General features: G+C 43.2%; 2 protein-coding genes across 2 annotated transcripts in view; both read left to right on the forward strand.

Moving 5' to 3' along the window:
• Nucleotides 1-778: 778 nt before the first annotated feature.
• On the forward strand, nt 779-64,974 carry Vha55 (V-type proton ATPase subunit Vha55). Its single transcript, XM_071665751.1, has 8 exons — nt 779-892; nt 6,240-6,466; nt 22,198-22,367; nt 27,723-27,815; nt 30,329-30,515; nt 31,217-31,405; nt 63,135-63,285; nt 63,404-64,974. The coding sequence occupies exons 2-8, from the start codon at nt 6,242-6,244 to the stop codon at nt 63,856-63,858; spliced, it is 1,470 nt and encodes a 489-aa protein (XP_071521852.1). The 5' UTR covers nt 779-892; nt 6,240-6,241; the 3' UTR covers nt 63,859-64,974.
• A 41,735-nt stretch (nt 64,975-106,709) lies between these two features.
• Nucleotides 106,710-144,179, forward strand: part of LOC139750669 (sphingosine-1-phosphate transporter SPNS2) — a 128,144-nt gene continuing 90,674 nt past the window's right edge. Inside the window, exon 1 of the mRNA XM_071665343.1 lies at nt 106,710-106,845. Within this exon, the coding sequence (XP_071521444.1) occupies nt 106,825-106,845 (21 nt within the window). The 5' untranslated portion in view covers nt 106,710-106,824. The remainder of the gene's footprint in view (nt 106,846-144,179) is intronic.

The following is a 144,179-nucleotide window of genomic DNA, read 5'->3' on the forward strand; positions in this document are numbered from 1 at the left end:
AGATGCAAAAGTGGATAAAACTTCGAAATTTCATGTATCTCATTATTATCAATAAGGTCTTTTTTTGCTATTTCATACTGGGTTTGCATAGACATATTCCTAAAACGTTCTACATTCTCTCAGTAAAAGATGATGTTCTAATTTGTATCAATATCTCTGACCACAAACTTTACAACACGTGAGTAACTTCACCAGAAAGACCAAAACGCCGAGAGTATTGGGAAGTATGGCACATACTAGGATTGATATGGCAATGACGTCTTGTAGACTATTGAATTTTTTACATGTTTAACATGTTTCATTTGCCAAGTATCGAGGATGAAGAATAACAGATGATTCAAATGTCTGTGGCTATGGTTAATGCAAGCTTGAGTTATAAGTATGGCAGACAGCTCAGTTTGTAGGGCAAATGCCAACATGTTTATTCTAACACTTTCCTTCACTTATTACCAATACCATTATGCTATATTGTGATGACAGCACTTCCAGCCGTCCAGTGGCAGTGGTAAGAGAGAGTCGGAAGTATAGATGCAAAACCTGCCTCATAAATCACCAAATGATAAAGTTGATGGAGTTGGACATGGAGTTCCTCGATTTCCGAAATCTTTGATAGTACACAGCACTTATAATCTGCTGTCAATCGTTCAGTTTCATGTATTATATATATATAAATCTTAATTTGAGAGCTGTGAAAAACTGTAATGGCATTTATTCTAATACTTTGTGAGATTATTAAGGTTATTCAAATTTGGCGCGGCTGGGATCGAAGATCCAGCCGCCTGAGCCGAGTGCTTCGATCCCAACACGGAACCCGTGACCATTGATCAGCTGACATCATATGACACAAGCGCAGACGCCGCTCGTAAAGTTTTCAGGACGGTAGCTGGGTAAAGTAAGCATAGCTGATGATTTGTTCTGTTATACCTTCAAAACGCAGTTATATGTTCGTTGTTTAATGTGTAGGTAGCAGGTGATATATAACGAGCAGCCACAGGGACTAAATCATTATAGGTACTGCTGTCAGTTTGTTCATCCTCCCTTCATAGTAGATTAGCATGGGAGAAACCAAATACAATTGTGTGATGAAAAACCACAGAAATTATTGCTAGAATAAAGGTGTCACTTGGTGACATTTGACCTCAAGTGCAGAACTTGTTTAATAGAGTCAAATTCAGAGAATACTGTAAAGGTTATGTCGTGGTGGTGAGGGATATGGAGGCTGTGTGGGAAATGTATTTAGATGATTTGGTCAGGTTTAAGGGAAGAACATTGAACTAAGAACGTAAATCTCGGTTTGAAACACTGGTAGATGATCGTTCGTACCAATTACATTGGCAATAACAAATTTATTAATGTATAAACTCCAACCTGATTTATACCAAACTTAACCTGGTATATGTGTACTCTTAAGGTATGTTTTAGTTCATCATTGAAACTAGCTTTAGGAAATAGTAACAGTGCTTTATGTGTTTTATATAGTGTATGATTACAGAAATACATGGGGATCATGATAAGGAACACGTATATTTAGTGAAAGATATTAAGGCGACAGTAGGATATTCAGGATAGTATTGGGTATTATTACTGTTTCGGACATCCAGGCTAGGCTTTGTTTGGTTGAAATTTTTTTCCGATGGTTTTGATGTCTTTTAAACAATTCTGATCTTCATTTCATTTGCAAATCGCTATGTCATTTTCGTAACCCAAAACCCTGGTTCCCAATTTGTGTCCCCCATTATTGTTTGATAAAGTGAGAGACGTCTCAGAAGGTAGTGATTTTGGTAGAAATGAAAGTCAGAATAGTACAGAATATCAAAAACCATCAAAAAATATTTTAACTTCCAAACAGTTTGATGTCCGAAACCGTATTTTACGAAGTATCGGCTTGATTAAAGTAATAGGGTAATTTCTAAGAATGCAGATGTATGTATTGCAGTTAAAGAATTTTAAGAAAAATTATACCATTAGATTCCAACATTGTAGGATTTTACTTTCAGCACCTCCTACTCCATCAATTTTAAGTTCTTGTGAAGTGGGCAGAGCTTTGAATTAGAGGGAAATCAGGAGTGTAAAAGACTGATATCAACTGATGAGAGTGTATGAAATCTTTTGATGCTACTTTCATCAAAATGTGTTAAGTAGAACAGAAGGGATTTCTGTGACGTCCTGCTGTATTTTTGTGTATGCATGAGGACATTTATAAAAGACCTCCCTGAACTATGTTTACCCCTGTCCAAAAGATCCATGGTGCTGTTTGAATTGGGTGCTTGTTTTTGATCATGGAATTACACCTATGGTAGACCCCACATTTTATCTGTAGCATTAAAAGAGGCAAGTTATCTTTGTTTATATAATTATTGTTTTTTTATGTTACTAAATTGTTATCTACCCCCACATTTTCCCATTCCCTCATATCCTTACCTCTAACAAGGTATTTGATATATAATTATGGAAATTAAGGATGAAAAGGAAAATCCTCCACTCTTAGATCACTCTTCACAGTGATAACAATAACTTCATAAGAGTAGAATGCAAACTATAAACCTAGAAAACACATAGCCAGTGATGGATAAGATATAGGCTCCTTTTGATTTACATGATAATCATGTTCTTGAAAATGGTTGAGTAAATCAATAATGCCTAAATCAAGTAATGTAGATGGTGGAGCTTGGGGAGTTTCATTGTTATATGTCAATGCCATATATTATACCAGCAAAAATACTACAGTATACAAGTGCCAGGAAATTTAGAATGTTATAATACACATACTAGTAAATAAAGGGATAAAATAAGATGACGACATGTGTTTACTGCTGTTCCTGAAGTGTTTGCTGGTGCTGATGGAAAGGGAGGAGGTGAGTGGAGTTACTGGGCAAGGGTGGTGGTGATGTTGGAGTTTTCAAGCATACAGTCACCTTCTGCATTGCTCCCAACAATCAATGTGAGGTGATCCATGATAATTTGAATCCGGTGCAGTCTTCTGTTCATGGGAAATGTATGTCCTCCAAGGCATTCTCTTCTTAAATAATCTGGTCTCATCCATGTTGAAAATCTGCTTATGGTAATAACTGCTTTCCTCGATAATGGTCTTGAGAGTTACTGGGAAATTTTTGGCAGCAGTAACATGAGCAGAAGCATCCTCACCAGTCATAGTGATGTTTGGTACTTGTAGCATTTTCTGAAATATATGAACCAACCAGAACCTGCACAAAATTTTGTAGCTGCTGCTTCTGCTGCCAAGTCATCATATGTGCTTTGGGCTTTTGCCTGTATCACAAGCATGCTGATGGGAACATTTTCATGAATTTAGTATTTGATCAACTTTTGTTTTTCTCTCAACAAACAAACTTTGGGAATACAAAGTCTTAGCTGCATTGATTAATGTTCCACTCTTGACACTGAATGCAATCTTCTCTTCATTATCCAGAATAGTCCATAAAATAGATTCACAAAGTCCAACGGTTTGCATCATTAGATATGATGCTCCAGATCATGCTATGTAGGTATTTCTGTAATCAGGATAAACTCTATAAAGTGCTTACAGCATAGGTATCCAGTTCCCAAAGCTACTTTCACTGCAGAGTGAAATCATACTTTTGCAATAGGTACCAAAGAAGCAACTTACAGAAATAGAGGAAAAGAAGGTAATGTTCCAATTTAGGGACATAACACACATAACATGGATTTGGGAGAAACCCATATCAATTGACTCCATTTACTTAGAAGTTACTTAGGTTAGGTGATTGTGATTTGGAACATTGCTGTAATTTAGCAGTTTACCATAGGTGACAAAACCATGAAACATGCCATAATTAGTTAGAATGTACTGGGGAACATAGTGCATGCCTTCCACAATGCATGAGTTGTGTTTAGATTAGCTAGGAGAACAATAATTGATTTAGAAATATTAAGATTCTTAAACCAGTCAATGAAAAAATTATTATTTTCTGTAAGTGCTCTCATTAGTAGGTAGTAATTGGTAGGCAGTACTATCTGCTGAGGTATTGGGAGGGTTAGTAATGGTTGCATAGTGAGCTAGCACTTCACTAGCACTTCTCTGACCCAGGTAACTTTTTCTCTCTGTCTCACCCACATGTGGACTACTGGCACTTTGTTCACAAACATACAATCTCTCCGTGTCGTACATAACACTTAACAACTCTTAACTCGCTTAGCTCATTCTTTGTAATTCAGGATTTTCCTGCAGTGAACGCTCTGCACTAGCCCTACCTTTTGGCAAAATGGTAGAACCAGTAGAAAGAGATAGTAGGTAGGAGCATTTAGGCAGGAGCAATAGGTAGAAACATTAGGTAGAAGTAGTAGATAGGAACACTAGGCAGGAGCATCAGGTAGTAGTCAGCAGGAATATGTAGGAGTCTCTGCATATATTGCACTAGAGTTGCCCTCTGCCATTGGCTTGTTAAGGGTTAGGCACTAAAGGCTAAGAAGCAGCTCTGTAGTTCACTAGTTATGGAGACTATTGCTGTGGACACCCCTTTGAGGGAGTTCCAGATGGGAACAGGCATCAGAGATATAGATAGATAGATAGTGCTTTCACCTGATTAGTCTCCCAAACACCAATAGCTAGTGAATTATAAAGTTCAAAAACTGTTCCCCTCTTATGAAATGAAATATCATCATGGAACATTAACTGCAGGAAAGAAATACATATTGGTGTTGATGTTATACAACAATCTGAAAAAATTGCAGTGATCCTGAAGAAATACTCATGATGGTACAGGGAGCAGTAAAATGCACACTTCTCAAAGATGGAAGATTCAGTTGCGAAGAGATAGATTGGAGGAGTATACTGTAAAATTTTCTTCCAGCATGTCAATGAATGTTCTAGGATGAATAGGGACTGATACACTGTCATTACTGGACCATATCTTTACACATACTAGTATGGGTATTGGGAATATTTTGTATGATTCACCAGTTTGATAGTGATTATATAGTATGTGGTAAATGAAGTAGTTATAAGAGCAGAGGTGAGATGAGACCTAAAGAGGAGATATAATCATGGAAACTACATAGACCCCAACAATTTATCTGTTAGCATAAATTGGGAAATGGAGTTGATTAGCCAAGAAACAGGGTATTGTTCTACCACAATACTTTTTTTTTTTGCCTGTGAAATTTATAATAGTGTAGGAACTAGCCTCAGATATGGAGGGAATGATTATAGCAGGTTAAGAAAGAAGGAACAGTGGCAGTGCAGGAAAAGATCCTTAACTTTTCCATTAATTCATTAGGAATATTTTTTGATGTGGGGGATAAAAATTATACACTAACACTAGCAGGCCATCATGTGAGATTTTCTCATTGACAGCTGCAGTGTCATCAACACTCTCTTGTAGTGCAGTGAGATCCACTAAAGATTTCTTATGATGCAGTGGCACATAGATTAGTAAGGCATTGAGGTCCTGCACTTTCTCAGCTGATCACTTCACTTATTTTCTATATTTCTTTTGCAGAACCTAGCTCCATTGTTTATTTTTTGATGTGATTTGACTTTTTCCATTTATCTGCGTTCTTTTGCCTCTTCCAAGAGTAGTCAGACAGAAAAGGCTGCTCATCACTATCAGTAGAACTCACTTTTGATGAATACTCTTGGCTGCACTACAAGAAACACTCATATTTTTAACTATAACTGCAAAGTTATGGAAAAAAGAGTCTGAGCATCACAATGTTGCCGAGTGGGACTATAGCAGCAAATTTGATGCTTTTTGGCAGTTGGAAACATGAGACTGCATCCAAGATGCTGATTAGTTGCGGACAGATGAGCTCACCATTTAGCATATAGCAGAACTACACCTTCAAGCTTGCACATTTGGTCTGTCAACCCTCAGAAACAGGAAATTGCATGGCTGTAAGAGTAAGCCCACCATGATTAGGACTTTGTATTATGATGGAAAATGGATGGGCCTTTCTGACTTTTCGGACTATAGCAGGCTCACTCTTATTTCATGGAATGCTTCAAATTTATCAGAGAATAGCTGATAAGATATTTGATGAATCTCTAATGTGAAGACTTCATCTATATTATGGAAAATTGTGTGCAATATTGGAGTATGTTCACTTATGTTTTGCAGTTTGTTTTTGATATTTAACTCCAGCACCCATTCCAGTTAAGTCTTCGTGCACATATATTAAATGCATTTTTTGACCATAGCAGTGGTTGGACCACTTTTATCAGCATGTGTTTATAGGTTTCATGTGAACATTTTCTTTTGCAGAAATGACTACTCTTGGCCACTTGGAGCATGTGGCTGCTGTGCAGCGGGACTACATTGCCCAACCACGTCTCTGCTATAAGACTGTTACGGGCGTGAATGGTCCACTAGTTATTCTTGATGATGTAAAGTTCCCTAAGTTCGCTGAAATTGTAAACCTTCACCTGGCTGATGGAACAGAACGAAAGGGACAGGTGTTAGAAGTAAGCGGCTCAAAGGCTGTTGTCCAGGTGAGTGCTTACCATTATATTAACAGACATGGAGTTTAGTTATGTAAGCATCCTTTCATGTTCAGAATAGAGTAACCTGACAATCCCAGGAGTCATTTGCATGTACCATGTGAGTGTGATATCAGTTAATGTACAGGGGGCCCAAAAGTCAGAAACATGTTGAGATACTCTGTTTCTTATAGTTATTTTTTTTCATTATACTTAATCGCTGTCTCCCGCGTCAGCGAGGTAGTGCAAGGAAACAGACGAAAGAATGGCCCAGCCCACCCACAAACACGTATATGCATAAACGCCCACACACGCACATATACATACCTATACATTTCTACGTATACATACATATACATACACATTTTTTTTTTTTTTTTTTTATACTTTGTCGCTGTCTCCCGCGTTTGCGAGGTAGCGCAAGGAAACAGACGAAAGAAATGGCCCAAACCCCCCCCCCCATACACATGTACATACACACGTCCACACACGCAAATATACATACCTACACAGCTTTCCATGGTTTACCCCAGACGCTTCACATGCCTTGATTCAATCCACTGACAGCACGTCAACCCCTGTATACCACATCGCTCCAATTCACTCTATTCCTTGCCCTCCTTTCACCCTCCTGCATGTTCAGGCCCCGATCACACAAAATCCTTTTCACTCCATCTTTCCACCTCCAATTTGGTCTCCCTCTTCTCCTCGTTCCCTCCACCTCCGACACATATATCCTCTTGGTCAATCTTTCCTCACTCATTCTCTCCATGTGCCCAAACCATTTCAAAACACCCTCTTCTGCTCTCTCAACCACGCTCTTTTTATTTCCACACATCTCTCTTACCCTTACGTTACTTACTCGATCAAACCACCTCACACCACGCATTGTCCTCAAACATCTCATTTCCAGCACATCCATCCTCCTACGCACAACTCTATCCATAGCCCACGCCTCGCAACCATACAACATTGTTGGAACTACTATTCCTTCAAACATACCCATTTTTGCGTAAGACAAGGGAGCAAATGGGAACTTCAGTGAAGGGCGTAAATGGGGAGGTGATAACAAGTAGTGGTGATGTGAGAAGGAGATGGAATGAGTATTTTGAAGGTTTGTTGAATGTGTCTGATGACAGAGTGGCAGATATAGGGTGTTTGGGTCGAGGTGGTGTGCAAAGTGAGAGGGTTAGGGAAAATGATTTGGTAAACAGAGAAGAGGTAGTAAAAGCTTTGCGGAAGATGAAAGCCGGCAAGGCAGCAGGTTTGGATGGTATTGCAGTGGAATTTATTAAAAAAGGGGGTGACTGTATTGTTGACTGGTTGGTAAGGTTATTTAATGTATGTATGACTCATGGTGAGGTGCCTGAGGATTGGCGGAATGCTTGCATAGTGCCATTGTACAAAGGCAAAGGGGATAAGAGTGAGTGCTCAAATTACAGAGGTATAAGTTTGTTGAGTATTCCTGGTAAATTATATGGGAGGGTATTGATTGAGAGGGTGAAGGCATGTACAGAGCATCAGATTGGGGAAGAGCAGTGTGGTTTCAGAAGTGGTAGAGGATGTGTGGATCAGGTGTTTGCTTTGAAGAATGTATGTGAGAAATACTTAGAAAAGCAAATGGATTTGTATGTAGCATTTATGGATCTGGAGAAGGCATATGATAGAGTTGATAGAGATGCTCTGTGGAAGGTATTAAGAATATATGGTGTGGGAGGCAAGTTGTTAGAAGCAGTGAAAAGTTTTTATCGAGGATGTAAGGCATGTGTACGTGTAGGAAGAGAGGAAAGTGATTGGTTCTCAGTGAATGTAGGTTTGCGGCAGGGGTGTGTGATGTCTCCATGGTTGTTTAATTTGTTTATGGATGGGGTTGTTAGGGAGGTAAATGCAAGAGTTTTGGAAAGAGGGGCAAGTATGAAGTCTGTTGGGGATGAGAGAGCTTGGGAAGTGAGTCAGTTGTTGTTCGCTGATGATACAGCGCTGGTGGCGGATTCATGTGAGAAACTGCAGAAGCTGGTGACGGAGTTTGGTAAAGTGTGTGGAAGAAGAAAGTTAAGAGTAAATGTGAATAAGAGCAAGGTTATTAGGTACAGTAGGGTTGAGGGTCAAGTCAATTGGGAGGTGAGTTTGAATGGTGAGAGGCTGGAGGAAGTGAAGTGTTTTAGATATCTGGGAGTGGATCTGTCAGCGGATGGAACCATGGAAGCGGAAGTGGATCATAGGGTGGGGGAGGGGGCGAAAATTTTGGGAGCCTTGAAAAATGTGTGGAAGTCGAGAACATTATCCCGGAATACATACACATATATATATATATACATGTGCATATTCATACTTGCTGCCGTCATCTATTCCCATTGCCAGCCTGCCACACATAGAATAGCATCCCCTCAGTGAGATAGCACGAGTAAAAGACAAAAAAGCCACATACATTCACAGTCTCTAGCTGTCATGTGTAATGCACCGAAACCACAGCTCCCTTTCCACTTCCAGGTTCCACAAAACTCTCTATAGTTTATCCCAGATGCTTCACATGCCCTAGTTCAACCCATTGACAGCACATTGACCCCAGTATACCACATCGTTCCAATTCACTCTATTCCTTGCACGCCTTTCACCCCTCCTGTATGTCCATCCTTCCACCTCCAGTTTGGTCTCCCGCTTCTCCTCGTTCCCTCTACCTTTGATGCATATATCCACTTTGTCAATCTTTCTTCACTCACTCTCTCCATGTGACCAAACCATTTCAATACACCCTCCTCTGCTCTCTCAATCACGCTCTTTTTATTATCACACATCTCTCTTACACTTTCTTTACTTACTCGATCAAACGACCTCACGCCACATATTGTCCTCATATGTTTCTTTTCCAACACATCCACCCTCCTCTGCACAACCTTATCTATAGCCCATGCCTCACAACCATACAACATTGTTGGAACCACTTTTCCTTCAAATGTACCCATTTTTGCTCTCCAAGATAATGTTCTCGACTTCCACACATTCTTCAATGCATCCAGAACCTTTGCCCCCTCCCCCACCCTGTGACTCACTTCTGTTTCCATGGTTCCGTCCACTGCTGAATCCACTCCCAGATATCAAAAACACTTCACTTCCTCCAGTTTTTCTCCATTCAAACTTACCTCCCAATTAACTTGTTCCTCAACCCTACTGAACCTAATAACCTTGTTCTTATTCACATTTACTCTCAGCTTTCTTCTTTCACACACTTTAACCAAACTCAGTCACCAACTTCTGCAGTTTCTCACCCAAATCAGCAAACAACTGACTCACTTCCCAAGCCCTCTCATCCTCAACAGACTGCATACTTGCCCCTCTCTCCAAAACTTGCATTCACCTCCCTAACCACCTCATCCATAAACAAATCAAACAACCATGGAGACATCATGCATCCCTGCTGCAAACCGACATTGACTGGGAACCAATCACTTTCCTCTCTTCCTACTCGTACACATGCCTTACAACCTTGGTAAAAACTTTTCACTGCTTCTAGCAACTTACCTCCCACACCATATATTCTTAATGCCTTCCATAAAGCATCTGTATCAACCCTATCATATGCCTTCTCCAGATCCATAAATGCTACATACAAATCCATATGTTTTTCTAAGTATTTCTCACATACATTCTTTAAAGTAAACACCTGATCCCACATCCTCTACCACTTCTGAAACCACACTGCTCTTCCCTAGTCTGATGCTCTGTACATGCCTTTACCCTCTCAATCAATACCCTCCCATATAATTTCCCAGGAATACTCAACAAACTTGTACCTCTGTAATTTGAACATTCACCTTTATCCCCTTTGCCTTTGTACAATGGCATTATGCATGCATTCCACCAATCCTCAGGCACTTCACCGTGAACCATACATGCATTGAATATTCTTACCAACCAATCAGCAACACAGTCACCCCTTTTTTGATAAACTCCACTGCAATACCATCCACACCCACTGCTTTGTAGTATGCTGGTTCATTCATAAAGAAATGCTCAAACCTGAACCCAGTAGCCTCAGTACACTTACCATTTCTTGACTTCTCTGTGTGGGGTCATATGAAACCCACTATTTACACTGATCATCCACAGTTCTTGGAGGAAGTGAAAACTCATGATAACTGTTCCAGGAGATTTGACTTTTGTTTTTGCTTTCACAGTGTAGTTGATTATCAGGCTTTATCCTAGAAAATATCAATTATCCACCAAAAAAATAAAGTTTTAAATGAACTTTTGTATTACTTTGTCAGTGCTGAAAGTTTCATTTTGTTTGTATGTGAAAGAAGTTTGATTCTGTGTATCTGGCATTAACATTTCTTAAAAGTAATATTGAATATTGGAAATTGATATGATGTAGATTAAAAGATAGAAAAGATTAAGGTCACTTATGGCATCAAAAATAAAATTATGTAGATGACCTTCTGTATTACTTTTCAACACTGAAATAAGTTTTACTTTCTATATCTGATATTAATGTTTCTTGAAAATCATATTAGATAGTTAAAGATTATTTGAAAAGAATAAGTGAATAATACAAAAATTTTTCTCCATCGTGTAGTCAAGAATGGCAGAGGGGAGATGGAATTTTTGTGTTGGTGTTGGGATTTAAGACTTTAAGAATTGTTTGCACCTGATGAAGTGGATTGTCTCTGTTAAACATGTAGTGCTGCATTTATTGAAAAAATTACATATTAGATAAAATTATCAACTATTGAATTGCGATTTCAACCTCATAGCTATCACCACCGACTAATGTGATCAACATATGGATGTAGGCATGTATACGAGTAAGAAGAGAGGAGAGTGATTGGTTCCTAGTGAAGGTCGGTCTTCAGCAGGGATGATTGATGTCCCCATGGTTGTTTAATTTGTTTGTGGATGGGATGGTTAGGTAGGTAAATGTACGAGTTTTGGAGAGAGGTGAGTATGCTGTCTGTAGGGGATAAGAGGGCCTGGGAAACAAGTTGTTGTTCTCTGATGAGACAGCACTGTTGGCTGATTCGGAGGAAAAACTGCAGAAGTTAATGACTGAGTTTGGATAAGTGTGTGAAAGGAGAAAGTTGAGAGTAAATGTGAATAAGAGTAAGAGTATTAGGTTCAGCAGGGTTGAGGGACAAGTTAATTGGGATGTAAGTTTGAATGGAGAAAAATTGGAAGAGGTGAAGTGTTTTAGATATCTGGGAGTGGACTTACCAGTGAATGGAACCATGGTATTGGAAGTGTGTCATAGAGTGGGGTAGAGGCCAAGGTTCTGGGAGTGATGAAGAATGTATGGAGAGTATGTTATCTTGGAGAGCAAAAATGGGTATGCTTGAAGGAATAGTAGCTCCAATAATATTAGATGGTTGCGAGGCATGGGCTATAGATTGGGTTGTACAGAGGAGGGTGGATGTAGTGGAAATGAAATGTTTGAGATTAATATGTGGTGTAAGTTGGTTTGATCGAGTGGTAATGAAAGGGTAAGAGAGATGTGTGGTAATAAAATGTGTGTTTGAGAGAGCAGAAGAGGATGTGTTGAAATGGTTTGGACATATGGAGAGAATGAGTGAGGAAAGGTTGACATAGAGGATGTATAAGTCAGAGGTGAAGGGAACAAGGAGAAGTGGGAGATCAGATTGGAGGTGGAAGGATGGAGTGAAAAAAATTTTGAGTGATTGGGGCTTGAACGTGCAGGAAGGTGAGAGGCATGCAAGGAATAGAGTGAATTGGAACAATGTGGTATCCCGGGGTTGATGTCCTGTCAATGGACTGAACCAGGGCATGTGAAATGTCTAGGGTAAACCATGGTAAGGTCTGTGGGGCCTAGATTTGAATAGGGAGCTGTGGTCTCAGTGCATTACACATGACAGCAAGACATTGAGTGTGAATGAATGCAGCCTTTTTGTCTTTTTTCCTGGTGCTACCTCGCTGAAGCAGGGGGTAGCAGTGCTGTTTCTTGTGGGGCGGGGTAGTGCCAGGAATGGATGAAGGCAAGCAAATACGAATATGTATATATGTATATGTCTGTATGTGTGGATGTGCCATTCTTTATATGTTTCCTGGCGGTACCTCACTGATGTAGGAAATGGTGATCAGATATTTTAAAATGAATAAGTGAATAGATAAATGAGTAGATATAAATGTCTGTGTGGATAGGGGAGAAAGAATCCTTCCGACGTATAACCTGCATGTAGTAGAAGGCTACTAAAATGGGTGGGAGCAGGGGGCTGGAAATCCTCCCTTACAGAGAAGGGGGCTAAGTGAGGATTTTCTCTTAAAGGCTCGGTTCTCTGTTCTTGACGCTACCTTGCTAAAGCGGGAAATGGCAAATATGTATGATGAATATATGTATTTTATTGATCGAGAGGGTGAAGGCATATACAGAGCATCAGATTGCAGAGGAGCATTGTGGTTTCAGAAGTAGTAGAGGATGTGTGGATCAGGTGATTGCTTTGAAGAATGTGTGTGCGGAATATTTGGAAAAACAGATGGATTTGTATGTGTCATTTACGGATCTAGAGAATGCTCATGAAAGAGTTAATAGAGATGCTTTGTGGAAGGTCTTAAGAGTATATGGTGTGGGAGGTAAGCTGCTAAAAGCAGTGAAAAGTTTTTTCAAGGACATAAGGCATGTGTATGGGTAGGAAGAGTGACTGGTTCCCAGTGAAGGTCAGTCTTTGGCATGGGTATATGATGTCTCCTTGGTTGTTTAATTTGTTTATGGATGGTGTGGTTAGGGAGGTAAATGCAAGAGTTTTGGAGAGATGGGCATGTATGCAATCTGTTGAGGTTGAGAGAACCTGGGAAGTGAATCAGTTGTTGTTTGCCAGTGGTACAGCCCTGGTGGCTGATTCAAGGGGGAAACTGCAGAACTTGGTGACTGAGTTTGGAAAATTGTTTGAAAGGAGAAAGTTGAGAGTAAATGTGAATAAGAGCAAGGTTATTAGGTACAGCAGGGTTGAGGGACAAGTTAATTGGGATGTAAGTTTGAATGGAGAAAAATTGGAGGAAGTGATGTGTTTTAGATATCTTTGAGTGAACTTAGCAGTGAATGAAACCATGGAAGTGGAAGTGAGTCACAGGGTGGGGAGGGAGCGAAGGTTTTGGGAGCGGTGAAGAATGTGTGGAAAGAGAGAACATTGTCTTGAGGAGTAGAAATGAGAATGTTTTAAGGAATAGTAGTTCCAACAGTATTATATGGTTGTGAGGCATGGGCTGTAGATAGGGTTGTACTGAGGAGGCTGGATGTGTTGGAAATGAAATGTTTGAGGACAATACAGGTACACCACCGAATTTCCAGCGACTGATGGTTTGGCACCTCCTTTAATCCAGACAAAATTACGCGAGGGAACTTGAAGCTACCGCGGCCACCAGACTAGTTTACTGGTTGGCCATAGATGGCTTTGTGTGTAGGGCACTCTTATTTACATTCTTTAAACTGCACTTGCTGGTGGTGATATTGCAATTCTGTGAGATTCTTATTTTATTTTGCTTAGATTTAACTCTAGCTATGGTTTCTAAGACATATGAGAGTGTCAGTCGTGTTGTAAAACATAAACACCATTCCATATTGATCCAAGATAAAGTAGAACTGTTGAAAAAATGGACCGTGGTGTTTCGGTGCATAAGCTGTGTGACATCTACAGTATTGGTTCATCAACTGTTTATAATATAAAGAAGCAAAGGGAGAAAATATTGAAAGTTTATGCAGATAGAGATTCCAAGAAGCAAATGACGATTAGAAAAACTATGAAAGATGGTAAGAGTACTGAGCATGATCGAGTGATGATGAAACGGTTTTAACAGCGTTGGAGTGATGGAGTGGACTTGTCAGGTAGCATGATCTTTAACCAGGCTAAGTTGTTCCATAAAGAACTTAAATTATAACATGAGCTTGACTATAGTGAAGGATGGCTTCAAAGATTCAAGAAGTGTCATGGAATTTCCATGAATTAAGTGTGAGGAGAAAATTGGTCCGCAAACCACGGAGGAGCTGCCGAGTATGTGAATGAATTTGTGAAACTTGTAGCTGGCGAGCACCTCAGCCCTGAGAAGGTGTATAATGCAGATGAAACTGTATTATTTCATTTTTTATTTAATTTACTTTTAATATTTGTTTAATTTAAATTTCTAGCAGTCCATGGTGTACATTAGACTCATGGGAGATGTATGATTAGTGGGTTAGATGTGTTTTGATGAATTATTATTACATGACCATGGTTGGTCCGACGAAATGGTTAATCCAGCAAGGGAAGCAAGAGTGCCGGAAAATCGGTGGTGTACCTGTATGTGATATGAGGTGGTTTGATTGAGTATGTAATGAAAGGGTAAGAGAGATTTGTGGTAATAAAAAGAGTGTGGTTGAGAGAGCTGTAGGGGGTGTGTTGAAATGGTTTGGACATATAAAGAGAATGAGTGAGGAAAGGTTGACATAGTGGATATATGTGTCAGAGGTGGAGGGAACAAGGAAAAGCTGGAAACCAAATTGAAGATAGAGGGATGGATTGAAAAAGATTTTGAGTGATCGAGGCCTGAATTTGCAGGATGGTGAAAGGCGTGCAAGGAATAGAGTGAATTGGAACAATGTGTTGTAATGGGGTCAAAGTGCCATTAGTGGACTGAACCAGGGCATATGAAACATCTGAGCTAAATCACGGAAAAGTCTGTGGGGCCTAGATGTGGATAAGGAGCTGTGGTTTCAGTGTATTACACATGACAGCTTGAGAATGTGTGCTAGTGGATGTTTCTTCTTCTGTTCCTGGTGCTACCTTGCTAACGCGGGAAATGGCGATCAAGTATAATAATGATAAAAAGAAGAATCATCTTTGTATTTCATCGTTAATTTTGTAATGCTAAGGTTGCTATAGCTGCAAGGATTGTCAGTTAGCCAAGTAGGCAGAGCTTAAGCCTTGATTTACATGCCCAAGTCTCTTTTTTGGGAAGCGTGTCCCAACCTTAGTTTGGTGTGGCTTTTAACTTGTGCAGTGTTCATTGATGTGTTTTGCTTTTGGTGTATAGTACTTTCTCTTCTTTTTGTTTTTTCTAGTGAATAAATAAGCTGCTTTATGAATAAAAAGAAAATAATTCTGCAATATTGCTGGAAGCATATATACATTAAGAAAAAGTTATGCTGTTACCTTTACTTGTCAGATTACTGGTAGAAACATGATTTCATGGGTTCATTCACTCAGGCAAGTAGATACTTAGATGGACTAGAATTCTATATTGTAGCAGAAGAAAACCTTCTGGACATCCAGTGCATGAAGAGCTCTGGCTGTGTGGATGAGCTGTCGTAATGAGGTAGTATGGAGACTGTGGGGGCATGCATCTTTATTGTCACTCTTATTACTGTTTACAGCTGTGAGTTCAAATTGGAATGGATAATTTGAGAGTCATGGGTGGTGATGCACAGGAACATTATTATATTCATTCTGTTTCTTACTGTTGTCTTCATTAACATTGGAAATAGTGCCACATAAGCCCTTGGAATATGTTGTTAGTTCAGTAATGTCACTTTCAGCATGAAACTTTGAAATCTTGTATATCTGTGTCTTTAAATCACTGATCATCAATGCCCAAAACCAAACCTTTTGTGGAATTTCATAACAATGTGATTCAGTTTTTTCATCATCTCAACTTTATTCTGTTATTGCCCATTCTTAGTTCACTAAACAATGTGATTTAGTTTTTCATAATTTCAACTTGATATTGGGATAGATAGCTCATTCTTATTTCTCTAAACTGCATCACTTGTTCTTCCAGCACTTTTATGCTAACATTTGGCTTTTAATGTCCTATCAAGACTTTTTGTTGCTGTCTTCTTATCACAATCACTGGCACCTAAAAGAGGTTTTGAATAATCCCTCTAATGAGCCATTGCTGGGTAATTAAAATTAGTGTATGCAAAGAGAAGTATTACTTTATTTTCCTGCTCTTGGGTCCCCTTTTGTATTAGGTTTCAGCTTTGCTCAGGAAGGTAGCCATGTCCATCAAGTGGGACCATATCAAGAAATGTGGTAATGTGCTTTATCTTAGTGGGATGAGTGCAAAAAACTTAGTAGTTCATTGACTTTATTGTTGAAGTTGCATCTTGGACACAAAAGATCTTTTAAGTCATATATTAGTTGAGGGGATGAAGGTTCTAGGAGCACTGAAAGAAGAAAGTGTACTAAATTGTGCTGTGGATATTGGGGGGGGGGGACTGGGAGAAGTAAGGAATTTAAGTATCTGGGAGCTGTCTTGGGTAAGTGTGGTGATATGGAAGGAGAGGTGAGGGAGAGAGCAGTATTGGGTCCCTTTATAGAATAATGAAGGGTAGAGGTGTAAGGATAGAAGTGAAGAGAAGATTAAGGAAAAGTATAGTCCTCCCAACCCTTACCTATGCAGCTGAAACATGAACGTGGAATGAGGCACAGAGGTCAAGAATCCAGGCTGTGGAAATGAGCTCTTTGAGAAGAGCATTTGGTGTGACTAGATGGAATGAAGGAAGAAATGAAATGGTGTATGAGATGTGGTATGGCAAGGAATGCAAAGGAAATGAATTTTGGAGTTGTAGAATGGGTGAAACTTAATACTTGAGGTGGTTTGGGCATGAGGAAAAAATGCAAGACTATGGTTTACAAGGAGAGTTTATGATAGTACAATTAAGGGGATTGCTGTAAGTGGAAGACCCTTCTGACTTAGTACAATTAAGGGGATTGCTGTAAGTGGAAGACCACCTGTGACTTGGGCAAATAGGGTGGAGGAATACTGAAGGAAGAGAAACAGAGGAAGAATAAGAGGAATGGTGTATGCGAGGGAGGTATGTACGGACAGGAATAAGTGGAGACTTTTGCAGTGACCATCCCTTGATGGGAGTTCCAGGAGGGAACAGGTATCAGAGATATAGATAAGATTGATAGAAGAGTATGGTTGAGAGAGCTGAAGAGGGTGTGTTGAAATGTTTTGGACTTGTAGAGAGAATGGTAGGGAAGAGGTTGACAAAGAGGATATGTGTTTGAGACATGGATGGAACAGTGAGAATGGGGAACCAAGAGAATACACTTCAGATGGAAGGATGGAGCGAATAGGATTTTGGGTGATCTGGTGCTAAAAATGCAGGAGAGTGAAAGGCATGTATGAAACAAAGTGAATTAGAGCAATATGGTATACAGCCGGTGACATGCTTTCATTGGATTGAATTGGGGCATATGAAGGAACTTGGGAAAGCTGCAGTAAGGTCTGTAAGGCCAGGTTGTAAATAGAGGGTGGCATGGTCTCATTGGATTGAACCAGGGCATGTGAAGCATCTGGGGGAAACTATGGACAAGTCTGTGGGGCCAATTTGTAGATAGGGGGTTGTGATTGTGCATTACACATGACAGCTAGAGAATTGATGTGAGCAATGAGGCCTTTTCTTCATATGTTCCTTGTGCTGCCTCACTAATGCAGAAATGGTGTACAATACAGAAGAGACAGATACGTTATTTTGAACTGTAGCTTGTAGTGTTGGATGATTGAATGGTGTCCATGTTGAAGATGAAAAAGTGTAACTTATTTATGTCTTTAGAGTGTAGTTTAAGGTAATTTTACTGTATGTTTGATGGGCTGGAGTACAAACTTGAGGTGCAGGGGGAGGAATGTTTAGCTCTTATAGTTATTGCAGTGTGAAAATGTTTTGTCAAGTGCTGTGTTTGTAGGAAGAGGGGGGATGGTGTGAATGCAGGTTATTATGGTGTAAGAGACGTATAAGCTTCTAAATCTTCTGAGGGACTGGGAGTTGATTATGAAATGATTTAGGTGGGAGTGGTTATGAGCTGTTGCAAGGAACTAGCTGTGTGGCAGGTAGAGATTGGATTGTATGGGGAGTACTTTTGTTTTGTTATGCAGATCCTGAATGCTTGTGTTTGTTTAGAAACCATTGATTGTTCTGAGTGATCTGTTTTGAGTAATTTGCAGTTCTGTTATGTCTGCTTTTGAAAGGTTGGTAGATCTGGTAGGTGAGACTTTGCATAGGATGGAGTGGATGAATTGTTTGTAGAGGACTTTAAGAGACCCTTTTTCTTGTTTTAAGCAGGTGCTGGTAAGTGTTCTTGGGGCATTTAGTTTGTTTATGGCTTTGTGTTGATGTTTAGGGTGTAGGGAGTGAATTGCATATGTGTTATATGTGATACTTAGCATGAATGGAGATGTATTTATGTTTGAGATGCTTTAGAAATTTCTTTTCATTGAGATAATGCAGTAAGGGAGAAATCTTGGTGTGTATTGTATACTAAGTACCCTTTACTACCTTTGGTTTATATCTTCTTGGTAGATAATGATTTGATTTTTTTGTGTATACTGCTCTTTATATTATGATTGTATTCAAAAGTAAGCTAGAAAGTCATATTTGTACATGTATCATTAGAATGTATAGAAGAGTTGGTATATTATTTACTATTTGGTGTATTTTGAGGAAAAATAATGGTTTCAAGCTATTTATAATGCTTCAGTAGCTAGAGACAGTTGGCCAAAGAAATTAGACCTGATGAATTAGAAAAAGGGAGGGAGAAAGAACCCAAAAGGAATATCAACTTGTTTACATCTTCACTTCTGTCTGTGCTTCGAGTCCATGATATTTGGAAAAATAAATTCAGCATAAGAACTTCTATATTAAATCAATCTTTCTGTATCTCAGATGCCTGTTCCCTTCAGAAACTCCCTCATGGGGGAGGCCATGGCAATAGTCTCCATAACTAGTGAACTCCAGTGCCACTTCTTGGCCTTTAGTGCCTCACCTTTAACAGGCCACTGGCAGAGGGTCAGTCTAGCATAGTGTTTGCAGAGGCTCCTACCTAATGTTCCTACAGACTACTTTTACCTAAAGGTTCCTACCCAACTACTACTTCTATCTATTGCTCTGACCATTTTGCCAAAAGGCAGGGCTAGCATATAGCACTCACCACAGGAAATCTAGAGTTCTGAAGAATTTTAAGTGTTGTCAGGTGTTGTGTATGACAGGAAGAGATATTCTGTTTGTTTGTGGACAGAATCCAGGACTCCATGTGTAGGTTAGGCAGAAAGAGGAGTGCAACTTGACAACCAGTAAAGTATTGGCTCACTATGCAGCCAGGCGGGTATTACTGGTAATGTGCCTTCCTGGTTGTTTGCTCCCTACTGGTTTATAAATGGTATATTAGATATTGAGAAACTAGTAGATGGTATATTAGATATTAAGTGAGAAACTAAATATACCCTCACACCTGATGTTGCATGCTTTCAGAGAGGGAAATTGAGAAAATTATATCACCTGAGTTTTTTAATGAAAGTGTAATTACACTAGTCAACAAAGATTTTGTCCCATGGAAAGAAAGTATGTTTCTTACTTATTTTTGCATGCGGAATCCAAATATGTTTTCAGAATTTCTCTATCACCCATTTTTTTTTTTTTTTTTTTTTTTTTTTTTTTGTTCCAGCATACCCGCATATCATTACTTACAATATATATGTACCAGTTCCCTACAGAGCATTTCAAACAAAGAGTTTAACAAACTCAGCTACTTTCATTGTTTGTAAAGTGTAATAGCATTTTTTTGAAAGCACAAACCTAGATAAATGAGTCACCAGGGGCCAGCAGAAGATGACTGGAAATGTTGGGACATTCAAATGATGCCCACTCCTGAGTAGTAGTTCTCGGGCAGTTGCAGGCTAGAACTCAGTGTGCAAACAGTGTCTTTTCAATTGTGTTGACAGATTGTGCTTTTGTGTATTCAAGTGTAGTGCTGATGCTCCATCCACTATCATAATGCTGAGAAACTGTGTATATAGTCCGAATTCTTTCTGTTACATCTGTGATGAATTGACATTCATATCGCAAAAATTTTCTATCACACCCCTTATTAAGAAATACTGTGAGCATTACTTTGGTTGTAAAGTGGATGACCAGAATATAAGTTGGGCCCCCCATATTTGTTGTGTCACATATGTCGAAGCTTCTCACAGCTTGGGCAAAAGGTTCAAAACATATGCCTTTTGCCATTCCTATGGTTTGGAGAGAACCCAAAGATCACACTTCAGATTGCTACTTCTGCTTGACAAATATAGATGATATAACATTAGAATCCAAGCATACTGTTGAATATCCTAAATTCCCCTCTGCTATGAGGCCAGTGCCTCACAGTTAGGAATTACCTATGCCAGAGCCTCCAAGAAACGTGACACTGCATGACAATGAGTTTGGTGTTGAGAAAGTAGACCAAGTAGAGGACAATATTGATCCAACATTTGAAGCAAGCTGTTCTTCAAGTGACCACACTTGCTGAGTCAAGGGGATCTTGATGATCTTGTCTGTGATTTAAATTTGTCTAAGAAGCAAGCCAATATTTTGGATTCCAGGTTAAAGGTTGAATCTTCTCCAGAATGAAACTAAAGTTTGTTTTTTATCATGATTGCCATGTCGTTTTCAAAGAATTTTTTCCCTTGAAGATTGTGTGGTGTTTTGCAATGATGTTCGTTCTGTTATGGAGGCACTTTATTGACTCATCAAAGATAAGCTTGAAAGCGGTCGTACTCCACAACGGAACTAAGTTTCTCTCCATTCTTCTGGCTCATGCAGCTATATGAAGGAATTGTATGATTACATGAGGCTTCTTTTGGGAAAATTAAGTATTGGGACTTTAAGTGGAATGTATGTGGTGACCTAAAGGTTGTGGTTTTTTACTTGGAATGCAATGTGGTTACACGAAGTTCTCGTTTCCTCTGTGAATGGGACGGCCAGGAAAAGAAGAATCATTATGTAAAGAAAGTGTGGTCAAAACAAACATCACTGACTCCACTGAAGAAGAATGTCATCGATCCTTTTGTTGATCCTGAGAAAATTTATCTGCCTCCTTAGCACATTAAGCTTGGGTTGATGAAGAACTTTGTCAAAGGTACAGATGAAATTGGCCATGGATTCATGTATTTGAGGAATAATTTCCCCAGAATCAGTGATACAAAAATCAAGGAGGGCATTTTTATAGTACTGCAGATCAGGGAACTGCTGTGCGAGATGAAAAGTTCAATGAATTACTAAATGGAGTTAAAAAAGATTAATGGCTGTCGAAAAAATAATTAATGGCTGTCATTTAAGAGAGTTTGCATTTAAGGGAATTTTGGGGGGATCACAGATTAGAAAACTACTGTGATGTTGAAAAAGATCTCACTTCAGTTAAAGCTCAGGTGTAGTATGAGTCTGAAAATCCACTTTTTGGACCCACACTTCGACTTTTTCTCAGAAAATCTTGGGCAGTCATTGAAGAGCACAGTGAAAGATTTTACCAAAACATTTTGGACATGGAAAAGCAGTACCAAGGAAAGTGGAGCCCCTCTTTGTTTGTAGATTATTGTTGGACACTAAGGAGGGACATTCCCAAGGCCAAGTATAGCCAAAAATTTTACACTTCTTCATTTTAGAGGTATGTTTTTGAAGTGTGATACCTGCCATATTGAGAAAAAGTAATATACACTTATTGTAAGATTTGATTGCTGTGTCACTTTAAAACCATGCCTGATAGAAAAATTCTAAAAACATGTTCAAATTCAGCATAAAAAGTGCTATAAGGTCCACCTAGTTTTGTTCATGGGACAAAAGTAAAAATTTTGTTGACCAGTGTTATTTTATTAAGTTTGCAAGGATATTTAAATGAACTGAAAGGCTTTATACACTTTGATTCACTCCCCACATACATGGGATTGGAGATATTGAGGATGACTAATGGTATTGGTATAGCTTCATGATTTTAATTTTTCAGGTATTTGAAGGCACCTCTGGTGTGGATGCTAAGCATACTGTTTGCGAGTTCACTGGTGACATTTTGAGAACTCCTGTGTCAGAAGATATGTTAGGTCGTGTGTTCAACGGTTCTGGTAAACCCATAGATCAGGGACCTACAGTGTTAGCTGAGGATTTCCTGGACATTCAAGTTAAGTCATCTATAAGATAATGACTGTTGTACTTGTGTCTTAGTACTCAGTAAAGTTTTTCATTCTTGCAGTAAGATGTTCATCTGAATTCATTTAAGTATTAAATACTTTGATTTCATTATTTGTAAAGGTAAAATCTGATAGAAAGATAAATGTACTAATTGTAAAATATGGCCACATCTGTAGATGAATTCTCAAGAGTTGTAGAATAAGCTACATAAGAAAGGTGTTATCCTGTACACAAGGACTCATTTGAATGAATTGAGGATTGGGATGGCAGAAGTCATGTCCTATAATACCACATACAGTATTAAGAAAGTATTACTTCATATGTGTTTGCCATTTCCTGCCTTAGCAGAGTAGCAGTTTTCTTACTATCATATCCCTAATATTTAGAATGTAGTGTGAATGATAAAAAGATAAGCTTTGAAGTAGTTGATGGCCCTGGGAATAAAGCAAGGAATCTGTTATGCTGCATAAACAATAATATAGATAAAGTTGAGAGATAGTCTTATATCAAGAGAAGTAAGGAACCCATTAATTTAATGTTCATGCTCTGAGGGCATTAAAAAAAGAAGCAGAATAATTAAGTTAGTGAAAGATTCCTTTCTTCATCAGAAATGTAGATCCTATGACCGGGGTTGATAAAATCTTTGACTTAGTTTATCCATAGACAAAGATTCGATACATTTTTGTGAGATAAGTGACAAATTGGGAAATAGTGGCCATCTTATCAGATTTCCAGTAGGAACCATGATTGAAAGCTCAAGGTATAGAAAACAGTGAAGGTATATGGTTGAAATTATAGTGATTTTGAAAAAATATACAGAAATATTGTACAAAGGCAAAGGGGATAAAGGTGAGTGTTCAAATTACAGTTTGTTGAGTATTCCTGGGAAATTATATGGGAGGGTATTGATTGAGAGGGTAAAGGCATGTACAGAGCATCAGATTGGAGAAGAACAATGTGGTTTCAAAAGTGGTAGAGGATGTGTGGATCAGGTGTATGCTTTGAAGAATGTATGTGAGAAATAATGCTGATGGATTTGTATGTAGCATTTATGGATCTGGAGAAGGCATATGATAGAGTTGATAGAGATGCTTTGTGGAAGATATTAAGAGTATATGGTGTGGCAGGTAAGTTGCTAGAAGCAGTGAAAAGTTTTTATTGAGGATGTAAGGCATGTGTACGAGTAGGAAGAGAGGAAAGTGATTGGTTCCCAGTGAATGTCGGTTTGCAGCAGGGGTGCGTGATGTCTCCCTGATTGTTTAATATGTTTATGGATGGGGTTGTTAGGGAGGTGACTGCAAGAGTTTTGGAGAGAGGGGCAAGTATGCAGTCTGTTGTAGATGAGAACGCTTGGGAAGTGAGTCAGTTGTTGTTCGCTGATGATACAGCGCTGGTGGCTGATTCGTGTGAGAAACTGCAGAAGCTGGTGACTGAGTTTGGTAAAGTGTGTGAAAGAAGAAAGCTGAGAGTGAATGTTGATAAGAGTAAGGTTATTAGGTTCATTAGGGTTGAGGGACAAGTTAATTGGGGGGTAAATTTGAATGGAGAAAAACTGGAGGAAGTGAAGTGTTTTAGATATCTGGGAGTGGATTTGGCAGCCGATGGAACCATGGAAGTGGAAGTGAGCACCAGGGTGGGGAGGGGGCAAAGGTTCTGGGAGTGTTGAAGAATGTGTGGAAGGTGAGAACGTTATCTCTGAGAGCAAAAATGGGTATGTTTGAAGGAATAGTGGTTCCATCAATGTTGTATGGTCGCGAGGCATGGGCTGTAGATATGGCTGTGCGGAGGAGGGTGGATGTGTTAGAAATAAAATGTTTAATGGCAATATGTGGTGTGAGGTAGTTTGATTAAGAAATGAAAGGGTAAGAGAGATGTGTGGTAATAAAAAGAGTGTGGTTGAGAGAGCAGAAGAAGGGTGTATTGAAATGGTTTGGTCACATGGAGAGAATGAGTGAGGAAAGATTGACCAAGAGGATATATGTGTCAGAGGTGGAGGGAATGAGGAGAAGTGGGAGACTAAATTGGAGGTGGAAGGATGGAGTGAAAAAGATTTTGAGGGATCGGGGCCTGAACATGCAGGAGGGTGAAAGGCGTGCAAGGAATAGAGTGAATTGGAACGATGTGGTATACCGGGGTCGATCTGCTGTCATTGGATTGAACCAGGGCATGTGAAGCATCTGGGGTAAACCATGGAAAGTTGTGTGGGGCCTGGATGTGGAAAGGGAGCTGTGGTTTCAGTGCATTACACATAACAGCTAGAAACTGAGTGTGAACGAGTGTGGCCTTTGTTTTGTTTTCCTAGCACTACCTCGCGGACATGTGGGGGGAGCGGGATGCTATTTCATGTGTGGCGGGGTGGCGATGGAAATGGATAAAGGCAGGAAGTATGAATATGTATTTATTTTCTTATTTGTTTTGCTTTGTCGCTGTCTCCCTTGTTAGCGAGGTAGCGCAAGGAAACAGACGAAAGAATGGCCCAACCCACCCACATGCACATGTATATACATACACGTCCACACACACATATATACATACCTATACATCTCAACAAATACATTTATATACACACACAGACATATACATATATACACATGTACATAATTCATAGTCTGCCTTTATTCATTCCCATCGCCACCTCGCCTCACATGAAATAACAACCCCCTACTCCTTCATGTGTGCGAGGTAGCGCTAGGAAAAGACAACAAAGGCCACTTTCGTTCACACTCAGTCTCTAGATGTCATGTAATAATGCACCGAAACCACAGCTCCCTTTCCACATCCAGGCCCCACAGAACTTTCCATGGTTTACCCCAGACACTTCACATGCCCTGGTTCAATCCATTGACAGCACGTCGACCCCAGTATACCACATCGTTCCAATTCACTCTATTCCTTGCATGCCTTTCACCCTCCTGCATGTTCAGGCCCCAATCACTCAAAATCTTTTTCACTCCATCTTTCCACCTCCAATTTGGTCTCGCACTTCTCCTCGTTCCCTCCACCTCTGACACATATATCGTCTTTGTCAATCTTTCCTTACTCATTCTTTCCAAGTGACCAAACCATTTCAAAACACCCTCTTCTGCTTTCTCAACCACACTCTTTTTATTACCACACCTCTCTCTTACCCTGTTATTACTCACTCGATCAAACCACCTCACCCAACATATTGTCCTCAAACATCTCATTTCTAGCACATCCACCCTCCTGCGCACAACTCTATCCATAGCCCATGCCTCGCAAACATACAACATTGTTGGAACCACTATTCCTTCAAACATACCCATTTTTGCTTTCCGAAATAATGTTCTCGACTTCCACACATTCTTCAAGGCTCCCAGAATTTTCGCCCCCTCCCCCACCCTATGATTCACTTCCACTTCCATGGTTATGATTCACTTCCACTTCCATGGTTCCATCTGCTGCCAAATCCACTCCCAGATTTCTAAAACACTTCACTTCCTCCAGTTTTTCTCTATTCAAACTTACCTCCCAGTTGACTTGACCCTCATCCCTACTGTACCTAATAACCTTGCTCTTATTCACATTTACTCTCAACTTTCTTTCACACACTTTACCAAACTCAGTCACCAGCTTCTGCAGTTTCTCACATGAATCAGCCACCACCGCTGTATCATCAGCGAACAACAAATGACTCACTTCCCAAGCGTTCTCATCCACAACAGACTGCATACTTGCCCCTCTTTCCAAAACTCTTGCGTTCGCCTCCCTAACAACCCTATCCATTAACAAATTAAACAGCCTTGGAGACATCACACACCCCTGCCGCAAACCTACATTCACTGAGAACCAATCACTTTCCTCTCTTCCTACACGTACACATGCCTTACATCCTCAATAAAAACTTTTCACTGCTTCTAACAACTTGCCTCCCACACCATATATTCTTAATACCTTCCACAGAGCATCTCTATCAACTCTATCATATGCCTTCTCCAGATCCATAAATGCTACATATAAATCCATTTGCTTTCTAAGTATTTCTCACACCCATTCCTCAAAGCAAACACCTGATCAACACATCCTCTACCACTTCTGAAACCACACTGCTCTTCCCCAATCTGATGCTTTGTATATGCCTTCACCCTCTCAATCAATACCCTCCCATATAATTTACCAGGAATACTCAACAAACATATACCTCTGTAATTTGAGCACTCACCTTTGTCCACTTTGCCTTTGTACAATGGCACTATGCAAGCATTCCGCCAATCCTCAGGCACCTCACCATGAATCATACATACATTAGATAACCTTACCAACCAGTCAACAATACAGTCACCCCCTTTTTTGATAAATTCCACTGGAATACCATCCAAACCCGCTGCCTTGCCGGCTTTCATCTTCCGCAAAGCTTTCACTACCTCTTCTCTGTTTACCAAATCATTTTCCCTAACCCTCTCACTTTGCACACCACCTCGACCAAAACACCCTATATCTGCCACTCTGTCATCAAACACATTCAACAAACCTTCAAAATACTCACTCCATCTCCTTCTCACATCACCACTACTTGTTATCACCTCCCCATTAGCCTCCTTCACATGTACATGTGTATATATGTATATGTATGTATACATTGAAATGTATAGATATGTATATGTGCATGTGTGGATGGTTATGTATATTGTATGTGGGTGAGTTAGGCCATTGTTCCTTCTGTTTCTTTGTGCTCCTTCGGTAATGCGGGAGACAGTGACTTAAGTATGAAAATAAAAGATAATGATATAGAAATATAGAAAATCCAAAGCAGAAATACAAAGAGAAAGCAGAATGAAGAGGTTGCTCATTTTGAAGAAGGACTTCTGAGTAATGAAGAGAGAAGTAAAGAAGAAAAATTTCAGGTACTTCAGAAGATTGCCACATTTATGATAATCCTCAGTGGGAATGTGAAAAAGAATAAGTACACCAAATTGCAAAAAGTGGATTGCAAAAGCCTACTTAAAAAAACAGAAAAGAAATGCCAAGTAATTTTACAGAACTTTTAGAATATCAGAGTAATAAAAAAAACAATAGGACCAGTAGGGATGAGAATAGGGCCATGTAAATTATTAAACACCTCAGTTTGCTGGAACTGCATAGCATTTGTTGAAGTAGAAAAGTTATATGGTTTTAATGTCGTAGACTGATCTTTTCATTCTTGATATGAGATCTGTATTGTGCTTAATGTAACTCTCAGGGTCAGGAGAGCTTATTTGTCTTTAGTTGATTAAGAACAGCAGGGAATACAGTTTAAGATATTGTGTGCACTTATGGGCCTTTCAGCTTCCTTATACTTCAGAAAATTGCGTTGTGGGTTTTCATTTTAAATCTCTCTCCTTCAGGTCAGGCTATCAACCCTTGGTCTCGTACCTATCCAGAGGAGATGATTCAGACTGGTATCTCTTCTATTGACGTCATGAACTCTATTGCTCGGTAGGTTGTATACTTACGAATTTATTTGTTTTTAACTAGTGTATGTTTGTAATATTCTTGCAGTTTGGCATTTGATTGTGATTAATATTCCTAATTCCTGAGTGTTTTGTTGTATTCTTAAGCACTTGAATGTCCTGTCTGTTGATTATTAGGCAAGTCTGTTAATATTACATAACCACTTCTTTAACAAGTTGACTTGCACTTCATACCATGTCATTGTGCTTTCATATACTTTCAAAACACTCACAAACACTTTCTTCCTCTGATTTCCTTATTTCTCTTCTTTTTTTGTCCAAACTCCTTTCAAAAAACTTTCTGATGTTTTCTTTTCAGGGTTAGTTTTTCCTACAAGACATAGAGATAACTTAGACCTCTAGAGATTAGAGACCTCTTAACCCCCAGTCCTACTGTTAAGGTAAATACCTTCATCAATCTCTTGATAGGTGATAACAATGTGGCTCTCTCCGGGTCCACCCTCCAACCAGTCAACAACATTCTCTAGTTGATGACTACATTGTTACTCCGACCATGACCTATATGGAAATACCCACTCCAGCTGTGATTTACTGGCTCCTTCCATCCTACCACATATAGGGTATCCTTTTGTGATGTATTAGGGAACATGTGTACAGTTTAATTGACTTATTGACTTTGTATTTAGAGTAAAGGGTATGGTAGTATTAATGAACACTATTGAGAACATATTCACACGTTACTCCTACATGAGATATGTACACGAGTTCTTGTGTTTGGTCACTGACTATATCTTTAGAGTTAGAGTTTATGAATATCATCTTTCAATCAACCCCAGTTTTTTCATGGGTTTAGTAATTCCCCCTCCCTTTGTTGATTTTTCCCTAGTGTATAGGCCCTCTCTCAGGGGAAAAACATGTAGGTTAAGACTAGAATGGAGTTACATCCAAATGTTTACACTGATTTGCATTAATGGGTTGTGCCACCTGGTTTGAATGTCATTGAGACAAGCCTGCACCATATGACTTCTGTCTGCATAGACCTTAACTGATATTTTGGAGGACAGGAGGCTCCCTTAGCTTGACCCAAGGGATAGGGAATATGGATTAAGATCAACCCCCCAAGTTATGGTGGGCAGGCTGGATTACATCACCCATTAATCTACCTTGTTTGAACTTGCATCAGGAACTGAGATAAGATGTCTGGTGTACAGAATGTCTGACAGCCTATATGGTTAAGTTATTTAAGAATTTTTGGACCTTGAGGATGCTTACCGTAAGGCACATTATGAAGCATCCTAGACAGAGAGGCTGCTTTGGTTCTTATAAATGACTTACTTAACCGTTCATGTAATATCCTTTGGGTTTTGTTTAACCTTTTACAAACCTACATACATACATATATGTATGTGAAGTGTAGGGATAAGGGAAAAAGAATACTTCCCAAGTATTGCCTGCGTGTCTTAGAAGGTAACTGAAAGGGGTGGGCACGGGTGGGCTGGAAGTCTTTCCCTCCTGTTTTACTTTTCCAAAAGAAGGAACAGAGAAGGGGAGCCAAGTGAGGATTTTTTCCTCTAAGGCTCGGTCGTCTTGCTAATGCAGAAAATAGCAAGTGTATGTACTTTTTTTTCACCGTTTCCACTATTAGTTTGAAAGTTCCATTCCAAGGCAGTGTCCTGGGAGCAATATTTCCAGATTTTGTGCTTTGCTTAGACTTTTTTTTGAGGACCTTTTCTATCATCTGTGTAACAGCTTGGGTTGCCATCATCCATAGTTTGTAATATGTGTGAGCTTTATGTGATTAGTAAGAGGCAGGCCAGTATGTCAACCTAGTGGCAGTTGCTGATTGGCCACAAGTGGGTCCAGAAGACAAGCATTGGCCATGACTACCACTGAGTTGTTCACAGAAGGTGAGAGTAATCTGCTAGTTCTTCATTGAGTGTGAGACTGGACATGATTCTATCCCATTTATTTACAAGAATGTTTCTTATGCTCACAGGACATCATCTTTGAGAGAAAAAGTTTTTTAACTTTCAAAAGCCCATGTTTTTCTCCCTCATTTGAAATATTGCCCAGTGCCTTCCCAATATTTCTACTCTCTGTCACATGTAAGCATTTTTGTAAGCTATCTTCCTCCACTTAGAAGAAGTCTTTGATGCAGGAGAGATTATTTTCATGGTCTCTGGGATGGTATTTATTGTTATGTACTTTCCTTATGATAACCTTTCTCCAGAATTGATTTCTTTGACAAAATGAGAAACACTGCATTGTAGTCAGTAGCTTAATTCAAGGCAGTGATTCTTCAGTAGAGGTTGACCTTGTTTCATTTGACATGCAGGTTACTTTTGCCAGATTCTGTCATTTAGTGAGAATTGGTCTTTGGTGGAGCTTGGGATCATTTATAGAATGACTTATTCTAGCCAGAAAAAACTCTCTGCTGCATTAAATCAAGTTTTTCTTGCACTTTTTAATTCTACCACCATCACATGTGGCTAGACTGATATATGATTCATGCTTAAATGCAACTTTTTTTTTTATCAGAGGGCAGAAGATCCCCATCTTCTCAGCTGCTGGTTTGCCTCACAATGATATTGCTGCTCAGATTTGCCGTCAAGCTGGCTTGGTTAAGTTGCCCACAAAGAGTGTACATGATGATCATAAAGACAACTTTGCCATTGTGTTTGCTGCTATGGGCGTCAACATGGAAACTGCCCGATTCTTCAAGCAGGTTAGATACAGATGGCTTATGCTTTAAAGTCTCATTTGTTAGATCACAGTAATTTGCCTTATTTATATTTGTGAGGAAATCTGTGCATACTGCATGTGATGCATGTCTGTTAAGAATGAAAAGAATACTGTGGCCTGTGGAATGGAGGCTGTGATGATAGCAATGTAACTGTTAGAGCTTTTAGAAAGTTAATGTAAGGATGAGCCTCTCGGTGTAATGAGGTTGTATAGTGCACTCTATGAAAATATGTGCTGATAAAAAAAAATTTTGAGGGGAAAATTCAAGTCAGGCTTCTGTGTAGATAAGTAATTTTTTATGAGAGCCATTATGGAGAGGATACTTAAGAAAGCCTATTGTGAAAGAATGGAAAAATGCATGGGAGTTGAGTGGGAAATGGCTTGGGGAGAACCAAAGAAAAGATGGAGGGACAGTTGAAAAGTAAGTTTAGAGAGTGTAGTATGTAGTGATATGTCCGGGTGTGTAGGATCCGTGCTGTAGAGGAGGTTCTGTAAGAGCCATACAGAGTTATAGTGAGTAGAGGCATATCAGAAAGTTATTTTGTTAAACAGTAAGAAATGAAAGGTCTTGAGGATTTCCAAAAAAATTTTTTTTTATTGAACCGTAACTTTCTATTCCTTTGTACTTATCAACAGTAATGGAATTGGTGTACTCGTAATTAATCTATACTTTCTAATCACTAGGACTTTGAAGAGAATGGCTCCATGGAGAATGTGTGCCTCTTCTTGAATCTTGCCAATGATCCAACTATTGAAAGAATCATCACCCCACGTCTTGCCCTGACTACAGCAGAGTACTTGGCCTATCAATGTGAAAAACACGTTCTTATAATCCTAACGGATATGTCTTCCTATGCTGAGGCTCTACGTGAGGTAGGTATAATTAAACAGGTTATTTGTAAAGTTGATGGTTTGAATTTGTATATTAAGATTCTAGATTAATTCTTACATTTGATAGTCACCTTTTTACATACTGTCATGCTTTTGGGCATGATGCTTACTCTCCTTAGACACATTTTTGATAAAAAAGAGTGTTGAAATCAAAATTTCAGTATTAGGAAAGTAACGAAAATAATGGTCACATCTTGAAGTTGATTGCAGAAATTCAGCAGTGCAACTTAGTGTATTATTTTCAGACCTGCATTTTACTGGGTTATAATTAACTATCCCTGGGACGCTTCACATGCCCTGATTCAATCCACTGACAGAATGACAACCCCGGTATACCACATCGATCCAATTCACTCTATTCCTTGCCTGCCTTTCACCCTCCTGCATGTTCAGGCCCAGATCACTCAAAATCTTTTTCACTCCATCTTTCCACCTCCAATTTGGTCTCCCACTTCTCCTTGTTCCCTCCACCTCCGACACATATATCCTCTTGGTCAATCTTTCCTCACTCATTCCCTCCATGTGCCCAAACCATTTCAAAACACCCTCTTCTGCTCTCTCAACCACGCTCTTTTTATTTCCACACATCTCTCTTGCCCTTACATTACTTACTCGATCAAACCACCTCACACCACACATTGTCCTCAAACATCTCATTTCCAGCACATCCACCCTCCTGCGCACAACTCCATCTATAGCCCACGCCTCGCAACCATACAACATTGTTGGAACCACTATTCCTTCAAACATACCCATTTTTGCTTTCCGAGATAATGTTCTCGACTTCCACACATTCTTCAAGGCTCCCAGGATTTTCGCCCCCTCCCCCACCCTGTGATTCACTTCCGCTTCCATGGTTCCATCCGCTGCCAGATCCACTCCCAGATATCTAAAACACTTTACTTCCTCCAGTTTTTCTCCATTCAAACTTACCTCCCAATTGACTTGACCCTCAACCCTACTGTACCTAATAACCTTGCTCTTATTCACATTTACTCTTAACTTTCTTTCACACACTTTACCAAACTCAGTCACCAGCTTCTGCAGTTTCTCACATGAATCAGCCGCCAGCGCTGTATCATCAGTGAACAACAAATGACTCACTTCCCAAGCTCTCTCATCCACAACAGACTGCATACTTGCCCCTCTTTCCAAAACTCTTGCATTCACCTCCCTAACAACCCCATCCATAAACAAATTAAACAACCATAGAGACATCACACACCCCTGCCGCAAACCTACATTCACTGAGAATCAATCACTTTCCTCTCTTCCTACACGTACACATGCCTTACATCCTCGATAAAACTTTTCACTGCTTCTAATAACTTGCCTCCCACGCCATATATTCTTAATACCTTCCACAGAGCATCTCTATCAACTCTATCATATGCCTTCTCCAGATCCATAAATGCTACATACAAATCCATTTGCTTTTCTAAGTATTTCTCAAATACATTCTTCAAAGCAAACACCTGATCCACACATCCTCTACCACTTCTGAAACCACACTGCTCTTCCCCAATCTGATGCTCTGTACATACCTTCACCCTCTCAATCAATACCCTCCCATATAATTTACCAGGAATACTCAACAAACTTATACCTCTGTAATTTGAGCAATCACTCTTATCCCCTTTGCCTTTGTACAATGGCACTATGCATGCATTCCGCCAATCCTCAGGCACCTCACTGTGAATCATACGTACATTAAATAACCTTACCAACCAGTCAACAATACAGTCACCCCCTTTTTTAAGTAGATTCCACCGCATTACCATCCAAACCTGCTGCCTTGCCAGCTTTCATCTTCCGCAAAGCTTTTACCACCTCTTCTCTGTTTACCAAATCACTTTCCCTAACCCTCTCACTTTGCACACCACCTCGACCAAAACTCCCTATATCTGCCACTCTGTCATCAAACATTCAACAAACCTTCAAAATACTCACGCCATCTCCTCACATCACCACTACTAGTTATCACCTCCCCATTAGCGCCCATCACTGAAGTTCCCATTTGCTCCCTTGTCTTACGCACTTTATTTACCTCCTTCCAGAACATCTTTTTATTCTCCCTAAAATTTAATGATACTCTAAAAAATGGGAAACAGAAGGAGTCAAGCGGGGAGTGCTCATCCTCCTCGTAGACTCAGATTGGGGTGTCTAAATTTGTGTGGATGTAACCAAGATGTGAAAAAAGGAGAGATAGGTAGTATGTTTGAGGAAAGGAACCTGGATGTTTTGGCTCTGAGTGAAACGAAGCTCAAGGGTAAAGGGGAAGAATGGTTTGGGAATGTCTTGGGAGTAAAGCCAGGGGTTAGTGAGAGGACAAGAGCAAGGGAAGGAGTAGCAGTACTCCTGAAACAGGAGTTGTGGGAGTATGTGATAGAATGTAAGAAAGTAAATTCTCGATTAATATGGGTAAAACTGAAAGTTGATGGAGAGAGATGGGTGATTATTGGTGCATATGCACCTGGGCATGAGAAGAAAGATCATGAGAGGCAAGTGTTTTGGGAGCAGCTGAATGAATGTGTTAGTGGTTTTGATGCACAAGACCAGGTTATAGTGATGGGTGATTTGAATGCAAAGGTGAGTAATGTGGCAGTTGCAGGAATAATTGGTATACAAGGGGTGTTCAGTGTTGCAAATGGAAATGGTGAAGAGCTTGTAGATTGATGTGCTGAAAAAGGACTGGTGGTTGGGAATACCTGGTTTAAAAAGAGAGATATACATAAGTATACATATGTAAGTAGGAGAGATGGCCAGAGAGCGTTATTGGATTACGTGTTAATTGACAGACGCGTGAAAGAGAGACTTTTGGATGTTAATGTGCTGAGAGGTGCAACTGGAGGGATGTCTGATCATTATCTTGTGGAGGCTAAGGTGAAGATTTGTATGGGTTTTCAGAAAAGAAGAGTGAATGTTGGGGTGAGGAGGGTAGTGAGAATAACTGAGCTTGGGAAGGAGACTTGTGTAAGGAAGTACCAGGAGAGACTGAGTACAGAATGGAAAAAGGTGAGAACAATGGAAGTAAGGGGAGTGGGGGAGGAATGGGATGTATTTAGGGAGTCAGTGATGGAGTGCGCAAAAGATGCTTGTGGCACGAGAAGCATGGGAGGTGGGTTGATTTGAAAGGGTAGTGAGTGGTGGGATGAAGAAGTAAGATTATTAGTGAAAGAGAAGAGAGAGGCATATGGACGATTTTTGCAGGGAAAAAATGCAATTGAGTGGGAGATGTATAAAAGAAAGAGACAGGAGGTCAAGAGAATGGTGCAAGAGGTGAAAAAGAGGGCAGATGAGAGTTGGGGTGAGAGAGTATCATTAAATTTTTTTTTTTTTTTTTTTATACTTTGTCGCTGTCTCCCGCGTTTGCGAGGTAGCGCAAGGAAACAGTCGAAAGAAATGGCCCAACCCCCCCCCCCCCCCCCCATACACATGTATATACATACGTCCACACATGCAAATATACATACCTACACAACATTCCAAGGTTTACCCCAGACGCTTCACATGCCTTGATTCAGTCCACTGACAGCACGTCAACCCCGGTATACCACATCGCTCCAATTCACTCTATTCCTTGCCCTCCTTTCACCCTCCTGCATGTTCAGGCCCCGATCACACAAAATCTTTTTCACTCCATCTTTCCACCTCCAATTTGGTCTCCCTCTTCTCCTCGTTCCCTCCACCTCCGACACATATATCCTCTTGGTCAATCTTTCCTCACTCATTCTCTCCATGTGCCCAAACCACTTCAAAACACCCTCTTCTGCTCTCTCAACCATGCTCTTTTTATTTCCACACATCTCTCTTACCCTTACGTTACTCACTCGATCAAACCACCTCACACCACACATTGTCCTCAAACATCTCATTTCCAGCACATCCATCCTCCTGCGCACAACTCTATCCATAGCCCACGCCTCGCAACCATACAACATTGTTGGAACCACTATTCCTTCAAACATACCCATTTTTGCTTTCCGAGATAATGTTCTCGACTTCCACACATTCTTCAAGGCCCCCAGAATTTTCGCCCCCTCCCCCACCCTATGATCCACTTCCGCTTCCATGGTTCCATCCGCTGCCAGATCCACTCCCAGATATCTAAAACACTTCACTTCCTCCAGTTTTTCTCCATTCAAACTCACCTCCCAATTGACTTGACCCTCAACCCTACTGTACCTAATAACCTTGCTCTTATTCACATTTACTCTTAACTTTCTTCTTCCACACACTTTACCAAACTCAGTCACCAGCTGCTGCAGTTTCTCACATGAATCAGCCACCAGCGCTGTATCATCAGCGAACAACAACTGACTCACTTCCCAAGCTCTCTCATCCCCAACAGACTTCATACTTGCCCCTCTTTCCAAAACTCTTGCATTTACCTCCCTAACAACCCCATCCATAAACAAATTAAACAACCATGGAGACATCACACACCCCTGCCGCAGACCTACATTCACTGAGAACCAATCACTTTCCTCTCTTCCTACACGTATACATGCCTTACATCCTTGATAAAAACTTTTCACTGCTTCTAACAACTTTCCTCCCACACCATATATTCTTAATACCTTCCACAGAGCATCTCTATCAACTCTATCATATGCCTTCTCCAGATCCATAAATGCTACATACAAATCCATTTGCTTTTCTAAGTATTTCTCACATACATTCTTCAAAGCAAACACCTGATCCACACATCCTCTACCACTTCTGAAACCACACTGCTCTTCCCCAATCTGATGCTCTGTACATGCCTTCACCCTCTCAATCAATACCCTCCCATATAATTTACCAGGAATACTCAACAAACTTATACCTCTGTAATTTGAGCACTCACTCTTATCCCCTTTGCCTTTGTACAATGGCACTATGCACACATTCCGCCAATCCTCAGGCACCTCACCATGAGTCATACATACATTAAATAACCTTACCAACCAGTCAACAATACAGTCACCCCCTTTTTTAATAAATTCCACTGCAATACCATCCAAACCTGCTGCCTTGCCGGCTTTCATCTTCCGCAAAGCTTTCACTACCTCTTCTCTGTTTACCAAATCATTTTCCCTAACCCTCTCACTTTGCACACCACCTCGACCAAAACACCCTATATCTGCCACTCTATCATCAAACACATTCAACAAACCTTCAAAATACTCACTCCATCTCCTTCTCACATCACCACTACTTGTTTTCACCTCCCCATTTGCGCCCTTCACTGAAGTTCCCATTTGCTCCCTTGTGTTACGCACTTTATTAACCTCCTTCCAGAACATCTTTTTATTCTCCCTAAAATTTAATGATACTCTCTCACCCCAACTCTCATTTGCCCTTTTTTTCACCTCTTGCACCTTTCTCTTGACCTCCTGTCTCTTTCTTTTATACATCTCCCACTCAATTGCATTTTTTCCCTGCAAAAATCGTCCAAATGCCTCTCTCTTCTCTTTCACTAATACTCTTACTTCTTCATCCCACCACTCACTACCCTTTCTAATCAACCCACCTCCCACTCTTCTCATGCCACAAGCATCTTTTGCGCAATCCATCACTGATTCCCTAAATACATCCCATTCCTCCCCCACTCCCCTTACTTCCATTGTTCTCACCTTTTTCCATTCTGTACTCAGTCTCTCCTGGTACTTCCTCACACAGGTCTCCTTCCCAAGCTCACTTACTCTCACCACCCTCTTCACCCCAACATTCACTCTTCTTTTCTGAAAACCCATACAAATCTTCACCTTAGCCTCCACAAGATAATGATCAGACATCCCTCCAGTTGCACCTCTCAGCACATTAACATCCAAAAGTCTCTCTTTCGCACGCCTGTCAATTAACACGTAATCCAATAACACTCTCTGGCCAACTCTCCTACTTACATAAGTATACTTATGTATATCTCGCTTTTTAAACCAGGTATTCTCAATCATCAGTCCTTTTTCAGCACATAAATCTACAAGCTCTTCACCATTTCCATTTACAACACTGAACACCCCATGTATACCAATTAAATTTTATGGAGAATAAAAAGATGTATATTAGGTACAGTAGGGTTGAGGGTCAAGTCAATTGGTATATTAGGTACAGTAGGGTTGAGGGTCAAGTCAATTGGGAGGTAAGTTTGAATGGAGAAAAACTGGAGGAAGTAAAATGTTTTAGATATCTGGGAGTGGATCTGGCAGCGGATGGAACCATGGAAGCGGAAGTGAATCATAGGGTGGGGGAGGGGGCGAAAATCCTGGGAGCCTTGAAGAATGTGTGGAAGTCGAGAACATTATCTCGGAAAGCAAAAATGGGTATGTTTGAAGGAATAGTGGTTCCAACAATGTTGTATGGTTGCGAGGCATGGGCTATGGATAGAGTTGTGCGCAGGAGGGTGGATGTGCTGGAAATGAGATGTTTGAGGACAATGTGTGGTGTGAGGTGGTTTGATCGAGTGAGTAACGTAAGGGTAAGAGAGATGTGTGGAAATAAAAAGAGCGTGGTTGAGAGAGCAGAAGAGGGTGTTTTGAAATGGTTTGGGCACATGGAGAGAATGAGTGAGGAAAGATTGACCAAGAGGATATATGTGTCGGAGGTGGAGGGAACGAGGAGAAGAGGGAGACCAAATTGGAGGTGGAAAGATGGAGTGAAAAAGATTTTGTGTGATCGGGCCTTAACATGCAGGAGGGTGAAAGGAGGGCAAGGAATAGAGTGAATTGGATCGATGTGGTATACCGGGTTGACGTGCTGTCAGTGGATTGAATCAGGCATGTGAAGCGTCTGGGGTAAACCATGGAAAGCTGTGTAGGTATGTATATTTGCGTGTGTGGACGTATGTATATACATGTGTATGGGGGGGGGGGGGTTGGGCCATTTCTTTCATCTGTTTCCTTGCGCTACCTCGCAAACGCGGGAGACAGCGACAAAGTATAATAAAATAAATAAAAATAATTAATAAGAGGGAGACCAAATTGGAGGTGGAAAGATGGAGTGAAAAAGATTTTGTGTGATCGGGCCTTAACATGCAGGAGGGTGAAAGGAGGGCAAGGAATAGAGTGAATTGGAGCGATGTGGTATACCGGGTTGACGTGCTGTCAGTGGATTGAAGCAGGGCATGTGAAGCGTCTGGGGTAAACCATGGAAAGCTGTGTAGGTATGTATATTTGCGTGTGTGGACGTATGTATATACATTGTGTATGGGGGTGGGTTGGGCCATTCTTTCGTCTGTTTCCTTGCGCTACCTCGCAAACGCGGGAGACAGCGACAAAGTATAATAAAATAAATAAAAATAATTAATAAGAGGGAGACCAAATTGGAGGTGGAAAGATGGAGTGAAAAAGATTTTGTGTGATCGGGCCTTAACATGCAGGAGGGTGAAAGGAGGGCAAGGAATAGAGTGAATTGGAGCGATGTGGTATACCGGGTTGACGTGCTGTCAGTGGATTGAATCAGGCATGTGAAGCGTCTGGGGTAAACCATGGAAAGCTGTGTAGGTATGTATATTTGCGTGTGTGGACGTATGTATATACATTGTGTATGGGGGTGGGTTGGGCCATTTCTTTCATCTGTTTCCTTGCGCTACCTCGCAAACGCGGAGACAGCGACAAAGTATAATAAAATAAATAAAAATAATTAATAAGAGGGAGACCAAATTGGAGGTGGAAAGATGGAGTGAAAAAGATTTTGTGTGATCGGGCCTTAACATGCAGGAGGGTGAAAGGAGGGCAAGGAATAGAGTGAATTGGAGCGATGTGGTATACCGGGTTGACGTGCTGTCAGTGGATTGAAGCAGGGCATGTGAAGCGTCTGGGGTAAACCATGGAAAGCTGTGTAGGTATGTATATTTGCGTGTGTGGACGTATGTATATACATGTGTATGGGGGTGGGTTGGGCCATTTCTTTCATCTGTTTCCTTGCGCTACCTCGCAAACGCGGAGACAGCGACAAAGTATAATAAAATAAATAAAAATAATTAATAAGAGGGAGACCAAATTGGAGGTGGAAAGATGGAGTGAAAAAGATTTTGTGTGATCGGGCCTTAACATGCAGGAGGGTGAAAGGAGGGCAAGGAATAGAGTGAATTGGATCGATGTGGTATACCGGGTTGACGTGCTGTCAGTGGATTGAAGCAGGGCATGTGAAGCGTCTGGGGTAAACCATGGAAAGCTGTGTAGGTATGTATATTTGCGTGTGTGGACGTGTATGTATATACATTGTGTATGGGGGTGGGTTGGGCCATTTCTTTCATCTGTTTCCTTGCGCTACCTCGCAAACGCGGGAGACAGCGACAAAGTATAATAAAATAAATAAAAATAATTAATAAGAGGGAGACCAAATTGGAGGTGGAAAGATGGAGTGAAAAAGATTTTGTGTGATCGGGCCTTAACATGCAGGAGGGTGAAAGGAGGGCAAGGAATAGAGTGAATTGGAGCGATGTGGTATACCGGGTTGACGTGCTGTCAGTGGATTGAATCAGGCATGTGAAGCGTCTGGGGTAAACCATGGAAAGCTGTGTAGGTATGTATATTTGCGTGTGTGGACGTATGTATATACATTGTGTATGGGGGTGGGTTGGGCCATTCTTTCGTCTGTTTCCTTGCGCTACCTCGCAAACGCGGGAGACAGCGACAAAGTATATATATATATATTATATATATATATATTATATATATATATATATAATATATATATATATAATATATATATATATATATATATAATATATATATATATATATATAATATATATATATATAATATATATATATATAATATATATATATATATATATGTGATATGAAAAGACAAAAGCATTGGCCAATTAATATTCCCCTCTGTCACTGGAGGATTTATGCAAACAAGTTTTGGCAATTCCATGGGACAAGCAATAGTTCTCAATAAGGTTTTGTAAAGAGGAAATGGTACCAATGTAGTGAACTGGTCAAAATTACAGCATTCGTGATTTTGAGGCTTTTGTAAATTTATTCATGTACATTATGCCTGTTGTTACTTAGCACAACTTTAGAAATATGGTGCGGTTGTTGTATATATTAGTTGAGCAGTTGTGCCATGAGCATAATAGTCAGGTCAATGAGGTTTCCAACCTTCTGTTTAATGGAGAAACATACATTCCAAGAACTTATCGCAACTGCTCTCATTTATTTATAATTTTGATTTACTAGCTTGTGTGTTGGACCTGTGTATAATATGTGTACATTGAGATGTATAGGTATGTATATTTGCGTGTGTGGACGTATGTATATACATGTGTATGGGGGTGGGTTGGGCCATTCTTTCGTCTATTTCCTTGCACTACTCCTCCCTAACGCGGGAGACATTGGACAAAGTATGATATATATATAGATAGATAATTAACTATGTTTTCTCAGAAACTCTGCATGACCATTTTTCGAAGAATATATGTTTAATGTGCTCTGCAGTGACTTGGGAATGCATTCACAATCAGTGAAGGATACTTCACTTTTATTCTTTCTGATAAGCTTCTTGCTTAGCTTTTTGTTATACCCTATGGTCTCTATGCTATTGCATCTCTCAAAGACCTGCTCATTGTTGCACCGTAAACTGACTTAAACCTTCAAGTTTGTGATTAGGGCAACCACTTACTTTCTTCAATGGGAAAGTACTTTAATATAACTTTTCTTAGCCTCTCATTGCTAACTCATCTATCATAATTTAGGAATAATCATTGTTTTCCTCTCATTATTCAGTTTTTGTGTGCATAAAGACAACCATTTTCTTGTTCTGATTCAAATTTGAATATCCCTTTTCCTCTTTGAGATGGAGTAAAGGAAGTTTCTTTTTAGTTATTTTTGAGAAAAGTCATTCGTCTTTGGAAGGTAGAACCTCAGATATAGTTTTGAATGCATAAAGTGATTTGTCCCTGATATGATTTTTGATAATACAGTAGCTTTTGAGTTTGCAATCCAGGTGATCCTTTAGATAAAGAGCATTGTAATTCATTCTTTAGAGCCCCAGCACTGCAACTACCCTTGCTGTGAGTTCATGAATGACCAAAACTGGAGAAGAAAAGCCTTGTCATAGGATGTGTCAAGTTGTGACACTCAGTTACGCTTAAGTCTAGATGTTATTTTTGTGTATTACATATGAGAATGTGAAATGTAATCTATGAGTATTTGTTGATAACTTTCGTCTGTGTAGAATGATAGACTCCATACAGTAAACCCTCATTTAATGGACCCTGATATAATGGGTTTCGGATTTAACAGATCAGACAAATAACTAATAATCTTACAAATTTGAAAGAAATAAAGAATCTCAACCTTGCGCATTTCATATTGCATATGTATTTGGTAGCATGGGATAGACTTGTTTTTGATGCTTTGTCAGTCTCAGTCTGGATCTGCCTCAAGCTATCATGCGGTCAGGTTGTATACAGAGTGTTTCTGTTATTTCAGAATTGTGACTATTTATTGAATAATTTTTGCAATCCTTACACTTCAAAATGGCATCAGGTGATAGATGAGTTAAGAAAGAAAACGTGTCAGCTTAAATGTGACACAGATATAGGTAACATTCAATTCAATGGACTTTCAGCATTTTATGACACCCTTCCCCCCAATTAGTCTACATAATTTAGGGTTTTATCTCTGGGGATAGGGAGAAATAATACTTCCCATTAACCCAGTGTGTCTTAAAACGACAAAAGAGGAGGGAGTGGGGCTAGAAATCCTCCTCTCTCATTTTTTTATATTATTTATTTTGCTTTGTTGCTGTCTCTCGCGCCTGTGAGGTAACACAAGGAAACAGACGAAAGAAATGGCCCAACCCACCCCCACACACATGCACACACACACACGTCCACACAACTGCAAAAAGATTGAAACACGCAACATACACACCACACATCCCATACGTACACACATATATACACACACAGACACACACATATACACACATGCACACAATTCACTCTGTCTGCCCCTACTGACCCCCATCGCCACCCCGCCACACACGGAATAACATCCCCCTCGCCCTTCATGTGCACGAGGCAGCGCCAGGAAAAGACAACAAAGTCCCAATACGCTCAGCACTCAGTCCTCCAGCTTCATGCAAAAACTGCCCGAAAAACCACAGCTCCCTTTCCACATCCAGGCCCCACAGAACTTTCCATGGTTCACCCCAGACGCTTCACATGCCCTGATTCAATCCATTGGACAGCACGTCGACCCCGGTATACCACATAGATCCAATTCACTCTATTCCTTGCCTGCCTTTCACCCTCCTGCATGTTCAGGCCCAGATCACTCAAAATCTTTTTCACTCCATCTTTCCACCTCCAATTTGGTCTCCCACTTCTCCTTGTTCCCTCCACCTCCGACACATATATCCTCTTGGTCAATCTTTCCTCACTCATTCCCTCCATGTGCCCAAACCATTTCAAAACACCCTCTTCTGCTCTCTCAACCACGCTCTTTTTATTTCCACACATCTCTCTTACCCTTACGTTACTTACTCGATCAAACCACCTCACACCACACATTCTCCTCAAACATCTCATTTCCAGCACATCCACCCTCCTGCGCACAACTCCATCCATAGCCCACGCCTCGCAACCATACAACATTGTTGGAACCACTATTCCTTCAAACATACCCATTTTTGCTTTCGGAGATAATGTTCTCAACTTCCACACATTCTTCAAGGCTCCCAGGATTTTTGCCCCCTCCCCCATCCTGTGATTCACTTCCGCTTCCATGGTTCCATCTGCTGCCAGATCCACTCCCAGATATCTAAAACACTTTACTTCCTCCAGTTTTTCTCCATTCAAACTTACCTCCCAATTGACTTGACCCTCAACCCTACTGTACCTAATAACCTTGCTCTTATTCACATTTACTCTTAACTTTCTTCTTTCACATACTTTACCAAACTCAGTCACCAGCTTCTGCAGTTTCTCACATGAATCAGCCACCAGTGCTGTATCATCAGTGAACAACATATGACTCACTTCCCAAGCTCTCTCATCCACAACAGACTTCATACTTGCCCCTCTTTCCAAAACTCTTGCATTTACCTCCCTAACAACCCCATCCATAAACAAATTAAACAACCATAGAGACATCACACACCCCTGCCGCAAACCTACATTCACTGAGAACCAATCACTTTCCTCTCTTCCTACACGTACACATGCCTTACATCCTCGATAAAAACTTTTCACTGCTTCTAATAACTTGCCTCCCACGCCATATATTCTTAATACCTTCCACAGAGCATCTCTATCAACTCTATCATATGCCTTCTCCAGATCCATAAATGCTACATACAAATCCATTTGCTTTTCTAAGTATTTCTCAAATACATTCTTCAAAGCAAACACCTGATCCACACATCCTCTACCACTTCTGAAACCACACTGCTCTTCCCCAATCTGATGCTCTGTACATACCTTCACCCTCTCAATCAATACCCTCCCATATAATTTACCAGGAATACTCAACAAACTTATACCTCTGTAATTTGAGCACTCATTCTTATCCCCTTTGCCTTTGTACAATGGCACTATGCATGCATTCCGCCAATCCTCAGGCACCTCACCATGAATCATACGTACATTAAATAACCTTACCAACCAGTCAACAATACAGTCACCCCCTTTTTTAATAGATTCCACCGCAATACCATCCAAACCTGCTGCCTTGCCGGCTTTCATCTTCCGCAAAGCTTTTACCACCTCTTCTCTGTTTACCAAATCATTTTCCCTAACCCTCTCACTTTGCACACCACCTCGACCAAAACTCCCTATATCTGCCACTCTGTCATCAAACATTCAACAAACCTTCAAAATACTCACGCCATCTCACATCACCACCACTAGTTATCACCTCCCCATTAGCGCCCTTCACTGAAGTTCCCATTTGCTCCCTTGTCTTACGCACTTTATTTACCTCCTTCCAGAACATCTTTTTATTCTCCCTAAAATTTAATGATACTCTAAAAAATGGGAAACAGAAGGAGTCAAGCGGGGAGTGCTCATCCTCCTCGTAGACTCAGATTGGGGTGTCTAAATGTGTGTGGATGTAACCAAGATGTGAAAAAAGGAGAGATAGGTAGTATGTTTGAGGAAAGGAACCTGGATGTTTTGGCTCTGAGTGAAACGAAGCTCAAGGGTAAAGGGGAAGAGTGGTTTGGGAATGTCTTGGGAGTAAAGCCAGGGGTTAGTGAGAGGACAAGAGCAAGGGAAGAAGTAGCAGTACTCCTGAAACAGGAGTTGTGGGAGTATGTGATAGAATGTAATAAAGTAAATTCTCGATTAATATGGGTAAAACTGAAAGTTGATGGAGAGAGATGGATGATTATTGGTGCATATGCACCTGGGCATGAGAAGAAAGATCATGAGAGGCAAGTGTTTTGGGAGCAGCTGAATGAATGTGTTAGTGGTTTTGATGCACAAGACCGGGTTATAGTGATGGGTGATTTGAATGCAAAGGTGAGTAATGTGGCAGTTGCAGGAATAATTGGTATACAAGGGGTGTTCAGTGTTGCAAATGGAAATGGTGAAGAGCTTGTAGATTTATGTGCTGAAAAAGGACTGGTGGTTGGGAATACCTGGTTTAAAAAGCAAGATATACATAAGTATACATATGTAAGTAGGAGAGATGGCCAGAGAGCGTTATTGGATTACGTGTTAATTGACAGACGCGTGAAAGAGAGACTTTTGGATGTTAATGTGCTGAGAGGTGCAACTGGAGGGATGTCTGATCATTATCTTGTGGAGGCTAAGGTGAAGATTTGTATGGGTTTTCAGAAAAGAAGAGTGAATGTTGGGGTGAGGAGGGTAGTGAGAATAACTGAGCTTGGGAAGGAGACTTGTGTAAGGAAGTACCAGGAGAGACTGAGTACAGAATGGAAAAAGGTGAGAACAATGGAAGTAAGGGGAGTGGGGGAGGAATGGGATGTATTTAGGGAATCAGTGATGGAGTGCGCAAAAGATGCTTGTGGCACGAGAAGCGTTGGGAGGTGGGTTGATTAGAAAGGGTAGTGAGTGGTGGGATGAAGAAGTAAGATTATTAGTGAAAGAGAAGAGAGAGGCATATGGACGATTTTTGCAGGGAAAAATTGCAATTGAGTGGGAGATGTATAAAAGAAAGAGACAGGAGGTCAAGAGAAAGGTGCAAGATGTGAAAAAGAGGGCAAATGAGAGTTGGGGTGAGAGAGTATCATTAAATTTTTTTTTTTTTTTTTTTATACTTTGTCGCTGTCTCCCGCGTTTGCGAGGTAGCGCAAGGAAACAGTCGAAAGAAATGGCCCAACCCCCCCCCCCCCCCCCCATACACATGTATATACATACGTCCACACATGCAAATATACATACCTACACAACATTCCAAGGTTTACCCCAGACGCTTCACATGCCTTGATTCAGTCCACTGACAGCACGTCAACCCCGGTATACCACATCGCTCCAATTCACTCTATTCCTTGCCCTCCTTTCACCCTCCTGCATGTTCAGGCCCCGATCACACAAAATCTTTTTCACTCCATCTTTCCACCTCCAATTTGGTCTCCCTCTTCTCCTCGTTCCCTCCACCTCCGACACATATATCCTCTTGGTCAATCTTTCCTCACTCATTCTCTCCATGTGCCCAAACCACTTCAAAACACCCTCTTCTGCTCTCTCAACCATGCTCTTTTTATTTCCACACATCTCTCTTACCCTTACGTTACTCACTCGATCAAACCACCTCACACCACACATTGTCCTCAAACATCTCATTTCCAGCACATCCATCCTCCTGCGCACAACTCTATCCATAGCCCACGCCTCGCAACCATACAACATTGTTGGAACCACTATTCCTTCAAACATACCCATTTTTGCTTTCCGAGATAATGTTCTCGACTTCCACACATTCTTCAAGGCCCCCAGAATTTTCGCCCCCTCCCCCACCCTATGATCCACTTCCGCTTCCATGGTTCCATCCGCTGCCAGATCCACTCCCAGATATCTAAAACACTTCACTTCCTCCAGTTTTTCTCCATTCAAACTCACCTCCCAATTGACTTGACCCTCAACCCTACTGTACCTAATAACCTTGCTCTTATTCACATTTACTCTTAACTTTCTTCTTCCACACACTTTACCAAACTCAGTCACCAGCTGCTGCAGTTTCTCACATGAATCAGCCACCAGCGCTGTATCATCAGCGAACAACAACTGACTCACTTCCCAAGCTCTCTCATCCCCAACAGACTTCATACTTGCCCCTCTTTCCAAAACTCTTGCATTTACCTCCCTAACAACCCCATCCATAAACAAATTAAACAACCATGGAGACATCACACACCCCTGCCGCAGACCTACATTCACTGAGAACCAATCACTTTCCTCTCTTCCTACACGTATACATGCCTTACATCCTTGATAAAAACTTTTCACTGCTTCTAACAACTTTCCTCCCACACCATATATTCTTAATACCTTCCACAGAGCATCTCTATCAACTCTATCATATGCCTTCTCCAGATCCATAAATGCTACATACAAATCCATTTGCTTTTCTAAGTATTTCTCACATACATTCTTCAAAGCAAACACCTGATCCACACATCCTCTACCACTTCTGAAACCACACTGCTCTTCCCCAATCTGATGCTCTGTACATGCCTTCACCCTCTCAATCAATACCCTCCCATATAATTTACCAGGAATACTCAACAAACTTATACCTCTGTAATTTGAGCACTCACTCTTATCCCCTTTGCCTTTGTACAATGGCACTATGCACACATTCCGCCAATCCTCAGGCACCTCACCATGAGTCATACATACATTAAATAACCTTACCAACCAGTCAACAATACAGTCACCCCCTTTTTTAATAAATTCCACTGCAATACCATCCAAACCTGCTGCCTTGCCGGCTTTCATCTTCCGCAAAGCTTTCACTACCTCTTCTCTGTTTACCAAATCATTTTCCCTAACCCTCTCACTTTGCACACCACCTCGACCAAAACACCCTATATCTGCCACTCTATCATCAAACACATTCAACAAACCTTCAAAATACTCACTCCATCTCCTTCTCACATCACCACTACTTGTTTTCACCTCCCCATTTGCGCCCTTCACTGAAGTTCCCATTTGCTCCCTTGTGTTACGCACTTTATTAACCTCCTTCCAGAACATCTTTTTATTCTCCCTAAAATTTAATGATACTCTCTCACCCCAACTCTCATTTGCCCTTTTTTTCACCTCTTGCACCTTTCTCTTGACCTCCTGTCTCTTTCTTTTATACATCTCCCACTCAATTGCATTTTTTCCCTGCAAAAATCGTCCAAATGCCTCTCTCTTCTCTTTCACTAATACTCTTACTTCTTCATCCCACCACTCACTACCCTTTCTAATCAACCCACCTCCCACTCTTCTCATGCCACAAGCATCTTTTGCGCAATCCATCACTGATTCCCTAAATACATCCCATTCCTCCCCCACTCCCCTTACTTCCATTGTTCTCACCTTTTTCCATTCTGTACTCAGTCTCTCCTGGTACTTCCTCACACAGGTCTCCTTCCCAAGCTCACTTACTCTCACCACCCTCTTCACCCCAACATTCACTCTTCTTTTCTGAAAACCCATACAAATCTTCACCTTAGCCTCCACAAGATAATGATCAGACATCCCTCCAGTTGCACCTCTCAGCACATTAACATCCAAAAGTCTCTCTTTCGCACGCCTGTCAATTAACACGTAATCCAATAACACTCTCTGGCCAACTCTCCTACTTACATAAGTATACTTATGTATATCTCGCTTTTTAAACCAGGTATTCTCAATCATCAGTCCTTTTTCAGCACATAAATCTACAAGCTCTTCACCATTTCCATTTACAACACTGAACACCCCATGTATACCAATTAAATTTTATGGAGAATAAAAAGATGTATATTAGGTACAGTAGGGTTGAGGGTCAAGTCAATTGGTATATTAGGTACAGTAGGGTTGAGGGTCAAGTCAATTGGGAGGTAAGTTTGAATGGAGAAAAACTGGAGGAAGTAAAATGTTTTAGATATCTGGGAGTGGATCTGGCAGCGGATGGAACCATGGAAGCGGAAGTGAATCATAGGGTGGGGGAGGGGGCGAAAATCCTGGGAGCCTTGAAGAATGTGTGGAAGTCGAGAACATTATCTCGGAAAGCAAAAATGGGTATGTTTGAAGGAATAGTGGTTCCAACAATGTTGTATGGTTGCGAGGCATGGGCTATGGATAGAGTTGTGCGCAGGAGGGTGGATGTGCTGGAAATGAGATGTTTGAGGACAATGTGTGGTGTGAGGTGGTTTGATCGAGTAAGTAATGTAAGGGTAAGAGAGATGTGTGGAAATAAAAAGAGCTTGGTTGAGAGAGCAGAAGAGGGTGTTTTGAAATGGTTTGGGCACATGGAGAGAATGAGTGAGGAAAGATTGACCAAGAGGATATATGTGTCGGAGGTGGAGGGAACGAGGAGAAGTGGGAGACCAAATTGGAGGTGGAAAGATGGGGTGAAAAAGATTTTGTGTGATCGGGGCCTTAACATGCAGGAGGGTGAAAGGAGGGCAAGGAATAGAGTGAATTGGATCGATGTGGTATACCGGGGTTGAGATGCTGTCAGTGGATTGAATCAGGGCATGTGAAGCGTCTGGGGTAAACCATGGAAAGTTGTGTGGGGCCTGGATGTGGAAAGGGAGCTGTGGTTTCGGGCATTATTGCATGACAGCTAGAGACCGAGTGTGAACGAATGGAGCCTTTGTTGTCTTTCCCTAGTGCTACCTCGCACACATGAGGGGGGGAGGGAGATGGTATTCCATGTGTGGCGAGGTGGTGATGGAAATGAATAAAGGCAGACAGTGTGAATTGTGTGCATGGGTATATATGTATGTGTCCGTGTGTGTATATATATGTGTACATTGAGATGTATAGGTATGTATATTTGCGTGTGTGGACGTGTATGTATATACATTGTGTATGGGGGTGGGTTGGGCCATTTCTTTCATCTGTTTCCTTGCGCTGCCTCGCAAACGCGGGAGACAGCGACAAAGCAAAATAAATAAATAGATAAACAACTCTATCCATAGCCCACACCTCGCAACCATACAGCATTGTTGGAATTACTATTCCTTCAAACATACCCATTTTTGCCTTCCGAGATGATGTTCTTGACTCTCAAACATTCTTCAAGGCTCCCAGAATTCTCGCCCCCTCCCCCACCCTATGATTCACTTCCACTTTCATGGTTCCATCCGCTGCCAGATCCACTCCCAGATATCTAAAACACTTTACTTCCTCCAGTTTTCCTCCATTCAAACTTACCTCCCAATTGACTGGACCTTCAACCCTACTGTACCTAATAACCTTGCTCTTATTCACATTTACTCTTAACTTTCTTCTTTCACACACTTTACCAAACTCAGTCACCAGCTTCTGCAGTTTCTCACATTAATCAGCCATCAGCGCTGTATCATCAGCGAACAACAACTGACTCACTTCCCAAGCTCTCTCATCCACAACAGACTGCATACTTGCCCCTCTTTCCACAACTCTTGCATTCACCTCCCTAACAACCCCATCCATAAACAAATTAAACAACCATGGAGACATCACACACCCCTGCCGCAAACCTACATTCACTAAGAACCAATCACTTTCCTCTCTTCTTACATGTACACATGCCTTACATCCTCGATAAAAACTTTTCACTGCTCCTAACAACTTTCCTCCCACACCATATATTCTTAAAACCTTCCACAGAGCATCTCTATCGACTCTATCATATGCCTTCTCCAGGTCCATAAATGCTACATACAGATCCATTTGCTTTTCAAAGTATTTCTCACATACATTCTTCAAAGCAAACACCTGATCCACACATCCTCTACCACTTCTGAAACCACACTGCTCTTCCCCAATCTGATGCTCTGTACATGCCTTCACCCTCTCAATCAATACCCTCCCATATGATTTACTAGGAATACTCAAAAAACTTATACCTCTGTAATATGAGCACTCACTCTTATCCCCTTTGCCTTTGTACAATGGCACTATGCAAGCATTCTGCCAATCCTCAGGCACCTCACCATGAATCATACATGCATTATTTAGCCTTACCAACCAGTCAACAATACAGTCACCCCCTTTTTTAATAAATTCCACTGCAGTACCATCCAAACCTGCTGCCTTGCTGGCTTTCATCTTCCGCAAAGCTTTTACTACCTCTTCTTTGTTTACCAAATCATTTTCCCTAACCCTCTCACTTTGCACACCACCTCGACCAAAACACCCTTTTTCTGCCACTCTATCATCAAACACATTCAACAAACCTTCAAAATACTCACTCCATCTCCTTCTCACATCACCACCACTTGTTATCACCTCCCCATTAGCGCCCTTCACCGAAGTTCCCATTTGCTCCCTTGTCTTACGTACTTTATTTACCTCCTTCCAGAACATCTTTTTATTCTCCCTAAAATTTAATGATACTCTCTCACCCCAACTCTCATTTGCCCTTTTTTTCACCTCTTGCACCTTTCTCTTGACCTCCTGTCTCTTTCTTTTATACATCTCCCACTCAATTGCATTTTTTCCCTGCAAAAATCGTCCAAATGCCTCTCTCTTCTCTTTCACTAATACTCTTACTTCTTCATCCCACCACTCACTACCCTTTCTAATCAACCCACCTCCCACTCTTCTCATGCCACAAGCATCTTTTGCGCAATCCATCACTGATTCCCTAAATACATCCCATTCCTCCCCCACTCCCCTTACTTCCATTGTTCTCACCTTTTTCCATTCTGTACTCAGTCTCTCCTGGTACTTCCTCACACAGGTCTCCTTCTCAAGCTCACTTACTCTCACCACCCTCTTCACCCCAACATTCACTCTTCTTTTCTGAAAACCCATACAAATCTTCACCTTAGCCTCCACAAGATAATGATCAGACATCCCTCCAGTTGCACCTCTCAGCACATTAACATCCAAAAGTCTCTCTTTCGCACGCCTGTCAATTAACACGTAATCCAATAACGCTCTCTGGCCATCTCTCCTACTTACATAAGTATACTTATGTATATCTCGCTTTTTAAGCCAGGTATTCCCAATCATCAGTCCTTTTTCAGCACATAAATCTACAAGCTCTTCACCATTTCCATTTACAACACTGAACACCCCATGTATACCAATTATTCCCTCAACTGCCACATTACTCACCTTTGCATTCAAATCACCCATCACTATGACCCGGTCTTGGGCATCAAAACCACTAACACACTCATTCAGCTGCTCCCAAAACACTTGCCTCTCTTGATCTTTCTTCTCATGCCCAGGTGCATATGCACCAATAATCACCCACCTCTCTCCATCAACTTTCAGTTTTACCCATATTAATCGAGAATTTATTAAATTTATTTATGGAATTTATTAAAAAAGGGGGTGACTGTATTGTTGACTGGTTGGTAAGGTTATTTAATGTATGTATGACTCATGGTGAGGTGCCTGAGGATTGGCGGAATGCGTGCATAGTGCCATTGTACAAAGGCAAAGGGGATAAGAGTGAGTGCTCAAATCACAGAGGTATAAGTTTGTTGAGTATTCCTGGTAAATTATATGGGAGGGTATTGATTGAGAGGGTGAAGGCATGTACAGAGCATCAGATTGGGGAAGAGCAGTGTGGTTTCAGAAGTGGTAGAGGATGTGTGGATCAGGTGTTTGCTTTGAAGAATGTATGTGAGAAATACTTAGAAAAGCAAATGGATTTGTATGTAGCATTTATGGATCTGGAGAAGGCATATGATAGAGTTGATAGAAATGCTCTGTGGAAGGTATTAAGAATATATGGTGTGGGAGGAAAGTTGTTAGAAGCAGTGAAAAGTTTTTATCGAGGATGTAAGGCATGTGTACGTGTAGGAAGAGAGGAAAGTGATTGGTTCTCAGTGAATGTAGGTTTGCGGCAGGGGTGTGTTATGTCTCCATGGTTGTTTAATTTGTTTATGGATGGGGTTGTTAGGGAGGTAAATGCAAGAGTTTTGGAAAGAGGGGCAAGTATGAAGTCTGTTGGGGATGAGAGAGCTTGGGAAGTGAGTCAGTTGTTGTTCGCTGATGATACAGCGCTGGTGGCTGATTCATGTGAGAAACTGCAGAAGCTGGTGACTGAGTTTGGAAAAGTGTGTGGAAGAAGAAAGTTAAGAGTAAATGTGAATAAGAGCAAGGTTATTAGGTACAGTAGGGATGAGGGTCAAGTCAATTGGGAGGTGAGTTTGAATGGAGAAAAACTGGAGGAAGTGAAGTGTTTTAGATATCTGGGAGTGGATCTGGCAGCGGATGGAACCATGGAAGCGGAAGTGGATCATAGGGTGGGGGAGGGGGCGAAAATCCTGGGGGCCTTGAAGAATGTGTGGAAGTCGAGAACATTATCTCGGAAAGCAAAAATGGGTATGTTTAAAGGAATAGTGGTTCCAACAATGTTGTATGGTTGCGAGGCGTGGGCTATGGATAGAGTTGTGCGCAGGAGGATGGATGTGCTGGAAATGAGATGTTTGAGGACAATGTGTGGTGTGAGGTGGTTTGATCGAGTGAGTAACGTAAGGGTAAGAGAGATGTGTGGAAATAAAAAGAGCGTGGTTGAGAGAGCAGAAGAGGGTGTTTTGAAGTGGTTTGGGCACATGGAGAGGATGAGTGAGGAAAGATTGACCAAGAGGATATATGTGTCGGAGGTGGAGGGAACAAGGAGAAGAGGGAGACCAAATTGGAGGTGGAAAGATGGAGTGAAAAAGATTTTGTGTGATCGGGGCCTGAACATGCAGGAGGGTGAAAGGAGGGCAAGGAATAGAGTGAATTGGAGCGATGTGGTATACCGGGGTTGACGTGCTGTCAGTGGATTGAAGCAGGGCATGTGAAGCGTCTGGGGTAAACCATGGAAAGCTGTGTAGGTATGTACATTTGCGTGTGTGGACGTATGTATATACATGTGTATGGGGGGGGGGGGGTTGGGCCATTTCTTTCGTCTGTTTCCTTGCGCTACCTCGCAAACGCGGGAGACAGCGACAAAGTATAATAAAATAAATAAAAATAATTAATAAGAGGGAGACCAAATTGGAGGTGGAAAGATGGAGTGAAAAAGATTTTGTGTGATCGGGGCCTGAACATGCAGGAGGGTGAAAGGAGGGCAAGGAATAGAGTGAATTGGAGCGATGTGGTATACCGGGGTTGACGTGCTGTCAGTGGATTGAATCAAGGCATGTGAAGCGTCTGGGGTAAACCATGGAAAGCTGTGTAGGTATGTATATTTGCGTGTGTGGACGTATGTATATACATGTGTATGGGGGGGGGTTGGGCCATTTCTTTCGTCTGTTTCCTTGCGCTACCTCGCAAACGCGGGAGACAGCGACAAAGTATAATATAAAAAAAAAATGATATATATATATATACACACATAGACATATTCATATATACACATGTACATAATTCATACTGTCTGCCTTTATTTATTCCCATTGCCCCCTCGCCATACATGGAATAACAACCCCCTCCCCCTCTCATGTGTGCGAGGTAGCGCTAGGAAAGGACAACAAAGGCCCCATTCGTTCACACTCAGTCTCTAGCTGTCATGTAATAATGCACCAAAACCACAGCTCCCTTTCCACATCCAGGCCCCACACAACTTTCCATGGTTTACCCCAGACGCTTCACATGCCCTGGTTCAATCCATTGACAGCATGTCGACCCTGGTATACCACATCGTTCCAATTCACTCTATTCCTTGCACGCCTTTCACCCTCCTGCATGTTCAGGCCCCGATCACTCAATATCTTTTTCACTCCATCTTTCCACCTCCAATTTGGGCTCCCACTTCTCCTCGTTCCCTCCACCTCTGAAACATATATCCTCTTTGTCAATCTTTCCTCACTCATTCTCTCCATGTGACCAAACCATTTCAAAACACCCTCTTCTGCTCTCTCAACCATACTCTTTTTATTTCCACACATCTCTCTTACCCTTACATTAATTACTCGATCAAACCACCTCACACCACATATTGTCCTCAAACATCTCATTTCCAGCACATCCACCCTCCTGTGCACAACTCTATCCATAGCCCATGCCTCGCAACCATACAACATTGTTGGAACCACTATTCCTTCAAACATACCCATTTTTGCTTTCCAAGATAATGTTCTCGACTTCCAAACATTCTTCAAGGCTCCCAAAATTTTTGCTCCCTACCCCACACTATGATTCACTTCCACTTGCATGGTTCCATTCGCTGCCAGATCCACTCCCAGATATCTAAAACACTTTGCTTCCTCCAGTTTTTCTCCATTCAAACTTACCTCCCAATTGACTTGACCCTCAACCCTACTGTACCTAATAACCTTGCTCTTATTCACATTTACTCTTAACTTTCTTCTTTCACACACTTTACCAAACTCAGTCACCAGCTTCTACAGTTTCTCGCATGAATCAGCCACCAGCGCTGTATCATCAGCGAACAACAACTGACTCACTTCCCAAGCTCTCTCATCCACAACAGACTTCATTCTTGCCCCTCTTTCCAAAACTCTTGCATTCACCTCCCTAACAACCCCATCCATAAACAAATTAAACAACCATGGAGACATCACATACCCCTGCCGCAAACCTACATTCACTGAGAACCAATTACTTTCCTCTCTTCCTACACGTACACATGCCTTACATCCTTGATAAAAACTTTTCACTGCTTCTGACAACTTGCCTCCCACACCATATATTCTTAATACCTTCCACAAAGCATCTCTTTCAACTCTTTCATATGCCGTCTCCAGATCCATAAATGCTACATACAAATCCATTTGCTTTTCAAAGTATTTCTCATACATTCTTCAAAGCAGACACCTGATCCACACTTCCTCTACCACTTCTGAAACCACACTGCTCTTCCCCAATCTGATGCTCTGTACATACCTTCACCCTCTCAATCAATACCCTCCCATATAATTTACCAGGAATACTCAACAAACTTATACCTCTGTAATTTGAGCACTCACTCTTATCCCCTTTGCCTTTGTACAATGGCACTATGCAAGCATTCCGCCAATCCTCAGGCACCTCACCATGAATCATACATACATTAAATAACCATACCAACCAGTCAACAATACAGTCACCCTCTTTTTTAATAAATTCCACTGCAATACCATCCAAACCTGCTGCCTTGCCGGCTTTCATCTTCCGCAAAGCTTTTACTACCTCTTCTTTGTTTACCAAATCATTTTCCCTAACCCTCTCACTTTGCACACCACCTCGACCAAAACACCCTATATCTGCCACTCTATCATCAAACACATTCAACAAACCTTCAAAATACTCACTCCATCTCCTTCTCACATCACCACTACTTGTTATCACCTCCCCATTAGTGCCCTTCTCTGAAGTTCCCATTTGCTCCCTTGTGTTACGCACTTTATTTACCTCCTTCCAAAACATCTTTTTATTCTCCCTAAAATTTAATGATACTCTCTCACCCCAACTCTCATTTGCCCTCTTTTTCACCTCTTGCACTTTTCTCTTGACCTCCTGTCTCTTTCTTTTATACATCTCCCAGTCATTTGCATTTTTTCCCTACAAAAATCGTCCAAATGCCTCTCTCTTCTCTTTCGCTAATTATCTTACTTCTTCATCCCACCACTCACTACCCTCTCTAATGAACCCACCTCCCACGCTTCTCATGCCACAAGCATCTTTTGCACAAGCCATCACTGCTTCCTTAAATACATTCCATTCCTCCCCCACTGCCCTTACCTCCTTTGTTCTCACCTTTTTCCATTGTGTACTCAGTCTCTCCTGGTACTTCCTCACACAAGTCTCCTTCCCAAGCTCACTTACTCTCACCACTCTCTTCACCCCAGCATTCTCTCTTCTTTTCTGAAAACCCCTATAAATCTTCACCTTCGCCTCCACTAGATAATGATCAGACATCCCTCCAGTTGCACCTCTCAGCACATTAACATCCAAACGTCTCTCTTTCGCGCGCCTGTCAATTAACACGTAATCCAATAACGCTCTCTGGTCATCTCTCCTACTTACATACGTATACTTATGTATATCTCGCTTTTTAAGCCAGGTATTCCCAATCACCAGTCCCTTCTCAACACACAAAACCACAAGCTCTTCACCATATCCATTTACAACACTGAACACCCCATGTATACCAATTATTCCCTCAACTGCCACATTACTCACCTTTGCATTCAAATCACCCATCACTATAACCTGGTCTTGTACATCAAAACCATTAACACACTCATTCAGCTGCTCCCAAAACACTTGCCTCTCATGATCTTTCTTCTCATGCCCAGGTGCATATGCACCAATAATCACCCATCTCTCTCCATCAACTTTCAGTTTTACCCATATCAATCTAGAATTTACTTTCTTACACTTTCTCACATACTCCCAGAACTCCTATTTCAGGAGTAGTGCTACTCCTTCCCTTGCTCTTGTCCTCTCACTAACCCCTGACTTTACTCCCAAGACATTCCCAAACCACTCTTCCCCTTTACCCTTAAGCTTTGTTTCACTCAGAGCCAAAACATCCAGGTTCCTTTCCTCAAACTTACTGCCTATCTCTCCTTTTTTTTCATCTTGGTTACATCCACACACATTTAGACACCCCAATCTGAGCCTTCGAGGAGGATGAGCACTCCCTGCGCGACTCCTCCTCCTGTTTCCCCTTTTAGAAAGTCTAAATACTGGGAGGGGAGGGTTTCTATCCCCCCGCTCTTGTCCCCTTTAGTCGCCTTCTACGACACGTGAGGAATGCGTGGGAAGCATTCTTTCTCCCCTATCCCCAGGGGGATGTATAGGTTGAAATGTATAGGTATATATATGTGCGTGTGTGGACATGTATATATATACATGTGTGTGTGGGTGGGTTGGGCCATTCTTTCGTCTATTTCCTTGCACTACCTCCCTAACGCGGGAGACATTGACAAAGTATGATATATATATAGATAGATAATTAACTATGTTTTCTCAGAAACTCTGCATGACCATTTTTCGAAGAATATATGTTAATGTGCTCTGCAGTGACTTGGGAATGCATTCACAATCAGTGAAGGATACTTCACTTCTATTCTTTCTGATAAGCTTCTTGCTTAGCTTTTTGTTATACCCTATGGTCTCTATGCTATTGCATCTCTCAAAGACCTGCTCATTGTTGGCACCGTATTACTGACTTAAACCTTCAAGTTTGTGATTAGGGCACCACTTACTTTCTTCAATGGTAAGTGAATTTATATAACTTTTCTAGCCTCTCATTGCTACTCATCTATCTTAATTTAGGAATAATCATTGTTTTCCTCCTCATTATTCAGTTTTGTGTGCATAAAGACAACCATTTTCTTGTTCTGATTCAAATTTGAATATCCCCTTTCCTCTTTGAGATGGAGTAAAGGAAGTTTCTTTTTAGTTATTTTTGAGAAAAGTCATTCGTCTTTGGAGGTTGAACCTCAGATTATAGTATTTGAATGCATACAGTGTTGTCCTGATATGATTTTTGATAATACAGTAGCTTTTGAGTTTGCAATCCAGGTGATCCTTTAGATAAGAGCATTGTAATTCATTCTTTAGAGCCCCAGCCTGCAACTCCCTTGGCTTGTGAGTTCATGACCAAAACTGGAGAAGAAAAGCCTTGTCATAGGATGTGTCAAGTTGTGACACTCAGTTACGCTTAAGTCTAGATGTTATTTTTGTGTATTACATATGAGAATGTGAAATGTAATCTATGAGTATTTGTTGATAACTTTCGTCTGTGTAGAATGATAGACTCCATACAGTAAACCCTCAATTTAATGGACCCTGATATAATGGGTTTCGGATTTAACAGATCAGACAAATAACTAATAATCTTACAAATTTGAAAGAAATAAAGAATCTCAAACCTTGCGCATTTCATATTGCATATGTATTTGGTAGCATCGGATAGACTTGTTTTTGATGCTTTGTTTCAGTCTCAGTCTGCCTCAAGCTATCATGCGGTCAGGTTGTATACAGAGTGTTTCTGTTATTTCAGAATTGTGACTATTTATTGAATAATTTTGCAATCCTTACACTTCAAAATGGCATCAGGTGATAGATGAGTTAAAAGAAAGCGTGTCAGCTTAAATGTGACACAGATATAGGTAACATTCAATTCAATGGACTTTCAGCATTTTATGACACCCCTTCCCCCCAATTAGTCTACATAATTTAGGGTTTTATCTCTGGGGATAGGGGAGAAAGAATTCTTCCCATGTATTCCCAGTGTGTCTTAGAAAGCGACTAAAAGAGGAGGGAGTGGGGGCTAGAAATCCTCCTCTCTCATTTTTTTATATTTATTTATTTTGCTTTGTTGCTGTCTCTCGCGCCTGTGAGGTAACACAAGGAAACAGACGAAAGAAATGGCCCAACCCACCCCCACACACATGCACACACACACACGTCCACACACGCAAACATACACACCCACACATCCCAACGTACACAGATATATACACACACAGACACACACATATACACACATGCACACAATTCACTCTGTCTGCCCCTACTGACCCCCATCGCCACCCCGCCACACACGGAATAACATCCCCCTCGCCCTTCATGTGCACGAGGCAGCGCCAGGAAAAGACAACAAAGGCCCCATTCGCTCACACTCAGTCTCCAGCTGTCATGCAATAATGCCCGAAACCACAGCTCCCTTTCCACATCCAGGCCCCACAGAACTTTCCATGGTTCACCCCAGACGCTTCACATGCCCTGATTCAATCCATTGACAGCACGTCGACCCTGGTATACCACATCGATCCAATTCACTCTATTCCTTGCCAGCCTTTCACCCTCCTTCATGTTCAGGCCCCGATCACTCAAAATCTTTTTCACTCCATCTTTCCACCTTCAATTTGGTCTCCCACTTCTCCTCGTTCCCTCCACCTCTGACACATATATCCTCTTGGTCAATCTTTCCTTACTCATTCTCTTCATATGCCCAAACCATTTCAAAACACCCTCTTCTGCTCTCTCAACCACACTCTTTTTATTTCCACTTATCTCTCTTACCCTTACATTCCTTACTCGATCAAACCACCTCACACCACATATTGTCCTCAAACATCTCATTTCCAGCACATCCACCCTCCTGTGCACAACTCTATCCATAGCCCACACCTCGCAGCCATACAGCATTGTTGGAACCACTATTCCTTCTAACATAGCCATTTTTGCTTTCGGAGATAATGTTCTTGACTTCCACACATTCTTCAAGGCTCCCTGGATTTTCGCCCCCTCCCCCACCCTATGATTTACTTCCGCTTCCATGGTTCCATCCGCTGCCAGATCCACTCCCAGATATCTAAAACACTTTACTTCCTCCAGTTCTTCTCCATTCAAACTTACCCCCCAGTTGACTTGACCCACAACCCTACTGTACCTAATAACCGTGCTCTTATTCACATTTACTCTTAACTTTCTTCTTTCACACACTTTACCAAACTCAGTCACCAGCTTCTGCAGTTTCTCACATGAATCAGCTACCAGTGCTGTATCATCAGCGAACAACAACTGACTCACTTCCCAAGCTTTCTCATCCCCAACAGACTGCATATTTGCCCCTCTTTCCAAAACTCTTGCATTCACCTCCCTAACAACCCCATCCATAAACAAATTAAACAACCATGGAGACATCACACACCCCTGCCGCAAACCTACATTCACTGAGAACCAATCACTTTCCTCTCTTCCTGCACGTACACATGCCTTACATCCTCGATAAAAACTTTTCACTGCTTCTAACAACTTGCCTCCCACACCATATATTCTTAGTACCTTCCACAGAGCATCTCTATCAACTCTACCATATGCCTTCTCCAGATCCATAAATGCTACTTTTCCAAAAAAAAGAAACAGAGAAAGGGGTTAAGTGAGGATATTCCTTCTAAGGCTTAGTTCTATGTTTGTAACACTACCTTGCAAGTGCGGGAAATGGCGAACATGTATGAAAAAATGTAGGGTTTACTGTACCTCTTTTGTCTTGGAACTTTTTATTGTACAATAATCAAAGAATATTGGTAAGGTTATTTAATGTATGTATGACTCATGGTGAGGTGCCTGAGGATTGGCTGAATGCGTGCATAGTGCCATTGTACAAAGGCAAAGGGGATAAGAGTGAGTGCTCAAATTACAGAGGTATAAGTTTGTTGAGTATTCCCGGCAAATTATATGGGAGGGTATTGATTGAGAGGGTGAAGGCATGTACAGAGCATCAGATTGGGGAAGAGCAGTGTGGTTTCAGAAGTGGTAGAGGATGTGTGGATCAGGTGTTTGCTTTGAAGAATGTATGTGAGAAATACTTAGAAAAGCAAATGGATTTGTATGTAGCATTTATGGATCTGGAGAAGGCATATGATAGAGTTGATAGAGATGCTCTGTGGAAGGTATTAAGAATATATGGTGTGGGAGGCAAGTTGTTAGAAGCAGTGAAAAGTTTTTATCGAGGATGTAAGGCATGTGTACGTGTAGGAAGAGAGGAAAGTGATTGGTTCTCAGTGAATGTAGGTTTGCGGCAGGGGTGTGTGATGTCTCCATGGTTGTTTAATTTGTTTATGGATGGGGTTGTTAGGGAGGTGAATGCAAGAGTTTTGGAAAGAGGGGCAAGTATGAAGTCTGTTGGGGATGAAAGAGCTTGGGAAGTGAGTCAGTTGTTGTTCGCTGATGATACAGCGCTGGTGGCTGATTCATGTGAGAAACTGCAGAAGCTGGTGACTGAGTTTGGTAAAGTGTGTGAAAGAAGAAAGTTAAGAGTAAATGTGAATAAGAGCAAGGTTATTAGGTACAGTAGGGTTGAGGGTCAAGTCAATTGGGAGGTGAGTTTGAATGGAGAAAAACTGGAGGAAGTGAAGTGTTTTAGATATCTGGGAGTGGATCTGGCAGCGGATGGAACCATGGAAGCGGAAGTGGATCATAGGGTGGGGGAGGGGGCGAAAATTCTGGGAGCCTTGAAGAATGTGTGGAAGTCGAGAACATTATCTCGGAAAGCAAAAATGGGTATGTTTGAAGGAATAGTGGTTCCAACAATGTTGTATGGTTGCGAGGCGTGGGCTATGGATAGAGTGGTGCGCAGGAGGATGGATGTGCTGGAAATGAGATGTTTGAGGACAATGTGTGGTGTGAGGTGGTTTGATCGAGTAAGTAACGTAAGGGTAAGAGAGGTGTGTGGAAATAAAAAGAGCATGGTTGAGAGAGCAGAAGAGGGTGTTTTGAAATGGTTTGGGCACATGGAGAGAATGAGTGAGGAAAGATTGACCAAGAGGATATATGTGTCGGAGGTGGAGGGAACGAGGAGAAGAGGGAGACCAAATTGGAGGTGGAAAGATGGAGTGAAGAAGATTTTGTGTGATCGGGGCCTGAACATGCAGGAGGGTGAAAGGAGGGCAAGGAATAGAGTGAATTGGAGTGATGTGGTATACCGGGGTTGACGTGCTGTCGGTGGATTGAATCAGGGCATGTGAAGCGTCTGGGGTAAACCATGGAAAGCTGTGTAGGTATGTATATTTGCGTGTGTGGACGTATGTATATACATGTGTATGGGGGTGGGTTGGGCCATTTCTTTCGTCTGTTTCCTTGTGCTACCTCGCAAACGCGGGAGACAGCGACAAAGCAAAAAAAAAAAAAAAGATAAAGATTGCGTAAAGGGCCGCACACTTCATGTGATATCACAGTATTAACAAGATGGTAGTTGTCTTTAGTGAATTTTTGTAAAGAGAATTACATAGTAGGAAGTGGATGATAAGCAGCCAATAATCAGGGAGGTATATTCCCAGTACTATCTGTCTGGGTATCAGGAGGGTTAGTGACAGCTACTCAGTGAGCCAACACTTCAGTGGTTGTCATGTTGCACTCCTCGCACAAATAGCTGTCTTTTCTCTTTGCTTCATGCACATGTGAACTTCTGGCATCCTGTCCACAAACATACAATTTCCTCCTTGTCATACGTAATACTTGACAACACAATACTCACACCACTCATTCTTCATAACTAGATTTTCCTGTGATGAGCGCTATGAATTAGCCCTGCCTTTTAGCATAATGGTCAGAGCAGTAAGTATAAGTAGTTGATAGGAACATTTAGGCAGGAGCATTAAGTAGAAACATTAGGTAGAAGTCATGGGTGGGAGCATTGGATAGAAGTCATTAGGAACAGTAGGAAAAAGCCTCCTCAAACACTGCACTAGACTTGCCTGCCAGTGGCCTGCTAAGGTTGAGGCACAAAAGGCTAAGAAGCTGCACTGGAGTTCACTAGTTATAGAGACTTTGTTGCCATGGCCACCCTCCTGAGGGAGTTCCATTTGGAATGGATCCTATTACTTGTACCATGTTACTATTCTGTTACAGCAATGAGACTTAGGATAGATGTTAGAATAGGTTGACATACTGTTTTCCACACAAAGTGGGTAACTTTCCCATGTGAAGTTTTCCTATAGCAGACCTTAACCAATTAGAAATGAATCATTCCTTGATGTAAAAATGATAGCTTTTTGTTTTTTCGTCTTATTTGCTCAACATAATATATTTGTTAGATGATTCTAAACGTTCTTACTCTCCCTGTTTACGCAATTTAAATAAAGTTCCTTTTGATTTTGTATCATGGTTTGATCTTGTGCACATATACGTATTGTATTGCTATACTTGATTTCAGGTATCTGCAGCTAGAGAGGAGGTGCCTGGCCGTCGTGGTTTCCCAGGTTACATGTACACTGATTTGGCCACTATCTATGAACGAGCTGGTAGAGTAGAGGGACGCCAGGGTTCAATTACTCAGATTCCAATTCTCACAATGCCTAATGATGGTAAGAAATTGTTTTGGTGTTATAGTTTATAAGTTGTTAATTGCATTGATAGGGTTTGCTAAAAATTTACTGAAACATGCAGTATTTTCACATTCTTGAAATATTTTGTAATTTCCAGATATCACTCATCCCATTCCTGATCTTACGGGTTACATTACTGAGGGCCAAATCTACGTTGAACGTCAGTTGCACAATCGTCAGATTTACCCACCCATCAATGTGCTTCCATCACTTTCTCGACTTATGAAATCTGCTATTGGAGAGGGAATGACACGCAAGGATCATTCTGATGTTTCCAACCAGTTATATGCTTGTTATGCCATTGGCAAAGATCTTCAGGCAATGAAGGCTGTAGTGGGAGAAGAGGCTCTTACCTCTGATGATTTGCTTTACCTTGAATTCCTTGCTAAATTTGAAAAATCCTTTATCTCACAAGGGCCATACATGAAGCGTACCATCTTTGAATCTTTAGATATTGGGTGGCAGTTACTACGTATCTTCCCCAAAGAGATGCTTAAACGTATCCCTGCCTCTACACTCGCAGAATTCTATCCTCGAGACCGACCACAGTAAGGAGCATGATGTTATAGAAGTGTTGGTATGTGGTGGTGATTGTATTTTCATGTTATCTGGTTTTATAATTGTCACAGGTCTCTATACTGGTTATCATTGTGTATAGAAGATAGTAACTTATGGAGTAAATAATATTTTGAAGGTAATTAAAAAGCATAATCAGGATGTTCATAATTTTTAAAGAATATGATTTCGAGATGTTTCTTAGTTTATAAAGAATTTGTTGAAGTTGTTTTAACCAGTGGATTTTTTGCAGCTGATACAAAAGTATTCCATTTTTATATCAAGTAGTCATCAGTATTTTTTTACATTTTAGCTTGGTACAAACTATTGTGGAAGTCTGCAAGGTGCAGAAATTCTGCTCGTGTGGCATTGAGTAATTGTAAAGTTGTAGGTTTAGATGTTCAGATTTAGCATGACTTAATGCAGATGAGTAAACAGTAATATGTATCTCTAGGTATTCATCCTGATCAAGCATTTTACCTTGGTTAATTTCAGTCAAAACTGTTGGTCACAGCTATATATATATATATATATATATATATATATATATATATATATATATATATATATATATATATATATATGTGATATGAAAAGACAAAAGCATTGGCCAATTAATATTCCCCTCTGTCAGCTGGAGGATTTATGCAAACAAGTTTTGGCAATCCATGGGACAAGCAATAGTTCTCAATAAGGTTTTGTAAAGAGGAAATGGTACCAATGTAGTGAACTGGTCAAAATTACAGCATTCTGTGAGTTTGAGGCTTTTGTAAATTTATTCATGTACATTATGCTGTTGTTACTTAGCACAACTTTAGAAATATGGTGCGGTTGTTGTATATATTAGTTGAGCAGTTGTGCCATGAGCATAATAGTCAGGTCAATGAGGTTTCCAACCTTCTGTTTAATGGAGAAACATACATTCCAAGAACTTATCGCAACTGCTCTCATTTATTTATAATTTTGATTTACTAGCTTGTGTGTTGACCTAGTGTATAATATGTGGAATACCTTTGGAGAAAATGTAGTGTATTTTTTGTCAGGAGTAGAGCAGTTGTAAAGTTGTGGAAATGTTGAGTGAGTTGTCTTCAGTAAAATGTATGATGAGTAGTTTCAACTGTATTAACTTATCCCTTCTTTTCTTTTATGTTTTTGTTGCTTTGGTGTTTTAACCTCTTTTGCAGAGATTTAAGGCTGTAAAAAGCATTTTACCTCCATATTCCTTATATCTTGTAGAAGGTGACTAACTCTCATCCCACTATTCTGATATTTCAGTTTCTTAAGACGACACAGTTGTTTGCTGATGATGCAACTCCAGTAGCAGAGTTGAACGTGAAGCTGCAGAGATTGATGACTGAGTTTGAAAGGGTGTGTGAAAAGAGGAAGTTGAGAGTAAATGTGAAAAACTAAGGTAATTAGGTTTAGCAGAGTTGAGGACTGGTTAGTTAGGGTGTGAGTTTGAATGGAGGAAAATTAGAGGTAGAGAAGTGTTTTAAATACCTGGGAGTGGACATGGCAGCAAATGGAACCATGAAAGTGGAAGTGAGTCATGGGGTGGGAAAGGGGGCAAAAGTTCTGGGAACACTGAGAAATGTGTAGAAAGAGAGATGGATTGGGCATGTTTGAAGGTATAGTAGTCCCAGCATTATTGAATGGATGCATGGCATAGGCTGTAGATAAGATTGTGTGGAGGTGGGTAGTTCTGTTAGAAATTAAATGTGTGAGGTGGTTGATCAAGTAAGTTATGAAAGATCAAGAGAAAGGTATGGTAATAAAAAAGAATGCAATTGAGAGCTAAGGAGGGTGTGTATAGGGTGGGAAAGGGGGCGAAAGTTCTGGGAGCACTGAAAAATGTTAAGAAAGAGAGTGGTTATTTGGAGGGCAACAATGGGCTTGTTTGAAGATATAGTAGTGTGGGTGTGTGGCATGGGCTATAGATAAGATTGTGTCGATATGGGTGGGTGCGTTAGAAATGAAATGTTTGAGAACAACATGTGGTGTGAGGTGGTTGACCAATTAAGTTATGAAAGGTTAAGAGAAAGGTGTGGTAGTAAAAAAGAATGTAATTGAGAGCTGAGGAGGGTGTGTATAGGATAGAGATAACTGGAACATTGGTGTATACATGCTGTCAGTGGACTGAAACAGGGCATGTAAAGCATCTTGGGTAAACCATGGAAAGGTCTGTGGGGCCAGATTGTGAATAGGGAGTGGTTTTATTGCATTACACATGACAGCTAGAGAATGGATGCGAGTGGATGTGGCCTTTCTTTGTCTGTTCCTGGTGCTACCTCTAACATGGGAAGCTGTGATCCAGTATGAAAGAAAGAAAAAAGAATAGAACAAAGAGCCAAATGAGGAGTCCTCATCCTTCTCAGAGGCTCAGGCTAACATACCTGAATGTGTGTGGATGTAACCAAGATAAGAAGAAAAAAATATAGGTATTATGTGTGAGGTAAGGAACTTGCTGTTATGGCTCTGAGTGAAACAAAGCTCAAGGGTACAGTTTAAGAATGGTTCAGGAATATCGTAAGGGTAAATTCAAGGATTGTGTGAGGGCAAAAAGTTAAGGAAGTTGGTAGCACAGCTGCTGAAATATGAGTTGAATTTAAGGAATTGAGCTCCAGACTGATGTGGGTATAAATGAAAGTAGGTACTTATGTATCTGGCCACAAGAAGGAGGATGGTGAGAGGAAAGTGTTTTAGGAGCAGCTGAATGAGTGTGTCGGCAGTTTTGATGCTAGAAGTTGGATGTTAATGATGGATAGTTTAAATGTGAGTGAGAAATGTGGCACTTGAGGGTATAACTGGGGGAGACATGGTATTCATTGAGGTGAATAGTAATGGTGAACATCTTAAAGAGTTGTGTACTGAAAAAGACTTGGTGCTCAGGAATGCCTGGTTTAAAAAGGGGGACATACATAAGTATACATGGATGAGTATGAAAGATGGTTAGAGGGCATGATTGCATTACTTAATGATTGATAGGTTTGCAGTAGAATGTATTGAAAAGAGCATCTGGCAGGATGTTTGATCGTTACCTGTTGGAGGCAAAGGTGAATATTTGTAAGATTTTTTTTGGCAAAAGAAGAAACAGTGCAAGTGAGAGGAGGGTGGTGAAAGCAAATGAGCTTGGAAAAGAGAAGTGTGTGAAGAATACCAGGAGTGTGGAATGGCTAAAGGTGAGAGTAAATGAAGCAAGGGAAGTGGGTGGAGAATGGTTGATATTTAGGAAGGCAGTAATGGCATGTGCAAGAGAAGTGTGTGGCATGTGGAAGTTGGGAAGCAGGCATGTCAGAAGGGATAGAGTGGTAGGATGACAAATTAAAGTTGTTAGTGAAAGAAAAAAGAGAGGAGTATGTGCAGTACTTACAGGGAAAGAGTACAAATGATCAGGAGACGAACGAGAGAAAGCAGTAGGAGGATAAGAGGAAGGTGCAGGGTTTGAAAAGAGGGCAAGTGAGCATTTGGATGAGCTTCAGAGAAATGAAGATGTTTTGGAAGGTTGATAGTGTAAAGAAATAAAAATAAGAGAGACTGAAAGGGGCAAATGTGGAAGTGTTGAGAGCCAGTGATAAGGTGAAGAGGGTAGGGAATGATTATGTTGAAGGATTGTTGAATATGTTTTATGATAAGATGGCAGTTGTAATGTGTTTGGGTCAGGGAGGTATGTGAAGTAAGAGAGTCTCAGAAATTTGTTTGGTGAAGAAAGAAGAGGTGGTGAGTACCATGCTTAAGAAGAAATAAGACAAGGCAGCTGGTGTAGATGGTATTGCAGTTGAATTTCTTAAAAAAGGGGATGACTATGTTGTTGATTGGTTTGTTAGGATTTTCATTATATGTATTGATCATGATGGGGTCCTTAAGGATCAGTGGAATATATGTATAATGCCGTTATATAAAGGTAAAGGGTACAAAGGTGAGTGTTGGAACTACAGTGCTTTAAGTTTGAGTTTACCTGAGAAATTGTACAGGAGAGTGGTGATGTAGAGGGTGAGGGCATGTAAGAAGCATCAGATTGGGAAGGAACAATGTGTTTTCAGGTGTGGTAAAGTATGTGTGGATCAGGTGTTTGCTGTGAAGACTTTGTGAGAAACACCAAGATAAACAAAAGGATTTGTATATGGCATTTGTGGATCTGGAGAAAGAATTTGGTAGGGTTGATAGAAATACCTTGTGGAAGGTCTTTTATATATATGGTGTGGGAGGAAAGCTCCTAGAAACAGAGAAGTTTTTATCGAGGATGTAAGGCATGTATATGAGTAGGAAGGGAGGAGAGTTTTTGGATCTAAGTGAAGGTTGGTCTGCTGCAGGAGTGTGTGGTGTCACCATGACTGTTTGATTTGTTTATGGTTGGGGTGGGGAGGGAGGTTAATGCGAGTCTTGCAGAGAGGGGCTGGGATAGAGTCTGTAGTGAGTGAGTGAGCCTGGGATTTGAATCAGTTGTTTGATGTTGACAATACTGGGATTTGGAAGTGTGTGAAAAGAGGAATTTTACAGCAATATGAATTAAAGCAAGGTTTTGAGGTTTATCACAGTAGAAGGACAGGTTGGTTGGGTTATGGGTCTGAATGGAGAAAATTTGGAGGAAGTGAAGTGTTTTAGATACCTGGGAGTGAACATAGCTGCAAAATGAACCGATGAAGCAGAAGTGAGAGGGGGTGAAGGTTCTGGGAGCATTGATGAATGTTTAGGAAAGGAGGTTATCTGGAAGGGCAAAAACTGATATGTTTAAAGTTAAGGTGGTCTCAGTGATGTATGGATGTGAAATATTGGGCTGCAGACAAGGATGTGCAGAAAAGGGTGGATATGTTGGAAATGAAATGTTTAAGGACAATAAATGGTTTGAGGTGATTTGATTGAATGCAACAGAAGGGAGAGGTGTTGTCTAACTTCATCATGGCATGAGCAAGAGTCGTAGTTTTGTAAAAACAGACAAGCACTTGAGATGTTCTGGGGTTTTAGTTTTTTTTGGACAACTTTGGAGCCTCACTGCGTCTAGGAAACACTGCACTAGAGTTGCTCTTTACCAGTGACTTGTCAAGGGTGAGGCACAGAAGGCTAAGATGCCAGGGAGTTAAAGGGATGAGCAGTTTAAGGTGATGACACTTAAGTAAATGGGATGACTGGTGAAAGTAAAAAGGAAGGAGCTTGTGGAGAAATTTAAAAGTTATTGTTCAGATGTGATTGGGGTAATCCATATCCTTGGCCAGGGTGTATGGAGTGAAAATGGAAATGAAGAATGCATGGAAGGAGTGGTATGGACAGGAATGAATGAAAATTATCAGGGAAGAAGGAATGAAGGATGTGCAATTGTGCTATCACCAAGAGTATGGTAGAGTGTTACAAAGCATGGATGGAATGGAACAAGAATAGTGTGGGTCAAAGGAAAGATTGGAATTGTGAGTTATGCACGGCTATATGTATATGCATCTGAATGTGAAAACAGTGCGAGTTGAGAATGAAATTGGCCAACCACATTTTGCCTTTTTTTTGGAGGATGCTGTCAAGTATTTTTTGTGATGTTTTAAGAACATTGTCAGATGCTTTGTTGATGTCTGTTGCCACTACTACTGTGCAGGAGGGGTTGGGGTTGGCATCAAGACTGTGTTGTGTGAGCTCTGTGTGTTGTGTAGTGGGGTGTTAGGGCATTTGGGTCTGAAGCCATGCTGTGTGGATGAAAGTGGGGTATTTTCTTTGATTCTGATTTTTTATAATTTTTTCACAGATGTGGATCACAGTGTTATAGGATGGTAGGAGGAGTGGGAGTTGGGTGGTTTAGAGGGTTTTATGATTGGCGTTATGTTGGCAAGTTTGCAGTTGTAAGGGATTTTGTTGTATGGCCAGGAGTAGTTAGATATCCAAAAGTGCTTGGATTTGAGATGAACCAAATTGTTTTATGTGAAAGTTCAGTGTTGTTATGGCCTATTGCAGGAGTGTTATTTAAAGTCTTAGTTTCATTGCTTATATTGGTGGGAGGGAAGGATGGGTGGGCAATTGTTTCTGGGTGTATTATGTGTAGGATTTTCATGACTTTCCTGTTTTGGGTTGGGGTTGCTATGTGGCTGATTTGTTAGTGTCTCTTGAATATGTTTGTGTGTTCTTTGGGGGAAGAAATTTATTTAGAATGAGTCATGGGTGCCTCATGAGTTAGGGCTTAGCCAGTGTGATGAGTGAATTTACTTTGATATTGTGCCAGGGTTAGCTTCTGTTGGTTTTGTTATTCACTGTGCTGGAAAAGGAGAGCCAGTTTTCGATTTGTATTTCAGTGATTAGGTTTGTGATTATTATATTGCCTAAAGTGTGGCTTTGTTCTCTGATTTGTGCTGATGGTGAGTGGCTGTTGATGAGCTAATTTCTTTGCTTAATGAGGTGTGTGACTTGTGGAAAGAAATTTGGATTGTATTTATTTCTTTTACCTAGTGCTTTTTGTTTAGATGTTGATGAAGTGTATGATGGCATGATTTTGGCATGACAAATCATCTGTACTGAAGTTTTGGAGCTTTATTTCTATGTACTTTGTGAAGGCAAGCCAATCTGCTTACTTGTAATTTGTATAAGTTTTTGGGTCGCGTTGACTGGATTGGTTAGATTGAGTGTTATCAGGATGGGGTTGTGATCAGATGATAATTTGTGTTGTTTGTTCCAGTTGGTCCTTGTGAGCAGAATGTGATGTCTGATGAGTTCAGCTGCTCTTGGGAGTGGTTGGGTGTTTGCATAGGTTATGGATATTGAAGAGCTGCAGTTTGTTTATGAGTAGCTCACTAGAAAAAAGAATCTTTTTTCATCCTATACTGTCAATTCATCTACTCTACACTATGCCTCACCTGCCTGGTCTTCCACCCTCTCAAAAGTAAATATAACAAAGCTGCTAACCACAGAAAATAGTGCACTCAGAGCACTCACTGGTGGCTGCTATCTATGTGTCTGTATCTCTGATGCCTGTTCCAATTGGAACTCCCTCAAAGGGATGGCCATGGCAGTAGAATTTTCATAATAGTGAACTCCAGTGCTGCTTCTCAGCATTTAGTACCTCACCTTTAACAGGCCAGTGGCAGAGGGCAACTTTTGCACAGTGTTTGATGAGGCTCCTACCTAATGTTCCTATTGACTACTGTGTAATGCTCCTTCCAACTACTACTATCTAATGCTCCTGCCTAAATGTTCTTACCTACTACTTCTGTCTACCGCTCCTACCATTTTGCCAAAAGGCTGGGCTGGCATATAGCATTCACAGCAGGAAAATCTAGAGTAATGAAGAATGAGCTTTGTGAGTTATGTATTGTCAAGTTTTATGTATGACAAAGAGAGATTGTACATTTGTGGACAGACTGCCTGTAGTCTACGTGATAGTGAGGGTTAGTTGCTTAGCAACTACAAACACTCAGCATCTTCACAATTAAACAAAGATCCTCCCAATACAGTCCCACCTCAACATGCTTAGTACTCAATTCTATGCAACAGCGCTAGACCCCTCCCACCTAAACCACTCTATAACTAACTACCAACCCACAATTAGAAATAAAAACTTTACCTTTGCCTCACACTTCTTCAACTTTCAGTCACTTATCCTGCATCCCCAACAAATAGAACTTTAACAAAGCACTTACACACTGAAATAACTCAGTAGTCACTAAACACCCAACTCCCCAACTCATTCTTAAACAACAACCCTCCAAACATATACCCATCAGAAACCACACTCCCCAGACAAACACACCACATTCTCCCACTGATGCTCTGGACATCACCCATCACTACAATCACTGTTTCAACATATACCAAGAACCTTCATGCCCCACAATGTAATTGTCATAAAGAAGGCATCAAGCACTTACTAAATAATTGCCTGGCACTTTCCGCACATTGATGCACACACATTAACACACTTTCTGATTATAACTGGTGGATGTGGCCAGCTTCTTAATTGCTGCAGGGGCCTCATAAGGATAGAAGGGATTTCTAGGGCAGGACGGTAAGGTATGTATTCCCTGCATATTGTTGAATGCAACTAAAAGGAATGAGCGTGCACAGATCACCCCCCCCCTTTGTATTTCACTGTCTAAACGAGGGAAGAGAATTCTGTCATTGACGCTACCTCACTCGCTTGGGAAATGATGAAAATGCATGGAAAATATATGTATTTATTTATTCATCATACTTTGTCGCTGTCTCCCGCGTTAGCGAGGTAGCGTAAGGAAACAGACGAGAGAATGGCCCAACCCACCCACATGCACATGTATATAAATACATATACACACACACACACACATATACATACCTATACATTTCAACATATACATGGTGCTCTGACAAGAAAATAGTGAAACTGGAAAAGAATGTAGCTTAGACATTGAAGTTTATTCTTTCATTGAATGTGAACAAATGGAGCATTTTATTTTCAAAGTGATAGAGATGGAAAGCAAAAAGTTGTTTTTCATGATTGTACTGGAAAACTTGAGGTCCAGATAAACTTTTGGTCTGTCAAGACTTTATTATGGTGGATGACCAACTACCTACCCTCATGTATCCAAGATATGGTTGTACTTTGTGTCGTGAAGACAATTGAGAAACATCATAAGTCAATATTCCAGTTTCATGATAAAAGAAGAAGTGGACCAGGCAGTATGATACAGTGGTTAAATTGATGAAAACTACTATTGGCGTTTGTGTAAATAAATTATACATTTCCCATTTCCATAGCCAGAGGTTGAACCATTATGTGACATTCATTTTTTCATTTAATTTCCAACAGTGGAATTTATTAAAAAAGGGGGTGACTGTATTGTTGACTGGTTGGTAAGGTTATTTAATGTATGTATGACTCATGGTGAGGTGCCTGAGGATTGGCGGAATGCGTGCATAGTGCCATTGTACAAAGGCAAAGGGGATAAGAGTGAGTGCTCAAATTACAGAGGTATAAGTTTGGGGAACAGCAGTGTGGTTTCAGAAGTGGTAGAGGATGTGTGGATCAGGTGTTTGCTTTGAAGAATGTATGTGAGAAATACTTAGAAAAGCAAATGGATTTGTATGTAGCATTTATGGATCTGGAGAAGGCATATGATAAAGTTGATAGAGATGCTCTGTGGAAGGTATTAAGAATATATGGTGTGGGAGGAAAGTTGTTAGAAGCAGTGAAAAGTTTTTATCGAGGATGTAAGGCATGTGTACGTGTAGGAAGAGAGGAAAGTGATTGGTTCTCAGTGAATGTAGGTTTGCGGCAGGGGTGTGTGATGTCTCCATGGTTGTTTAATTTGTTTATGGATGGGGTTGTTAGGGAGGTAAATGCAAGAGTTTTGGAAAGAGGGGCAAGTATGAAGTCTGTTGGGGATGAGAGAGCTTGGGAAGTGAGTCAGTTGTTGTTCGCTGATGATACAGCGCTGGTGGCTGATTCATGTGAGAAACTGCAGAAGCTGGTGACTGAGTTTGGTAAAGTGTGTGGAAGAAGAAAGTTAAGAGTAAATGTGAATAAGAGCAAGGTTATTAGGTACAGTAGGGTTGAGGGTCAAGTCAATTGGGAGGTGAGTTTGAATGGAGAAAAACTGGAGGAAGTGAAGTGTTTTAGATATCTGGGAGTGGATCTGGCAGCGGATGGAACCATGGAAGCGGAAGTGGATCATAGGGTGGGGGAGGGGGCGAAAATTCTGGGGGCCTTGAAGAATGTGTGGAAGTCGAGAACATTATCTCGGAAAGCAAAAATGGGTATGTTTGAAGGAATAGTGGTTCCAACAATGTTGTATGGTTGCGAGGCGTGGGCTATGGATAGAGTTGTGCGCAGGAGGGTGGATGTGCTGGAAATGAGATGTTTGAGGACAATGTGTGGTGTGAGGTGGTTTGATCGAGTGAGTAACGTAAGGGTAAGAGAGATGTGTGGAAATAAAAAGAGCGTGGTTGAGAGAGCAGAAGAGGGTGTTTTGAAGTGGTTTGGGCACATGGAGAGAATGAGTGAGGAAAGATTGACCAAGAGGATATATGTGTCGGAGGTGGAGGGAACGAGGAGAAGAGGGAGACCAAATTGGAGGTGGAAAGATGGAGTGAAAAAGATTTTGTGTGATCGGGGCCTGAACATGCAGGAGGGTGAAAGGAGGGCAAGGAATAGAGTGAATTGGAGCGATGTGGTATACCGGGGTTGACGTGCTGTCAGTGGATTGAATCAAGGCATGTGAAGCGTCTGGGGTAAACCATGGAAAGCTGTGTAGGTATGTATATTTGTGTGTGTGGACGTATGTATATACATGTGTATGGGGGGGGTTGGGCCATTTCTTTCGTCTGTTTCCTTGCGCTACCTCGCAAACGCGGGAGACAGCAACAAAGTATAAAAAAAAAAAAAAAAAAAAATTTGTTGAGTATTCCTGGTAAATTATATGGGAGGGTATTGATTGAGAGGGTGAAGGCATGTACAGAGCATCAGATTGGGGAAGAGCAGTGTGGTTTCAGAAGTGGTAGAGGATGTGTGGATCAGGTGTTTGCTTTGAAGAATGTATGTGAGAAATACTTAGAAAAGCAAATGGATTTGTATGTAGCATTTATGGATCTGGAGAAGGCATATGATAGAGTTGATAGAGATGCTCTGTGGAAGGTATTAAGAATATATGGTGTGGAAGGAAAGTTGTTAGAAGCAGTGAAAAGTTTTTATCGAGGATGTAAGGCATGTGTACGTGTAGGAAGAGAGGAAAGTGATTGGTTCTCAGTGAATGTAGGTTTGCGGCAGGGGTGTGTGATGTCTCCATGTTTGTTTAATTTGTTTATGGATGGGGTTGTTAGGGAGGTAAATGCAAGAGTTTTGGAAAGAGGGGCAAGTATGAAGTCAGTTGGGGATGAGAGAGCTTGGGAAGTGAGTCAGTTGTTGTTCACTGATGATACAGCGCTGGTGGCTGATTCATGTGAGAAAGTGCAGAAGCTGGTGACTGAGTTTGGTAAAGTGTGTGGAAGAAGAAAGTTAAGAGTAAATGTGAATAAGAGCAAGGGTATTAGGTACAGTAGGGTTGAGGGTCAAGTCAATTGGGAGGTGAGTTTGAATGGAGAAAAACTAGAGGAAGTGAAGTGTTTTAGATATCTGGGAGTGGATCTGGCAGCGGATGGAACTATGGAAGCAGAAGTGGATCATAGGGTGGGGGAGGGGGCGAAAATTCTGGGGGCCTTGAAGAATGTTTGGAAGTCGAGAACAGTATCTCGGAAAGCAAAAATGGGTATGTTTGAAGGAATAGTGGTTCCAACAATGTTGTATGGTTGCGAGGCGTGGGCTATGGATAGAGTTGTGCGCAGGAGAATGGATGTGCTGGAAATGAGATGTTTGAGGACAATGTGTCGTGTGAGGTGGTTTGATCGAGTGAGTAACGTAAGGGTAAGAGAGATGTGTGGAAATAAAATGAGCGTGGTTGAGAGAGCAGAAGAGGGTGTTTTGAAGTGGTTTGGGCACATGGAGAGAATGAGTGAGGAAAGATTGACCAAGAGGATATATGTGTCGGAGGTGGAGGGAACGAGGAGAAGAGGGAGACCAAATTGGAGGTGGAAAGATGGAGTGAAAAAGATTTTTTGTGATCGGGGCCTGAACATGCAGGAGGGTGAAAGGAGGGCAAGGAATAGAGTGAATTGGAGCGATGTGGTATACCGGGGTTGACGTGCTGTCAGTGGATTGAATCAAGGCATGTGAAGCGTCTGGGGTAAACCATGGAAAGCTGTGTAGGTATGTATATTTGCGTGTGTGGACATATGTATATACATGTGTATGGGGGGGGGGGGGGGGTTGGGCCATTTCTTTCGTCTGTTTCCTTGCGCTACCTCGCAAACGCGGGAGACAGCGACAAAGTATAATAATAATATAATAATATATATATATATATATATATATATATATATATATATATATATATATTTTTTTTTTTTTTTTTTTTTTTTGCTGTCTCCCGCGTTTGCAAGGTAGCGCAAGGAAAGAGAGGAAAGAAATGGCCCAACCCACCCCCATACACATGTATATACATACGTCCACACACGCAAATATACATACCTACACAGCTTTCCATGGTTTACCCCAGACGCTTCACATGCCCTGATTCAATCCACTGACAGCACATCAACCCCGGTATACCACATCGATCCAATTCACTCTATTCCTTGCCCTCCTTTCACCCTCCTGCATGTTCAGGCCCCGATCACACAAAATCTTTTTCACTCCATCTTTCCACCTCCAATTTGGTCTCCCACTTCTCCTCGTTCCCTCCACCTCCGACACATATATCCTCTTGGTCAATCTTTCCTCACTCATTCTCTCCATGTGCCCAAACCATTTCAAAACACCCTCTTCTGCTCTCTCAACCACACTCTTTTTATTTCCACACCTCTCTCTTACCCTTACGTTACTTACTCGATCAAACCACCTCACACCACACATTGTCCTCAAACATCTCATTTCCAGCACATCCATCCTCCTGCGCACAACTCTATCCATAGCCCACGCCTCGCAACCATACAACATTGTTGGAACCACTATTCCTTCAAACATACCCATTTTTGCTTTCCGAGATAATGTTCTCAACTTCCACACATTCTTCAAGGCTCCCAGGATTTTCGCCCCCTCCCCCACCCTATGATCCACTTCCGCTTCCATGGTTCCATCCACTGCCAGATCCACTCCCAGATATCTAAAACACTTTACTTCCTCCAGTTTTTCTCCATTCAAACTTACCTCCCAATTGACTTGACCCTCAACCCTACTGTACCTAATAACCTTGCTCTTATTCACATTTACTCTTAACTTTCTTCTTTCACACACTTTACCAAACTCAGTCACCAGCTTCTGCAGTTTCTCACATGAATCAGCCACCAGCGCTGTATCATCAGTGAACAACAAATGACTCACTTCCCAAGCTCTCTCATCCCCAACAGACTTCATACTTGCCCCTCTTTCCAAAACTCTTGCATTCACCTCCCTAACAACCCCATCCATAAACAAATTAAACAACCATGGAGACATCACACACCCCTGCTGCAAACCTACATTCACTGAGAACCAATCACTTTCCTCTCTTCCTACACGTACACATGCCTTACATCCTCGATAAAAACTTTTCGCTGCTTCTAACAACTTGCATTCCACACCATATATTCTTAATACCTTCCACAGAGCATCTCTATCAACTCTATCATATGCCTTCTCCAGATCCATAAATGCTACATACAAATCCATTTGCTTTTCCAGCACATCCATCCTCCTGCGCACAACTCTATCCATAGCCCACGCCTCGCAACCATACAACATTGTTGGAACCACTATTCCTTCAAACATACCCATTTTTGCTTTCCGAGATAATGTTCTCGACTTCCACACATTCTTCAAGGCTCCCAGGATTTTCGCCCCCTCCCCCACCCTATGATTCACTTCCGCTGCCAGATCCACTCCCAGATATCTAAAACACTTTACTTCCTCCAGTTTTTCTCCATTCAAACTTACCTCCCAATTGACTTGACCCTCAACCCTACTGTACCTAATAAGCTTGCTCTTATTCACATTTACTCTTAACTTTCTTCTTTCACACACTTTACCAAACTCAGTCACCAGCTTCTGCAGTTTCTTACATGAATCAGCCACCACGCTGTATCATCAGCGAACAACAACTGACTCACTTCCCAAGCTCTCTCATCCACAACAGACTTCATACTTGCCCCTCTTTCCAAAACTCTTGCATTCACCTCCCTAACAACCCCATCCATAAACAAATTAAACAATCATGGAGACATCACACACCCCTGCCACAAACCTACATTCACTGAGAACCAATCACTTTCCTCTCGTCCTACTCGTACACGTGCCTTACATCCTCGATAAAAACTTTTCACTGCTTCTAACAACTTGCCTCCCACACCATATATTCTTAGTACCTTCCACAGAGCATCTCTATCAACTCTATCATATGCCTTCTCCAGATCCATAAATGCTACATACAAATCCATTTGTTTTTCTAAGTATTTCTGACATACATTCTTCAAAGCAAACACCTGATCCACACATCCTCTACCACTTCTGAAATCACACTGCTCTTCCCCAATCTGATGCTCTGTACATACCTTCACCCTCTCAATCAATACCTTCCCATATAATTTACCAGGAATACTCAACAAACTTATACCTCTGTAATTTGAGCACTCACTCTTATCCCCTTTGCCATTGTACAATGGCACTATGCACGCATTCTGCCAATCCTCAGGCACCTCACCATGGGTCATACATACCTTAAATAACCTTACCAACCAGTCAATAATACAGTCACCCCCTTTTTTTAAATAAATTTGACTGCAATACCATCCAAACCTGCTGCCTTGCCGGCTTTCATCTTCCGCAAAGCTTTTACTACCTCTTCTCTGTTTACCAAATCATTTTCATTAACCTTCTCACTTTGCACACCACCTCAACCAAAACACCCTATATCTGCCACTCTATCATCAAACACATTCAACAAACCTTCAAAATACTCACTCCATCTCCTTCTCACATCACCACTACTTGCTATCACCTCCCCATTTGCGCCCTTCACTGAAGTTCCCATTTGCTCCCTAGTCTTGCACACTTTATTTACCTCCTTCCAGAACATCTTTTTATTCTCCCTAAAATTTAATGATACTCTCTCACCCCAACTCTTATTTGCCCTCTTTTTCACCTCTTGCACCTTTCTCTTGTCCTCCTGTCTTTCTTTTATAGATCTCCCACTCAATTGCATTTTTTCCCTGCAAAAATCGTCCAAATGCCTGTCTCTTCTCTTTCACTAATAATCTTACTTCTTCATCCCACCACTCACTACCCTTTCTAATCAACCCACCTCCCACTCTTCTCGTGCCACAAGCATCTTTTGCACAATAAATCACTGATTCCCTAAATACATCCCATTCCTCCCCCACTCCCCTTACTTCCATTGTTCTCACGTTTTTCCATTCTGTACTGTCTCTCCTGGTACTTCCTCACACAAGTCTCCTTCCCAAGCTCACTTACTCTCACCACCCTCTTCACCCCAACATTCACTCTTCTTTTCTGAAAACCCATACAAATCTTCACCTTAGCCTCCACAAGATAATGATCAGACATCCCTCCAGTTGCACCTCTCAGCACATTAACATCCAAAAGTCTATCTTTCGTGCGCCTGTCAATTAACACGTAATCCAGTAACGCTCTGTGGCCATCTCTCCTACTTACATACGTATACTTATGTATATCTCGCTTATATGTATATATATATATATACATATATATATATATATATATATTTTTTTTTTTGCTTTGTTGCTGTCTCCCGCGTTTGCGAGGCAGCACAAGGAAACAGACGAAAGAAATGGCCCAAACCACCCCCATACACATGTATATACATACGTCCACACACGCAAATATTTATACCTACACAGCTTTCCATGGTTTACCCCAGATGCTTCACATGCCCTGTTTTAATTCACTGACAGCACGTCAACCCCAGTATACCACATCGATCCAATTCACTCTATTCCTTGCCCTCCTTTCACCCTCCTGCATGTTCAGGCCCCGATCACACAAAATCTTTTTCACTCCATCTTTCCACCTCCAATTTGGTCTCCCACTTCTCCTCGTTCCCTCCACCTCCGACACATATATCCTCTTGGTCAATCTTTCCTCACTCATTCTCTCCATGTGCCCAAACCATTTCAAAACACCCTCTTCTGCTCTCTCAACCACGCTCTTTTTATTTCCACACATCTCTCTTACCCTTACGTTACTTACTCGATCAAACCACCTCACACCACACATTGTCCTCAAACATCTCATTTCCAGCACATCCATCCTCCTGTGCACAACTCTATCCATAGCCCACGCCTCGCAACCATACAACATTGTTGGAACCACTATTCCTTCAAACATACCCATTTTTGCTTTCCGAGATAATGTTCTCGACTTCCACACATTCTTCAAGGCTCCCAGAATTTTCGCCCCCTCCCCCACCCTATGATCTACTTCCGCTTCCATGGTTCCATCCACTGCCAGATCCACTCCCAGATATCTAAAACACTTTACTTCCTCCAGTTTTTCTCCATTCAAACTTACCTCCCAATTGACTTGATCCTCAATCCTACTGTACCTAATAACCTTGCTCTTATTCACATTTACTCTTAACTTTCTTCTTTCACACACTTTACCAAACTCAGTCACCAGCTTCTGCAGTTTCTCACATGAATCAGCCACCAGCGCTGTATCATCAGCAAACAACAACTGACTCACTTCCCAAGCTCTCTCATCCACAACAGACTTCGTACTTGCCCCTCTTTCCAAAACTCTTGCATTCACCTCCCTAACAACCCCATCCATAAACAAATTAAACAACCATGGAGACATCACACACCCCTGCTGCAAACCTACATTCACTGAGAGCCAATCACTTTCCTCTCTTCCTACATGTGCACATGCCTTACATCCTCGATAAAAACTTTTCACTGCTTCTAACAACTTGCCTCCCACACCATATATTCTTAATACCTTCCACAGAGCATCTCTATCAACTCTCTCATTTGCCTTCTCCAGATCCATAAATGCTACATACAAATACATTTGTTTTTCTAAGTATTTCTGACATACATTCTTCAAAGCAAACACCTGATCCACACATCCTCTACCACTTCTGAAACCACACTGCTCTTCCCCAATCTGATGCCTCTGTACATGCCTTCACCCTCTCAATCAATACCCTCCCATATAATTTACCAGGAATACTCAGCAAACTTATACCTCTGTAATTTGAGCACTCACTCGTATTCCCTTTGCCTTTGTCCAATGGCACTATGCAAGCATTCCGCCAATCCTCAGGCACCTCACCATGAATCATACATACATTAAATAACCTTACCAACCAGTCAACATTATAGTCACCCCCTTTTTTAATAAATTCCACTGCAATACCATCCAAACCTGCTGCCTTGCCGGCTTTTATCTTCCGTAAAGCTTTTACTACCTCTTCTCTGTTTACCAAATCATTTTCCCCAACCCTCTCACTTTGCACACCACCTCGACCAAAACACCCTATATCTGCCACTCTATCATCAAACACATTCAACTGGAGGAAGTAAAGTGTTTTAGATATCTGGGAGTGGATCTGGCAGCGGATGGAACCATGGAAGTGGAAGTGAATCATAGGGTGGGGGAGGGGGCGAAAATTCTGGGAGCTTTGAAGAATGTTTGGAAGTCGAGAACATTATCTCGGAAAGCAAAAATGGGGATGTTTGAAGGAATAGTGGTTCCAACAATGTTGTATGGTTGCGAGGCGTGGGCTATGAATAGAGTTGTGTGCAGGAGGATGGATGTGCTGGAAATGAGTTTTTTGAGGACAATATGTGGTGTGTGGTGGTTTGATCGAGTAAGTAATGTAAGGGGTAAGAGATGTGTGGAAATAAAAAGAGTGTGGTTGAGAGAGCAGAAGAGGGTGTTTTGAAATGGTTTGGTCACATGGAGAGAATGAGTGAGGAAAGATTGACCAAGAAGATATATGTGTCGGAGGTGGAGGGAACGAGGAGAAGTGGGAGACCAAATTGGTGGTGAAAAGATGGAGTGAAAGAGATTTTGAGTGATCGGGGCCTGAACATGCAGGAGGGTGAAAGGTGTTCAAGGAATAGAGTGAATTGGAACGATGTCGTATACCGGGGTCGACGTGCTTTCAGTGGATTGAACCAGGGCATGTGAAGCGTCTGGGGTAAACCATGGAAAGTGTGTGGGGCCTGGATGTGGAAAGGGAGCTGTGGTTTCGGTGCATTATTACATGACAGCTAGAGACTGTGTGAACGAATTGGGCCTTTGTTGTCTTTTCCTAGTGCTACCTCGCACACCTGAGGGGGGAGGGGGATGTTATTCCATGTGTGGCGAGGTGGCGATGGGAACAAATAAAGGCAGACAGTATGAATTATGTACATGTATATATATGTATATGTCTGTGTGTGTATATATATGTGTACATTGAGATGTATAGGTATGTATATTTTCGCGTGTGGACGTGTATGTATATACATGTGTATGTGGGCGGGTTGGGCCATTCTTTCGTCTGTTTCCTTGCGCTACCTCGCTGATGCAGGAAACAGCGACAAAGCAAAATATAATAAAAAAATAAAATAATGTGTGTGTGTGATTATTAATATCGCATGGGAATTTGTGTGGTATGTTGTTCAGGTACAGCATCTCGGGATAACAAAGAGAGGCAATGAAAAGATTACCTTCACCCGAGGTTTGGTGAGGTGCAGACCAGCCCTAATGCATGTGGTTCTACAGGGGACTTATTGGTGTAACGACGATTCGGTCACCAACGGAGGCAGCGAGGGAGACCCACCTGGGGACCTAGTATAGTACTGACGACTGAAGAACAGCAACAGAGGCAGTGAGGGAAACCCACCTGGGGACCCAGTACAGTACTGACGACTGAACTACAGCAACAGAGGCAGTGAGGGAGACCCACCTGGGGACCTAGTATAGTACTGACGACTGAAGAACAGCAACAGAGGCAGTGAGGGAAACCCACCTGGGGACCCAGTACAGTACTGACGACTGAGCTACAGCAACAGAGGCAGTGAGGGAAACCCACCTGGGGACCTAGTACAGTACTGACGACTGAAGAACAGCAACAGAGGCAGAGGGAAACCCACCTGGGGACCCAGTACAGTACTGACGACTGAACTACAGCAACAGAGGCAGTGAGGGAAACCCACCTGGGGACCCAGTACAGTACTGACGACTGAACTACAGCAACAGAGGCAGAGGGAAACCCACCTGGGGACCTAGTACAGTACTGACGACTGAACTACAGCAACAGAGGCAGTGAGGGAAACCCACCTGGGGACCTAGTACAGTACTGACGACTGAAGAACAGCAACAGAGGCAGAGGGAAACCCACCTGGGGACCCAGTACAGTACTGATGACTGAACAACAGCAACAGAGGCAGTGAGGGAGACCCACCTGGGGACCCAGTACAGTACTCACGACTGAACTACAGCAACAGAGGCAGAGGGAAACCCACCTGGGGACCTAGTACAGTACTAACGACTGAACTACAGCAACAGAGGCAGTGAGGGAGACCCACCTGGGGACCTAGTACAGTACTGACGACTGAACTACAGCAACTGAGGCAGTGAGGGAAACCCACCTGGGGACCTAGTACAGTACTGACGACTGAACTACAGCAACAGAGGCAGAGGGAAACCCACCTGGGGACCTAGTACAGTACTGACGACTGAACTACAGCAACAGAGGCAGTGAGGGAAACCCACCTGGGGACCTAGTACAGTACTGACGACTGAAGAACAGCAACAGAGGCAGAGGGAAACCCACCTGGGGACCCAGTACAGTACTGATGACTGAACAACAGCAACAGAGGCAGTGAGGGAGACCCACCTGGGGACCCAGTACAGTACTCACGACTGAACTACAGCAACAGAGGCAGAGGGAAACCCACCTGGGGACCTAGTACAGTACTAACGACTGAACTACAGCAACAGAGGCAGTGAGGGAGACCCACCTGGGGACCTAGTACAGTACTGACGACTGAACTACAGCAACTGAGGCAGTGAGGGAAACCCACCTGGGGACCTAGTACAGTACTGACGACTGAACTACAGCAACAGAGGCAGAGGGAGACCCACCTGGGGACCCAGTACAGTACTGACGACTGAACTACAGCAACAGAGGCAGTGAGGGAAACCCAAATGGGGACCCAGTACAGTACTGACGACTGAACTACAGCAACAGAGGCAGTGAGGGAGACCCACCTGGAGACCTAGTACAGTACTGACGCCTGAACTACAGCAACAGAGGCAGTGAGGGAAACCCACCTGGGGACCTAGTACAGTACTGACGACTGAACAACAGCAACAGAGGCAGTGAGGGAGACCCACCTGGGGACCCAGTACAGTACTGACGACTGAACTACAGCAACAGAGGCAGTGAGGGAAATCCACCTGGGGACCCAGTACAGTACTGACGACTGAACTACAGCAACAGAGGCAGTGAGGGAAACCCACCTGGGGCCCTAGTACAGTACTGACGACTGAAGAACAGCAACAGAGGCAGTGAGGGTGACCCACCTGGGGACCCAGTACAGTACTCACGACTGAACTACAGCAACAGAGGCAGTGAGGGAAACCCACCTGGGGACCTAGTACAGTACTGACGACTGAACTACAGCAACAGAGGCAGTGAGGGAGACCCAGTACAGTACTGACGACTGAAGAACAGCAACAGAGGCAGTGAGGGAAACCCACCTGGAAACCCAGTACAGTACTGACGACTGAACTACAGCAACAGAGGCAGTGAGGGAGACCCACCTGGGGACCTAGTACAGTACTGACGACTGAAGAACAACAACAGAGGCAGAGGGAGACCCAGTACAGTACTGACGACTGAACTACAGCAACAGGGGCAGTGAGGGAAACCCACCTGGGGACCCAGTACAGTACTGACGACTGAACTACAGCAACAGAGGCAGTGAGGGAGACCCACCTGGGGACCTAGTACAGTACTGACGACTGAACTACAGCAACAGAGGCAGTGAGGGAGACCCACCTGGGGACCCAGTACAGTACTGACGACTGAACTACAGCAACAGAGGCAGTGAGGGAGACCCACCTGGGGACCCAGTACAGTACTGACGACTGAACTACAGCAACAGAGGCAGTGAGGGAGACCCACCTGGGGACCCAGTACAGTACTGACGACTGAACTACAGCAACAGAGGCAGTGAGGGAGACCCACCTGGGGACCCTAGTACAGTACTGACGACTGAACTACAGCAACAGAGGCAGTGAGGGAAACCCACCTGGGGACCCAGTACAGTACTGACGACTGAACTACAGCAACAGGGGCAGTGAGGGAAACCCACCTGGGGACCCAGTACAGTACTGACGACTGAACTACAGCAACAGAGGCAGTGAGGGAAACCCACCTGGGGACCCTAGTACAGTACTGACGACTGAACAACAGCAACAGAGGCAGAGGGAGACCCACCTGGGGACCCAGTACAGTACTGACGACTGAACTACAGCAACAGAGGCAGTGAGGGAAACCCACCTGGGGACCCAGTACAGTACTGACGACTGAACTACAGCAACAGAGGCAGTGAGGGAAACCCACCTGGGGACCTAGTACAGTACTGACGACTGAACAACAGCAACAGAGGCATGAGGGAAACCCACCTGGGGACCCAGTACAGTACTGACGACTGAACTACAGCAACAGAGGCAGTGAGGGAAACCCACCTGGGGACCTAGTACAGTACTGACGACTGAACAACAGCAACAGAGGCAGTGAGGGAGACCCACCTGGGGACCCAGTACAGTACTGACGACTGAACTACAGCAACAGAGGCAGTGAGGGAAACCCACCTGGGGACCCAGTACAGTACTGACGACTGAACTACAGCAACAGAGGCAGTGAGGGAGACCCACCTGGGGACCTAGTACAGTACTGACGACTGAACTACAGCAACAGAGGCAGTGAGGGAGACCCACCTGGGGACCCAGTACAGTACTGACGACTGAACTACAGCAACAGAGGCAGTGAGGGAGACCCACCTGGGGACCCAGTACAGTACTGACGACTGAAGAACAGCAACAGAGGCAGTGAGGGAAACCCACCTGGGGACCCAGTACAGTACTGACGACTGAACTACAGCAACAGGGGCAGTGAGGGAAACCCACCTGGGGACCCAGTACAGTACTGACGACTGAACTACAGCAACAGAGGCAGTGAGGGAAACCCACCTGGGGACCCAGTACAGTACTGACGACTGAACTACAGCAACAGAGGCAGAGGGAAACCCACCTGGGGACCTAGTACAGTACTGACGACTGAACTACAGCAACAGAGGCAGTGAGGGAGACCCACCTGGGGACCTAGTACAGTACTGACGACTGAACTACAGCAACAGAGGCAGTGAGGGAAACCCACCTGGGGACCCAGTACAGTACTGACGACTGAACTACAGCAACAGAGGCAGTGAGGGAAACCCACCTGGGGACCCAGTACAGTACTGACGACTGAACTACAGCAACAGAGGCAGTGAGGGAGACCCACCTGGGGACCCAGTACAGTACTGACGACTGAAGAACAGCAACAGAGGCAGAGGGAGACCCAGTACAGTACTGACGACTGAACTACAGCAACAGGGGCAGTGAGGGAAACCCAGTTGGGGACCCAGTACAGTACTGACGACTGAACTACAGCAACAGAGGCAGTGAGGGAAACCCACCTGGGGACCCAGTACAGTACTGACGACTGAACTACAGCAACAGAGGCAGTGAGGGAAACCCACCTGGGGACCCAGTACAGTACTGACGACTGAACTACAGCAACAGAGGCAGTGAGGGAGACCCACCTGGGGACCTAGTACAGTACTGACGACTGAAGAACAGCAACAGAGGCAGTGAGGGAGACCCACCTGGGGACCCAGTACAGTACTGACGACTGAACTACAGCAACAGGGGCAGTGAGGGAAACCCACCTGGGGACCCAGTACAGTACTGACGACTGAACTACAGCAACAGAGGCAGTGAGGGAGACCCACCTGGGGACCTAGTACAGTACTGACGACTGAACTACAGCAACAGAGGCAATGAGGGAGACCCACCTGGAGACCCAGTACAGTACTGACGACTGAACTACAGCAACAGAGGCAGTGAGGGAGACCCACCTGGGGACCCAGTACAGTACTGACGACTGAGCTACAGCAACAGAGGCAGTGAGGGAGACCCACCTGGGGACCCAGTTCAGTACTGACGACTGAACTACAGCAACAGAGGCAGTGAGGGAGACCCACCTGGGGACCTAGTACAGTACTGACGACTGAAGAACAGCAACAGAGGCAGTGAGGGAAACCCACCTGGGGACCCAGTACAGTACTGACGACTGAACTACAGCAACAGGGGCAGTGAGGGAAACCCACCTGGGGACCCATTACAGTACTGACGACTGAACTACAGCAACAGAGGCAGTGAGGGAGACCCAGTACAGTACTGACGACTGAACTACAGCAACAGGGGCAGTGAGGGAAACCCACCTGGGGACCCAGTACAGTACTGACGACTGAACTACAGCAACAGAGGCAGTGAGGGAAACCCACCTGGGGACCTAATACAGTACTGACGACTGAACTACAGCAACAGAGGCAGTGAGGGAGACCCACCTGGGGACCTAGTACAGTGCTGACGACTGAAGAACAGCAACAGAGGCATTGAAGGAAACCCACCTGGGGACCCAGTACAGTACTGACGACTGAACTACAGCAACAGGGGCAGTGAGGGAAACCCACCTGGGGACCCAGTACAGTACTGACGACTGAACTACAGCAACAGCGGCAGTGAGGGAGACCCACCTGGAGACCCAGTACAGTACTGACGACTGAACTACAGCAACAGAGGCAGTGAGGGAGACCCACCTGGGGACCCAGTACAGTACGGACGACTGAACTACAGCAACAGAGGCAGTGAGGGAGACCCACCTGGGGACCTAGTACAGTACTGACGACTGAATTACAGCAACAGAGGCAGTGAGGGAGACCCACCTGGGGACCCAGTACAGTACTGACGACTGAACTACAGCAACAGAGGCAGTGAGGGAGACCCACCTGGGGACCTAGTACAGTACTGACGACTGAAGAACAGCAACAGAGGCAGTGAGGGAGACCCACCTGGGGACCCAGTACAGTACTGACGACTGAACTACAGCAACAGAGGCAATGAGGGAGACCCAGTACAGTACTGACGACTGAACTACAGCAACAGGGGCAGTGAGGAAAACCCACCTGGGGACCTAATACAGTACTGACGACTGAACTACAGCAACAGAGGCAGTGAGGGAGACCCACCTGGGGACCTAGTACAGTACTGACGACTGAACTACAGCAACAGAGGCAGTGAGGGAGACCCACCTGGGGACCCAGTACAGTACTGACGACTGAACTACAGCAACAGAGGCAGTGAGGGAGACCCACCTGGAGACCCAGCACAGTACTGACGACTGAACTACAGCAACAAGGGCAGTGAGGGAAACCCACCTGGGGACCCAGTACAGTACTGACGACTGAACTACAGCAACAGAGGCAGTGAGGGAGACCCAGTACAGTACTGACGACTGAACTACAGCAACAGGGGCAGTGAGGAAAACCCACCTGGGGACCCAGTACAGTACTGACGACTGAACTACAGCAACAGAGGCAGTGAGGGAGATCCACCTGGAGACCCAGTACAGTACTGACGATTGAACTACAGCAACAGAGGCAGTGAGGGAAACCCACCTGGGGACCTAGTACAGTACTGACGACTGAACTACAGCAACAGAGGCAGTGAGGGAGACCCAGTACAGTACTGACGACTGAACTACAGCAACAGGGGCAGTGAGGGAAACCCACCTGGAGACCCAGTACAGTACTGACGACTGAACTACAGCAACAGAGGCAGTGAGGGAGACCCACCTGGGGACCTAGTACAGTACTGACGACTGAACTACAGCAACAGAGGCAGTGAGGGAAACCCACCTGGGGACCTAGTACAGTACTGACGACTGAAGAACAGCAACAGAGGCAGAGGGAGACCCACCTGGGGACCTAGTACAGTACTGACGACTGAACTACAGCAACAGAGGCAGAGGGAGACCCACCTGGAGACCCAGTACAGTACTGACGACTGAAGAACAGCAACAGAGGCAGTGAGGGAGACCCACCTGGGGACCCAGTACAGTACTGACGACTGAACTACAGCAACAGAAGCAGTGAGGGAGACCCACCTGGGGACCCAGTACAGTACTGACGACTGAAGAACAGCAACAGAGGCAGTGAGGGAAACCCACCTGGGGACCTAGTACAGTACTGACGACTGAACAACAGCAACAGAGGCAGTGTGGGAGACCCACCTGGGGACCCAGTACAGTACTGACGACTGAACTACAGCAACAGAGGCAGAGGGAAACCCACCTGGGGACCTAGTACAGTACTGACGACTGAACTACAGCAACAGAGGCAGTGAGGGAGACCCACCTGGAGACCCAGTACAGTACTGACGACTGAAGAACAGCAACAGAGGCAGTGAGGGAAACCCACCTGGAGACCCAGTACAGTACTGACGACTGAACTACAGCAACAGAGGCAGTGAGGGAGATCCACCTGGGGACCCAGTACAGTACTGACGACTGAACTACAGCAACAGAGGCAGAGGGAGATCCACCTGGGGACCAAAAGTACAGTACTGACGACTGAAGAACAGCAACAGAGGCAGTGAGGGAAACCCACCTGGGGACCCAGTACAGTACTGACGACTGAAGAACAGCAACAGAGGCAGTGAGGGAAACCCACCTGGGGACCCAGTACAGTACTGACGACTGATCTACAGCAACAGGGGCAGTGAGGGAGATCCACCTGGGGACCAAAAGTACAGTACTGACGACTGAAGAACAGCAACAGAGGCAGTGAGGGAAACCCACCTGGGGACCCAGTACAGTACTGACGACTGAAGAACAGCAACAGAGGCAGTGAGGGAAACCCACCTGGGGACCCAGTACAGTACTGACGACTGATCTACAGCAACAGGGGCAGTGAGGGAAACCCACCTGGGGACCTAGTACAGTACTGACGACTGAACTACAGCAACAGAGGCAGCGGGGCAGACCGGGAGGGGGAAGGGGGGCTAATTGTTTCCAACCTCCGACGAGCAATGAGTGACAAAGAGATGAATAATCTTTTGTCAACCTCTAATTCCATTCCGTTCCCCAGAAGTCATAATTTTTCTCGTGAAACTCAGTAAGGAATACAAAGTGGCGACCAAAGGTGGGCAGGTGAAGAACTGTTCCGCATTGTAGTGAACAGCGTTACTTCCCGTGGCAAGTGTGTGGTGCAGCTGGAGCGTCGTCACCAGGTGTACAACACCAATTATTGCAACGATCACAGCGAGTGTGTACGTACGTTGGTTATCTGGGTGTACGTCAGGTGTTGGAGTGTCAGTCAGATCCTGCGATGTACGTCGAATGTCGGAGTATAGGTCTGGTGTTGGGGGTGTAAGTCAGGTGTTGGGATGTATGTTGGATGTATGTCGGGTGTTGGTTTGTATTTGAGGTGTGGGATGTACGTAGGGTGTTGAGGTGTAAATTGGGTAATGGGATGTACGTTAGATATTGGGGTGTACGTCGGCTTTTGGGTTGTGCGTTGGGATTTTGGATGTATGTCGGGTGTTGGTGTGTAGGTTTTGTGTTTGCGTTTACGTCAGGTGTTGGAGTGTAGGTTGTGTATTGGAGTGTATGTCAGGTGTTGGGGTGTACATCAGGTGTTGTAGTGTACGTCAGGTGTTGGAGTGTACATTGAGTGTTGGAGTGTACGTTATGTATTGAAGTGCATTTCACGCGTTGGAGTCTACGTCAGGTGTTGGGGTGTACGTCAGGTATTGGAGTGTACGTCAGGTTTCCGGTGTATGTCAGGTGTTAGGGTGTGCGTCAGGTGTTGGGTGTATGTCAGGTGTTGGAGTGTACGTCAGGTGTTGGAGTGTATGTCAGGTATTTAATGTATGTCAGGTGCTGGGGTGTGTTTGGTGTTTGGGTGTAAGTCAGGTGTTGGTGTGTACGCCAGGTGTTGGGGTGTACGTCAGGTGTTGGAGTGTAGGTCAGGTGTTGGGGTGTACGTCAGGTGTTGGAGTGTAGGTCAGGTGTTGGGGTGTGCGTCAGGTGTTGGGGTTAAGGTCAGGTGTTCAGATGTGCGTCAGGTGTTGGGGTGTACGTCAGGTGTTGGGTGTATGTTAATTGTTGGAGTGCACGTCAGGTGTTGGGGTGTACGTCAGGTGTTGGAGTGTAGGTCAGGTGTTGAGGTGTACGTCAGGTGTTGAGTGTATGTCAATTGTTGGAGTGCACGTCAGGTGTTGGAGCGTAGGTCAGGTGTTGGGTGTATGTCAATTGTTGGAGTGCACGTCAGGTGTTGGAGCGTAGGTCAGGTGTTGGAGCGTAGGTCAGGTGTTGAGGTGTACGTCAGGTGTTGGGGTGTACGTCAGGTGTTGGAGCGTAGGTCAGGTGTTGGGGTGTACATTGAGTGTTAGGGTGTACGCCAGGTGTTGGGGTGTACGTCAGGTGTTGGAGCGTAGGTCAGGTGTTGGGGTGTACATTGAGTGTTAGGGTGTACGTCAGGTGTTGGGGTGTACGTCAGGTGTTGGAGCGTAGGTCAGGTGTTGAGGAGAGGAGAGGAGTCAGGTGATCGTAGATAGCGGGCGCAGGAGAGACACGGAGGGAGCCACTATGGTGAAGGACGTCTTCCTCGTCTTACACAACCAGTGATTCACCTGCAGGCCAAGGACGCAACACATGTAACCTCGTCTTGTACCGGGACGCTACGTCAGGCAGTGTTGTTGTGGTCCTCAGGGGAACGGTAGGATCCCTTACTGCTGCTCACGTGATCGTTGTCAGGTTGGGAATGACGCTCAGGCAGGCTCCCAGCCACTCAGACCTGGCGGCCATGCGTGCCTTCGTATAATTGCCTGACTGTTTCAAGTTCATGAATTTTCAGTCCATCCTTGAACACGTGGGTACGATCCTGGTGAACAACAGCACGAACCCATAGGTATGATGCCGTCTCATGGTACCATAACTTCCGTCTAATGGTACCATAGCTCCCGTCTCATGGTACCATAGCTCCCGTCTCATGGCACCATAGCTCCCGTCTCATGGTACCATAGCTCCCGTCTCATGGTACCATAGCTCCCGTCCAATGGTACTATAGCTCCCGTCTCATTGTACCATAGGTTCCGTCTCATTGTACCATAGCTCTCGTCTCATGGTACCATAGCTTTCGTCTCATTGTACTATAGGTCCCGTCTCATTGTACCATAGCTCTTGTCTCATTGTACCATAGCTCTCGTCTCATGGTACCATAGGTCCCGTCTCATTGTACCATAGCTCTCGTCTCATGGTACCATAGCTCGTCTCATGGTACCATAGCTTTCGTCTCATTGTACTATAAGTCCCGTCTCATTGTACCATAGCTCTCGTCTCATTGTACCATAGCTCTCGTCTCATGGTACCATATCTCCCGTCTCATTGTACCATAGGTCCCGTCTCATTGTACCATAGCTCTCGTCTCATGTACCATAGCTCTCGTCTTATGGTACCATAGCTCCTGTCTCTTTGTACCATAGGTCCCGTCTCATTGTACCATAGCTCTTATTTCATGGTACCATATCTCCCGTCTCATTGTACCATAGGTCTCGTCTCACTGTACCGTAGCTCTCGTCTCATTGTGCCATAGCTCTCGTCTCATGGTACCATATTTCCCATCTCTGTACCATAGGTCCCGTCTCATTATACCATAGCTCTCGTCTCACTGTACCATAGCTCTCGTCTCATGGTACCATATATCCCATCTCACTGTACCATAGGTCCAGTCTCATTGTACAATAGCTCTCATTTCATGGTACCATAGATCCCGTCTCATTGTACCATAGGTCCCGTCTCTGTACCATAGCTCTCGTCTCATTTAAAAAAAACCCGGGAAAATTTTCCGTTATGGAATAACTTCCTTTTGGTCAAGCCCCTTCCAGGTAATCCCCTCCCAGGCCCCCCAAAATTTCCATTAAAACCCCCCAAACCCATAGCCCCCTTTTAATACCCCCTCATTACCTTTTCCCCTCTCGGGCCCCCCTCCAGGTCCCATCCTCGTTCATTTCCTTTTTTTCCCCCCTTTGGAAAAACCCCTCCGGGCCCAAGACCTTCGGGCCCCAACCCCGTCTCAAAAAAACCCCCCCTCAGTCCAACTCCCCTCTTCCAAATCATGCCTTACCTAGTTCCCTTCTGGCCCGTCCCCTGGTACCATTTCCCGCTCTTACCTAAAAATTTATGGTACCCCCCCCCTCTTTCCTCTTCTTTCCCCTTCCTTTTCCCCGCTCTTAAAAACCCCCCCGGCCCTTCCCGATGTCCAAAATTTCCCTCTCTTACCTACCCCCCAAACCAACTCCCTCTTTTAACCAACTCCCTTTTCTCAGGGCCAACCCTTCTTTTTAATACCCCTCATTTCCAAATTCCCCCTCTTGCCTGCTTTCCATTCCAATTTTTTCCCCTTTTTTGGGCCCTTCTTCCAAGTTTTCTTTTTAAACCATTTTTTAAAAACCCCACCCCCAAAGCCTTTTTTAAAATTTAAACCCCCCTTTTGTCCAAGTTGTCCTTTCCTATCCCTCCATTACCATGGTCTCTTGACCTGCCCCTTCCAAAACCAAAACCCTCCCCCAAACCCCCCTTTTCCCCCTTTTTGCCCTTTTTTTCCGTACCAACCTTCGTCCTTTTACCATACCCCCTCTTTCCATTCCCCCTTGAAAAACCCCAAAATACCATGCCCCCCTTTCCAATCCCCTTGTACCAACCTTCCCTGCTACCCGTCCCTTTTAAACCAAGCCCCTTCATTGTCCAAGCCCCCTTTCCCCTTTTTCCCCCCCTTTAAAAAACCCCCCCCTTTTTTCCAAACCCCCCTTTTAAATTTTCTTCCCACTCTTCCTTCCCCCCCTTTTGGGGGGTTGCTCTCTTTTTCCAACCCGTTTCCCAACCCTTCCCCTCTCTTTACCTCCCCCCCTTTTTGCCAAAAACCCTTCTTCCAAAACCTCTCATTTCCTGCCCCTCTTGGTCCCTTTCCCCTTTAGACCCCCTCTTCCTTAAAAAACCTTTTTCCGGTCTTCTTGTTAATTTTTAAAAAAAAAAAAAAAAAAATTTTTAAAAAGGGGGGAAAAACTTCCCTTTAAAAAATCCAAGAATTTTTTTAAAAAAATATAATTATATATAAAAAAAAATAAAAAATTATAATAACCCCAAAAAAAATATTTCCCAATTTTTCCCCTTTTAGAAAAGGGAAAAAGGGGAGGGAGGGGGGTGAAATTCCCCCCCCTTTTCTTTTAATTTTTTAAAAAACAAGAAGGGGGCCATAAAAACCCCCAAACCCAGCCCTCTTTTTTAAGCTAAAAATCAATTTTTTAAAAAAAAGGGAAAAATTTTATTTTTTAATATAATAAAATTTTAATTATTATAAATAGAAAAGAAATCCCAAAACCTTTTTGTCGTAGAACGCGACTGAGAGGGCGGGCGGATGGTCGGAAACCTTCCTTTTTGTTTGAATTTCCAAAAAAAGAAAAAAGGGGTGTCAAGTGAAAATTTTTCCCCTCAAAAGGGTTTTTTTATCTGTCCTTGCGCTACCTCTCTCACGCGAGAAAGGCGAATTTAATATATATAATAAATATATAAAAAATATATAAATATATATAATAAATATATCTAAAAAAAAAAAAATATTTTAAAATTATATATATAAAATATAAAAAATATAAATATATTTTTAAAAAAAATATAAGGTTTTCCCCGGAAGAAAGGTGGGGTTTTGGGGGGGGGAGGGGAACGAGGGGAAGTGGGAGACCAAATTGGAGGTGGAAAAAAGGGGGTGAAAAGATTTACTAAAAACGGGCCGAACATCAGGGGTGAAAGAGGGCCCAAAGGGAATAGATGAATTTGGGTCGATTGGGGATACCGGGGGGGACGTGCGTTAGTGTTGAATTAGGGTGTGAAGGTCGGGTAACCAGGGAAACGTGTAGGGATGTAATTTGCGTGTGTGGGCGTAGTATATACATGTGAGGGGGTTTGGGGGCCCTTTTTTTCGTCTTTTCCTTTCGCACCTCGCAAACGCGGGGGACAGCGCAAAGAAAAAAAAAAAAAAAAATTAAAATTTAAAAAAAATATAAAAAAAATATATATATAATATATATAAATTTGGGAGGGGGGGGGGGCAAAAACCTCCCCCCGTTTTTTTTTGTTTTTTCCTAATGAAGGAACAGAGAAGGGGGGAAGTGAATACTACCCTCAAAGGCTCAGTCCTGTTCTTAACGCTACCTCACTAGCGCGGGAAATAGCGAATAGTATATATATATATATATATATATATATATATATATATATATATATATATATATATATATATATATATATATATATATATATAGTTTAATTTGTTTATGGATGGGGTTGTTAGGGAGGTGAATGCAAGAGTTTTGGAAAGAGGGGCAAGTATGAAGTCTGTTGTGGATGAGAGAGCTTGGGAAGTGAGTCAGTAGTTGTTCGCTGATGATACAGCGCTGGTGGCTGATTCATGTGAGAAACTGCAGAAGCTAGTGACTGAGTTTGGTAAAGTGTGTGAAAGAAGAAAGTTAAGAGTAAATGTGAATAAGAGCAAGGTTATTAGGTACAGTAGGGTTGAGGGTCAAGTCAATTGGGAGGTAAGTTTGAATGGAGAAAAACTGGAGGAAGTAAAGTGTTTTAGATATCTGGGAGTGGATCTGGCAGCGGATGGAATCATGGAAGCGGAAGTGGATCATAGGGTGGGGGAGGGGGCGAAAATCCTGGGAGCCTTGAAGAGTGTGTGGAAGTCGAGAACATTATCTCGGAAAGCAAAAATGGGTATGTTTGAAGGAATAGTGGTTCCAACAATGTTGTATGGTTGCGAGGCGTGGGCTATGGATAGAGTTGTGCGCAGGAGGGTGGATGTGCTGGAAATGAGATGTTTGAGGACAATGTGTGGTGTGAGGTCTCTGACTGTTATATTTCTCTCTTGTGTCTCCCCTGATGATGTGATTATTACACGAAAGTGCACTTGGGAACTTTTCGTGTTTCATTTTCCCCGTGGACTCATAGGAATATCTTGATCACGCGCAAAATTGTGATCCTTTCCAATATATATATATATATATATATATATATATATATATATATATATATATATATATTATCTTGTGGAGGCTAAGGTGAAGATTTGTATGGGTTTTCAGAAAAGAAGAGTGAATGTTGGGGTGAAGAGGGTGGTGAGAGTAAGTGAGCTTGAGAAGGAGACCTGTGTGAGGAAGTGCCAGGAGAGACTGAGTACAGAATGGAAAAAGGTGAGAACAATGGAAGTAAGGGGAGTGGGGGAGGAATGGGATGTATTTAGGGAATCAGTGATGGATTGCGCAAAAGATGCTTGTGGCATGAGAAGAGTGGGAGGTGGGTTGAATAGAAAGGGTAGTGAGTGGTGGGATGAAGAAGTAAGAGTATTAGTGAAAGAGAAGAAAGAGGCATTTGGACGATTTTTGCAGGGAAAAAATGCAATTGAGTGGGAGATGTATAAAAGAAAGAGACAGGAGGTCAAGAGAAAGGTGCAAGAGGTGAAAAAAAGGGCAAATGAGAGTTGGGGTGAGAGAGTATCATTAAATTTTAGGGAGAATAAAAAGATGTTCTGGAAGGAGGTAAATAAAGTGCGTAAGACAAGGGAGCAAATGGGAACTTCAGTGAAGGGCGCAAATGGGGAGGTGATAACAAATAGTGGTGATGTGAGAAGGAGATGGAGTGAGTATTTCGAAGGTTTGTTGAATGTGTTTGATGATAGAGTGGCAGATATAGGGTGTTTTGGTCGAGGTGGTGTGCAAAGTGAGAGGGTTAGGAAAATGATTTGGTAAACAGAGAAGAGGTAGTGAAAGCTTTGCGGAAGATGAAAGCCGGCAAGGCAGCATGTTTGGATGGTATTGCAGTGGAATTTATTAAAAAAGGGGGGTGACTGTATTGTTGACTGGTTGGTAAGGTTATTTAATGTATGTATGACTCATGGTGAGGTGCCTGAGGATTGGCGGAATGCGTGCATAGTGCCATTGTACAAAGGCAAAGGGGATAAGAGTGAGTGCTCAAATTACAGAGGTATAAGTTTGTTGAGTATTCCTGGTAAATTATATGGGAGGGTATTGATTGAGAGGGTGAAGGCATGTACAGAGCATCAGATTGGGGAAGAGCAGTGTGGTTTCAGAAGTGGTAGAGGATGTGTGGATCAGGTGTTTGCTTTGAAGAATGTATGTGAAAAATACTTAGAAAAGCAAATGGATTTGTATGTAGCATTTATGGATCTGGAGAAGGCATATGATAGAGTTGATAGAGATGCTCTGTGGAAGGTACTAAGAATATATGGTGTGGGAGGCAAGTTGTTAGAAGCAGTGAAAAGTTTTTATCGAGGATGTAAGGCATGTGTACGTGTAGGAAGGGAGGAAAGTGATTGGTTCTCAGTGAATGTAGGTTTGCGGCAGGGGTATGTGATGTCTCCATGGTTGTTTAATTTGTTTATGGATGGGGTTGTTAGGGAGGTAAATGCAAGAGTTTTAGAAAGAGGGGCAAGTATGAAGTCTGTTGGGGATGAGAGAGCTTGGGAAGTGAGTCAGTTGTTGTTCGCTGATGACACAGCGCTGGTGGCTGATTCATGTGAGAAACTGCAGAAGCTGGTGACTGAGTTTGGTAAAGTGTGTGGAAGAAGAAAGTTAAGAGTAAATGTGAATAAGAGCAAGGTTATTAGGTACAGTAGGGTTGAGGGTCAAGTCAATTGGGAGGTGAGTTTGAATGGAGAAAAACTGGAGGAAGTGAAGTGTTTTAGATATCTGGGAGTGGATCTGGCAGCGGATGGAACCATGGAAGCGGAAGTGGATCATAGGGTGGGGGAGGGGGCGAAAATTCTGGGGGCCTTGAAGAATGTGTGGAAGTCGAGAACATTATCTCGGAAAGCAAAAATGGGTATGTTTGAAGGAATAGTGGTTCCAACAATGTTGTATGGTTGCGAGGCGTGGGCTATGGATAGAGTTGTGCGCAGGAGGATGGATGTGCTGGAAATGAGATGTTTGAGGACAATGTGTGGTGTGAGGTGGTTTGATCGAGTGAGTAACGTAAGGGTAAGAGAGAGGTGTGGAAATAAAAAGAGCGTGGTTGAGAGAGCAGAAGAGGGTGTTTTGAAGTGGTTTGGGCACATGGAGAGGATGAGTGAGGAAAGATTGACCAAGAGGATATATGTGTCGGAGGTGGAGGGAACAAGGAGAAGAGGGAGACCAAATTGGAGGTGGAAAGATGGAGTGAAAAAGATTTTGTGTGATCGGGGCCTGAACATGCAGGAGGGTGAAAGGAGGGCAAGGAATAGAGTGAATTGGAGCGATGTGGTATACCGGGGCTGACGTGCTGTCAGTGGATTGAATCAAGGCATGTGAAGCGTCTGGGGTAAACCATGGAAAGCTGTGTAGGTATGTATATTTGCATGTGTGGACGTATGCATATACATGTGTATGGGGGTGGGTTGGGCCATTTCTTTCGTCTGTTTGCTTGCGCTACCTCGCAAACGCGGGAGACAGCGACAAAGTATAAAAAAGAAAAAAAAAAAAAAAAAATATATATATATATATATATATATATATATATATATATATATATATATATATATATATATATATATATTTACTTTTTTTTCTTTATTATACATTGTCGCTGTCTCCCGCGTTAGCGAGGTAGCGCAAGGAAACAGACGAATGAATGGCCCGATCCACCCACATACACATGTATTTACATACACGTCCACACACGCACATATACATACCTATACATTTCAACGTATACATATATATACATACACAGACATATACATACATACACATGTACATAATTCTTACTTGCTGCCTTTATTCATTCTCGTCGCCACCCCGCCACACATGAAATGACACCCCCCCCCCCCCCGCATGCACGCGAGGTAGCACTAGGAAAAGACAACAAAGGCCAGATTCGTTCACACTCAGTCTCTAGCAGTCATAGAATTGAATACGACAGCATATCTAGTTATTTATCATATTCTTTTGATGTTCTGTACTTTTCTGTCATTAGTTTACCATTAAGTGGGTGCGCAAACACCAGTCGTGCAAAATTATCCATTTTATTTCAATCAAGCTAACGTCTTCATAAAAACATCATTAGGAGTCTACAAATAAGAGAAAAAGTTGCGTCACAAATCTTGGATGTGATTTGTAAAACACAAGAATGTATATAAGAAACGAACTCGGAAAAACCACTACATAAAGGAAAACACTACAGGACGATACAAATTGACAATATCATAACGGGTAGCCACAACCTAAATACAAAATATGGATACAGAAATGTAGGAAAACATACAGTTAAGGAAACACAGAAGAACAATATTAACGAGGTAGGAATATAGACAGTCCATCACTAAATACAGTAAGTTGGATCAGGCGAGACCGTTATTGTCTGGGTCTGGAGTTGAGGTTAGGTCGAGTTCGTTTTGTTCTCCCTGACCTTCGTAACCCAGGACCTGCTGGGTCAGTTGCACATTCCCTTGGGGATAGCGGAGAAAGTATACCTCCTACGTATTTCTTGCATGTTGTAAAAGGCGACTAAATGGGGCAGAAGCAGGAGGCTGGAAACCCTCCTCTTCTTGTATTTCAGTTTCTAAAAGAAGAAACAGAAGTCAAGCGAGGAGTTCTCATCCTCCTTGAAGGCTCAGATCGGGATGTCTTAATGATGAAAATAAAGGAGAGGTAAGTAGTATGTTTGAGGAAAGAAACCTGGATGTTCTGGCTCTGAGTGAAACGAAGCTCTAAGATAAAGGGGAAGAATGGTTTGGAAAAGTCTTGGGAGTAAAGTCAGGGGTTGTCGGAGTGTGTGATGGAGTGTAAGAATGTAAACTCTGAATTTATATGGGTAAAACTTAAAGTGGATGGAGAGAGAAGGTGATTATTAGTGCATATACACCTGGTCATGAGAAGAAAGATCATGAGAGGCAAGTGTTTTGGGAGCAGCTGAGTGAGGGTGTCAGCAGCTTTGGTGCACGAGGCCTGGTATATTGACGGATGATTTAAATGCAAAGGTGTGTAATGTGGCAGTTGAGGGTATAATTGGTGTATATGGGGTATTCAGTATTGTGAATGGAAATGGTGAAAAAACTTGTTGATTTGTGCGCTGAAAAAAGACCGATGATTGGGAATACCTGGTTTAAAAAGAGATATACATAAGTATACGTATGTAAGTAGGAGAGATGGTCAGAGGGGATTATTGGATTATATGCTACTTGATAGGCGTGTATAAAAAGAGATTTTTGGATGTTAATGTGTTGAGAGGAGCAGCAGGTGAGATGTCTGATCACTATCTTGCGGAGGCGAAGATGAAAATTTGTAGAGGTTTTCAAAAAAGAAGAGAGAATGTCGGGGAGAAGAGAGTGGTGAGGGTAAGTGAGCTTGGAAAGGAGACTTGTGTAAGGAAGTACCAACAGAGATTGAGTGTAGAATGGCAAAAGGTGAGAACAAATGACGCGAGGAATGTGATGTACTGAGAAAGCAGTGGTAGCATGTGCAAAAGATGCTTGTGGCATGAGAGAGGTGGGCAGATCAGAAAGAGTAGTGAGTGGTAGGATGAAGAAGTAATGTTAGTGAAAGAGAAAAGAGATGATGCTTACAAGGAGGGAGTGCAAATGATTGGGAGATGTATAAGAGAAAGCAGCAGTTGCCCAAGAGGAAGGTGCAAGGGTTGAAAAAGAGGACAGCTGAGTGGATGTGGCAGCAGTTTTGATATAAGAGACCACGTATAGTGATGGGTGATTTCAATGTGAAGGTGAGTAGTGTGGTAGTTAAGGGTATAACTGAGGAGCATGGGGTATTCAGTAATGTTACTGAAAGTATTGAACAGCCAGTTGAGGAGTATGCTAAAAAAAGCCTGGTAACTGGGAATACCTGGTTTAAAAAGAGGGACATTCACAAGTGTACGTATGGAAGCAAGAAAGGTGGTCAGCGGGTATTTCTGGATTACATACTAGTTGATAGGTATGCAAAAGAGAGACGTTTGGATGTGAATGTGCTTAGAGGGACAGCAAGTGGGATGTTTGATCATTACCTTTTGAAGGCGAGGGTGAAGATTTATAGAGGTTTTCAGAAAAAGGGAAAGTCACGGATGAGAAGAGAGTAGTGAGCTTAGAAAAGTTTGTATAATGGCAAAAGTTGAGAATAAATGAAACTAGGGGAATGGGTGAGGGATGGCAAGTATTTCTGGAAGCAGTACTAGCATGTGCGTGAGATGCGTGTGGCATACGTAAGATGGGAGGTGGACAGGTTGGAAAGAGTAGTGAGTGGTGGGTTGATGAAGTAAAGTTGCTAGTGAACGGGGAAAGAGAGGTACTTGGGCGGCACTTACAGGGAAGGAGTGCAAGCGATTGAGAGATGTATAAGAGAAAGCGACAGGAGGTCAATAGGAAGGTGCGGGGGTTGAAAAAGAGGGCTTATGAGAGTTGGGGTGAGCAAATATCATTAAACTTCAGGGAGAGTAAGATATTTTGGAAGGAGGTTAACAATTCCAAGTTCAATTTCAATACTTTATTCCTTGATAGAGGAACGGGATCCTAATGCTGTCACTAGTACCTCTGTACAGTACAACCAGAAGCATCTGGCAAGTGTCACGAGTGGGAGGTTAACAGTGTGCGAGAAACGAGAGCCAAAGGGAACATCGGTAAAGGGAGCAAATGGGGAAGTGGCAGCAGGTAGTGAAGTGAGGAGGAGATGGAGTGAGTATATTAAAGGATTGTTGAATACGTTTGATGGTAGATGTAGGGTGTTTAGGTGGGGATGGCATGCGAAGTAAGAAAGTCATGGAGAATGGTTTGGTGTAGAGAGAAGAGGTGGTGATAAGAGCCCAAACGTAAGATAGAATGTGGTAAGGCGGCTGGAATGGATGGAATTGTAGTTGAATTTCTTAAGAAATGGGATGACTTTGTTGTGAATCGGTAGGTCAGGATTTTCAGTGTGGATCATGAGCCGCATACGTTGTGATCAGTGTGTCTGTGATCTTGATATTATCCTTAACATCTGAAGAGGATGTTAAGTAGCCTCAAGTTGATGGCCTTCAACTTGGCAGTTGATAAGCCTAAAGCCTCACAACCAGTCTACAACTCAACTACCTGTTATGTACGATAACCAACACCAGTTATGTACGATAACCAACACCGGTTATGTACGATAACCAACACCAGTTATGTACGATAACCAACACCAGTTATGTACGATAACCAACACCGGTTATGTGCGATAACCAACATCAGTTATGTCAACTGAAAACCTCAGAAGAAGATGTGGTAACGTTATGACGGAAATCGTTGTCAGTTAGCAGGGCTCCTGGTGTGCCGGGCGGGTCGTACAGTTAGCAGGGCTCCTGGTGTGCCCGGCGGGTCGTACAGTTAGCACGGCTCCTGGTGCGCCGGGCGGGTCGTACAGTTAGCAGGGCTCCTGGTGTGCCGGGCGTGTCGTACAGTTAGCACGGGTCCTGGTGTGCCTGGCGGGTCGTACAGTTAGCAGGGCTCCTGGTGTGCCTGGCGGATCGTACAGTTAGCAGGGCTCCTGGTGTGCCGGGCGGGTCGTACAGTCAGCAGGGCTCCTGGTGTGCCTGGCGGGTCGTACAGTTAGCAGGGCTCCTGGTGTGCCGGGCGGGTCGTACAGTTAGCACGGGTCCTGGTGTGCCTGGCGGGTCGTACAGTTAGCACGGGTCCTGGTGTGCCGGGCGGGTCGTACAGTTAGCAGGGCTCCTGGTGCGCCGGGCGGGTCGTACAGTTAGCACGGGTCCTGGTGCGCCGGGCGGGTCGTACAGTTAGCACGGGTCCTGGTGTGCCGGGCGGGTCGTACAGTTAGCACGGGTCCTGGTGTGCCGGGCGGGTCGTACAGTTAGCACGGGTCCTGGTGTGCCGGGCGGGTCGTACAGTTAGCAGGGCTCCTGGTGCGCCGGGCGGGTCGTACAGTTAGCACGGGTCCTGGTGCGCCGGGCGGGTCGTACAGTTAGCAGGGCTCCTGGTGTGCCGGGCGGGTCGTACAGTTAGCACGGGTCCTGGTGTGCCGGGCGGGTCGTACAGTTAGCACGGGTCCTGGTGCGCCGGGCGGGTCGTACAGTTAGCAGGGCTCCTGGTGTGCCGGGCGGGTCGTACAGTTAGCAGGGCTCCTGGTGTGCCGGGCGGGTCGTACAGTTAGCACGGGTCCTGGTGTGCCGGGCGGGTCGTACAGTTAGCACGGGTCCTGGTGTGCCGGGCGGGTCGTACAGTTAGCAGGGCTCCTGGTGCGCCGGGCGGGTCGTACAGTTCCAAGGTTAAGGCGGGAAGTGACAGTCGTCGGTCGGTCACAAGCTGGGTTCTGATAAGGATGCAAAACCGGATTTCCTCGCTCCCGGAACACAGTATTCATGAAGTCATGATCATCAGAGGAGGGAAAAATGGTCAATTTCCTCAAGACTCTGACGTCAGGCGACTGTACCAAAGAGACGGGAGAACAGAGATGGTGGAAGATGGTCCACAGGTGTTTTGCGAGGAAGGTGGGAGAACCATGCACGAGCCGTCATAGCTTTGTTCTAGGTTTATATCAGGCTTCCATACAACAAAAACAATGCTAGTTTCTCGTTTGACTCCTTCCTCCGTACAGTCAAGACTCTCCTCATAAAGCTATAATAACGACTTCACCCGCCTGTTAGAGTAATGTTTCTACTCGTACAGTTACATTAACGATTCTCCTCCCACAGATCAATAATCCTCCTCACACAGCTAAATGAACGACTCTACTCACACAGCTAAAGCAAGGATGCACCCGCACAGCTAGCCACTCCTCGCACAGCTAGCCACTCCTCACACAGCTAGCCACTCCTGACACGGCTAAATGAACGACTCTACTCACACAGCTAAAGCAAAGATGCACCCGCACAGCTAGCCACTCCTCGCACAGCTAGCCACTCCTCACACAGCTAAATGAACGACTCTACTCACACAGCTAAAGCAAGGATGCACCCGCACAGCTAGCCACTCCTCGCACAGCTAGTCACTCCTCGCACAACTAAAGGAACGACTCTACTCGCACAGCTAAAGCAAGGATGCACTCGCACGGCTAGCCACTCCTCGCACAGCTAGCCACTCACATTGTCACCACCGACGCACCCTCGAACACACCCACCCAGGCCAGCCACACACGTCCACAGTTAACCATCTGTTTGTTCTTTGTACCTTCCTCTGTCCAACCCCCGGTGTAAGATATTCCCCCTCCCCTCCCATGCCTGGCCAGGAGTCCTCACTGCTCCCCATGCCTGGCCAGAGTATCAGGAGTCCCCACTGCTCCCATGCCTGGCCAGAGTATCAGGAATCCTCACTGCTCCCATGTCTGGCCAGAGTATCAGGAGTCCTCACTGCTCCCATGTCTGGCCAGAGTATCAGGAGTCCTCACTGCTCCCATGTCTGGCCAGAGTATCAGGAGTCCTCACTGCTCCCATGCCTGGCCAGAGTATCAGGAGTCCACACCGCTCCCATGCCTGGCCAGAGTATCAGGAGTCCTCAATGCTCCCATGCCTGGCCAGAGTATCAGGAGTCCTCACTGCTCCCATGCCTGGCCAGAGTATCAGGAATCCTCACTGCTCCCATGCCTGGCCAGAGTATCAGGAGTCCTCACTGCTCCCATGCCTGGCCAGGAGTCCCCACTGCTCCCATGCCTGGCCAGAGTATCAGGAGTCCTCACTGCTCCCATGCCTGGCCAGAGTATCAGGAGTCCTCGCTGCTCCCATACCTGGCCAGAGTATCAGGAGTCCTCACTGCTCCCATGCCTGGCCAGAGTATCAGGAGTCCTCACTGCTCCCATGCCTGGCCAGGAGTTCCCACTGCTCCCATGCCTGGCCAGAGTATCAGGAGTCCTCACTGCTCCCATGCCTGGCCAGAGTATCACGAGTCCTCACTGCTCCCATGCCTGGCCAGAGTATCAGGAGTCCTCACTGCTCCCATGCCTGGCCAGAGTATCAGGAGTCCTCACTGCTCCCATGTCTGGCCAGAGTATCAGGGGTCCTCACTGCTCCCATGCCTGGCCAGAGTATCAGGAGTCCTCACTGCTCCCATGCCTGGCCAGAGTATCACGAGTCCTCACTGCTCCCATGCCTGGCCAGAGTATCAAGAGTCCTCACTGCTCCCATGCCTGGCCAGAGTATCAGGAGTCCTCACTGCTCCCATGCCTGGCCAGAGTATCAGGAGTCCTCACTGCTCCCATGCCTGGCCAGAGTATCAGGAGTCCTCACTGCTCCCATGCCTAGCCGGAGTATCAGGAGTCCTCACTGCTCCCATGCCTGGCCAGAGTATCAGGAGTCCTCACTGCTCCCATGCCTGGCCAGAGTATCAGGAGTCCTCACTGCTCCCATGCCTAGCCGGCGTATCAGGAGTCCTCACTGCTCCCATGCCTTGCCAGAGTATCAGGAGTCCTCACTGCTCCCATGACTGGCCAGAGTATCAGGAGTCCTCACTGTTCCCATGCCTGGCCAGGAGTCCTCACTGCTCCCATGCCTGGCCAGAGTATCAGGAGTCCTCACTGCTCCCATGCCTGGCCAGAGTATCAGGAGTCCTCACTGCTCCCATGCCTGGCCAGAGTATCAGGAGTCCTCAATGCTCCCATGCCTGGCCAGAGTATCAGGAGTCCTCACTGCTCCCATACCTGGCCAGAGTATCAGGAGTCCTCACTGCTCCCATGCCTGGCCAGAGTATCAGGAGTCCTCACTGCTCCCATGCCTGGCCAGAGTATCAGGAGTCCTCACTGCTCCCATGCCTGGCCAGAGTATCAGGAATCCTCACTGCTCCCATGCCTGGCCAGAGTATCAGGAGTCCTCACTGCTCCCATGCCTGGCCAGGAGTCCCCACTGCTCCCATGCCTGGCCAGAGTATCAGGAGTCCTCACTGCCCCAATTCCCAGCCAGAGTATCAGGAGTCCTCCCTCCCTCCTCCCCAACTTGGCAGGAGTAAGCCTGGGCCACACAGCTACAGCCCCACACACATCCCATCTTCCCTCACCTGCTGAGGTATCAACTCAGAAAACTTATTCCTCCATTTTGTCCCTGGAATCTCCCTTTTTAGTTTCCAATCTTTTGTATCATTTTATTTTGTGATGGTAAACACCTCAGCATCTGTCCTGTCATGGAAACTAACTTAGTACTTGTTATGTATGGATGAAAATCATGTTTGCTGCCCACGACCTGCTCCTGAGAATTATGTCTACACAATAAGAATGATCATTGTGAACTGATGTATGTTTGTTGTATTTACTTTGATATCAGTGACTGTGTTAGGCAGGCCTTCATACCCAGCAACACGTGTCGTTAAATCTGGAACTTGTTATTGCTTCTTGTAAATGTTAAAAGCAAATGTTCCAATGCATTGCATACGTGGGATGTGGGAATGTAAAGGTCTGGGAGTGGTTAGGGAGGAGAGAACACCTTCCCTGGGTCTTGTGAGTGACATTGTGGTCTATGTAAGTAGAGTTAGTGAGAAATGAAGAGGGAGTAACAGTGTATCACTTTGCGAGTGCAATCAACCGTGCAGTGTGTGTGTGTGTGTAGCTCGGAAAGAACAAGAACTCATGACGTCATGAGTATAATATTCTGAAATCATCTTATACTAAAGATTGACACCGTCTACATTATGTCCTCGGGGGCACAACCTTTACCACACACGTCTCAGGAATCAATTTATCTATTCGAATAATAATATGGAGTTTTGTTGCTGATGAAGACGGTCAGTTTACTCCACAAGATAGATTTCAAAGTGGAGAGTATTTCTCTGCTTCAACATTCGTCGACTGCAAGACGTTACGATATTGATTCAGGATTTTCAAGTTACCAGCAAACATATTCTTATACCGTCTATCAAAAGCTTAACGTGTGACTTAAAGTTAGTTTTATATTGAAATTAATGATCTATTAATTTTCCAAATATCATCCTTATATAGAAACAAAATAGTGTTAAGTCATCACGGTAACAAACGTACAATTTCACCTGGCAGACGTACGATTAAGTTACATCACAACTTGAGAGTAAAATTCAAAAACGATTTTGGTATCACTTTCGAACTTTCTGTCTTAAAAGGAATATAGATATGAAATAGTTGAATTCAGATTACAGAAACGTAAGTTATTTGACAAAAGCTTGAGTTACACAACATACACCTTGCATGCTGTATGAGAGTTTGGGTTAGTTGAGTTTGCGCGTGCAGAGTAAGACTGGTAGAAGCACGTGTTGTGTGTGTGAAGGTGGAGAGTAGTTTGAGGTCGACCACGTCTCGTGTATGGGAAGGTTCTTCTCGCCAAGTAAACGTACCAAATAATTGAAATGGAGAGCGGTATTACGAAGGTACTGTTACATGTGAACTGTAGTTTATGTTCTGTTTTAAAAACATTGTTCAGGCATTGCTGTAGGCAATTATATGTGGATAAGGGATTTGATATAGTGTTGGCTTATAGTGAGGCGTGTTTAGTATAAGAAAACTAGCTACAAACATCTCGTGGGTGGATCAGGTCTGTCCAAGTAAAGGTGTAACCTGTAGAGCAACAACGAGCATGGTGGGGCTATTATTATTATTATTATTATTATTATTATTATTATTATTATTATTATTACTATTAATATTATTATTTTACTATTATTATTTTACTATTATTATTATTATTATTATTATTATTATTATTATTATTATTATTGGTTGTACTGACGGTTGTGTTGTTGCATTTACCATTGTGTTGTTGTTCTTCTCTTTATCAGTATTATCACTACAGTTATCAATGATATTATCACTTATCATTTTTTTTTATGATGGTCATCATCACTATCATGAATATTAATATCACTAGTGACGGTATCAGTGAGATTCGTATTGGTTTATCAAACGATGGTTTAACCCATTAGATACTCAGTATTACGCGGCACAATGTTTTATAGGTACTAGAATATACATTATTACGTTACTCTGTTCAGTATACATTATTACGTTACTCTGTTCAATATACATTATTACGTTACTCTGTTCAATATACATTATTACGTTACTCTGTTCAATATACATTATTACGTTACTCTGTTCAATATACATTATTACGTTACTCTGTTCAGTATACATTATTACGTTACTCTGTTCAATATACATTATTACGTTACTCTGTTCAATATACATTATTACGTTACTCTGTTCAATATACATTATTACGTTACTCTGTTCAATATACATTATTACGTTACTCTGTTCAGTATACATTATTACGTTACTCTGTTCAATATACATTATTACGTTACTCTGTTCAATATACATTATTACGTTACTCTGTTCAATATACATTATTACGTTACTCTGTTCAATATACATTATTACGTTACTCTGTTCAGTATACATTATTACGTTACTCTGTTCAATATACATTATTACGTTACTCTGTTCAATATACATTATTACGTTACTCTGTTCAGTATACATTATTACGTTACTCTGTTCAATATACATTATTACGTTACTCTGTTCAGTATACATTATTACGTTACTCTGTTCAATATACATTATTACGTTACTCTGTTCAGTATACATTATTACGTTACTCTGTTCAATATACATTATTACGTTACTCTGTTCAGTATACATTATTACGTTACTCTGTTCAATATACATTATTACGTTACTCTGTTCAATATACATTATTACGTTACTCTGTTCAGTATACATTATTACGCTACTCTGTTCACTATACATTATTACGTTACTCTGTTCAATATACATTATTACGTTACTCTGTTCAATATACATTATTACGTTACTCTTCAGTATACATTATTGTTACTCTGTTCAATATACATTATTACGTTACTCTGTTCAATATACATTATTACGTTACTCTGTTCAGTATACATTATTACGTTACTCTGTTCAATATACATTATTACGTTACTCTGTTCAATATACATTATTACGTTACTCTGTTCAATATACATTATTACGTTACTCTGTTCAGTATACATTATTACGTTACTCTGTTCACTATACATTATTACGTTACTCTGTTCAGTATACATTATTACGTTACTCTGTTCAATATACATTATTACGTTACTCTGTTCAGTATACATTATTACGTTACTCTGTTCAATATACATTATTACGTTACTCTGTTCAGTATACATTATTACGTTACTCTGTTCAGTATACATTATTACGTTACTCTGTTCAGTATACATTATTACGTTACTCTGTTCAATATACATTATTACGTTACTCTGTTCAGTATACATTATTACGTTACTCTGTTCAATATACATTATTACGTTACTCTGTTCAGTATACATTATTACGTTACTCTGTTCAATATACATTATTACGTTACTCTGTTCAATATACATTATTACGTTACTCTGTTCAGTATACATTATTACGCTACTCTGTTCACTATACATTATTACGTTACTCTGTTCTATATACATTATTACGTTACTCTGTTCAATATACATTATTACGTTACTCTTCAGTATACATTATTGTTACTCTGTTCAATATACATTATTACGTTACTCTGTTCAATATACATTATTACGTTACTCTGTTCAATATACATTATTACGTTACTCTCTTCAATATACATTATTACGTTACTCTGTTCAATATACATTATTACGTTACTCTGTTCAATATACATTATTACGTTACTCTGTTCAATATACATTATTACGTTACTCTGTTCAGTATACATTATTACGTTACTCTGTTCACTATACATTATTACGTTACTCTGTTCAATATACATTATTACGTTACTCTGTTCAATATACATTATTACGTTACTCTGTTCAGTATACATTATTACGTTACTCTGTTCAGTATACATTATTATGTTACTCTGTTCAATATACATTATTACGTTACTCTGTTCAATATACATTATTACGTTACTCTGTTCAATATACATTATTACGTTACTCTGTTCAATATACATTATTACGTTACTCTGTTCAATATACATTATTACGTTACTCTGTTCATTATACATTATTACGTTACTCTGTTCATTTACAACACAAAGTTACTTAAGTATCTTTACCAGGTCGGACGTCGAGCGAATTTGGTTCGGTTTGTTGTGGATGATATTATGTTTGTGATGGTTTTGATGTCTTTTGAACGATTGTGATCTTTAATTCTATCAGAAATCATTATATTTTTATTTGATATCCCCAACCAAACTCCGGTTCCCACTGGAGATCCCTCATTATCAGTGGATTAAGGGTATGGCATATCTTTGATAGGTTGTGACATGGTAAAACATCATCGTAAAAACATAATTTCCACTTCCCAATTGGTGGATTTCCAAACTAATGTTAACGTTACTGGTATGAACCACTGGGCTTAGTGGTACTTGAAATTGTATTGTGGTAACACAGTAGTAGTTGTTGTAGTAGTAGTAGTAGTAGTTGACTGAGGCACTTGTTAAGAACAAGTCTAATGACCTTCCCATATTGGGTAATTGGTTGGTTCTTGCACACTCAGCTTGTGCAAGTCGGCAGATGATTGTCTCGTGTATATATCTAATTCTGAGTTATGACAAGTAAACTACATTAACTTTGCTTAGTTTTTATATAGTTAATGTGGAGTTGTTAAGGGTGAAACTCATGAATTAGTAGATGTCATCACTACAGTCAAATGACCACACACTGCTTGAGGCAGCACAGTGTTATGAAGAAAGCGTATTAGTTACACAATACCATGCGAAATAAATGAAAGCTGGCTCTAATTCGTGGCTTGAACATTTACAGATTATGTAATGTTTGCCATGAGCACCACGTTTGGCCATTGGAATAAACCTAGAATGTAGCGAGCACACTACCATAGTGTGAAAGGGGTCACTTTTCTCTTGAACCTAACCACGGTAAGATAAACTGACATGACCGTATTTTCACAACGGGATAACCTTCGTGTTATGTTCGCTGACATACAAATTGACAAAGCTATTAATTTTATCCTGATTTCCTGGTTAATGGATCCGTCATCGAAACGGCAAACATCTTATCATTACATGTTATTCTTAAGATAATTATATATAATTACTTGTACTCCTAAGATGATTATCTATGTTGAATAAACGAAACACTTGAGACAGCTGTACGGGGCACCACTAGAGCTGTTGGTAACAGTTTAGAATGAGCCACATCATCTATATGTGCCCACGTGAAATGATAAGGTGACGATGGACTTGTAGTTGGTCATGGACAGTTGGAGATAGCAATCAAAATACAGCCACCACCACCACCATCACCACCACCACCATCACCACCACCATCAATACCATCACCACCACCACCATCACCACCACCATCATCACAACCACACACCATCACCACCATCACACAACCACCACCACACCACCACATCATCACACCACCACCATCATCCAAACATTTTAGCCAGGAGCAATGTGTCACCGCTACCTCAGACAGACCGTTTCACAGTTCGTAGACATTAACACAGGATCATTAGTGACGTATGACAGCCACGCAGAGCTGCATGTACCGAAATTTCACGTTGGACGGGGCCTTTCGTTAGCTACGTCACACAGTAACGTCCACTCGTAGTAACCACACTACACTAATAATCGTCACTCATGTTAATATACCGTATAATTAAATTATTAGGATGTGACCGACGATGCACTAACATGGTACCACATACCGGACCACAAACTACTGAACATACATCATCAAACACGGTACACTACCACCACACTACATCACCACACACCATTTCACAACACCACTACATCTTTTTATCCACCACCATAGCACCGAAAATCATCTATGAACACAAACGCAAACAATAGTAACCACCACTAGCACAACCATCCAGCGTCACGAACAAATCCAAATATCCACTCTCATACACCTTCTCTACTAAGCAACTCCATCATAAACACATATTTGCAATGTAACAACGTACTAAAACATCGCTTTTTTAACGCACCACCACCATCTCCACCACCACCACCGCCACCATCACCATCACCACCACCACCATCACCACCACCACCACCACCACCACCACCACCATCACCACCACCACCACCACCATCACCACCACCATCACTACCACCACCACCACCATCATCACCACCACCACCATCACCATCACCACCACCACCAACACCACAACCACCACCGCCAACCACCACCACCATCTCCACCACCACCACCGCCACCATCACCATCACCGCCACCACCACCACCATCACCACCACCATCACCACCACCGCCACCATCACCACCACCATCACCACCATCGCCACCAACACCACCATCACCACCACCACCACCACCACCACCACCACCACCACCACCACCACCACCACCGCCACCACCACCACCATCACCACCACCACCACCACCACCATCACCATCACCACCATCACCACCACCATCACTACCATCACCACCACCACCACCACCACCACCACCACCACCACCACCATCACCATCACTACCATCACCATCACCACCACCACCACCACCACCACCACCACCACCACCATCACCACCATCACCATCACCACCATCACCACCACAACCACCACCACCACCATCACCATCACCACCACCACCACCATCACCATCACCACCATCACCACCACCACCACCACCATCACTACCACCACCACCACCATCACTACCATCACCATCACCACCATCACCACCACCATCACCACCACCACCACCACCATCACTACCACCACCACCACCACCACCATCACCACCATCACCACCACCATCACCACCACCATCACCACCACCACCACCACCGCCACCACCACCACCACCACCACCACCACCACCACCACCACCATCGCCACCATCACCACCACCACCACCACCATCACCACCACCATCACCACCACCACCACCACCACCACCGCCACCACCACCACCACCACCACCACCACCACCACCACCACCATCACCACCATCACCACCACCATCACCACCACCATCACCACCACCACCACCACCACCACCGCCACCACCACCACCACCACCACCACCACCACCACCACCATCGCCACCATCACCACCACCACCACCACCATCACCACCACCATCACCACCACCACCACCACCACCACCACCACCACCACCACCACCACCACCACCACCACCACCACCACCACCACCACCACCACCACCACCACCACCACCACCACCACAACCACCACCGCCAACCACCACCACCATCACCACCACCACCGCCACCATCACCACCACCGCCACCACCACCACCACCATCACCACCACCACCACCATCACCACCACCATCACCACCACCACCACCATCACCACCACCACCATCACCACCACCACCACCATCACCACCACCACCACCACCACCACCACCATCACCACCACCATCACCACCATCACCACCATCACCACCACCATCACCACCATCACCACCACCACCACTATCACCACCACCACCACCATCACCATCACCACCACCACCACCACCACCATCACCACCACCACCACCACCACCACCACCACCACCACCACCATCACCACCACCATCACCACCATCACCATCACCACCATCACCACCACCGCCACCACCGCCACCACCATCACCACCACCATCACCACCACCGCCACCATCACCACCACCATCACCACCACCACCACCATCACCACCACCATCACCACCACCACCACCATCACCATCACCACCATCACCACCACCACCACCATCACCACCATCACCACCATCACCACCACCACCACCATCACCACCACCACCACCACCACCACCACCACCACCATCACCACCACTATCACCACCACCACCACCATCACCACCACCACCACCGCCACCATCACCACCATCACCATCACCACCATCACCACCACCGCCACCACCGCCACCACCATCACCACCACCATCACCACCACCGCCACCATCACCACCACCATCACCACCACCACCACCATCACCACCACCATCACCACCACCACCACCATCACCATCACCACCATCACCACCACCACCACCATCACCACCATCACCACCACCACCACCATCACCACCACCACCACCACCACCACCATCACCACCACTATCACCACCACCACCACCATCACCACCACCACCACCATCACCACCACCATCACCACCATCACCACCATCACCACCACCATCACCACCACCATCACCACCATCACCACCACCATCACCACCACCACCACCACCATCACCACCATCACCACCACCATCACCACTACAACACCACCACCACCATCACCACCATCACCACCATCACCACCACCATCACCACCACCATCACCACCATCACCACCACCACCACCACCACCATCACCACCATCACCACCACCACCACCACCACCATCACCACCATCACCATCACCACCACCACCATCACCACCACCACCACCACCACCACCACCACCACCATCACCACCACCATCACCACCATCACCACCACCACCACCACCATCACCACCACCACCACCATCACCACCACCACCATCACCACCACCACCACCATCACCACCACCACCACCATCACCACCACCACCACCATCACCACCACCACCACCATCACCACCACCACCACCATCACCACCACCACCATCACCACCACCACCACCACCACCACCATCACCACCACCACCACCATCACCACCATCACCACCACCATCACCACCACCACCACCACCACCACCATCACCACCACCCCATCATTTCTCAGACATTTGAGGCAGGAGACAATGTGTCACCGCTACCTCTGGTATGGAGAGAGTAGCGTTGCAAGGTTGGTAGACATGTTGAACACAGGATCATATGAGTGGAGTATGACAGCCACTGCTAGAGCTGCATGTACTCGTGAAATTTCAGTTGGGATGGGGGGCTTTCGTTAGCTACGTCACAGGAAACGTGTCACTGTCGTAGTAACAGTAGTTAATATAGTTAATTCGTCTGATCGTTCATGTGTGTTTATATGTACGTATGTAATTATGATTATGGTTTAGGGATGGCGGTGATGATGTATAACATGGGTACAAGCATGACGGAACAGCAAACTACGTGAACAGTTTGTGTGACTTTGATTTAAATCAAAAGGTAAGTGGAGAACAGTAATTCAAAATTTAGGAAATTCTTCAGCTTTGTAGATCTGTTGTGTGTATGCGCGCGCATCCTTTATAGTCACGAGGAAGATTTGATGTAGGTGGAAAGAAATGTTGCTTTGAAAGAATCGAATTATGTTGTGAAGATGAGCTTAGTGAGAAACATCTCAGGCGTTAGAACAAATCCAAGATATCCATGCGTCGTCATGTAACCGTTTTCTTTCTTCGTCAGAGATAACTCCAATAAGAAGATATTTGAATGTAATTAACGTACTTTAGAAAATCTGTCTTTTTTTTTTAATGCGATAACAAAGTAAGATTACATGAGCGAATACTTCAGGAAACACACTGAACAAGGCTCAGTTAAGGCAGCTGTCTTCTTGAAATATATTGAGGCTGCCACAATAAGATGGTCACATCTTACCACCACATTCCTACCTGTCATGCTAGTGTCTCACTGTGCGGTTCGTGTCTTGGCGCCTGCGCCCCTTGAGCACTAGACATGCCCAAGGTTGGGCCGTCGTTTTCAAGAAGTTAAATGTGTTACTTGTCTGTTGGTGCCACATTCATCATCCACTTGTGTTCCTCCATATATACCGTCCCAGTGTCTGTAGACCCGTATGTACGTCCACCTGTTGCCCCTCCGTCCAGCCAGACCCTCGACGCAGACCAGCGGTGGAGGTTGAATGTTGTTGAAGGCTGACTTAGCGTAAGTCTGAGACGTACCCGAGGGTTTTAGTCTTCGTCCTTTTCTTGATCCGACGGAGAACCTTAAGTGTGTGTCCTCCCGTGCGTCCCCTCCCGACGGATAAGAGGTTGGATGTCCTCACCATGACCAGACGCAGGACCTGAGGTCGCCTGGACCATTAGAGCGACCTAGGCTTTATATCCATTACTACTTCAAGGTCAAACTGTGACAAGCTGTGTAAAACGCGACTGATACGCAACTTATACTATGAAACCCTGAAGGTCGTGGGTGACGCATGGAACATAACGAGACAGAATGTCGTGAGGTTAAGGGGTCCAGAAACCCTCTTTTCAAGAAAAAAAAAGGGGGGATCTGGGGCCCCCTTCCATACTCCTGGACCCCCTTTTTATGATTTCTGGCATTAAGTAATTTGCCTCATGGCTCTGGCGAGATACATTATATCGTCATAAATTACTCTGATTTCAACAATGTGAAATTATTTAGTATTTAGCCCATAAAACTTAATCATTTATGTGACGTCGTGTGTGACTGGTGGCTTCCTGTCATTGTAGTCAAGGACTAGGTAGGAGGTGTGCATTGCATTCTTCAAGTACTTCCTTGTATACTTGATATATCACCAGAATGTATAGATGAGAACTGCATCAGCAACAACATAAACAATTCAAACGGGTAACTTACTGTCATGTTTAATTCACACACCAACGTTGTTTGTGACGCTACTGTCATACCAGATCAAATACTACGTCAACAGTATACTTCATAATGATCGTAAACTTACGTCATTAGAGTTGCTGAGAACCAGTTAGAGGAGAAGTTTACCAGTGGAGGAGCATTATTAGCAGTACATCTGCTCGTGTGTTGTGCTGTTCTCACCAGCCGAGACGTGGCAAAACTTGATGAGTATACACACACGTGATGCAGTGGTTAACGTTACGAACCATGAGTCAGCTGGTGTGGCAGTCGGCCCACAGTGAATCCAGGTGTTCATCCTCCCCCTTAGGGTTGGTCGATGAAATAGGTACGTGGCGTAGGCTGGTGTGTGTGTGTGTGTGTGTGTGTGTGTGTGGTTATATACACAGGAGTACAGACATGGTATAGATATACAAGGTTAACAGTCAAGCCAACACGAGTGAAAAACTTTCTCCCCGTAACGCATATAGTACACACACACACACACACACACACACACACGGACCAGCCAGTGTAAGCTTCCTGACCGTACAGTACAGACAGGTCATCATACACTTTCTTGCATCCAAGGAAGATCACAAGTGTATGTAGTGAGAGGTGTTCGCGGCGGTAGAGATGCCTCCATCAGTACCTCAGTGATCAGTGGTGGTAACAGTAATGTTCTCACTGTGTGGCATGATGTACTGGGCAGTGTGAGGTCTGGCTGCTGTGTGTGTGGCATGATGTACTGGGCAGTGTGAGGTCTGGCTGCTGTGTGTGTGGCATGATGTACTGGGCAGTGTGAGGTCTGGCTGCTGTGTGTGTGGCATGATGCACTGGGCAGTGTGAGGTCTGGCTGCTGTGTGTGTGGCATGATGTACTGGGCAGTGTGAGGTCTGGCTGCTGTGTGTGTGGCATGATGTACTGGGCAGTGTGAGGTCTGGCTGCTGTGTGTGTGGCATGATGTACTGGGCAGTGTGAGGTCTGGCTGCTGTGTGTGTGGCATGATGTACTGGGCAGTGTGAGGTCTGGCTGCTGTGTGTGTGGCATGATGTACTGGGCAGTGTGAGGTCTGGCTGCTGTGTGTGTGGCATGATGTACTGGGCAGTGTGAGGTCTGGCTGCTGTGTGTGTGGCATGATGTACTGGGCAGTGTCAGGTCTGGCTGCTGTGTGTGTGGCATGATGTACTGGGCAGTGTGAGGTCTGGCTGCTGTGTGTGTGGCATGATGTACTGGGCAGTGTGAGGTCTGGCTGCTGTGTGTGTGGCATGATGTACTGGGCAGTGTGAGGTCTGGCTGCTGTGTGTGTGGCATGATGCACTGGGCAGTGTGAGGTCTGGCTGCTGTGTGTGTGGCATGATGTACTGGGCAGTGTGAGGTCTGGCTGCTGTGTGTGTGGCATGATGTACTGGGCAGTGTGAGGTCTGGCTGCTGTGTGTGTGGCATGATGTACTGGGCAGTGTCAGGTCTGGCTGCTGTGTGTGTGGCATGATGTACTGGGCAGTGTGAGGTCTGGCTGCTGTGTGTGTGGCATGATGTACTGGGCAGTGTGAGGTCTGGCTGCTGTGTGTGTGGCATGATGCACTGGGCAGTGTGAGGTCTGGCTGCTGTGTGTGTGGCATGATGTACTGGGCAGTGTGAGGTCTGGCTGCTGTGTGTGTGGCATGATGTACTGGGCAGTGTCAGGTCTGGCTGCTGTGTGTGTGGCATGATGTACTGGGCAGTGTGAGGTCTGGCTGCTGTGTGTGTGGCATGATGTACTGGGCAGTGTCAGGTCTGGCTGCTGTGTGTGTGGCATGATGTACTGGGCAGTGTGAGGTCTGGCTGCTGTGTGTGTGGCATGATGTACTGGGCAGTGTGAGGTCTGGCTGCTGTGTGTGGCATGATGTACTGGGCAGTGTGAGGTCTGGTTGCTGTGTGTGTGGCATGATGTACTGGGCGGTGTCAGGTCTGGCTGCTGTGTGTGGCATGATGTACTGGGCAGTGTCAGGTCTGGCTGCTGTTGGAATGTGGTTGCAGATGATGCAGATATTTAGAGCCAGGTCTCAAAGTAGAGAATCAAGCAGCTAACCTGACGATACAAGACTGGAGTATGAGGTTCAGTGTAGATTAATGTCACGTAAAAGAATTTAGAGAAAGTGGTGTATGGTAGATCACGTTGCCTGCATAATGTGAGAGAAAGAGGAAAATTTGGCCATAACTATAAATCGTAAGTTATTACCAGAAATTAAATTAATGAGAAGTGTAAGAATATTAATAGATTATTGACCGATATGAAAAATATAAACTCGGGCTAACAAAAGATTTACGTCCACGTCCACCACATCACATTTTCCTACGTGGAAGAAATGCTCTTGAGACTTACAGAATCACCACCAGGTGGTTGTAGCATGATGTACTCTACATGACTACCACTAGGTGGTTGTAGCATGATGTACTCTACATGACTACCACCAGGTGGTTGTAGCATGATGTACTCTACATGACTACCACTAGGTGGTTGTAGCATGATGTACTCTACATGACTACCACCAGGTGGTTGTAGCATGATGTACTCTACATGACTACCACCAGGTGGTTGTAGCATGATGTACTCTACATGACTACCACCAGGTGGCTGTAGCATGATGTACTCTACATGACTACCACCAGGTGGTTGTAGCATGATGTACTCTACATGACTACCACCAGGTGGTTGTAGCATGATGTACTCTACATGACTACCACCAGGTGGTTGTAGCATGATGTACTCTACATGACTACCACCAGGTGGCTGTAGCATGATGTACTCTACATGACTACCACTAGGTGGTTGTAGCATGATGTACTCTACATGACTACCACCAGGTGGCTGTAGCATGATGTACTCTACATGACTACCACCAGGTGGCTGTAGCATGATGTACTCTACATGACTACCACCAGGTGGCTGTAGCATGATGTACTCTACATGACTACCACCAGGTGGCTGTAGCATGATGTACTCTACATGACTACCACCAGGTGGCTGTAGCATGATGTACTCTACATGACTACCACCAGGTGGCTGTAGCATGATGTACTCTACATGACTACCACCAGGTGGCTGTAGCATGATGTACTCTACATGACTACCACCAGGTGGCTGTAGCATGATGTACTCTACATGACTACCACCAGGTGGCTGTAGCATGATGTACTCTACATGACTACCACCAGGTGGCTGTAGCATGATGTACTCTACATGACTACCACCAGGTGGCTGTAGCATGATGTACTCTACATGACTACCACCAGGTGGCTGTAGCATGATGTACTCTACATGACTACCACCAGGTGGCTGTAGCATGATGTACTCTACATGACTACCACCAGGTGGCTGTAGCATGATGTACTCTACATGACTACCACCAGGTGGCTGTAGCATGATGTACTCTACATGACTACCACCAGGTGGCTGTAGCATGATGTACTCTACATGACTACCACCAGGTGGCTGTAGCATGATGTACTCTACATGACTACCACCAGGTGGCTGTAGCATGATGTACTCTACATGACTACCACCAGGTGGTTGTAGCATGATGTACTCTACATGACTACCACCAGGTGGCTGTAGCATGATGTACTCTACATGACTACCACCAGGTGGCTGTAGCATGATGTACTCTACATGACTACCACCAGGTGGCTGTAGCATGATGTACTCTACATGACTACCACCAGGTGGCTGTAGCATGATGTACTCTACATGACTACCACCAGGTGGTTGTAGCATGATGTACTCTACATGACTACCACCAGGTGGCTGTAGCATGATGTACTCTACATGACTACCACCAGGTGGCTGTAGCATGATGTACTCTACATGACTACCACCAGGTGGCTGTAGCATGATGTACTCTACATGACTACCACCAGGTGGCTGTAGCATGATGTACTCTACATGACTACCACCAGGTGGCTGTAGCATGATGTACTCTACATGACTACCACCAGGTGGCTGTAGCATGATGTACTCTACATGACTACCACCAGGTGGTTGTAGCATGATGTACTCTACATGACTACCACCAGGTGGCTGTAGCATGATGTACTCTACATGACTACCACCAGGTGGCTTGTAGCATGATGTACTCTACATGACTACCACCAGGTGGCTGTAGCATGATGTACTCTACATGACTACCACCAGGTGGCTGTAGCATGATGTACTCTACATGACTACCAGTAGGTGGTTGTAGCATGATGTACTCTACATGACTACCACCAGGTGGCTGTAGCATGATGTACTCTACATGACTACCACCAGGTGGCTGTAGCATGATGTACTCTACATGACTACCACCAGGTGGCTGTAGCATGATGTACTCTACATGACTACCACCAGGTGGCTGTAGCATGATGTACTCTACATGACTACCACAGGTGGTTGTAGCATGATGTACTCTACATGACTACCACCAGGTGGCTGTAGCATGATGTACTCTACATGACTACCACCAGGTGGCTGTAGCATGATGTACTCTACATGACTACCACCAGGTGGCTGTAGCATGATGTACTCTACATGACTACCACCAGGTGGCTGTAGCATGATGTACTCTACATGACTACCACCAGGTGGCTGTAGCATGATGTACTCTACATGACTACCACCAGGTGGCTGTAGCATGATGTACTCTACATGACTACCACCAGGTGGTTGTAGCATGATGTACTCTACATGACTACCACCAGGTGGTTGTAGCATGATGTACTCTACATGACTACCACCAGGTGGTTGTAGCATGATGTACTCTACATGACTACCACCAGGTGGCTGTAGCATGATGTACTCTACATGACTACCACCAGGTGGCTGTAGCATGATGTACTCTACATGACTACCACCAGGTGGCTGTAGCATGATGTACTCTACATGACTACCACCAGGTGGTTGTAGCATGATGTACTCTACATGACTACCACCAGGTGGTTGTAGCATGATGTACTCTACATGACTACCACCAGGTGGTTGTAGCATGATGTACTCTACATGACTACCACCAGGTGGTTGTAGCATGATGTACTCTACATGACTACCACCAGGTGGTTGTAGCATGATGTACTCTACATGACTACCACCAGGTGGTTGTAGCATGATGTACTCTACATGACTACCACCAGGTGGCTGTAGCATGATGTACTCTACATGACTACCACCAGGTGGCTGTAGCATGATGTACTCTACATGACTACCACCAGGTGGTTGTAGCATGATGTACTCTACATGACTACCACCAGGTGGTTGTAGCATGATGTACTCTACATGACTACCACCAGGTGGTTGTAGCATGATGTACTCTACATGACTACCACCAGGTGGTTGTAGCATGATGTACTCTACATGACTACCACCAGGTGGTTGTAGCATGATGTACTCTACATGACTACCACCAGGTGGTTGTAGCATGATGTACTCTACATGACTACCACCAGGTGGCTGTAGCATGATGTACTCTACATGACTACCACCAGGTGGTTGTAGCATGATGTACTCTACATGACTACCACCAGGTGGCTGTAGCATGATGTACTCTACATGACTACCACCAGGTGGTTGTAGCATGATGTACTCTAATGACTACCACCAGGTGGTTGTAGCATGATGTACTCTACATGACTACCACCAGGTGGTTGTAGCATGATGTACTCTACATGACTACCACTAGGTGGTTGTACCATGATGTACTCTACATGACTACCACCAGGTGGTTGTAGCATGATGTACTCTACATGACTACCACCAGGTGGTTGTAGCATGATGTACTCTACATGACTACCACCAGGTGGCTGTAGCATGATGTACTCTACATGACTACCACCAGGTGGTTGTAGCATGATGTACTCTACATGACTACCACCAGGTGGTTGTAGCATGATGTACTCTACATGACTACCACCAGGTGGTTGTAGCATGATGTACTCTACATGACTACCACCAGGTGGCTGTAGCATGATGTACTCTACATGACTACCACCAGGTGGCTGTAGCATGATGTACTCTACATGACTACCACCAGGTGGTTGTAGCATGATGTACTCTACATGACTACCACCAGGTGGCTGTAGCATGATGTACTCTACATGACTACCACCAGGTGGTTGTAGCATGATGTACTCTACATGACTACCACCAGGTGGTTGTAGCATGATGTACTCTACATGACTACCACCAGGTGGTTGTAACATGATGTACTCTACATGACTACCACCAGGTGGTTGTAGCATGATGTACTCTACATGACTACCACCAGGTGGTTGTAGCATGATGTACTCTACATGACTACCACCAGGTGGCTGTAGCATGATGTACTCTACATGACTACCACCAGGTGGTTGTAGCATGATGTACTCTACATGACTACCACCAGGTGGTTGTAGCATGATGTACTCTACATGACTACCACTAGGTGGTTGTAGCATGATGTACTCTACATGACTACCACCAGGTGGTTGTAGCATGATGTACTCTACATGACTACCACCAGGTGGTTGTAGCATGATGTACTCTACATGACTACCACCAGGTGGTTGTAGCATGATGTACTCTACATGACTACCACTAGGTGGTTGTAGCATGATGTACTCTACATGACTACCACCAGGTGGTTGTAGCATGATGTACTCTACATGACTACCACCAGGTGGCTGTAGCATGATGTACTCTACATGACTACCACCAGGTGGTTGTAGCATGATGTACTCTACATGACTACCACTAGGTGGTTGTAGCATGATGTACTCTACATGACTACCACCAGGTGGTTGTAGCATGATGTACTCTACATGACTACCACTAGGTGGTTGTAGCATGATGTAGTCTACACGACTACCACCAGGTGGTTGTAGCATGATGTACTCTACATGACTACCACTAGGTGGTTGTAGCATGATGTACTCTACATGACTACCACCAGGTGGTTGTAGCATGATGTACTCTACATGACTACCACCAGGTGGCTGTAGCATGATGTACTCTACATGACTACCACCAGGTGGTTGTAGCATGATGTACTCTACATGACTACCACTAGGTGGTTGTAGCATGATGTACTCTACATGACTACCACCAGGTCGTTGTAGCATGATGTACTCTACATGACTACCACCAGGTGGCTGTAGCATGATGTACTCTACATGACTACCACCAGGTGGCTGTAGCATGATGTACTCTACATGACTACCACTAGGTGGTTGTAGCATGATGTACTCTACATGACTACCACCAGGTGGTTGTAGCATGATGTACTCTACATGACTACCACTAGGTGGTTGTAGCATGATGTACTCTACATGACTACCACCAGGTGGTTGTAGCATGATGTACTCTACATGACTACCACTAGGTGGTTGTAGCATGATGTACTCTACATGACTACCACCAGGTGGTTGTAGCATGATGTACTCTACATGACTACCACCAGATGGCTGTAGCATGATGTACTCTGATCATTATAGGTTTAAGAAATATCAATATGGGAGGCACTGCACCTGTACTTGACTGTGTTATTGTCAGAATGCTTATGAGGTATAGGTATGTGTAGCAAGTCGCCAGAAACCTTGATGCTGAACATTCCAGGTCCCGACTGTTCTACACCAGATGAACACAAATTAACACGCTACATAAATCAGTGAGTGTTTCACAATCTGATTTAAAACCTGCAGGCCTACCGGCTCGACATGTGACATCTTCACCATTACCTTGAAGACTTCTGATATTGTGTAGCAAATTTGTCATGTGTTGAACTATGTTTGTGTACAAAGGAGTACAAAGGAATTCAAATAGCTACATACCATTGGGTCCTTTTGAGACTGTTTGTAATAGTAGAATATATAAGAGTCTCGTAGATTAGTATGGTAAGAGTAGATAAGATAAGATGTTTTTAGTGTCAAATTACATACATGAAACAATATGAAATTCTCCATGGCTAGAAGCTCAAGGTTAAAAAAGTGTGAAAATTATAAGATCTTACATAAAAAACTACCACTTAAAATATCACATAATCATCTAATGCAGTCAGAATCTATATCATAGAGAAGTTACAGCGTTTTTAGATGATTAAACAGTAGAGGGCTTTTTGTCGTAGACTTTAAGTGAAACATAAAGTGTGGTGTTGAATGTATCAGTAGATCTTGTTTATATTCACTCGTGGTTGGTAAGGATATCCAAGTGTTAATAATCTTGTTCAAGAAGAAAGTTCTTCGCCTCATTCGAGGGAAAACGTTAGCCCACGAGTTTGTATCCATTACTACGAGTAAAGTTAAAGTAATCAAGCCTAAAGTAGCTTAAGTGGGTTGAGATTATCGAAGCCTGTGATCATTTTGCATACCCGTAGTAGATCATAGCTAAACCTCTTCTCTGAACTATATAAACTTAATTCGTATGCTCAGCTCTCACACTCGGCTCTCACACTGATCTCTCACTCATCTCACACTTATCTCACACTCGACTCTCACCCTCATCTCACACTCGACTCGCACACTCATCTCACACTCATCTCACTCGGCTCTCACCCTCATCTCACCCTCATCTCACACTCATCTCACACTCATCTCACACTCGACACTCACAGGATTTGATTCTCACTGTATGAATCATCATGGTATCTCGACCCTGTATTCTCCCCATGTTTTTACTTCCAAGGAAGGTGACCAAAAATGAACACAGTATTGGTGACGTACCAATGAATCGTAAAGAATTGATTATTTCCTTAGATTTGAAAGTCTTACCCATAAAAGCGAGAATTCGCCCGTGTTTACTGCTTCTGTGCACTGCTTAATTAGCCTTAGGTCACCAGACATTATTACACTCAAGTCTTTTTAATAAGTTTTGGTAGGTGAACAGACATCATACTCTAACTTACCTTCTCATCTCTACAACCAGTGTGTTAATCTGCAGTTATCAGTGATCACATTTAGTTGTCACTAGTTAGGCCAGTCATTTGTCACTAGTTAGGCCAGTCATTTGTCACTAGTTAGGCCAGTCATTTGTCACTAGTTAGGCCAGTCATTTGTCACTAGTTAGGCCAGTCATTTGTCACTAGTTAGGGCAGTCATTTCGTCTTTATTTCAATTTGAAGCTGCCATCGCATCGTTCAGTTTCAGTAGTAGGGTTATTTCCCAGCTTAATAACAAGTGTGAATTTCGATATGTTACACTATCGCTCATTACCATTATCATTAATATATGTGTGAAAGAGAACAGGTTTTAAGAGTGATTCTTGTCGCACACCACTTGTTACGTCCAACCAATCTGAGGCTTAACCACCTATAATTACTCTTGGTTTAGGATCAGTCCACCACGTTCTTAACCTCTGAATGCTTTTGGTAAAATGAAAAATGACCTCCCATGTCTTACATGTTTATTATCATAAAAGAGAATCAAGCAGATATGATCGATTGAGTCGACAGCCATACTGAGAATTATTTATTGAGTGATGGTCTTCTAAATGGTAAACAATTCTGTCCTGAATCATGTTTTCCATAAGGTTTCCAACTGCAGGCATTAAGCTGATTGGACGAGAGTATCCGGGCAGTGATTTGTTACATTTTCTGATATCGGTGATACATTGGGAAACTTCTATTCTTCTGGAACTTTCTTCGTATCAAATGGGTTGTTGAAAAGAGCAGTTAAAGGTTTGACTCATTTTTCGTCTCTTTCATTGTCCTGTCATGAAACTTATCTGGACCTGCCGTTTTATTTACTTTCATTCCATTCACTGCTGATAATATATGTTCAACACTTACGTTAGTTCGTTAGCGAACGATTTCCTCTCTTAAGAATGAAACTGGATTCGAGACGTGTGTATTTTCAATCTGTGCAGAGATACAAGAAAAATCTTTGGTATGTCTCTTGAGCATATTCACCGTAGACCAACAGACCTGGTAATGTCTTTCTTGCTTTTGATACAACCGTAAAACTCTGAATCTCTCCATATTTGAGGCTAGAGGTACCCATGTTCCTATATTTCACCGTATTTCACAGAGCCTTTCACCACAATGCCCTGGTTCCTGGCAGCTGAACTCCATTCTCCAACTTGCTACCACTGAAGTGGATAAAGTCCGCGTCGGTTTAAACGACTACATCAACTCTTGTAATCTTGTTGTGCCATGTATGATCCCTCAGGTTTTCATGCTAGTGTGTGTGTGTGTGTGTGTATGAAGACAAGGTCATGTAACTGATGGTCTGGGAAGGTTTCATGTGTATACTAATAACTTGTGTCTCCAGGATCCTCTGTCTGCAGCCATGAGAACCTATGTTTTAGTCTGTATGCTTGACATACCCAATGATTAGTGTCCTACCGTGTCATGAGAAGTGCGTCTTCTGTTGAGTCATGCACTATCCTGATTGTTGAAGTGTGTGTTCTGATGATACATGCACTATCCTGATTGTTGAAGTGTGTGTTCTGATGATGCATGCATCATCCTGACTGTTGAAGTGTGTGTTCTGATGATACATGCACTATCCTGATTGTTGAAGTGTGTTCTGATGATACATGCACTATCCTGATTGTTGAAGTGTGTGTTCTGATGATACATGCATCATCCTGACTGTTGAAGTGTGTGTTCTGATGATACATGCACCATCCTGATTGTTGAAGTGTGTGTTCTGATGATACATGCATCATCCTGATTGTTGAAGTGTGTGTTCTGATGATACATGCACCATCCTGATTGTTGAAGTGTGTTCTGATGATACATGCACCATCCTGATTGTTGAAGTGTGTGTTCTGATGATACATGCACCATCCTGATTGTTGAAGTGTGTTCTGATGATACATGCACCATCCTGATTGTTGAAGTGTGTGTGTTCTGATGAAACATGTACCATCCTGATTGTTGAAGTGTGTGTTCTGATGATACATGCACCATCCTGATTGTTGAAGTGTGTTCTGATGATACATGCACCATCCTGATTGTTGAAGTGTGTATGTTCTGATGATACATGCACCATCCTGATGGTTGAAGTGTGTGTTCTGATGATACATGCATCATCCTGATTGTTGAAGTGTGTTCTGATGATACATGCACCATCCTGATTGTTGAAGTGTGTTCTGATGATACATGCACCATCCTGACTTGAAGTGTGTTCTGATGATACATGCACTATCCTGATTGTTGAAGTGTGTGTTCTGATGATACATGCACCATCCTGACTGTTGAAGTGTGTTCTGATGATACATGCACCATCCTGATTGTTGAAGTGTGTGTTCTGATGATACATGCACCATCCTGATTGTTGAAGTGTGGGTTCTGATGATACATGCATCATCCTGACTGTTGAAGAGTGTGTTCTGATGATACATGTACCATCCTGATTGTTGAAGTGTGTGTTCTGATGATACATGCACCATCCTGATTGTTGAAGTGTGTGTGTTCTGATGATACATGCACCATCCTGACTGTTGAAGTGTGTGTTCTGATGATACATGCACCATCCTGACTGTTGAAGTGTGTTCTGATGATACATGCACCATCCTGATTGTTGAAGTGTGTGTTCTGATGATACATGCACCATCCTGACTGTTGAAGTGTGTGTGTTCTGATGATACATGCACCATCCTGATGGTTGAAGTGTGTGTTCTGATGATACATGCACTATCCTGATTGTTGAAGTGTGTTCTGATGATACATGCATCATCCTGATTGTTGAAGTGTGTGTTCTGATGATACATGCACCATCCTGATGGTTGAAGTGCGTGTTCTGATGATACATGCACCATCCTGATTGTTGAAGTGCGTGTTCTGATGATACATACACCATCCTGATTGTTGAAGTTTGTGTTCTGATGATACATGCATTATCCTGATTGTTGAAGTGTGTTCTGATGATACATGCACCATCCTGACTGTTGAAGTGCGTGTTCTGATGATACATGCACCATCCTGATTGTTGAAGTGCGTGTTCTGATGATACATGCACCATCCTGATTGTTGAAGTGTGTGTTCTGATGATACATGCATTATCCTGATTGTTGAAGTGTGTGTTCTGATGATACATGCACCATCCTGATTGTTGAAGTGTGTGTTCTGATGATACATGCATCATCCTGATTGTTGAAGTGTATCTTCTGATGATACATGCACCATCCTGATTGTTGAAGTGCGTGTTCTGATGATACATGCACCATCCTGATTGTTGAAGTGTGTGTTCTGATGATACATGCATTATCCTGATTGTTGAAGTGTGTGTTCTGATGATACATGCACCATCCTGATTGTTGAAGTGTGTGTTCTGATGATACATGCATCATCCTGATTGTTGAAGTGTATCTTCTGATGATACATGCACCATCCTGATTGTTGAAGTGTCTTCTGATGATACATGCACCATCCTGATTGTTGAAGTGTGTCTTCTGATGATACATGCACCATCCTGACTGTTGAAGTGTGTCTTCTGATGATACATGCACCAGCCTGATTGAAGTGTGTTCTGATGATACATGTACCATCCTGATTGTTGAGGTGTGTGTTCTGATGATACATGCACCATCCTGATGGTTGAAGTGTGTGTTCTGATGATACATGCACCATCCTGACTGTTGAAGTGTGTGTTCTGATGATACATGTACCATCCTGATTGTTGAGGTGTGTGTTCTGATGATACATGCACCATCCTGACTGTTGAAGTGTGTGTTCTGATGATACATGCACCATACTGATTGTTGAGGTGTGTGTTCTTATGATACATGCACCATCCTGATTGTTGAAGTGTGTGTTCTGATGATACATGCATCATCCTGAGTGAAGTGTGTGTTCTGATGATACATGTACCATCCTGATTGAAGTGTGTGTTCTGATGATACATGCACCATCCTGATGGTTGAAGTTTGTTCTGATGATACATGTACCATCCTGACTGTTGAAGTGTGTGTTCTGATGATACATGTACCATCTTGATTGAAGTGTGTGTTCTGTTGATGCATGCACCATCCTGATGGTTGAAGTGTGTTCTGATGATACATGCATCATCCTGATTGTTGAAGTGTGTGTTCTGATGATACATGTACCATCCTGATTGTTGAGGTGTGTGTTCTGATGATGCATGCACCATCCTGATGGTTGAAGTGTGTTCTGATGATACATGCATCATCCTGATTGTTGAGGTGTGTGTTCTGATGATACATGCATCATCCTGATTGTGGAGGTGTGTGTTCTGATGATACATGCATCATCCTGATTGTTGAGGTGTGTGTTCTTATGATACATGCATCATCCTGATTGTTGAGGTGTGTGTTCTGATGATACATGTACCATCCTGATGGTTGAAGTGTGTTCTGATGATACATGTACCATCCTGATTGAAGTGTGTGTTCTGATGATACATCTACCATCCTGATTGTTGAAGTGTGTGTGTTCTGACGATACATGTACCATCCTGATTGTTGAAGTGTGTGTGTTCTGATGATACATGTACCATCCTGATTGTTGAAGTGTGTGTGTTCTGATGATACATGTACCATCCTGATTGTTGAAGTGTGTGTGTTCTGATGATACATGTACCATCCTGATTGTTGAAGTGTGTGTGTTCTGATGATACATGTACCATCCTGATTGTTGAAGTGTGTGTGTTCTGATGATACATGTACCATCCTGATTGTTGAAGTGTGTGTTCTGATGATACATGCACCATCCTGATTGTTGAAGTGTGTGTGTTCTGATGATACATGTACCATCCTGATTGTTGAAGTGTGTGTGTTCTGATGATACATGTACCATCCTGATTGTTGAAGTGTGTGTTCTGATGATACATGCACCATCCTGATTGTTGAGTGTGTGTTCTGATGATACATGTACCATCCTGATTGTTGAAGTGTGTGTGTTCTGATGATACATGTACCATCCTGATTGTTGAAGTGTGTGTGTTCTGATGATACATGTACCATCCTGATTGTTGAAGTGTGTGTTCTGATGATACATGTACCATCCTGATTGTTGAAGTGTGTGTGTTCTGATGATACATGTACCATCCTGATTGTTGAAGTGTGTGTGTTCTGATGATACATGTACCATCCTGATTGTTGAAGTGTGTGTTCTGATGATACATGTACCATCCTGATTGTTGAAGTGTGTGTTCTGATGATACATGTACCATCCTGATTGTTGAAGTGTGTGTGTTCTGATGATACATGTACCATCCTGATTGTTGAAGTGTGTGTTCTGATGATACATGTACCATCCTGATTGTTGAAGTGTGTGTTCTGATGATACATGTACCATCCTGATTGTTGAAGTGTGTGTGTTCTGATGATACATGTACCATCCTGATTGTTGAAGTGTGTGTTCTGATGATACATGTACCATCCTGATTGTTGAAGTGTGTGTTCTGATGATACATGTACCATCCTGATTGTTGAAGTGTGTGTTCTGATGATACATGTACCATCCTGATTGTTGAAGTGTGTGTTCTGATGATACATGTACCATCCTGATTGTTGAAGTGTGTGTTCTGATGATACATGTACCATCCTGATTGTTGAAGTGTGTGTGTTCTGATGATACATGCACCATCCTGATTGTTGAAGTGTGTGTGTTCTGATGATACATGCACCATCCTGATTGTTGAAGTGTGTGTTCTGATGATACATGCACCATCCTGATTGTTGAAGTGTGTGTTCTGATGATACATGTACCATCCTGATTGTTGAAGTGTGTGTTCTGATGATACATGTACCATCCTGATTGTTGAAGTGTGTGTGTTCTGATGATACAGCACCATCCTGATTGTTGAAGTGTGTGTTTCTGATGATACATGCACCATCCTGATTGTTGAAGTGTGTGTTCTGATGATACATGCACCAACCTGATTGTTGAAGTGTGTGTTCTGATGATACATGCACCACCCTGATTGTTGAAGTGTGTGTTCTGATGATACATGTACCATCCTGATTGTTGAAGTGTGTGTTCTGATGATACATGCACCATCCTGATTGTTGAAGTGTGTGTTCTGATGATACATGTACCATCCTGATTGTTGAAGTGTGTGTTCTGATGATACATGCACCATCCTGATTGTTGAAGTGTGTGTTCTGATGATACATGTACCATCCTGATTGTTGAAGTGTGTGTTCTGATGATACATGCACCATCCTGATTGTTGAAGTGTGTGTTCTGATGATACATGTACCATCCTGATTGTTGAAGTGTGTGTGTTCTGATGATACATGCACCATCCTGATTGTTGAAGTGTGTGTTCTGATGATACATGCACCATCCTGATTGTTGAAGTGTGTGTTCTGATGATACATGCACCATCCTGATTGTTGAAGTGTGGGTTCTGATGATACATGCACCATCCTGATTGTTGAAGTGTGTGTTCTGATGATACATGCACCATCCTGATTGTTGAAGTGTGTGTTCTGATGATACATGTACCATCCTGATTGTTGAAGTGTGTGTTCTGATGATACATGCACCATCCTGATTGTTGAAGTGTGTGTTCTGATGATACATGTACCATCCTGATTGTTGAAGTGTGTGTTCTGATGATACATGTACCATCCTGATTGTTGAAGTGTGTGTTCTGATGATACATGTACCATCCTGATTGTTGAAGTGTGTGTTCTGATGATACATGCACCATCCTGATTGTTGAAGTGTGTGTTCTGATGATACATGTACCATCCTGATTGTTGAAGTGTGTGTTCTGATGATACATGTACCATCCTGATTGTTGAAGTGTGTGTTCTGATGATACATGTACCATCCTGATTGTTCCTTTATTTTTGTCGTTGTTTATATGTTCTGGATTGTTCATAGTCTTCGGAGGATCATAAGTTATTGCCACGTCAATGAAGTTTCCTACATTTTCCCTTCTCATTATGCATGGTCTGAGTGGGTCATCCTCCACTACTTCCTGAAATTTAAGGCTCGACCTCATGATGAGGGACACACCTTGTCCTCTGTCCTCCCTCTCCTCCCTTACTGACTCACTCTCGTGAGGTCGGGTGAAAATTGATGTTTTCTGGTAAGTTTAGTCTCTGACTGCCATCGCTATCAATGTGTTAGGGATAACTGTTTGTGTCTTACCGTGAGAGCTTGACCCTTGTTGCCCCGTATCTTGACCTTGTATATATACACCTTGTCTTTACTCTTCTGTATGTACACACAGACACACAGGCACACACACACACACACACTCACACACACACACACATACACACACACACCAGCCAAAACTACGTACCCATGTATCAACCAGCCCGAGAGAAGGATGAACACCTAGGTTGGCTGTAGGCCGACTGCCACTCCCGAGGATTCAAACTCATGCGTGTTCGTCCACGGGCTGGCCCGTGCTGCCTCATGGTCAGTAATACAAACAGCTGCGTCATGCTGGCTCATACGTGTTAAATAATAAATGAATAAATGAATGAACAGCGGTTTATTGGATAGTGGTAGCCATTTGGCTGAAAATATATATAAGCCGATATATGAGGTATGATGAGGTCGCCAGGGTGGCAGGTATACGAGGATGTTTACAGAGTCATTGTTATGTTTAATACATTATGAGTTTGACTGAATATTAAGTGATGATAGTTACAGTAATGTAGTGCTTGACACGTAGCGAAGTTAACAGGAAACCCGCCCACTTACATAGCTATGCATTTGTTTATTGGATAGTTTAAGAAGTTCTCATTGTTAAGATATATAGCACAGTTCTCGTGTCTGTGTGTGCAGCTGTGATTGCAATAAGTCAGTTGTAGTGACGAGCAGCGGTACGTGGTGGAGGGGCGTCGGGAGGGGGTAGGAGGTCTCTGGGACGGGAGTTAGCAATTTATTGCCAGCTGCCGTGTGAGCTGCTGGTGTTGGCTTCGTATATGGTGGGCAGGGTCTGTGAAATGGGGGCCTCTTGGTAGGTGGTGTAAGGACCCAGGATAGTTCTGCATGCCCTGTTCTGCAGTCTTTCTAGCTGGTGCCTCTGTGTAGCTGCTGGTGAGGAGGACCAGGTTGAGGGAGGCGCAGGTGAGCTTAGATAGAACGAAAATGGTGTAGACCACATTCTGAGCTCAATTGATGGAACGCCTATTGATTTCAGTCAGCGAAGAAGGTACAGATGGTATGACGAAGATTTAATGATACTGATTGCTGTGTGTGTGTATTTTAAACGGTCTGAATTTATATGCTTTCAGAATTAGACGGTAACATATATATATATATATATATATATATATATATATATATATATATATATATATATATATATATATATATATATTTATTTATTTTTTTATTTATTTATCATACTTTGTCGCTGTCTCCCGCATTAGCGAGGTAGCGCAAGGAAACAAACGAAAGAATGGCCCAACCCACCCACATACACATGTATATACATACACGTCCACACACGCACATATACATACCTATACATCTCACCGTATACATATATATACACACAGACATATACATATATACACATGTACATAATTCATACTGTCTGCGCTCATTCATTTTCGTCGCCACCCCGCCACACATGAAATGACAACCCCCTCCCCTCGCATGTGTGCGAGGTAGCGCTAGGAAAAGACAACAAAGGCCACATTCGTTCACACTCAGTCTCTAGCTGTCATGTATAATACATGCTTCGAAACCACAGCTCCCTTTCTACATCCAGGCCCCACAGAACGTTCCATGGTTTACCCCAGACGCTTCACATGCCCTGGTTCAATCCATTGACAGCACGTCGACCCCAGTATTCCACATCGTTCCAATTCACCCTATTCCTTGCTCGCCTTTCACCCTCCTGCATGTTCAGGCCCCGATCACTCAAAATCTTTTTCACTCCATCTTTCCCCCTCCAGTTTGGTCTCCCACTTCTCATTCCCTCCACCTCTGACACATATATCTTCTTGGTCAATCTTTCCTCACTCATTCTCTCCATGTGACCAAACCATTTCAAAACACCCTCTTCTGCTCTCACAACCACACTCTTTATTACCACACATCTCTTACCCTTTCATTAATTACTCGATCAAATCACCTCACACTGCATATTGTCCTCAAACATCTCATTTCCAGCACATCCACCCTCCTCCGTACAACTCTGTAGCCCACGCCTTGCAACCATATATCATTGTTGGAACCAATATTCCTTCAAACATAATAACCTAATAACCTTGCTCTTATTCACATTTACTCTCAGCTTTCTTCTTTCACACACTTTAGGAACTCAGTCACCAGCTTCTGCAGTTTCTCACCCGAATCAGCCACCACCGCTGTATCATCAGCGAACAACAACTGACTCACTTCCCAAGCTCTCTCTCATCCACAACAGACTGCATACTTGCCCCTCTTTCCAAAACTCTTGCATTCACCTCCCTAACAACCCCATCCATAAACAAATTAAACAACCATGGAGACATCACGTACCCCTGCCGCAAACCAACATTCACTGAGAACCAATCACTTTCCTCTCTTTCTACTCGTACACATGCCTTACATTCTCGATAAAAACTTTTCACTACTTCTAATAACTTGCCTCCCACACCATATATTCTTAATACCTTCCTCAGAGCATCTCTATCAACTGTATCATATTCCTTCTCCAGATCCATAAATGCTACATACAAATCTATTTGCTTTTCTAGGTATTTCTCAAAGCAAACACCTGATCCACACATCCTCTACCACCTCTGAAACCACACTGCTCTTCCCCAATCTGATTCTCTGTAAATGCCTTCGCCCTCTCAATGAATACCCTCCCATATAATTTGCAGGAATACTCAACAAACTTATACCACTGTAATTTGAGCACTCTCTTTTATCCCCTTTGCCTTTGTACAATGGCACTGTGCAAGCATTCCGCCAATCCTCAGGCACCTCTCCATGAGTCATACATACATTAGATAACCTTACCAACCAGTCAAAAACACAGTCACCCCCTTTTTTAATATATTCCATTGTAATACCATCCAACCCCGCTGCCTTTCCAGCTTTCATCTTCCACAAAGCTTTTACTACCTCTTCTCACTTTACTAAATCATTCTCCCTAACCTTCTCACTTTGCACACCACCTCGACCAAAGCACCCTATATCTGCCACTCTATCATCAAACACATTCAGCAAACCTTCAAAATACTCACTCCATCCCCTTCTCACTTCACTTCTTGTTATTACCTCCTCATTAACCCCCTTCACTGATTTTCTCATTTGTTCCCTTGTCTTACGCACTTTATGTACCTCCTTCCCAAACATCTTTTTATTCTCCCTAAAATTTAATGATACTCTCTCACCCCAACTCTCATTTGCCCTCTTTTACACGTCTTGCACCTTTCTCTTGACCTCCTGCCTCTTTCTTTTATACATCTCCCAGTCATTTGCATTATATCCCTGCAAAAATCGTTCAAATGCCTCTCTCTTCTCTTTCACTAATAATCTTACTTCTTCATCCCACCACTCACTACCCTTTCTAATCTGCCCACCTCCCATACTTTTTATGGTACAAGCATATATATATATATATATATATATATATATATATATATATATATATATATATATATATATATATATATATATATATATTTTTTTTTTTTTTTTTTTTTTTTCTGTATACTATTCGCCATCTCCTGCGTTAGCGAGGTAGCGTTAAGAGCAGAGGACCGAGCCTTTGAGGAAAATCCTCACTTGGACCCCTTCTCTGTTCCTTCTTTTGGAAAATTATAAACGAGAGGGGAGGATTTCCAGCCCCTCGCTCCCTCCCCTATCCCCAGGGATATATATATATATATATCTTTTTCTTTCAAATTATTCGCCATATCCCGCGTTAGCGAAGTAGCGTTAAGAACAGAGAACTGGGCCTTTGAGGGAATATCCTCACCTGGCCCCCTTCTCTGTTCCTTCTTTTGGAAAAATAAAAAAAAAATAATGAGAGGGGAGGATTTCCAGCCCCCCGCTCCCTCCCCTTTTAGTCGCCTTCTACGACACGCAGGGAATACGTGGGAAGTATTCTTTCTCCCCTATCCCCAGGGAGGATATATCTATCTATATATATATATATATATATATATATATATATATATATATATATATATATATATATATATATATTATTTATTTATTTTGCTTTGTCGCTGTCTCCCGCGTTTGCGAGGTAGCGCAAGGAAACAGACGAAAGAAATGGCCCAACCCACCCCCATACACAATGTATACACACACACACGTCCACACACGCAAATATACAAACCTATACATCTCAATGTACACATATATATACATACACAGACTCATACATATATACCCATGCACACAATTCACACTGTCTGCCCCCATTCACTCCCATCGCCACCTCGCCACACATGGAATACCATCCCCCTCCCCCCTCATGTGTGCGAGGTAGACAACAAAGACAACAAAGGCCCCATTCGTTCACACTCAGTCTCTAGCTGCCACGCAATAATGCCCGAAACCACAGCTCCCTTTCCACATCCAGGCCCCACACAACTTTCCATGGTTTACCCCAGACGCTTCACATGCCCTGATTCAATCCACTGACAGCACGTCAACCCCGGTATACCACATCGATCCAATTCACTCAATTCCTTGCCCTCCTTTCACCCTCCTGCATGTTCAGGCCCCGATCACACAAAATCTTTTTCACTCCATCTTTCCACCTCCAATTTGGTCTCCCACTTCTCCTCGTTCCCACCACCTCCGACACATATATCCTCTTGGTCAATCTTTCCTCACTCATTCTCTCCATGTGCCCAAACCATTTCAAAACACTCTCTTCTGCTCTCTCAACCACGCTCTTTTTTATTTCCACACATCTCTCTTACCCTTACATTACTTACTCGATCAAACCACCTCACACCACACATTGTCCTCAAACATCTCATTTCCAGCACATCCACCCTCCTGCGCACAACTCTATCCATAGGCCACGCCTCGCAACCATACAACATTATATATGTATATATATGTATATATATGTATATATCTCTGGGGATAGGGGAGGGAGCGAGGGGCTGGAAATCCTCCCCTCTCGTTTATATATGTGGATGAGAGGGCTTGGGAAGTGAGTTAGTTGTTGTTCGCTGATGATACATCGCTGGTGGCTGATTCGGGTGAGAAACGGCAGAAGCTGGTGACTGAGTTTGGTAAAGTGTGTGAAAGAAGAAAGCTGAGAATAAATGCGAATAAGTGTAAGGTAATTAGGTACAGTAGGGTTGAGGGTCAAGTCAGCTGGGAGGTAAGTTTGAATGGAGAAAAACTGGGGGAGGTGAAGTGTTTTAGGTATCTGGGAATGGATTAGCAGCGGATGGAACCATGGAAGCGGAAGTGAATCATAGGGTGGGGGATGGGGCGAAAGTTCTTGGATCATTGAAAAATGTGTGGAAGTTGAGGACGTTATCTTGGAAAGCCAAAATGGGTATGTCTGAAGGAATAGTGGTTTCAACAATGTTATATGGTTGCGAGGCGTGGGCTATAGATAGAGTTGTGCGGAGGAGAGTGGATGTGCTGGAAATGAGATGTTTGAGGGCGATATGTGGTGTGAGGTGGTTTGATCGCATAGGTAATGAAAGGGTAAGAGAGATGTGTGGTAATAAAAAGAGTGTGGTTGTGAGAGCAGAAGAGGGTGTTTTGAAATGGTTTGGTCTCATGGAGAGAATGAGTGAGGAAAGATTGACCAAGAGGATATATGTGTCAGAGGTGGAGGGAACGAGGAGAAGTGGGAGACCAAATTGGCGGTGGAAAGATGGAATGAAAAAGCTTTTGAGTGATCGGAGCCTGAACATGCAGGAGGGTGAAAGGCGTGCAAGGGATAGAGTGAATTGGAACGATGTAGTATACCGGGGTCGACGTGCAGTCAGTGGATTGAACCAGGGCATTTGAAGCGTCTGGGGTAAACCATGGAAAGTTGTGTGGGGCCTGGATGTTGAAAGGGAGCTGTGGTTTCTGTGCATTATTACATGACAGCTAGAGACTGAGTGTGAACGAATGTGGCCTTTGTTGTGTTTTCCTAGCGCTACCTCGCGCACATGCGGGGGGAGGGAGTTTTCATTTCATGTGTGGCGGGGGTGGCGACGAGAATGAATAAGGACGGACAGTATGAATTATGTACATGTCTATATATGTTTATGTCTGTGTGTGTATATATATGTATACGTTGAGATGCATAGGTATGTATATGTGCGCGTGTGGACGTGTATGTATATATGTGTGTATGTGGGTGGGTTGCGCCATTCTTTCGTCTGTTTCCTTGCGCTACCTCGCTAACGCGGGAGACAGCGACAAAGTATAATAAAATATAATATATAGTACCATTTCCATAAAGCCAAGTTTGCGATGATTGTTAGTTATCGTAAGGTTGATAAGCCTAATGATGTCAGTTATGGTGAAGCCTTGTGATCAGAGCGACTTGTTGTGGATGTGTGTGGCTGAACCAGATTATCAGCAGATACTGAGGTGTGGTCTTAGTGACACTGTGTCCTGTTAGTGATAGTATGTGCAGTTTGTGATAGTGTGTGCAGTTTGTGATAGTGTGTGTTGTTTGTTATAGTGTGTGCAGTTTGTGATAGTGTGTGCAGTTTGTGATAGTGTGTGTTGTTTGTTATAGTGTGTGCAGTTTGTGATAGTATGTGCAGTTTGTGATAGTGTGTGCAGTTTGTGATAGTGTGTGTTGTTTGTTATAGTGTGTGCAGTTTGTGATAGTATGTGCAGTTTGTGATAGTGTGTGCAGTTTGTGATAGTGTGTGTTGTTTGTTATAGTGTGTGCAGTTTGTGATAGTGTGTGCAGTTTGTGATAGTGTGTGTTGTTTGTTATAGTGTGTGCAGTTTGTGATAGTGTGTGTTGTTTGTTATAGTGTGTGTTGTTTGTTATAGTGTGTGCAGTTTGTGATAGTGTGTGCAGTTTGTGATAGTGTGTGTTGTTTGTTATAGTGTGTGTTGTTTGTTATAGTGTGTGCAGTTTGTGATAGTGTGTGCAGTTTGTGATAGTGTGTGTTGTTTGTTATAGTGTGTGCAGTTTGTGATAGTGTGTGTTGTTTGTTATAGTGTGTGCAGTTTGTTATAGTGTGTGTTGTTTGTTATAGTGTGTGCAGTTTGTGATAGTGTGTGCAGTTTGTGATAGTGTGTGTTGTTTGTTATAGTGTGTGCAGTTTGTGATAGTGTGTGTTGTTTGTTATAGTGTGTGCAGTTTGTGATAGTGTGTGCAGTTTGTGATAGTGTGTGCTGTTTGTGATAGTGTGTGCAGTTTGTGATAGTGTGTGATGTTTGCGACAGTGTGATATAATGAGTGTGTGATGTTTGTGCAGGTTGTGATGTATGTGACAGTATGTGATGTTCATGTCTCAATGTGTGATGTTTATGACTCAGTATGTGATGTTTATGTCTCAGTGTGTGATGTTGATGACTCAGTGTGTGATGTTTATGTCTCAGTGTGTGATGTTTATGACTCAGTGTGTGATGTTTATGGCTCAGTGTGTGATGTTTATGACTCAGTGTGCGATATTACGACACATGTATAATGTTTATGACGCAGTGTGATGTTATAACGGTGTGTGATGTTTATGACACTGTGTGATGTTATAACGGTGTGTGATGTTTATGACACTGTGTGATGTTAGAACGGTGTGTGATGTTTATGATACTGTGTGATGTTTTAACGGTGTGTGATGTTTATGACACTGTGTGATGTTAGAACGGTTTGTGATGTTTATGACACTGTGTAATGTTATAACGGTGTGTGATGTTATGACGCAGTGTGATGTTATAACGGTGTGTGATGTTATGACACTGTGTGATTTTATAACGGTGTGTGATGTTATAACGGTATGTGATGTTATGACACTGTGTAATGTTATAACGGTGTGTGATGTTATGACGCAGTGTGATGTTATAACGGTGTGTGATGTTTATGGCACTGTGTGATGTTATAACGGTGTGTGATGTTTATGACACTGTGTGATGTTATAACGGTGTGTGATGTTTATGACACTGTGTGATGTTATAACGGTGTGTGATGTTATAACGGTGTGTGATGTTTATGACACTGTGTGATGTTAGAACGGTGTGTGATGTTTATGACACTGTGTAATGTTATAATGGTTTGTGTTGTTATGACGCAGTGTGATGTTATAACGGTGTGTGATGTTATGACGCAGTGTGATTTTATAACGGTGTGTGATATTATGATGCAGCGTGATGTTATAACGGTGTGTGATGTTATAACGGTGTGTGATGTTATGACACAGTGTGATGTTATAACGGTGTGTGATGTTATGACGCAGCGTGATGTTATAACGGTGTGTGATGCTATGACGCAGTGTGATTTTATAACGGTGTGTGATGTTATGACGCAGTGATGTTATATCGGTGTTTATGTTATGACGCAGCGTGATGTTATAACGGTGTGTGATGTTATGACGCAGTGTGATTTTATAACGGTGTGTGATGTTATGACGCAGTGATGTTATATCGGTGTGTGATGTTATGACGCAGCGTGATGTTATAACGGTGTGTGATGTTATGACGCAGTGTGATGCTATAACGGTGTGTGATGTTATGACTCAGTGTGGTGTTATAACGGTGTGTGATGTTATAACGGTGTGTGATGTTATGACGGAGTGTGATGTTATGACACAGTGTGATGTTGTAACGGTGTGCGATGTTATGACGCAGCGTGATGTTATAACGGTGTATGATGATATGACACAGTGTGATGTTATAACGGTGTGTGATGTTATGACACAGTGTGATGTTATAACGGTGTGTGATGTTATGACACGTGTGATGTTATAACGGTGTGTGATGCTATGACACAGTGTGATGTTATAACGGTGTGTGATGTTATGACACAGTGTGATGTTATAACGGTGTGTGATGTTATGACACAGTGTGATGTTATAACGGTGTGTGATGCTATGACACAGTGTGATGTTATAACGGTGTGTGATGTTATGACGCAGTGTGATGTTATAACGATGTGTGATGTTATGACACTGTGTGATGTTGTAACGGTGTGTGATGTTATGACGCAGCGTGATGTTATAACGGTGTGTGATGTTATGACACAGTGTGATGTTATAACGGTGTGTGATGTTATGACAGTGTGATGTGATAACGGTGTGTGATGCTATGACACAGTGTGATGTTATAACGGTGTGTGATGTTATGACACAGTGTGATGTTATAACGGTGTGTGATGTTATGACAGTGTGATGTGATAACGGTGTGTGATGCTATGACACAGTGTGATGTTATAACGGTGTGTGATGTTATGACACAGTGTGATGTTATAACGGTGTGTGATGTTATGGCAGTGTGATGTGATAACGGTGTGTGATGTTATGACGCAGCGTGATGTTATAACGGTGTGTGATGTTATGACACAGTGTGATGTTATAACGGTGTGTGATGTTATGACAGTGTGATGTGATAACGGTGTGTGATGCTATGACACAGTGTGATGTTATAACGGTGTGTGATGTTATGACAGTGTGATGTTTATGACCACCTCATACACTAAGGGAGCGTTCGTGGTGTTCCATTTATCAGCCTCTCATCTGTGGCAGAATTTATTGATCTTTTTTCTATGGTCTCCGCATTTAATGTCTTCCTTTATCCATTGCATCACCACTTGGAACTGCTCAGTTAAGACGTGATTTTTATCACTGTTCAGTAAGGACGTAATTTTTAACACTTCAGTAAAGGCGTAATTTCTATCGGTGCTCAGTAAAGACGTAATTTTTAACACTGCTCAGTAAAAACGGAGTTTTTGACACAGCTCAGTAAAGTCGTAATTTACGGTACTTCTTAGTAACAAAGTAATTTACAGTATTGCTCAGTTCTGCTCAGTAAAGATGTAATCTAATACTCTTCAGTAAAAATGTAATTTACAGTTCTGCGCAGTAAAGATGTATTAAATAATACTCTTCAGAAAGATGTAATTCATAGATGTAATTCACATTACTTCTAAGTGAAAACGTAACTCACTGTACTACTCAGTGAAGATGTAATTTATAGTATTGCTCATTGAAGACGTAGTTCACAGTACTGCTTTGTAAAGACGTAGTTCACAGTACTGCTTTGTAAAGACGTAGTTCACAGTACTGCTTTGTAAAGACGTAGTTCACAGTACTGCTTTGTGAAGACGTAGTTCACAGTACTGCTTTGTAAAGACGTAGTTCACAGTACTGCTTTGTGAAGACGTAGTTCACAGTACTGCTTTGTAAAGACGTAGTTCACAGTTCTGCTTATTATAGACATAATTCACAATATTGTTCAGTAAAGACGTAGTTCACAGTGCACCTTAGTAAAGATATAATCTACAGTATTGTTGGGTCAAGACGTAATTCCCAGCACTGGTGAGGCAGGTAAGACGTAGTTCACCCACAGTGCGGCTCAGTAAAGTGAAGTGCGCTGATATGAAAGTTGTATTTCTTGACTTTTCTTTTAATATGGGTAATGTTATGGTTGCTCTCCTTACTGTGTAGCTTAGTCCTTCATCTCCCACTGCTGAGTCATCTTCCACTGCTGGGTCATCTTCCACTGCTGGGTCATCTTCCACCGCTGGGTCATCTTCCACTGCTGGGTCATCTTCCACTGCTGGGTCATCTCTCACTGCTGGGTCATCTTCCACTGCTGGGTCATCTCCCACTGCTGGGTCATCTTCCACTGCTGGGTCATTTCCCACTGCTGGGTCATCTTCCACTGCTGGGTTATCTCCCACTGCTTGGTCATCTTCCACTGCTGGGTCATCTTCCACTGCTGTGTCATCTCTCACTGCTGGGTCATCTTCCTCTGCTGGGTCATCTTCCACTGCTGGGTCATCTCCCACTGCTGGGTCATCGTCCACTGCTTAGTCATCTTCCACTGCTGGGTCATCTCCCACTGCTGGGTCATCTGCCACTGCTGGGTCATCTGCCACTGCTGGGTCATCTTCCACTGCTGGGTCATCTTCCACTGCTGGGTCATCTCCCACTGCAGGGTCATCTTCCACTTCTGGATCATCTTCTACTGCTGGGTCATCTTCCACTGCTGGGTCATCTCCCACTGCTGGGTCATCTCCCACTGCAGGGTCATCTCCCACTGCTGGGTCATCTTCTACTGCTGGGTCATCTTCCACTGCTGGGTCATCTCCCACTGCTGGGTCATCTCCCACTGCTGGTTCATCTTTCTCTGCTGGGTCATCTCCCACTGCTGGGTCATCTTCCACTGCTGGGTCATCTCCTACTGCTGGGTCATCTTCCACTGCTGGGTCATCTTCCACTGCTGGGTCATGTCCCACTGCTTGGTCATCTCCCACTGCTGGGTCATCTTCCACTGCTGGGTCATCTTCCACTGCTGGGTCATCTCCCACTGCTGGGTCATCTTCCACTACTGGGTCATCTCCCACTGCTGGGTCATCTCCCACTGCTGGGTCATCTTCCACTGCTGGGTCATTTCCCACTGTTGGGCCATCTCCCACTGCTGGGTCATCTTCCATTGCTGGGTCATCTTCCACTGCTGGGTCATCTCCCACTGCGGGGTCATCTTCCACTGCTGGGTCATCTTCCACTGCTGGGTCATTTCCCACTGCTGGGTCATCTTCCATTGCTGGGTCATCTCCCACTGCTGGGTCATCTTCCACTTCTGGGTCATCTCCCACTGCTGGGTCATCTCCCACTGCTGGGTCATCTTCCACTGCTGGGTCATCTCCCACTACTGGGTCAACTTCCACTGCCGGGTCATCTTCCACTGCTAGGTCATCTTCCACTGCTGGGTCATCTCCCACTGCTGGGTCATCTCCCACTGCTGGGTCATCTTCCACTGCTTGGTCATCTCCCACTTCTGGGTCATCTCCCACTGCTGGGTCATCTCCCACTGCTGGGTCATCTCCCACTGCTGGGTCATCTTCCACTGCTGGGTCATCTCCCACTGCTGGGTCATCTTCCACTTCTGGGTCATCTTCCACTGCTGGGTCATCTTCCACTGCTGGGTCATCTTTCTCTGCTGGGTCATCTCCCACTGCTCGGTCATCTCCCACTACTGGGTCATCTTCCTTTGCTGGGTCATCTTCCACTGCTGGGTCATTTCTCACTGCTGGGTCATCTCCCACTGCTGGGTCATCTTCCACTGCTGGGTCATCTTCCACTGCTGGGTCATCTCCCACTGTTGGGCCATCTTCCACTGCTGGGTCATCTTCCACTGCTGGG

Source organism: Panulirus ornatus, chromosome 10, assembly GCF_036320965.1.
Source record: "Panulirus ornatus isolate Po-2019 chromosome 10, ASM3632096v1, whole genome shotgun sequence".
NCBI classification, from domain to species: Eukaryota; Metazoa; Arthropoda; class Malacostraca; order Decapoda; family Palinuridae; genus Panulirus; species Panulirus ornatus.

Bases quoted from the DNA above. Each gene is read 5' to 3' on its own strand.
- Vha55 (XM_071665751.1), top strand. From the start codon at position 6,242: ATGACTACTCTTGGCCACTTGGAGCATGTGGCTGCTGTGCAGCGGGAC. The intron at 22,368-27,722 runs AGTTAAGTCATC...TCTCTCTCCTTC, and splicing joins GAGGATTTCCTGGACATTCA to AGGTCAGGCTATCAACCCTT. The intron at 63,286-63,403 runs GTAAGAAATTGT...TGTAATTTCCAG, and splicing joins TCTCACAATGCCTAATGATG to ATATCACTCATCCCATTCCT.